The sequence below is a fragment of the Lathamus discolor genome, chromosome 8 (assembly GCF_037157495.1).
Source record: "Lathamus discolor isolate bLatDis1 chromosome 8, bLatDis1.hap1, whole genome shotgun sequence".
NCBI classification, from domain to species: Eukaryota; Metazoa; Chordata; class Aves; order Psittaciformes; family Psittacidae; genus Lathamus; species Lathamus discolor.
Genome location: NC_088891.1, coordinates 11,496,793 through 11,607,166, shown reverse-complemented (window position 1 = coordinate 11,607,166; position 110,374 = coordinate 11,496,793). Strand labels below are relative to the sequence as shown.

General features: G+C 38.4%; 2 protein-coding genes across 3 annotated transcripts; one reads left to right on the top strand and one right to left on the bottom strand.

Moving 5' to 3' along the window:
• Positions 1-222: 222 nt before the first annotated feature.
• On the bottom strand, positions 223-23,407 carry COPS2 (COP9 signalosome subunit 2). 2 transcript variants are annotated; one of them, XM_065688812.1, is made up of 13 exons: positions 23,273-23,407; positions 13,233-13,346; positions 12,080-12,157; positions 11,395-11,520; positions 9,822-9,932; positions 9,605-9,682; positions 8,582-8,756; positions 7,356-7,534; positions 7,191-7,243; positions 4,733-4,830; positions 2,927-3,009; positions 1,759-1,817; positions 223-978 (listed from the first exon to the last, which is right to left on the bottom strand). In XM_065688812.1, exons 1-13 carry the CDS (start codon positions 23,324-23,326, stop codon positions 834-836), a joined length of 1,353 nt encoding a protein of 450 aa, XP_065544884.1. In that variant the 5' UTR covers positions 23,327-23,407; the 3' UTR covers positions 223-833. The 2 variants fall into 2 exon arrangements, with proteins under 2 accessions (XP_065544884.1, XP_065544885.1); XM_065688813.1 differs by having other exon boundaries at positions 9,822-9,911; positions 23,273-23,406.
• A 1,259-nt stretch (positions 23,408-24,666) lies between these two features.
• On the top strand, positions 24,667-73,959 carry GALK2 (galactokinase 2). Its single transcript, XM_065688810.1, has 10 exons — positions 24,667-24,958; positions 27,443-27,531; positions 28,868-28,991; positions 33,998-34,088; positions 37,478-37,624; positions 50,364-50,462; positions 53,153-53,305; positions 58,260-58,470; positions 67,205-67,406; positions 73,482-73,959. The coding sequence occupies exons 1-10, from the start codon at positions 24,906-24,908 to the stop codon at positions 73,684-73,686; spliced, it is 1,374 nt and encodes a 457-aa protein (XP_065544882.1). The 5' UTR covers positions 24,667-24,905; the 3' UTR covers positions 73,687-73,959.
• The last annotated feature ends 36,415 nt before the right edge of the window (positions 73,960-110,374 follow it).

Here is a 110,374-nt window from a genome sequence, read left to right as displayed (position 1 = left end):
GCAAGATACCTGCCAGCTTTTAAACTCTTAAATATTTAACTACTTCCAGGAGGGAAGGGGAGTGGAGAAAAAAATAACAATCAACAGCACACATACCAAGGTTTAGACTTAAAAATCTCCGTATTGTCCTTCATAAGTGGGGTGAAGATGAAGTAATACCTATTTTCTTTTAAAAATAACAAAAGTGAAAAGTATAGCGAAAGCACATCAAGAAACAAACTGTACAATTTCTGAACTGCACTGTTTATTTTGCTGCTTGAAACCTAAGTGACAGTATGCCACTATAATTACGGGGTTTCTTCTAAACCTTTACTACACTGCAGGTACAGAAATATACGGACACATTTTTGGAGAATTGACATTTTGCAAAATGCAGCAAACATTTCAATTTATACATGAGAAAAGGAAGTGTTCCAAAGGGTATGCATTTCAAGTTATTGCAGGTTATTTCTGTGAGAGAATTTCTGTAGGTAAAACATGTTTAAAATTAACCAACGGTAATGTGTCAGTGTTTAAAATCACGACAAAAATCTTCTCTCTGGTCATTAATTGCCCCTTTGACAAATTACTACGATGTTGTATGTTTAGGGCAAGATGTCAATACAGCATAAATCCCGTGGCATTTTGGTTTTCTTCTGGAGATTAAAGCTGTTTTTTTTCTTGGGATAAATGCAGCAGCAAAACACAAACCAGCTGATCAAAAAAGCACTTCTGCCATAACTCCAATAATTTCAGGGCACACCAACCGACAGTAGTTTTGCCATTCCCAGTTCTTTTAAGGTTTACATCACTGCACTGTTGCCTTAAGTACGTTTGTAAAAGCTTGTTTTCTGTTAAGCCAGCTTGCTGACTACAGCCTGGTTGAGAGAATTTAGTTGGTTGGTCCATTTATCTAATGCAGTATACCGTGCACCACCTCTCTTCTGATGATCCAGTTCTAGGAGCTGGTTGACTTGATCAATTCGGCCATGTATAGTGCTGGAAGTAAGTAAATAAATAAAATAAATCTCTAATGCACATGGAAATAGGAGCTAGCAATAAATCAGGAGTAAAATAAGAGGTCATCTTAAGCAAGACAGACATAACAGTCCATTTCAAAATGCAGCACTTCTATAATATATTGACTTGGGTAGACCTGCCTGTTTAGTTGTCATCATGATTGGAAATCAAATTAACTAATTCATAGGGCAATGCATATTTCATCTGCCAAGCTACAACCCACATAAGAGTCTGAAGCAATACACGGTAAACAGTCCTTGAAAGTCAAGAAATCGTGGAAAATAGTGATTTATGTAAAAAGAAATTAAACCCACGTATGGATTATATTTTCCTAGTAGCTATAACAAGTTATTCTCCAAAAAAAGATTTTACAAATTGTAATTAGGTTTATAAAGTCAAGGAGAGCAGACTGCTAATCTGTCAACCTGAAAACATACTCAAACATACACAGAGGTATAAGCAGCAATTACCAAGAATGTTTTCCTTAATTTCATAATAATTCAAGTAAACAATTACGTAAATCAAAGTTAAAGCACGGACACACTGCTCAATCTCTCTGTTTAATTTTCTTGGCTCATGCCTTACAAATATGCTTTACTGGTTATAAGCCAAGCAAATCCAAAGTCAGTGTCATTATCTTTTGGTTCTAGAATCAAGTACTAGTGTCACAACGACACAAAAATACTGTTTTGTTGCTTAGTATATGCTTTGATTATTTTAAAGTAATCAAATACCAGTGATCAAGAATAAAGTACATACTTATCCAATATGCACTGCACAAGCAAGCTTTCCACATCAGCTACATCTATGTTTAACTCCTAAAAGAAAAAGAAAACTCATTATGCTGCTACTCTGTTTTCCAACATTAAATCCTTCCAGTTTTTATTTTTATATACAGGATTTAATTTGTTTCTTTGTGTTCCAAAGAGTCAATTAAGTAATGAACTATTAAGCAAAGGAACTCCACCCAAAAGATACAAAGCCAATGATCAAGAAGAGATCGGTAACCACTCAGAAAAGGCTGAAAAGCCTAAAGCAAAACTCCTGCAAGCTCCAGAAATGAGTTCCTTTGCTGACTTACTGGAAAACAAAGAAATAAGAAAGCATCACCATCACCACACCACCTCCCGTCCAAACCTCACACACACGCAAGAAAGATAAACCCCAAAATCAAAATCCCTCCACCAAAACCCAGGAAATAAAAAGAAATAATTTTCAGAAAATAATTGGTTTGCACTCAAAACCATTTAAAGGGTTACTTGCATCTTCTAGCTCAGGGCAGGTTCTACAAATCTTAGGTTGTAAAAAAGGCATACAGAGTTCTAAAGAGAACTTAAGCATAAAACCCAGGCATCTCTAATACTTCATGACTTATTTTGGAATGCTGTGAATTTTTTGCAAGAAAAATCACGGACTCACAGGAGATGGAAATAGGCATCTATTGTCACTGGGTTTTGATTTTGTTCTTTGCAGATTAGGGAATGAAATCAGTGATTCTAGTATAATAGTTGGTTTGTTCTATTATCACAGTTTCGTAATTCATACAACACAGACATCTGATGATATCTTTTGAACAAAAGGAATTAAAATTTGGATTTTTATGTTCACAACATTTACATTCATAATTACATTTTGAGTTATACAAATTTCACTTTTTATAGTTCTCTTTGGAAAAGTGCTTTTCTATACCAAGTATAACATGGTAATTGAGTATTTTAGAAATGTATCATAGTACATATTATAAAAAACATTGGGATGACACTTGGAATTTACATTTTCGCACTGCAAAGCTGCCAGCAGTGCCTCACTATTACTTCATGGTTTATATTTTAGATGTTCTATTTCTGGAAGCACTGTATTTATTTAAGAGCTTTTATTCACAATTAATCATTTACTTAAGCAAATGAAAGGCTCCACTGACACATACCTTAGAAATAAAAGGAATATGTATTCTTGTGTAAGGCTTAATTAATTTTATAAGCACTTGTGTTCTGATGTTTCGTAAAAGCTCTGTAAGAGAAAATAAAACACTGTAAAAACAACAGTACTGAAATAAAGATGCGATACAGATCCTCACAGAAAGATATCCTAAATACCATGATCTTTTAAGGTAGTAATTCATTGAGGAGGTGAAGGAAAGCAAAGTAAAGGGACCCTTTTTTTCCAGGGATCCAAGCAATATGTAATTCTGAAGATGGAAAGATAGAGTTGAAAACTGTTTAAACACTGAGCAATATATTCCCTAGTAAAAATTCGTATTATTCAAACTGGATAAATCATACAGATTATTGCACAATATATCTGCCCCTCTAATTGATGGCTGGAAAGCTTGTCTTGTCCAGAAGTGAAAAGAGGTACTCTTAAGGCTCTGAAACTTAAGTCTGCATGCTCATAACTTCATGGGGAAAAGTCAGATTTTAAGTTAAAAGATCAGGGCATAATGGTATAATTTTGATGAGGAATTGAAGTATAAAAGAGTCTCCATGAAGTGCCTGATTTTGCTTTGATAAGAGAGTGCAGCCATTGTTTTAGAAATTTCTACATTGTTAAATTTGGATAAAATGAAAGCATAAATTACAATTGTAAATTAACAGAAGAAGAGCTAGATCTATTTTTACCTAACTAGTTATACAAGCACTGTTTATATAGTGAAAAATAATACTGAAGTCCAGCTTATGTATCTCAACAAAACTAAGGAGATTAAAATAATGAGGCAAGGTATGTAAACATTATAACCATGAATGTACATTCTGTATCATTACAGAGTGAAAACGATGAGAAATCACTAGTATGCGAGGGGTGAAACTCAAATTCTCTTCAAACATTTCATTCAGCTGTCCTCCATCACTTGCTTTCCAGTTCTGTTACACTTTCTTCCTTAAGTATCCGTCTCTCTAATCTTACACAATCTCCCTGCAAGACTTTGAAGCTTACCAGAAGTCGACATGTAGCTGCAGTAGAGGGGTTATATTTAGTTTCCCCTGCTGTTTGCCATGTTCTCTTTTACAAACAAGAAGTGTAAGAAAACCAGGTCTCTGCTCTTTTCTTTCATGTAAATATCCAGGTAAATGACCTCGCTATGCCACAGTAAGCCCTATTCTTGATGAAAACAGTAGTTATCTGAGAAACTGGACACTACATTCAAGTGAAGACACTTTTAAATTACCAGATACATGGTAACTGTATTTTCTTATGTTAACGGAATGAAAGAGCATTATTTAGTGTGTTCCCCTTGTATTTTAAAGTATAGGTACTAGAAATCCAAACACTGTTTTCTACATTAGAATTATGTATCTTGTTACCTATTTTATTACTACACATTTATTAATACAACCTTCATTACACTGTCTACATAATTTGTCGTTAATCTGAAGAAGAAAAATAACCTTATGAACTATTAAACATCTAACTGTTGAGACTGGCACAAATCACCTTTACAAGTAAGGCCTGCCCTTCTTCCATCATTTCAATGGGAAAAAAAAGCCACTACTCAAAATATTCAGTGCATAACAGCACCGTAGATACTATCTCAGAATATCCACTCCTGCTAGAACTTTCCCATTCATTCCTGCAATTCTTCACGGTCATTCTACATGACTGAATGCATGTTGGCCTTGATCAACTTCTAAAGAACTTGGAAACAGTAAAGGAACCATCCACAAGTAATTACAAAGAATTCTTATTCTACCAAGTAATGAAAACAAAAAAGGATTAAAATAGCCTGCAAAAATACCTTCGATGTGCTCCCTTATGAAGGGATCGTCCATGATGTTGCTGTGATTTGTTTTCAGAATCTTCTCAAATTCCGTGATGTCGTTATTCTGATAGGCACTGCAAAAACCCAAGAGATTGAATTATTTTTAAAAGTTAAACAGACTCCTAGGAGCGTGCTCTGTGCTTCTAAAAAAACCCTTGCAGTAAGTGTTGGTGGCAAATAATTTTATTTAGAACCTTTATAGGGAAAAACTATTTCAACATGGGATGCAACAGAAATGCCCTGTCTCCCATTTCCATTTGAGCAGTATTTACAAAAGTTCAGTACGAGCATTCGCTTATTCCACAAGTGCACACTAGTTTCAAAACTTCTGTAGTTTAAAAAGTTACTCTTTAAATAAGCCTAGACCCTAAAAATAGCCAATTTTGAAAAGTATCACTGCCTGAATTTTGGCTTCATGAAGCTATACTTTCTGGAACAAATGTGAGCTAAAAGGAGTCTAGAGGGTTGTTGCTGTTTGCAGAATGTCCATTTTAAGCTGATTCCTAAAAATATGAGAAGATGGAAGAAATCCTGACTGCTAGCATCAACCATCAGTAATTCTGGCGTAATATTACTTTTTAGGTTTTTATTTACAGTTAATTTTTAGTTTATATATCACTAAACTAGTCAATCTTGTTATCTGAGAGGAGATTACAAAAAGGAGGTGGGTTCAGACACCTGTTGTTCAGTAGTGGCACCACAGCATTACTTAAGAGCATTAGGGTAAGAGCTGTAACCACTGAAAGAAGACCTTTTTCTTCAAATATAATGGTTTTACAATTCAAATCTATCATCTTTGCTTCCAAGAACAATCAGCTATAATAGGAACTACCTACTAACTAATTAAACTTACACAGTAATCTAGTTATACTAAGCTACAGGCTATCAATGTTTAACCTGGAAGACAGTGTCCAATACACGCTTTCAACTTCTGTTTAATATTAAAATAAACATTTTAAGAACAACATTATTTTTCCTTCATACTCTGTTTGTTTTTCAATTGGTTTTAAGCTGGTTAAAAAAAAAAAAAAGTCATCCTTTAATATCAGTAAAATGGGCAAGAAAAAGACATGTTAAATTTAAGGTAGAACTCAATGAGTTCCAGTAAAATGGGCAAGAAAAAGACCTGTTAAATTTAAGGTGGAACTCAATGAGTTTATAAAGAGTTATATGAGTGGAATGGACTGTATCACATGAAACCAGTAAATTTTACTTCATAATTAAAAGGAAATTCAGTCAAGTATATTTCATTGCTTATTCCTCAAGTCTCTTTTTAACATATGTAAAACATTCAAGTTCCCAAAGTAGAATATAAGAAGAATTAACAACATAATCGTAATCTTTGGAATTAATTTTATCTTCTGCGTATTTCTTATCTACACTGCTTTAATTGCATTATTAATTTGAAAGATGTTACACTCAAATGTCAAGATAAAAGATATAAATTAGGAATATGAAGAAAATCAGATTGGGTAAGGCCATCTGGAGTTCCTTCTGCCTCAAATTCACATGGAACTATGACAGTGAAGTAGGAAAGACATGTCTGAAGTGCAGCTATTGGAAATAGTCCTGTAATAAGCTGCTAGATAATTTATTCATGATTATGTCAATAATAGATGAACAGTCTCACTTTCAGAAACAATTTGTATGCATACAGTGGTACAGCACCACAGCAGTATCAGAGTAAGGGTTGTTCCAACACAAGATCAACTGTGTATTTCGAAGTGTGAGCAGGCATTATTTCTTACGTAATGAAAAGATGGGAAAAGTTTTCCTACATGTTCTTTTTACTTGTTCGTTGTTTTTACTGGTGAAGCAAAGGCAGGATGGGTGGATGGAACCAGTTAGCTTCAAAGCACAGTATACAAAAAACTGACTCAGTTCAATTTACTTTACCTAGTGAACTTAATATACTAAAGGTTCTCACATCACTGTTGCATCAAAGAGGTAATGAAGACATGTTTTGAATTTCACATGTTTGAAGGACAGAGATGACCTGACAGCTCAGCTTCATATTCCTAGATTATGAAACTCCTTTAGTAATCATGCCCATGCATCCAGTTAAGTCTGTTGGCTTTGGTATGAGAGGTCAATCTTACCTCAATTTCTCATAAATAACCAGCCAAATGCAAAGACCAGTTGCAGTGCAAGGTGGAACAACTTTTTTTAAGGGAGAAATGAGGTTTTTGCCAGTGCACAAGAAATGCAGCATAGTAGAAGATAACAGCACATTTCTGTATCCCTACATCATACGATATATATATTCACTGGTATGTCACAGTAATTAAGTTTCTTAAGAAAAACAGTGCACAAATATTTGCCCAATATTTATGAAATAACTATGGTCGCTGTGTAGAGAAAAGCCAAATGCTCCATTTCTGGTTTGCACACTACATCTTCTTGGTTTTGTTCTCCAGAAAAATTGAAATCTTACCTTACTAAATTTGTCATTGCTAGGATTTCTGGATCATTTTTGTATGGTTTTGCCTAAAGAGAGCAGAAAGCACAATATGCATGTTTACATTTTAAATATTTTTTGTCTTTTGGATAATTTCTCTATCCAGGGCGGGGGGGGGAAGATGAAAAATTTAAGAAATACCTCCTGAGAGTCAAATGGATTTATTCCAGATTTCATGAGCATGTTTGCTAAGACCAAGTATTTTAAGCAAGTGGTTCTTCTGGGGCTCCCTGATTCATCATAATTCTTGAACGCTTCAAAAAAATCAGTATGTGCCTTTTCAAACTCTCCTTCTCTTAAGTGCATTTTGCCTCCACATTCTGAAAAGAAAAAACAGATGAAAAGGAACACTGCGTGCTTGCTGCTGACTACAATAATTGTACTCAGAAGTTCAACGCTATTTCTAAATAGATTACTGAAATATTTTCAGGAGTCTTTTCATTCTCTGAAATTGCTAGGGAAAAAAAAGAAAAAAAGCATTAGGGCCTTCACATGCAGCACTGCCGTTTGAATAAACCCATTCCAAAGAAGAAAAAACAAAACCCAACCCACACCATAAATCTGAAAGAACACTAATCCTTACAGCCAATAATTAGTTTAACCTTATGTTAAAATACTAGAAAAACCAAAATGGAATTTATCTCCATTTCAGAGGTAACAGACTTCCTGTATTTATGGAACTCTTCCTATCTGTTGAGCAAAACCACACATTAAAAATGAGAAATTATCTGTCTCCTTTTATTTCTGAAGTACCCACTGCTGCCCAATTATCTGTGCAAGTGCCTGCACCAGGGGAAGGGGAAAAGCACAGTATTCTGGAGAGTTTTTTTTAAGTCGAATGACATGTTTCCACTATCATTCATCATTATGGTTAATAAATACTATTTTCAAGAACATCTTAAAGCCCTTCAGTTTCTGATTAACTTCACTGAGGTGAGACACCAAGCACAAATTTACAAAAGGGGACTGCAGAAATAGCTGTCCCTTCTGCTAGCAGCCCTGTCTAGCCTTTTTTTATCCTTTGCAAATGCCTTTGCATGTATCCTTTATTGCCTACTGTGGTGTTAAACATTTAAGCTCAAGTCTTCCTGTTCTTCTACTGCTTTTCTCCTACGCTGTATGTAGCCACTGTCTTGCCCTTCTGACCAGTGCATCTGTTACTTAGGCACCAAGAACAGCAGAGCTGAAGTCCCACAGGAGGCAAACATTGAATGAAACTGTAGCCAATGCATTTGTAGTCTGTCAGCCTCTCGACCTACAGCATCGCCTGTCTTTACAGCTGGAACTGGAAGAAACATTAATTATCCAATTTTCATAAAACCCATCTATGCAACAGAAGTTAAATGAAAAATCCAAGATTAACTTGCCTCTGATAACTCCCATGATCAGTGGATGAGGAATGGCTGACTTGATGTGCAATGACTGTTCATATAGTGCTTTAAGTTTTTTGTTATTTTTCTGTGCTGTATACATTTGAATTTCCAAAGCATAGATTTCCAGTAGCTGAGTACCTTTTTTTAGATCATCTTCCCCATCATCAGTCTAGGATAGATAAAGTAATAAATACTGTGAAATTTTAAGAGAACAGTAATTTCAGTTTTATACTAGTACCACCCTCAGTAAATTCCTATCAGAAATAAGGATATTCCTAAAGCTTAAAAAGTTTTGATATAGCAGTTAACACGAAGCATAATGCTCAAAGAACTTATCACAGGCCAAGTTTTAAAGACTGTTATTTAAAAAGTCATTGTTTTTATTTAATTAAATCTTTTTCCTCAGAACTTTGCCCTTTATTTTCTGCTTACCTTAAACCACACTCTCAGCATATAAACGCAATGACTGACACACATACATATATATATAAATACATACGATTCTCCTGCTGCCTATAACAGAACCATTTCCCAGATATTTGCCACCCATTTTTCATGCTGGAAGAAGGGGACACAAACAGGCACAGCAGGCAGCATGGCAAATTTCCACCCCCCTTCCAAATGGAAAAGGGACAACTGTACTTTCAGTTTTTAGTAAAGCTCACTTGGAATCTGCAGTGTATTTTAAAATAAGTGTCTGTGCATTACAGATTATTCATAATTATTCATATGTCCTTCTCATCTCTGCAGCTGACTAAAAGGAAACTTACTCAGCAACTGTGACTATCTTTTAAAAATCATCTTTAGACAAGGCATAAAACACATCCTTTTTTGTTCATGTTACCAAACAGCTAAAATAAAGCAAGCACATTTTCTTCCCTCTCTACTAAGGCCCAGCAACGGTGCCTCAAAGGCCAACAACAGATGTAAAAAAACCTAACAAACAAAACAAGTAAAATACCCCTACAGACAACAATGCTGTTTACTAAGCTACAGTGATTTGGAATATAAGCGTACCTGGCACGACTGATGCAGCTGACGCAAAATCTTTTGTAACTTTCCATATTCTTCTCGTTCTAAATATAATTTGCCAAGCTGTAACGAGAAAAAAAAAAACCAACAAAAAAAGCTGATGTACTAAGGTCTACTAAGATTTCACAATTATAATTTATAAATAAGAGTCAGCTGAAGGTGTCACAAACAAAAGCAAAGAAGGGTAAGTTGTACATTTTACCTTTGTGTTTGTCTTAAACCACAATCTATCATTCTTAGCATCTTTCAGAGCTTCAAGTGTTGTTTCATAGAATTCCTGAAGCAAATCCATCTGACATAAAAAATCAGAATTCTATAATTGTAAACAGCAAATTTGTACCTGTTAATAAAGTCAATCTGAACAAACTAAAAGTGCATGCTTGAACTTCAAAATAAGGTACCTGCATCTTACTGTCTGCTTTTAAACTGTAAAGACCTTCTAAAGTAATAAAACTAAGTGCACTTGCTTCTCTTATATGAAATAGCTATCAATAAAGTATTCACATTTTAAGACTTTAACCATCTATCATGCTAGTGAAAATGAAAGCCACCTTATACAAGCCCATCTTATATAACCAAGCGATAACATTCTTATGTTGTGTAACAGAAGACTAACACTGGCAGCATGGCTCCTACTTAAAAGGAGAAAAACAAAAATAATTTCCATATCAAAAAGAAAATACAATTTACAAAGAAAGAAATGGTCAAAGGAAAAAAATGCTTTCTCCTTTCTACGCTACCAATGCTGCATCAAAGAAAGCTTTTGAGCACATCAATCATTTCTTTGCATAAAAACCCCAAAATGGAAATCAAGGTACTGAGTGTGACCTTTAACAAAGATTCTACAGAAAATGCATTAGTATTGTTTATGGCCATTGTTCTTCGGAGGACAACAGATCTGTGGCTACACATCAGGTTCGGATTTTCGGATTGCCTTCCAGGTCTGGTTCCGACTGCATTTAGACCAAATACACTGACCTCTGCCAACAAGTTACAGTCTAAGACAATCCTTTAGACCTTAAGAGTAAACCATCATTCAACTATTAAACTTTCATTTCCTAACAGTGGCAGGACAGGAAGGAATGTGATAATGACAGAGGAGTCATCACTGAAGACCAGTGATCCTCTGTATGCAGGTGCTACTTCAGGCAGTCAGTCAGGGGAGGTTTCTACTCTCCGTAAGGCTTGCACATCACCACAAAAGAGAAGAAGCTGGGCTGTGTATCTATGAACATGTACCTAGCTTGCACAGTATACCCGAAGACAGGCAGTATTTAACACCAACAATTCATTGCAACGTTCTTCTAAGGTTCCCTTCTCCCCTCAAACAAAAAAACCAACAAAAAAAAAACCCCACACAACAAAAAAACCCCAAAACACCCTCCCAAACCCGCCCCCCCCCCCCCCCCGAAAAGGTATTGTTTAATTACAAACCATATTTCAGAAGGCACTTCCACGTGTAGCTGCCTAAAAACCATGCTAAAAAAACAAAACAAAAAACCCCACAAGAAACCACTAGCATTTACTTTACTTATTAGCATAAAAATACCAGGTAAATACTGCCAAAAATCCCCAAATTTGTGAAAAAGTTATTTGTGTTGACAGAATCTATTAAAGGGAAAAAACTATTTTAACATAGAACAGCAAATTAATACTGCAAATGTTCTCTGTTAAGATCAAAAAATCCCAAACCGACAGAGTACCATACACAAAAAAGTCCATAGTTAAAAACACAAAATAGAAAACCATGAAGAAGAAAGAACTGATGATCTAACCTGCTTGGAAGTAGAGATATAATCGAGAATAGAATTGATGGATTTTTCAGAGTAATTCCTTGTAACTGCACTCCGTATGTAGGTCAATAGCTGTTTATATCTGTTCATCATTTCAGGAAAGTTAGTCTAAAAGAAAAACAAAATTATTTCACAGTTTTTGTTTTAATGATTAAAACCAGAATTCTATCTTGCAAATAAACATACAAAAAAAAAAAAAGAAATAATAACAGAAAAGACTATGCAGCAATGGTTGCTATTAGGAGCTTCTATATCACCACCTTATTGATAAGCAGAATGACAAAACAACCTCGGGAAGACTGAATACAATAGGCATTTACCTCAATGAAGAATGCAGAATTGGCTATACAACTGTTTGGAATGGTTGCATATGTAGCATATAGATTTTTCACTGATTCGTTCTGGTGAAGTACACATATATAGAAACACTACTGGTTTCAGTGGTATGATATCTCAGGAGAGCAAGAACTACAGCAGCTATTTTGCATCCATTTTGCGTTCTGTCGTGGTTTAAGCACTAGCTGTCTGTAGTAGCCATTAACAGATGCAGAAGACAGGTTCTAGCAGATTCAGTTGTCATAGCCAGAAATTATAGTAACAATGTAAGATCTCTGGATCAAATACATATTTATGCCATTTACTCTCAAGTGAGAACTGCAATTCCTACCAATTTAAAGTTTATTTTAATCATCTGTTTCAGAGCTTTGAATCCCCATTCTCCTTTTTCACCTTCGAGCTCCAAAACCTGAAATAGAAGAATTTTTTAAATAATATTTAGAAAAGCTTTATATATATATATAATATTTATAAAAGCTTTATTCAATTTGCAGCTTGTTTAAAATGTACATATCACATACATGCCTTTCCCCCCTCGCTTTGCTCCTTTCAAAGTAATGTTTCACTCTGCCCTGCTTTCAATTTTACTCTTCCCTGATACTGAGAAAGTTAGTGAGAGGTAGGTACCTTATTAGTTTTCACAAGCTGGCTGATACAGGGAGAGTCAATTGTTATTTATAGGCAACAGCAACAAAAACAAGTCTAACAGCAAACATTAAACTTTAATGCCACTCCATAAATGCACATACACAAGAAAGTTGTAACACCCCCTGCAACACTGACTCAACCCACCCCCTTGGCTAAATTAATCACAAATTTACACTTCTGGGTTTCTCTGTTTTCTTCACTTATCAGAAAGGCACCTGGGCTTTAAAGTAACATAATTAAGGGAATGTCTTGTAAGCAAAAATTTTCGCAAGTTTTTGTTTAAGTCATGTATATAATACTGTTAGACACCATGAATAAGCCAAGAGATGCAAAGATCTGTTTTTTGCTTTAAGAAGTTACATATAACATATTGCTTTCTGGTGACAGTGTGCAAACATTAAAAACTTCAAACTGACATGAAGGAAAGAAAACTCTGTGTCACTTAGTGTTTACACATTTAAAGCTTTGGAGTTAGATAGCAAACTAAATATAATATGTAAGGCACTGGGGGAAACACCATGTCATTTTAAAAAATAAATGTATCTGGCTTCTATAGCTGACACATGAAAACACTCAGGACTGTTTAATTCACTTAGTAAAGCTTGAAGACTAAAAACTCAGTTCTTTGATAAAATAGGACTACTCCATGACCTATTTATGCTCCCTAAGAATGATCCTGAAAGGCAGTCAGCCAGGAGTCTAAATTGTCAAGTGGTAAACTATAGCACACAATAAGTTAAAATATAAACATTACTCTTAAAATTGCAGAAAATAACCCAAATGATAACAAATATTTCTAAAACATGAATTGTCATGAGAATATAAAGAAAGAAAACCTTCTGAAAACTGCTTAATGCTGCTTTGGGATCATCTTCCTTCAAAGCTTTGGAATTGTAGTACTGATTTTCCAGATCCACATTTGGTTCTGAATTGCTGTCCTCAGAATATTCCTACATTATAAAGAAGAAAAAAAAAAAAATCAGCAAGAAAAAAAAGTTCAGACCATTTAATATTCTGTAAAACAATTTAGTAAGGTATATTCCTCAAAATGCTTGTATATTGACAGAAATCTTCTGATTTAGAGCATGTAACAGGTATGGATTCTTATGATGGTTTCACCTCTTGCCTATTACTAGGGCAGCCTCGCCAGCACTTGCCTGTCAACAGATTTCTTTCTGGACTGACAAACTCATAGCTCTACAACTTCGCTTTTATGACAAGTACAGATTGCATTATTAAAATTCTGCCAATTTTGGATTTTAAGGACAGATGCCTAATAGCATACATGATTTCTGTATGTGGATGCGAACATGCTGGCCACCAGTCTTCTGAAAGGCACTCAGCTATATGACCTTTGCTATCCACAGAAAAGACTCCAGCTGAGCTGTCACACAAGTAATGATTCAGCTACAGAGGATATAAAACGCTGCCATGAATCTCTCTCTAATCTGCGTTTTTTTGCTGTAACCATTCATACTTGTCTAAGGAAATTAAAAAAAAAAGCAAAAGAATAATGATGGTAACAGCAGCTGCTTCTGTGCTGAGAAGCAGGAGATGATTGAGAAAATGCTACAGATAGTGCCAAAGAGGGTGGGGTGGGGCACAGGCACAATAATTTAATCAAATAATTACCCATCATGTACACCAGCGCCAAACAAATGGAATAATTTACTTCTACCAATTATTACTTCATTAAAAAAAAGAAAGTACTCAGAGGCTTTTTCTGATGAAAAAAACCCTAAATCATTTAACGTCTTTTGCTGAAGAACAGTGTTGCATGTCGGAATGACAGAACACTAGCTGAGCTCAAATAATAATTTCATTTGAGGTTTACATGATTCAAAACCATTTCGTACCTCTGCATTTTCAAGCCAACTTTTCTGAACAGATTGCTTAGCTATTAGGAGACAAACTGTTTTAACAGAATCTCTTAAATCTCAAAAGTTACTGTTGTCAGAGTAACCTTCCCTTGTAACAATATAAACTGCATAGTCAGGTGCCCTTCTTTAAGTCTGAATTTCTTCTTTTACTGTACTCCTTCACCATGCACTTCACATTTATTCTTTTATTCATTCATGTATTTCTAGTATTAATGGACTCCTTCAAAACCATGAGAAGGAACGAAAAGAAGATGAGGCACATAAGCTCTTTTAAATTTAAATTAGCTCTCTCTTCCCTACAGTGCAAGCAAATCTTTCATAAGTTTAATTATTTTTTTAATTTCCAATGGAAAAGCTAACTATGGGAGCTTACAGTTGGCCCAAATTTTATTAAACATGGTCCTTGAAAAATTTATCCTTCAACCTGATAATATTTCAATTTGTTACAGGCAGGGAAGTTGCTCAAGTTGTACGTATTTATACTCACATGACACATTAGTATTTAGTGAGGAGGAAATGGGCTTTAAAGCCTAGTGAATCCCACAAACCTGTCTTCTAAATTCCCAGAGAACTACAAAACTTGGTATTGAAAAATGCAAACAAAACGGGAAGCAATTGTCCTACTCCATTGGGCAGACTTTAATTCTGGTTAGGCTGGTTTCAGTAATTCTCTACCCTATTCATCCAACACTGATGGAGCTGCTACAAGAACATGCACATGATGTCAACAGCTGTAAGCACATCAGGCACCTTATGAAGATCCAGGCTGCCAAAGCTTAAACAACGCAGCATTTAAAATACATGTAATCAGCTGATGTCTTGTTTACACGGAACTTGAGCAACGGGGAGTATTTTTGGCTTAAGAATCTATTTGTAAAGATAAAAGGAATGCAAACTAAATTAATTCCTTTTAGGAAGCAATGTGCTCTGTTAGCCTAAAGCCAGAAACAGCGGAATTTCCATCTTAGCTCTGGCAGTGATTCTGGAAGCCTTTTCTCAGATAATTTTTCTCAATGGTATCTAAATATCCCATAAAGCTATTTTTATAATGGTATTAATACATACTAGTGTTAAGTCTAGATACCTTGTTTTTCTAATGGACACCCTTCAAAAGGCATCAAAGGTAGTGTTCTATGTTCCCACAGCTGTATTTTTCCACCACTCACTGCATATTTGCCTTACATCTAATTTAGGATGTTGATACAGACTCATGACTCTAAGGGAGACAGGGCTTTCCTACTTCCAGAAAATGTAATGTAAGGTGCTTACTTTAAAAGACATGTTTAGACTTAATGGCTGTGAAAAAAAATTTCAACTATGAACTAAGTAGGAGATGATGCTGGGAATCTTTAAACAATTAAAAAAACTCCAAACCTGCTATGTAGTAGATACTGCATCTTAATTTAAGCATCAGTGCTAAAGATGCCAATGCTGATCGATTCAAAATGACCAGCACTCCATCTTCTTTTGATGCAGAGATGGCTTAGTGCAGTATGATACAGATGTGAGATAATTCATAGAATCACAGAATAGTTAGGGTTGGAAAGGACCTTAAGATCATCTAGTTCCAAAGGAGGAAAGGAAAAGTGTGAAGCTGTATCCTCAAACTAAGAAAAAGATGCATGTCCTTCCCAGTACTGAAAACAGGAAAGTTAACAATAAATTCAGATACCAAACACCTGACCTTTCTGCACCCTGGTTTTTAACACCCATGCTTCTTTCCTAAACAACTTCCCTGGCTCAGCCCTTTCAGGTGAGAAACCTTCTTGCATCAAACAATGCAGTAAAAATAAAAGTGCACAGAAATCAGGCAGAATATCAGGTTTACAAAAAGGATTTCTACATAAGTCTAAGCATCTCTACTGTACCATCTACACCTAATATTCTGCACAGTGAAGAGCACCCTTAATTATTACCTTAAGGTATAAAAGCACCTGTGTGATATAATTTAGCTCCAACTGATGTAAAAAAGGCAACAGGCCTAAGAACTTTCTTTAATAAGGTGGTGGTGATATTTTTATATGGACATCAACACTACCAATTCAAATGAAAACAACAGAAGTCTGAGTACATAGAACTGATCTTTGAAACTCATTTAGTTCTCCCTTCCTGAGAGGATCAAACCAAACAAGTGGGGATTTTTTATCATTACTCATTACATTAGAAAGCCCTGATGCAGCTTTTTAAAAATGTAGTTAAAAGACAGGTTAGACATTATTTAAGCACTGCTCCACTGAAAATCTGAGTGTCCTAAAGAAACTATCCAATCCTATCACATCACTTTTTGAAGGAAGAAAAACTCCCATAGTAGCTAAACTGTAATGGAGACAGAACCTCTCATATAGCTTATTCTGCCTGGAACATAGCTCTTTCAAATAATGTTAATAAGAGATAAATTAGTACCAAGGCACCAATTTAGGTCTTTATTATACTATGGATTATGTTTTCACAAAATTCATTTCAACTAGTAAACAGCTCTGAAACATTAAGCCTCAGCTTCTAAAATGAACATGCGTATATGACAATTCACCCCCGTCAGCTTTAGTCACCCTTTTTACAGCACGGATCCATTTGCAGTTCCTCCAGTAGCAAAGGCAGGTTAAAGGCATCCAGCACTTCCCGACCCTCTAGTCCTAGCATCCTCTTTCCCCTTCACTGCAGCAATTCAACATTTTATGCTGTACGAGTCCTCCAGGATGGCAGATCCTGCTGGGGCTGACAAAAGAGGCCTGCCAACGCTTACCCAGACAAAGTCCTAAGGCTGGTGAGCGAAGGAGCAGGCAACCAGGGAGGGTAAGAAAACCACCTGTGGTTTTCTGTAGCAGGAGTCTTAGTCAATGTGGTCTTGAGAGATTATATGCTGCTCTTGAAGCATGGCAGAAGAAGGTACATGAACTTGGAGACCGTTAACACTGTATCAGTGACATGTAACAGTAGATTTGTGGCACTCTGGCGGATGACCGGGTTAATGTGCCACTCTAAATTAAACATGTATGAAACCAAAATAAAAACATTTTGTGAAAAGTACCCTTGTAACTAACTTTCGTGTCCCCTCTCTTGCCTAAAGCACTTCCCTAACCTCTACATGGAAAGTGGAGGGGTGGTCTGAACTTTTGCTTCACTCTATAGGAACCGAACTCCTACTTTGTAAACCTTTCTCCAAAAAAAGGAAAAGTAGCTAGAGAAAGGACAACTTTCAGACAAAAGACACAATAGAAAGGGTTCTATTTCTGTATAAATTTATCCTTCAAGGACATTGTTAACAATACTTATTACTGTCCGTTTTCCATTGCTGGTAATTTTACCAAATTTCAACCATTGGGGCCGATTCAAACCATTCTTTTTTGTTGAAGTGCAATTGTTTCTGAGAATAAGTCTGGTACAAATTTTATTTTACTTCAGCTAAGTTTGTTTCATAACCATGACATTTAGGAGCTCTGCTAACTCTAGGATTTGGAGCAAAGACCTGGTATTTTGCAAGAGCACTCGTGATGTGGGCTGGGGGAGAGGGGGGTCTTTGTTTGCTTTTAAAAACACAAAAATGCCCAAATGAGGCCAACAATAACAAAAGAAGACAGTAACTCCTCAATATGTTACTATACTAGCTTGCCAGATAAATTTCTTGAACATTTCACCTACAATAAACATGCACTATTTTCACATAGCTCATACACACTGCCTGCCAAAGTAACCAACCGAACACCATCCCAGCAGCTAGTACAATTTGAATTTGCTCTTCCTGGACCATTGGCCCCAGGCACCCACACAAAAAGCAAGTAACAGTTTCTATGTGCATTTGTCACTGGTATCCAGGCGCATGAATACAAAAAAAGCAATCAGACTGGAATGTAAAAGAGCAAGGAGGAAAAGAACAGAGACAAACCCTGAGAGTAAAAAAAAAAAAAAGTGTGATTTGTGCAAAGTCTGCAACCACTCAACCATGCACTGGGTATCCAGGTTTTCTTTTCCAACTTCAGGTCTCTGCTCCTACTCACTAACACTACAAGTGATAGTGACTGCTGGCTCACACCAGGGCTGACAACAGGAATCAGTCTGTGAAGCCAGCAATTTGCAGTGGGGTCAGTACAGTCCCATGGAAGGACATTGCTCACTGCCTTTTATTTCTTTTAAATAGAAGTTAGAAGAGACACATAAATGAGATGGGAGACTGCAGAAATAAAACCCCTGGTATTATGACATGTGAGGAGTACTGCAAAGAAGTGCCTTTTCGTTCCACCTCTACCACGCAGCTTTTGTTTGCTATGTGCATCGTTTTCTACAAGTCCAGGTTTTAGCATACCTTAGATCTAATTTACTTCTGTTTAACACCCAACTGTATATCAAATCTGGGGAACTCTCTACACAGTGCTAAATAACTCTCTCAAAAAAACCCAAACCAACAAAAAACAGAACTTACTGACGCTTGTCAATATTCAGATGCAAAGAATTTACTAATTATTCTCATGCTTTTTGCCTCAATGCTTACTTCTGAGATGTTACTGTAATGAGCAAAATAACCCCCAAATACATTAATTCCGTGTTTAAAAATTAGTCTGAAGAGAATGCACAAAATAAAATATCAGAACACACACTGAATCCATAAAAATGTGAAGCAGTAATTAATTCAGAGAACAGGATATCCTGTCCTCCTTGAAGCTCACTTATTTTTTAATCACATACCAATGTAATTAAACCTAACAAAGAAACAGAAGAGGGTAAAGTGGATCTGCTCAACTTGGAATTGTTTGCAATATACATATATATGTATGTATTTTTTTAAATGATGGCGACACTAAAAGAGTTGGGAAAAGGTGACCATATCTGCATGAAATTTCAATTCTACCTATGAAATGCATCCATATAATGTAGGAAAATATCACTTTCTATTGATGAGACTGCTTATCAAGTTTGGTAACATACAGAAATTCCTTTTGAAATGGAGTGCATTTCTCCCTTTTGGAAAGAAAGAGTGAACCAATTCACATTTACTAAGCTACCACTCTAAGAGCTTGAAATAAAAAGTAACACTGCCTATTTGTTAATATCAATGCAGCCTGAAAAAGGAAATCCTCATTAATCTGAAGGCACGCTCCCCATATCTTAGCTGTCTACATGAACCTGCAGCCATCTCACTGGGGTGCAGACTGCTAGCTCTTCACTGGAATTGCGTACAGCTTTTATACTGAAGTGACTGAAATAATACAACTTTGTAACATAAAAAGACAAGCTGCTCAGCAAACAAATTTGTCTATCCTCCAGAACACAATAAAATGTCTCATTAAAAGCACCACAGACAAATCCTCATTTATTTAAAACAAGGAAAAAAAAAGAATCAAGTAGATGTATTACAACAACTGTCAATGTGTTGTCATTGTGCCTGGAAGAATCAATTTCTGGAGAAAGGCTGAGTTTAGTCTCTAAGTCAATTCTAAACATAGCTTTTTGTTTGAGACCGAAAACAAAGTGAAATTTACAATGGCCCTTCCTTCTTTCTCCTTCTCCACCCTTGAGCTGAAGCTAGTAAAAAGAACTGGGATGGAAATCATACAAGGCACCTAACAGCACCAAACTAGAAATTAAAATTGAGTGGTTTTCATAATGACCAGTAAACATTACTCTGGTCACTGAAGCATAAAGTGGAATAAGCCATATTATAATCAAGGCTGTCACTGTGCATTACCAGCAAATTGTGAATCTAGGTTCATCCACCCACAAATATAAATGGATTTTTTCCTCATACCAAGATCTTATTAACTTCTATAGGAGTGGCTGAGGTCACGTACATGCAAAACCCTTGACTTTTAGCCCAATAAAAAAAATAAACAGTAACAGTCAACCCTGATCATAGAACAGAATCATAGAATGGTTTGGGTTGGAAAGGACCTTAAGCTCATCCAGTTCCAACCCCCTCTGCCATGGGCAGAGACACCTTCCACTAGAACAGGTTGCTCAAAGTCCCATCCAACCTGACCTTGAACACTCCTAGGGATGGGGCAGCCACAGCTTCTCTGGGCAACCTGTGCCAGTGCCTCACCACCCTCACAATAAAGAATTTATTCCCTGTATCTAATCTAAATCTCCCCTGTTTAAGTTTAAAATCTTCATATGGGAGCTGTTCCAGCCCTCTAAGCATCCTCATGGCCCTATTGTATCTCATCTATAAAGTGGGTAGTCTTCAGCTGTTTAACAGTGTAGTAATTAATTATACAAAAATCTATGATGAAGCTGGGAAAGAGCTGGGGCTTCAGAATATCTGTGCACATTTTGGTTCATGTGTAAAACATTTGCATACTTAAGGATATTTAACTGACTGGTTCTACATAATCAGCAGGTTCAAGAGCATGTTTAAAGAGGAACAGCCATAATCACCTTCTAGTAAGAGCTGACAAAATGAAAACTTTCTGGGGAGTCTTCTTTTCGTTACTGTATTTATGCTAGTAGCTACCCTGAGAGACCCGAATCTAGTTTTGCCAGGCTGTATTTTTACTAAATAGCTACTTTTTCCTTTCATTATTTCTATAATTACTGCCTCTCCTCCAATCCCTTAAAAGAAACATTCACTAACACTCACATGTGCTCCTTTATTTTCAATCCTGTACTCACCTGGAGTACTTTGGTTTGTACTCTTTTTTTTGTTGTTGATTCAGACCCTTCTGCAGCAGCCTTTACACTGAACTTGAGAACCACAATTCCCCTTATAGCCATTCCTTAATTTAACTAGATTTACATCTCCATGAAAGGAGCAAATCGGGCCTTGTCTTCAGGGCCCCTAACTATTTTCCAAAACAGTTTTGTGGTACACTGCTATTACAGTCTCAAGCAGATTTGGAAACAACATCCAATCGTGGCTGGTTTGTCCGAGAATGCTGAAGCTAGTCTGGCTAGAATATTTTTATTCTTAAATTCTGTGTTATTTTGGGTTTTATCCCCCATCAGCTATAAACACAAATTAAACTTAATCTGTTTTATTTAAATATCCTGTGTAAGTATTATTTGATGCTTTACAAAGGAATTACACACTGAAAAGAAAAAACTGACACGCTTCTCATTATTACAAGCAGTATTTTTTTTCATTTTGGAAAGGTCTGGGCTAGTGGTAATTTATAACAATGAAAACGATCTAGGAAAATAACCAGTCAGGAGCTGAAATTTGCCACAAGCAAGAAGTTTCAGAAAGGCTTTCCAATGAGGAATAAAGCTCTTCAGAAAACAGATCCACAGGAAAAAGCATTAGACCAGTAATTTTTCTAGGGGAAAACATTACACACCGTGAGCTGAAATTCGTTCTTACTCAGATTCACATGTAGAAAATTGCATTTAAGGACTGAAAAATGCAATTCCAAAGGTTTCTCTACATGTCCAGTTCTCATGTTATGTATATCCACCAGGAATTCAGCTGTGTTTGTATTCTTTTGTATTGTTTTGTATTCTTTTGATTGTATAGCATGAAAAAATAAACACAGTATCTTAAATCACAACACGTGAAAGTGAATGGAAATTTATTCTGGAATAAACTGGACCAGTAAGATATTTGTAATAGTCTCAGTGTATTTCCTCCAGAAACCTTGTTTCGAAAAGTTTGTGAGTTCATTGATGGACTTAAGTAGGACACTAACAGATCTTGTAATACTAACATAGGCAGCTCATAAGGATAAGGTGATAATGCACATCAAACAAGTGCTCTTATGTGAATTTCAGAAACTCAAAACCAGAGCTTTTATTCTATAGCCAATGTCATCAATGTCATCTAGCCATTCTGGGCTGCTCTTAACAAGAATGGTCCAGAAATTATGTCAAAAGAAATGAGACAAGTCTTTTAAGTGAATCCTTAAGCAGCAGTGGTTATTAAGTGATCTGCTAGAAAGCAAATCTTCCAGAAGCAAGTGTCCAGGGTTTTTCAGTGAAATTGCAGTCCTGTACACACAGGTTTAGCTGGAATGAATGAAATATCATTCAAAGCTCAACCAGACAGCTTTTCAAACATGCCTCTGTTAAAAAAACCAAAACCCAAAAACCAACCAACCAGACCTCAAGCTCCAATATAAGATAATGGCAATAGAATTACAACTAATCAGAAAGCAGAGAAAACATTTTTTGTTTCAAATATGACACCTACTTCATTTACCAACATACCCCAAGACGGTTTTACTAATTGAAAAAAAAATTGGGGTTTAATAATTTAAAGGATACTCATTACATCCAAGCAATCCTATTACATTCCCAAACTCCCCCCAAAAAATTGGTCTGTTGCTAACGGCAAGCAGCATCTTTTTTTTAAACTGTAAAACCTGAGAACAAAACCTGTTGTGAAAAATGTAACCCCGTAGAACATGAAACCCCCAAAACACTGCGACTAACAAAAGCAGGGGGGTGGGGCGAGGAGAGGCTCGCTAAGACTCTGAAGACAAAAAGTTAAAACTGAGTGCACCCTTGGCGCGTCGCATCAGAAACCGACTGTGTGGCCATTTCCCCTCACTCTCCTTTCTCTTCCCCCCACTTTCCCCGCAGTTGGACGCTTAGGCAAGCACACGAATGACATCTACCCCCAGGGCCCCGCCGCAGCCACGGCCGGGGAGGAGGACCGACAACTTCGTGACTCCACTTCGTACCCGACACTTGGGCCAGAAGCAGAAGGAGGCAAGGCGTCGGTGCCTTCCCTCCCCCTGACTCCTGCGGAGGACAGCCCGGGGCCCAGCTCTCCCGGGGCCTAGCTAGCTGTCCGGGGCTAAAGTTGGCCTCTTCTCTCCTACGAGGCGGCCGGGCGCCCGGCGGGGCCCGCTCCGAAAGCGGCACCCACCCCTCACAGCCGCTGCCGGCTGCCACCCCCCTCCTCCCTGGGAGGGAAGCTTCATCCTGTCAGTGCTCCTGCACGGGGCAGCACCCGGCGGGGCTGCGGCGAGCGGCGGACGCGCCGCGCTAGCCCCGGCCCAGAGCCGCCCCGCTCCCGCGAGACTCCTGTCCGCGCCGCTAAACCGCCGCGCCTCCCCGCGCCCTACCAAGTCGTAGTCCTCCTCATCATCGCACATGAAATCATCCTCCATGTCAGACATCTTGGCCGGAGGACGGGCGGGGGGGGAGGAAGGAGGCACCGGAGACAACCCCTTCTCCCACAACCCCGCGCGGCGCTGCCCAATGTGGCTCCGCTTCGCCCGGAACCCGCAGCCGCCCGCCTGCCTCCCTCCCGCCCCCGTCCCGGAGCACACGGAGCCAAATCCGCGCTGCACCACGGCCGGCTTCCTCTCCGTGCTAGCAACCAGCCCCTAGCAACCACGGCCCGGCTCCCTCAGCCCCTCCCGCCCCGTAGCGGGTCGCTGCGGCTCCGGCTCGCCCCCTCACGCCAGAGGAGCCTCCCCGGCGGCACCGCGCTTCGGTGGGCCGGTGGCGGGGCCGGTGTCCGTGTGTCCTGGTGTGAGCGGGCCGCGCCCCCAGCGAGTGCTGGGGCTGGGCGTCCCCGGGTGGCAAATTCAAACAGCCCGGCCGCGCCGCTCTGTCCTCAGGGCAGGCTGCGTGCCCCTCCGTGCCGCCGAACGACTTACAGGGAGCGCGGTGCTGCACACCACCAGTACCGCAGCAGCAGTTTGGGGTTGCCTAAATGTAAAAACCACGGCCCTTACAAAACACCGGCTTTGTGAAGATTTTCACACAGTGATTGCTGCTGTCACCTTCAACTTGGGCGAAACACCCGGCAGACAAGCTCTGCCTCTCCACAACACGAGGCCTGTGCTTCTCATACGTTCACAGTGTTTATTGGGTGCTCAGATTGTTCTTTTGGTGGTCTTTTTATATTATTACAGGTTTTCTAACGGCTTGGGTTTTCCGTTGTCTTCCTGCAGCTACTAAGTTCTTTAAAAACCTGGTTTCTACACAAATCAGGAGAAAAAGGTTTTGCCTCAGAAAAACACGTAAAGGAATGAAATCTCAGTGTCGCTATGCTTCTCTCAGCCCAAGCACTTAAAAGCTTCTTAAGTTGAATTCTAGAGGCTTTAACGTAGCAAAACAGTGAGTGAGCATTTGAAAAGCTTAGTTCTTCAAAGTAACTGCAGCCATTAACCTTGAGGGGTGAAGAGGAGCTGCGAGGCTGCTTCTTTGAGGGAGGCTGGAACAACCACGCACCAAAGATAACAAAAACCAAGGGGTGGATACCGCCGCAGGGGATTGCACTGTCAGTTCATTGCTTCCATTATTATCGTGGTTTATCCGGGGAACCGAGGCTGGTCGAGCGTATGGCGCTGAGGGCGATGCCAACCCGGGCGGCCACACCTGGCCCCGCGCATCGGCTTTGAAGTCTCGCTGTTGCCTGCTGAATTCTGACAGGATTAAAGGAAAAACCCTTCCCTTCACGTGTCGAAGCGGCTTTCGTGTCACGTCTGGGCCATGGTGGGAGAGGAGCTGAGCGCTGAGCGGCCCCACAACGTGTGCGCGGCGGGGGGCCGGTGTGCCTGCCAGCCGGGCCTGGGGCTGAGCGCCTCATCCGTGCCCTGCCACTGGCGCCGGGGCGGGGAAGAGGCCGGGCTGCCAGCTCTGCCACCCGGAAGGACGGTGTCTGCCTGTCCCGTGACCGTGGTCCAGCCGGAGACACCGCATCGTGCTGCTGCCCGCCTCAGCCAGGGGCCGACGTGCGGAGCCGCCATGGCGGCGGAGGCCCCCAGCACCCTCCCGGTTCAGCTGGTGGAGCAGCCCAGGTGGGTGGGTCGCTCCCTGCGACCCCGGCCCCGCAACGGAAAGCCACGGCCGCAGGCGGGACGCGGAACTCCGCGGCCGTTTATGCCCCTGTGGGCGGTGTGCAGGCGGGCAGGGGAGGTGGAGGGTAGGTGTGACGGTCTGTGTCAGTGCCCCTGGTCTGAGGTGACGGGGTTTTGACTTGTGCTGTTTTGTTTCGCCTCCACACAAACAGGGTGACGCTTGCATTCTGTGTGGCTCCGGGAGCGTCCCTTCCGCAGCCACATTGGCCCGGGCGGACTTTGGTTTCTCGGCCGGCCGGGTCCCATCTCCCCCCCCTTCCTCAGGGAACACGGCTCCCTGCAGCCCCTCGCACAGTGCCCCCGGGGCGGCAGGAAGCACAATTCATTCGTCTTTCCTCCGAGCATCTTTTATTTTTCACATTTTTTGGGATACCGATTATCCTCTCAACCTTTTGGCTATAAAAGAAAAGCCCATGCCATACCCTGGAACACCGTAGGCCTGGGTCTGCGTTGATATGCCCACAGCACGTGCCAACGCATGCACTTTCGCCATGGAGCCGCACTGGGTGCGTGGAAGTAGGATGCACAAATGGTTCAAATGAGCCTTTTTACCTGTGTTAACACTGGAGAAAGGTATTTTTTCCATTTGTGTCACTTCAGTGTGATTGCACTGTGTTTCGATGACAGTCGCGTGGCAAGGATGAGTCCGGTATTTCCAGACGTGGATGTGTGAAGTTGTGAAGGGTGCCTTTGCTTAACATTTCTGATAATGATCTTTGATGTAGGTGCTTAAAATGCAGCGTGCCAGTTGCAACATCAAGGCCAAAGTCTGTAAATAGCCTTTCATCAGGCCTGCTTGTAAAACCCACATTCAAAAGAGATCAGTCAGCACTTAGATAAACATGCCCCTATGACTGCAGTGTTTGTTCTTGGTCTCTTGGTACCAACACCACTATAAAAATATCTGTGAAACAAGGAAGTGTTCTAAATACTGACACAAAAAGGAATAAAGTTGACACCTGAAATTCTGCCAACAGATTTCCCCCATGGACTATAATAGTATTAATGTGATCTAGAAAAGAGATTGTACAATGAAATGGCAGAAACTGCTTCTGCTAATTGGAATAGGGATAAACCAGTCGATACTAGGGGAGATTATAAGAAGGGGAAGTTATAAAGGGACCTAATACAGCTTTGTTAGTGGGCACCACAATGGAAAAGTACTGAAAGATCTGTTGAAAAAAAACCCCAAACAAACCACAACAAATATTTTGTAGTTTTCCATCTAACCCACCCCCAAAAAACCCCCATTCAAATACATGCAGTTGGACAATAACACCGCTTTTACAAAGAATTACAAACTAAATAATTGACTGTGAAACGTAGTAACATCTGTTTCTTGTTGCTGTTTTCTTACTTACGCTTTGCATTAACTAGACTTCCAGTTCAAGTTTTAGACTAAATGTAGAAACCTTAGCATGGTTCCTGTTACTAGATTCTTGTTCGTAGACTAAAACCCAAAAAAATAAATTTAGCTGGCTACATGCTTGAAAGCCAACAGCGTTTGCCAGTGAAATGTTGTCCCAGTCTAAAGATTATTTTTCTTGTATTCTTAGTGCTTTTTCATCATTTTAGTCTGCTGCTTACAGTAATGAAAGTTAATGGCTTAGCACGCAACTTAAATTGCTTTAAGGTAGTTTTGAAATGAATTGCCATCAAATTTCTTATACTTCACAAAGATAATGGCTCAATCTCTTCCAGGTCTTTGTTCACCCCTGTTCCTGCATGACACGCTAAACCATCCCAACTTTGCAAACACAGGGTGGAAGCTAGATACCTTTACACTCTTAGGAAATAAAGCAATATTTCATGTTTTACTTTGCATTGGAACTTTCAGTTCACAACATGTCCAGCACTTCCAAATGGAAAACCTGAAGAACTTTCTGGGAACTGCTGCTGTAAACCTGTAAATACTAAGTAGCCTAGTTAATATGAGGTTTGGAACTTTAGTTCTACATATACACATTTGTACAAAAATAGGGTAGTGTCTAATGTGGAAATTGATAAAAGTTAAAACTTAGAGAAAAATGAATTTGCTCTGGCCTGGTACAGTCAGATCTGACTCTGAAGGGAGTATTTGTGTGTGTGACAAATCCCAGTGCCACAGAGGAGCCACTGGTCCACACTGACAGATTCTTCCTCAATGGCTAACAGATTTACAGAGCTGCAGAGTTTTAAATAAGTCACCTTCCATCCTTTTCAAGTGAACATATGTATTTCTTATTAATCTGAATATTCTAAATAGTCTTCTTGGTCACAGTCAATGTAATTAAAGAGCAAAAATAAAGAGCTTAATGTAGCTCCTGATGTAACAGAGAAAACTGTATTTCAAAAAGTTAATTTGAATTTACTTTGAGAAACATTGAAACTTCCTGATTTTTATGCAAATACAGTCTTTCTAAATGTTTCTAATCCCCCTTTCAGATTGCAGAAGCTGAAGGAGATGTTTATATCAAAATTTGGATCAGCTCCCAAGTTTTATGTTCGTGCGCCAGGGCGAGTCAACTTAATAGGTAAAAGAAAAATTAATCTTATTTTATCTGCCATCATGGAAGTCTAGTGGTTAAAAACATAGAATCCAAATATTATTTGGCTTAATTTTATAAGGTAAGATAAATGGAAAATACAATACTGGCTTTTACTACACCTTGTTGTAAACAACTGCACACTCAAATACCAATTTTGGGAAAAAAATATTATAGACAGTAGTGAGAGTTTTGAGAATTGAGGTAACTTCTTGCCAGCTGATGGTTGGATACCTTTTTTTTTTAAAGGCTTTGGAAATGTAACCTAAAGTAGTTGATGAACAGGGCATCCACGAATGAACTTAGTACATTTTTTTCTTGTCCATTTAAGTTACCAAATATAACCGGCCACACAGCAATGCATATGATAAAGCATGGAATGATTCTATCATAATCTTGTCTTCCTTACTCTTCTAGAGAGATGTATCTACAGAACTTAGAATAGTTGGTTGTGATTCACTGGCAGACTGAAGAGACACAATTATTTTGTATTTAGGACTTGTATTTCTGTGGTAACCTTAGTTTTGAGATTTCTCTATCCATGTTAGGACTGTGCTCTCCCCAGGGCTCAATTTCTTGTATACTCTTAAAGTAACCCTACACATTTGAAGACATTTTAAGTAAAAGGATCCAGCAAAACAGAGTTTTAAAAATTAATTAGTCCATTGTGCAATTAATGATAATTATTACCTTGGTGTTATGTGAATATACCATATAAGTAGACAGCATATGCTAAGTGGGAATTATTCCCAAGAGGGAGGATGTTTACTACAATCCATATGTGTTGTATGCACTTATATTAATGATTTTTTAAATATAATTTTCTTGGATAAAGGTCTAGAAATTCAATGGGGGTGGGAAAAATTCCACCACAAACCTTATCTAGTGGCTGGGGAATCATCCACATGAGCAGACATCACATGAGGAGTCATATGCTGCCTTTATCTCTTCCAGTCATCAGTTAAATGCAATTGATTTGACCGAATTTTTGTACTGTCACAACAGTGCACAAATAATGTGTCTGTTCTCATTACTGGACAATAACTTTGTGTTGTTTGAGGTTTTTTTTAATTTTTTATTAGCCAGTATTAAAACATGCAGATCTACAAACAGATGCAATAGATAAAATCACTAAAGCAAGAACCAAAGTTTTGTGCAATAATACAAAATAGAGGAAATACACCCCAATAAATAATAAAGAGTTGAGCCTCTACTCAAAAATTGTCTCATACAGTAACCAACACTGCAGCTCTGGGGAAGCCTTGTTACTGCTATTCTAGGAAGAATTATTCCAAAATATTTTAATTGTTTGTTTCTTTGGTAGGAGAACATATAGACTACTGTGGTTATGCTGTGCTCCCTATGGCTATAGAACAAGACATACTGATTGCAGTAGAACCTGTAAAAACTCAAGTTGTACACCTGGCAAATACCAATTCTCTTTATTTGTAAGTAATTACTTTGTTTATTCACTAATGCTGATGGATCTTTTTATGCAATTGCAATTCAAGTTAACTTTTCAGATCTGACAAGCTTCCATTGCGATATAGAGTTTAATTGTGTAAAATGAACAATACAAGCAGACAGAATTCCACTGACTCTACGCTGTGCATATTAGTTTAGAGCAATGGGTTTGCTGGTTTTGTCTCCCACCTGTTCAGATTTCTCTTGTGAGGCCTCTGATTTTTTAGTCTTTGTAAAAGTGCAATCCTGTCTTCCCTTCTTTTAGCTCGTCTTTCTTGATGTAATTCCTATAACTGGCAGCAGTTCAATTTCTCCTGGAGAAGGGACTGAAATGTTTTGTAATCAATTAGGGCATATGTAAGCTAACACTCCCCTGCTCTGGAGAACCTGGGGCTGTATTTTCACAATACAACAGCTTTAGCAACAATCCTGGATAAAAAACTCTGTATTCCATCTTTTCCATTTCCTCCACAGCTGCGTGTTTGCAGAATTGTAGACTAATTTAGGTTGGAAGGGACCTTTAGAGATCCTTGTAACTGTCTTGATCGCCTTCTGCTGGACTCCCTGCAGTTTGCCATGTCTTTCTTGTATTGGGAAACTCCAAAACTGGACTCAGTATTCCAGCTATGGTCTCACAAGTGCTGAACATAGGGAAATAATCCCGCCATTCTTTTCAACTTCAGCCACATTCTTCTGCCTCCTTCCTTGTAACAGACTGGTATTTGTGTAGTTGCATGGCAGTTCAGATGAGGTCACTCATCCACATGAACTTTTGTGGGCATTTTGCAAAAATCAGAATCAGCATAAGCGTAGTTGAACCTATTCTTCCTAAGCCAACTATTTGAGCTTGTATTCCTGCTTAAAGCTCAGTTTGTTATAAGAACATGTTCTGAGCTGCTGCATGTGGCTAAGGCAGTTGAATTTTTACTTCTGTGATAAGTATAAATACTCAAATATTTTTCAGTTACTTTGTGGTGTATGTTTTCCCATCGTAGCTGGGCTGATTTGAGAGTTTGTCACTGCAAAAAGGCTTGCTTCTTTTACCCATGATCTCCCTTTCCCTGCTTCTAACACTGATTCACCCTTTGCCTTTTATCACATGTAGTACTTGTTTGATCTTACGGTAAAGTGCACTACTATTCACATGTTGTTTTTTTTTGCCTGGTTAATTTTGTGTCATTGTAATGAATTGAATTGCCATGCACTCAGCACTAAGGCTGACTTGGGGTAAACAGCGGGAACATGCAGTGGTGAAATGGGGGACAGGAACTGTAAGATGTGAGTGGGACCTTCCCCTTTCTTCAATAGCAGCCTCTCAACAGGCTTATGCTGTATTGCAAACCCATTCTGCAAGAATAGTTCCAGAATTACAACAGCTTTGATTAGGAAAAGTTGTCATAATGGATACTAAATAAAGCAGTAACCAAAAGGTCAACATTTTACTTGAACATTAAGCTCTGGCACACTATATTGCAATTGAAATGGCATTCTCCTAAGGTATGTAGTTGCTACCAAATCTAGAATTACAGCCTTTGAATTCAGGCTGCAGACGTAGTCACTGTATTTTTATATCTGCCCTTGTTTTCAGTTTGAAGTCATATGTTTTAAACCATGAACCAAGAAGAGGTCTCAGAATACAGCATTAAGCATTTATGTTTTGTTGAGACACTATTGCTTAAAAACAAAGCTGAAACATTCCCATAATTTCATAACAAAGAAATATTTTTCAACACTTTGAATGCTACACCACATAACAATACTGTTGACAGTGTGTCTTTCTTTCTGATCATGTTGCACTGGTAGATTTATGCTTGTGGTGAATGCATATATATAGGCCTTTGGTGAACAAGAACTGTAAGCCTCCACATAATCACTATTTCTTGTTTCATTCTTGTTTTGTGAACTGGTAAAATGTTTAACAGCTCTGTAGCCTTCTTCCACCTCGATAGTTCACATTAACTTTTAGGAAAACCAGGACAGAGAACAGGTTGCAAGGAAAGGCACCCATGTGTTTTTCATGATAAATCACCCCAACTGATCGGATGCTTTTTATGTTATTTGGGCTAAAATGGTATTCAAAAGTTAGTCTTTTGAAGTTTCTGATACCTCTCCTTCACATGACATTTCTGTAATTGAGAAGTACTTGTGCAGAGAGTATCTGACATGATACTTCTCAAAATACCTTCAGAAATACCAGAGGCTGGTAATGACCAATCGGTTTCCAACTTGTGGCAAAATATGAAAATCTTTTTTTAAAAACCTCAGATTTTTTTGATTTTTCCCCAGAGGACTCAAGCAGAGAAACCAGGTTGGAAAGACAATGAGGTTCTGTGAGAAAGAACCAAACTGTTCTCTCAAAAATAAGGATTTATTAACTCTTCAAGCAGTGAATACCACCTCAGCCAGGTGGTATTTTCACACTACTCAAAGAACTCATCTAATTATGGAGAATTGGAATGCTTACACCTAGCCTTAAAGGAGGGGCAAGCTTTCCCAAGAATCCTTTAGAACAGGAAGGCTGGAACAGACAATATCAGAGATTTTTACTTTATGGGTATGTTTTTCCCAATTTTTTATTTTATTATAAAGTCCTGAGAGCAAACTACCTACTTTCCAGTAGGAGGATTGAAGGCAAGCCTGCACATTTACAGATAAAGCATAAAGATCTGGGGATCTTGACAGTCCCACAATCTGTGTTTGTGTGAATAATGTCCATATAAAACATGCCAAAATCAAAGCCAGTTTTTCTTTGATGTTCTACCAGAATATTGTAGAAATGAGCAAAATGCATTTTAAGAAGTCATTCTTTTATCTTGAGAACCAGCAAATACAATCATAGTATACGTCCTCTTGTTCACTGCAGTTTTAGTTTGTCTGATCATACAAAAAGAATGACAAAGATAATATATTTTAGAACTTTCATGGGGGAAAGGAGACTTCAAATTTGATTTGTATTAAGCACTTTTATGCATTGATTTCCATCAACCTTTTTTAAAATAATATAGAATTGTTGAGGAAAACAGTTGTAAGCAAACATAGGGGTTTTTAAATCTTTGTTACTTTTGACAAGTATTTTCTATTTTACAAGTAATTCCGTGGGGGTTTGTTAATATTATATTTAAAAGCCGTAAGCAAAATGGTTTATTCTCTGCGATATTGTTCTAAATACACACGGCTCTCCAATAGGTAGAATTTACAGCTATTCTCAAACTTTCCTTGTACTGTAATCTCAAAACTCCCTTTCAGACCTTTTGTGTTACTCTACAAACCCCAGTAATGTCTGACACTAACTTTGTACAATTCTTTGATGCTGCATGGCTGATAAAATCCTGTAATTATTAATCCTGTAATTATCCTGGCATTATTTTGAACAGTTCAGATTGAAAGACAGCAATCTCTGCTATTTCTGCACAATATTGAATGTTGAAATCACAGAATCACAGAATCACAGAATCCCAAGGGTTGGAAGGGACCTAAAAAGATCATCTAGTCCAACCCCCCTGCAAGAGCAGGGTAACCTACAGTACATCACACAGGAACTTGTCCAGGCGGGCCTTGAATATCTCCAGTGTAGGAGACTCCACAACCCCCCTGGGCAGAAATCGAATGTATAACTTACAGAATGGTCATACTGAGTTGATTCTTAGAGTGCATGATCTGTCATGTAACACTGAGCTAGGAATATGTTGTACACTGGTAGTGCAAGCGGAGTAACTCACTACAGCATAGCTAGCATTAGACCTTAGGAAGAGGAGGCAGGATTGTGGGGCTATTTTTACAATGATTGTTGGGTTTTGGGGTTGCATAACACAAAAATTTCAGCCTTTAATTGCACCAGAATAAAGTGAAGTTTTCAGCCATAATTTGAAGACAATTATATTATTGTGAAGTTGTTTTATACATTATAATAAATAACTATTTCTTCATACCAATAAAAACATCACACTGGTATTCATTACAGGTATTGACTTGCAATATTGTTTTGGATAAAAATAAAACCACCACATTATTTATAGACTGGGACTAGCAAAAACCTGAAAAATTCCATCCTCTTACGAGTTGTAGACTGCCTAATTTATTGAAAGATTTTTTATTCCCATTACACCTAAATATTCCCAGGGAATTCACCTATCTCTGTTCATGCTGTTTGGCAGACCTTGCCTTGTAAAGCACAGCTTAGCCTGCAATTCTTAAATATTTTTTGTTAGCTTTTCTTGACATTCTCAGTGCCTTTCCTCTTAGTGTGTTGAGCATCTGCTATAATGACATCAGGCAGATACAGTTATTGGGCATTCAACTGTATAGACTTCTGAACAATCTACACTTCTTGGTGATTAACTCTTTGGAGGCCACTGTGCATCACTCCATTTTGACAGCACTTATCTTACCATTAGATTTGTTAGAAACACTTAGGCTTACAATTTTTGTTGTTTTGAAATGAAGATGGAGTAGAAAGAACACTATCAGAATTATCCTGAAAGAAATAAACTATTTTAAACAAAATTACTTTATCATGTAACATAAATAATACAATTTTGCAGCATTAGGCCTGTTCTAGTGAAGTGCCATTCAGAGCAAAGGTAATGAAGATGAATTCCCAAGCAGGGATTACCAGAGAGCCTGAAGTGTATTTATCTCTTTCTAGGTTTGACAGATAGGATTATTTAGATACTCACTTCTCTAAGGGATCAAGAGAACATACACACGTGATGGAAAGCATGCTGCCTTAATTAAGGATTCCAAAGGTAGCTTTCTTTCTGAATTTATTTAATAAAGTCTATAACTTAAGCAAAAATTCTTATGCTTCTATCTAAAATATCCTTACTGATTTGATTCATAAAGATCTGTAAAAAAACCCTTGAAAAACATGGCACAGAAAAAATGCACATCGGAATGCTTTTGTTCATCAGCAGGTGGCAGTAATAAGCCATGTTTTTTTAAACTAAATTTACTGACAAGTTAAAGCCTCAAGGTTTTTCTGTTTTTGCAGGGATTTCAGTACTAGTGTTAATAACATTCAGATTAACAAAACCAAACCTCAGTGGCATAACTACTTCCTGTGTGGACTGAAGGGTATTCAGGTAAGCCAAATCCATTTCACTTATGAAATTATGTGGAAGTAAAATACAACAAGCCTACCTATTCACCTTCAAAGTACTTCCCGGCATTCTATAGCTTTTCTTGACATACAGTAAAGTATTTTAATGTTAAAATTTGAAGAGGAACTATGAGTGGCTTTGTTTTACAATAACTGCAGAGCACTATTTTTATTACATAAATTGCAATAACAATTATTTAGTAAAGTCATTATCAAACTCATTATCAAGATGATACTTTTGCAGTTTGAAGTTAAAAAGAATGCTTTCCAATTGAATAATTTAATTAGAATTTGCATTCAAAAAGGTTTGGAGGCTTAGTCTGTCCGGATACAAAGATCCTGTTTTAGTCCTTTTCTTCCTATGGAAGCATTTTAAAAAGCATAAATTTCCATTAATTTTGGAAATCTACAACTTGTGCACAACAACAGAGTGAAGATGGTTCATACAGTAGGCAAAAGAAAGTGTAAAAAGTAGGTAAACAGCATACAGAAGAAATATTCCAGTAAGAACCATTACTCATCCAGAATTTCAGTGTGTGGAATTTGAATGGGATTTTCAAAATTTCCTCAGTTAAGAGTGCAGGTATGCAGGAAACAGCGCACTTACAGTAAGGGCAGGAACACTGAACAGACATTTTCCTGAGCTTTATCTTCTGTATGAGCTAGCCCGTTTCCAGACTGACTTGAAAACTGAAAGGCTTGTGAAACCAAGTGCTGATGTTGCTGTTGTCCTGGGAGGCAGCCTGAACTCACAATTGAGGCTTCCTATAAATCTCACCTGCTGTTTGCAGGTGATTCCTGGCTCTTTGAGGAAAAGTATGATGACTTCTGAGCTTCACCTCAATCCAGTGATCTTTCTGGAAGGGCAGATGGGATAAACAGTGTGGGCTAGGTCAGGAACAGGTCACCGACGCCAGCCAAAATGGTGGGTAAATGTGCTTTTTAAAGCACATGAAGCTTGCCTGAGGATAGGCCATCTAGGTCACCTCACAGGATGATCCCATAGATAAGGACTGCAGACAACCAACAAAGCCTCCCTCAAATCTGCCACAGGAGTCTTCAAAATACAGTATGTGGAACAATCAGTGCCACAAATCACTTTATTACAATCCACAGTTCCTAAAGAGACCATCGTCCATGTGTTTAGACCCCAATAAATTACTTAGGTTTGCAGTAACATAAGTATTTTCAATTTTGTATTGCTCAAACACAGGCATTTAAATTGCATTGACTGTAGAGATATAGATTAGGTTTCCTTACAATATATCCTTTCTTACATTAAGGCTAGCATGACCAATTGACTTTATTTATTTTGCAGTCTGCTACTGAGACTTGTTTCCTAAGGACAAGCTTTCATACTTGAAGGTTAATTTGCAAAGCAGGTTTGCAGATTCTAGCACTGGCAGAAAAGAAGCATAAATGTTACAGGCTTAAGAAACACTGAAATACAAGTACTCAGAGGGTCCAGCGGGATAATCTGTTTATATTAAGTTGAACATGCTATCCTTTGGGACAGAACTATTGCAGAAGTTGGCAAAGTCCGTTTTCATTTTTGAAACTGAAGTACATTTTCTATTTAAACATCGCGTGATAAGTTTGCAAGCCTGATTCGCATTCAAGACGATCCAGAAACTGTGGATCAGTTTCTGGTTACTCAAGCATTTTCTGGTTTTGAACAAGCCTGTCTAGTGTTCTTCATGAAGGGGCATGGGCAGCAATAGTATTTTAGGTATGAATTCCCTTATACTTGGAGAAAGGGAAATTTAAAATAATTCTAAATGATGGCAAAAGACATTAAAGGAGGCTCTTTGTGTTTGCTGATCTCTACCATTGGTATTTACTGTTGAAGCTGTTTCAGGAAAAGTAGAAATTTTTTTGAAGGCGGGCATTTCTTTATGGAAATACTGCTCACTTTTATGATTATTCACATTGCAACATAGTTTATTGACATACAAATCCGTATCAGAATGTAGCTATTCATATACCCCCCATATACATTCCATGAGTTTCTAAGAAGTACTGCATGTTTATTTCAAACTAACAACAGAGAGAAATTTATATTAAAGTGATTCTAAATGCAAGGACAGAGCAACAAAAGAGTAATTAAAAGAGTATGTACACTAGGATTTATGACTTCAGATTAGAATCATAGAATAGAATCATAGAATAGTTAGGGTTGGAAAGGACTTCAAGGTCATCCAGTTCCAACCCCCCTGCCATGGGCAGGGACACCTCACACTAAACCATCCCACCCGAGGCTTTTTCCAACCTGGCCTTGAATATGGCCAGGGATGGAGCACTCACAGCTTCCCTGGGTAACCCATTCCAGTGCCTCACCACTCTAACAGGAAAGAACTTCCTCCTTATATCCAATCTAAAGTTCCCCTGTTTAAGTTTTAACCCATTACTCCTTGTCCTGTCACTACAGTCCCTAATGAAGAGTCCCTCCCCAGCATCCCTATAGGCCCCCTTCAGATACTGGAAGGCTGCTATGAGGTCTCCACACAGCCTTCTCTTCTCCAGGCTGAACAGCCCCAACTTTCTGAGGCTGTCTCCATATGGGAGGTGCTCCAGTCCCCTGATCATCCTCGTGGCCCTCCTCTGGACTTGTCCCAACAGTTCCATGTCCTTTTTATGTTGAGGACACCAGAACTGCACACAATACTCCAGGTGAGGTCTCACAAGAGCAGAGTAGAGGGGCAGGATCACCTCCTTTGATTAAATGTATAATCTTTGACATCCATAATTATGTAAAAATATTTTCAACTTTATTCTAAAAGTAGCATAACAGAGACCCTTGCTGTTGGTAGGTATGTCTTTGTGCCTCCTAAAGCATAGTGTCCTTCAAGTACCATTGTGGTTTTCTCATTGTCAGTCCTGTGGGTGCTTCATGAGATCAGAGGATCTGGCTTTGAGTGATATGGCTCCCTGATACCACTAAGTGAAGCATAAAGTGGCCCTTAAGCTCTTTAGGATACCTTAATTGAAGTGCTGTGGGGAAAAGGACAAAAGTAGGGTATAAAGTGATTGGTAACCTCTGGTACTGTCACCATGGCGGCTCAGAGCAGAGCCCACCCACAAAGCTTCGTAAGTTCTTGGGCATTTAGCCCATACTGAATTCTGCTTGGGGTACAGTTCTGTTAGCTCATATATGTTTGTGTACAGGAATTGCAGACATATATTTGGCAAAGCCCTATCACTGGGTTTGTTCGTAAGGAATAGAATGAAAATTTTGCTTTATTCTGCTTATACCAGAAGCAGGTCCTTGGTTCCAGCAGCTCAGCCGAATGATTCTCTTTCTAAGTATCAGATAATTGCAAGCCTGAGCCTGTCTGTTCTTGAAACTGAGATTGTTTATTTTTTCATTGTTAGGAACATTTTGGTCTTAATAACCCAACTGGAATGAATTGTCTGCTAGATGGAACCATCCCTCCAAGTTCTGGTCTCTCTAGCTCCAGTGCTTTGGTGTGCTGTGCAGGACTCGTGACACTAAGAGCTAATGGAAAAACCCTCTCTAAGGTAATTTACTGTAAAACACGAGAGTGTCAGCAGTAAAATTCTACTTAAAATTAAATATTGTTAATGCCTGTAAACATTAAAAACACGATACAATTGTTTTTGCAAAGAGTTGTTGGATATAAACTTAAGATATTGCACAATTGAGCAAACATCTTTGGCCAAATTTTGGCAGGATTTGAATTTGGCAAGAAAACAGGCTTACATTAAAGCTGAAAAAAGGAGCATTATTGTAAGCCTGTATTTTGGCCAACCATCAGGTCCATGCCTAGACCAGATGTGCTATCTTGCAGGCCAGGACTGAGGATATATGTGCTGAAGCATGTGGACCACACCCCCAAGCCCTTTACCCTCTCCCTGAATGACTTTTCATGGCTTTAACAGCAGAGCATCTGCTGGAGGCCTGTGGAGCAATTTCTTGATAAATTATATAATCAGCACAAAGTAGAGGTAAAATTCTTCCATCTGACTCTCCTTATTCTCTTCACGTTTTTGGTTTTTTTTCTGGATGAATGTATTTACAATCCAAAATGTATTCCTCACTTTTTTAAACAAACATTAGTCTAAACACAAACCCCAAGTATGTGACCTGTTAGCAGTACAACTGTGAGGAGAATTTGGCTTGTGTAATACAAATTTCTGGAGGAGTCATGGTCCTTGGAGGTGCCATATGGGACTGAAGTTCTCTCCAGTAAAAATATCTGGCTAAGTGATACTAGGATCTTAAATTAGAACACTGTCAGGAAGAGAAGAGAACAGATCTAAATATGACTGTTTAGCCAGCTTATGACTGTTTAAGCCAGCTTAAAGTGGTACATGATGATGGCAGCTGTTAACTGGGCTTGTATACAAGCACTTATCTGAGCAATGAGGTAAACAGATCCACACAAAGTTTTTGCTGATCAGTTTGTGACTTGCTTCTCTATGTAGCTGCAGCAATCCGCTCATGAGTAAGTGCTCCATCTCACATTGTGCAGCTCACAGTGCTTGCTTCAGGAAGGTATCAAGCAGGGTTAAGACAGAAGGAAGCAGGGCTGGTGAGGCAGTGCAGCTTTTTCATGTAGGGGGATGTGGCTACAGTCACTGTCACACTGCTTTGTGTTGGTATGGTATGTGGTCACAAGGTAAGTAAGGGATTGGACACTTAACAGAGGCTCTAGTTTGTGAGGTGAGACATATAGTGCAATGGTAGATGAAAACATGGAGTGGAGGATCCCACTTTGATGAAAGAGGCTTTGCAGTAAGACAGTTGGAAGTGACAGATGTGCTTTTTTATACATGTGTACCTGGCCTGGCAAGAAGTGTCTGGTTCTGCACAGATGATCTAACCACAGGTCAGCACCATCTCTGACGGTGGTAACCAAATGAGCTAAGCTTCAGAGCTACTGATCCAAATCACTGGAGTGCATGTGATCAGAAATTGGGTATCTGCAAAATACTTAAAACTGATAGAGATCAGAAAGCCCAAATTTTACTAGATAGTAGAAATCTGTATTTGGAAAACCAGAAGCCAGGTTTTCATTATTCCAAGAAATACTGCACAGCTTTCTTCAGAGAATAAGTGATACAGCATGTATCTTGAGCTGAATTTACACATGGCTTGGGAGTACTGGCCAGCATTATGCCAGACCTGTTTAAAGAAAGGTGCAGAACTCCTTTTGGCATTTTCATAGAAACTTGTGGAGGAACAGAAGGAAGACAGAGACTCCACTGAATGTCTTTCCTTCTCATGTGTCCTGTTCAATCAGCCCAAAATCTCTTTTGCTTGCTGGTTGAAATGTGCTGAAAGTTAATCTTGTGTCTCAAATATAATTGGACAAATACAAGAGACACAATTGCACATATGTGTCAGGAAATCCTGCTGTCTGCAGCTAAATATTTTGCACTTGTGAAAAAAAAAAGCAATTAAGGTACAGATGAGAATTTCCAAGAGACAACATAGGAGCTGTTAAGAACACATCCAAGGTTATGTGTGCTTGCAGAGATGGAGAGACCTGTTTGTGGTAGTTAAGACAAAGAATGACAGCTCTGAAGAGCAATTGCTTTTGTCCAGGCTCTTAAATTTCCCCAAATCTTACAGGACAGTAAACCCAAGTTCAGTGTTCTTGGCTAATTTATGATTTAGCATTAGAGACCTCTTACATCTAGCTAAATCCAGATTCTCTGTTGCACTGAATTTATGCTTAGCCTTGCAGAACTGCCTTGGATAAGGCAGTGCTAGTCTGAGTATAAATTAGAACAATCTAGGCATGTGAGGCCTCAGAAGTATAAAACGTGCTCTGGCCACTTCTTTGCAGCTCCTAATGCATCCTGTGCTGGTGTCAAATGGTGTCTGTGCAGGATCCAGTAATGCTGGCCGTGTATCAGCTGGGAGCTCCCACATGGCAGGGGAATTCTTAGCTGACTAGAAATAGGGACTTTCCAGATCCTTTCTACTAGAAAGCAAACCAGGACCTTGCATTTTTAGGGCTCTGAATATTTATGTGTTTATTTTTAAGGAAGAAATACCGCTTTATGTCACCCCTCTGCCTTTTTTTTTCCCCAGATGTTTTAGTGTTGCGAAAGCTGTACACAGTGGTATTTATAAGTAACAATATTTGGTCATAGTGGTAATTTTATGAGAAAAGAGATGAGATGCCCCTCATTAGTCTGATGGACTTTGCAAAATCTTAATGTGATGGTTTGCAGCAGCAAGACACAAACTTTTGGCTCTGGAATCAAATTTGGCTGAATTGTAGGGCTTCTGTAGCCAAAGTTATGAAAAAATGACCTTTTACTGAATAGAACATTTATCTGTTTTGTTTCTGTGAAACTATTTTTATGAGAATATTTTAGTTATATGCTCTTTTTCCTGATAAATGTAAGTTTAAAATAGTAGCTGTAGAGTACAAGTTTCTGAAATTCAGAGCTTTTATGAGATAACACTTCCAGTTTGAAGTTTAGGCCTATGAGATAAAGAGCCAAAACCAACAAAAATGAACAATAATGTAAAAGGATAGCTAGAATTTCTTGGTGGCTTACTTTAAAAATAGTATCTTTTTTGATGTTCAGAACAAATTCAGGAAAAAAACTGTGCTTACACTAATTGCTGTGTGCAGCAGCCTGCAATGGGGCATTGTTTCAGTGTGCATACAGTCTTTTTTTCTAAAAACCCATCATACACATACACAATAGTTTAGGGAAAATACCAGTCCAAGACAATTCAGCCAGATGTGCAGTGCTAACTAGTTGCAGCAGTGCAATAGCATTCAAGTAACAAGATGGAAAATTTAGAATGCAATCTTTAAAAAGAATCCATTTTTCTCCTCCAAAGTGGATGCCACTCTAACACTGTGTTGGCATCACTCAAAGAACAGCAATGCTCAGTATTAACTTTTGATTTTAAAATGATTTTTTATTTTGCTGTTACAAAATCAATCTTTTGTAGAACTTTTCATCAGGAGAAGATGTATTTTGTAAAGGAAATATAATAATGTTCTAAATTGTCCCAGCTTTGTGTTTCATGGTAGGAATTAATGAGTACAGAAAATCACTTAGTACTTTTGAATAACTAGATTTACTTGAAAGACGTGATGATAGTGTTGCTGTCCAAATGTTAAATCTTGTGGTACTAAGTTATCTCCAGCCACCCTAACATTTTTTTCTGCTGCTCAAAGGCAACTGTGCACACACTGGGAAAAACAGATCAAAAGCTAATAAGATTTATTTAATTTAATGTGAAATGTTGCACACAGGAAGTTGAATTATATTTGCCTCTATCTAGACTAAGAAAAATCTAAGTCAGGCAGAAGGATAAAGGAACCAAATCTAATCTGTAATGGCACAGTGTCCATTGGCTTCAATTTTCTCAGACTACTGCTCAAATGAATTTGAGTGTGAGATTTGGAACTAGATGATCTTAAGGTCCTTTCCAACCCTAACTATTCTACGATTCTATGATTTAAACATATTTAAACAGTTACAGTACCTGGTAATGTCATTGATTTCAGTAGGAGAACAGACAGGCTAACTGGGGTCCTTTCAGCTGAAGCCTGTATATAATAAAGAAAGAGCTTTAACTGAGTACTTTACCACTTCCTAATAATTTTTCTGCTGTGTAGTAGGACTTTAATATCTAGCTCTCCGGCAAGAAAATCTGTGAGTATTCATATTGATAGGATGATGTTGAAATTAACAATGCATGCTGGTAATGCAAGTTAGGATTATTTTATAATATTGCTGCATCAAAAATATTTGATAGATGCATGCTCAGGTTATGTATGTGAGAAACTCAAACTGCTTACACAAAAATTGGTACATAGATACTGTATTTTAAAGTACTGCTAATATTGAGAAATGTTACAGTTCCTTTCTCCCTGTGGAATTAAAACCCAGGGGTTTTTAACTTGGTAAATTGACTCTGTGTGTTTGTAATCAAGAAGAAACAGAGTACTTTGGAGCAATGGTAATCAAAGGCCGTAATCTCTCATCAACCAAATTGATAACCTTCTATTTGAACATGTTAGAGGGCAGACAAAGTCAAGCTAAGATTGCTGTGCTTATGAGGACATCCAGATACTATCTGACAAATATTTTCCCATTTTGGAAAAAAGTAAGCATAATTACCTTGCAAAACATATATGAAGTTCAGCTAATTGGGATTTTGTATGCAAACTGGAAGCAGATGGCAACTTCCAGCAGTCTATTCCTAGTCAAGACCAGATATTAAAAATAAGGACATTCCTGGTGGTAAAAATAACCTCAAAATTTGGGCATCATTTTATACTTCAATAAATAAAACACAGTGCCTTGTAGTTCAGAAGTTATTTTTGCATGTCTATGCATATGTATAAAATGTGCACAGATTGAAAAAAAAATTACCATCTAACTAGATTCTAAATATTCCCTAAATGATGGAGAATGTTTTCGTCTGAATGTCAAATGCACATCCTTATCTATAAATGTTTCTTCCCTGTGTATTGTGAACCAAACCCTGTAGAATTTCGTAGAAAATCTACACTAAATTTGCCATAAAACGACCAACATTATTTGTGGTAAAGGGAAACAGTAGACTTGAGCCTTACTTTTCAGATTAAACTGGCCAGAATGTTCATGAATGTGCACTGGGGAACCATTACTGTGTTGCTGTAGAGTGAACATATGCATAGGACTTACGGCTCAGTAGATATTTAACTACTCCAGTTACTTACATTTGCATATTGAAGAGACTTTTGGAGCACTGAAAATGACAGTCTAAAATTAGCTTGTATTTACAAATGTGTTTTCTTCATGGAGCTTCCCTTCACAAACAACAAAACTTAAAACAGGAAGAGAATTGTGGGTGTTTTTTTTATTTTAAAGATTAGCTCTCACTACTCCTGCATTATTCCATACAGAAAATATAGCATGTTTAACTTGGGCCAAAATGACCTTACATAAAACCACCAAGGCAGATGTAATTTAATACTATCATTTTATAGAGAAGGTTGCTTTATTTTGGCTGCTGTCATTACGGATTTGTATATATCAAGTTTCTGGGTAATGCAGGGTGAACTGTTCCAAAAAAATACTAAGCAACACTAATTCTGTTTCACTAACAGATATTTGCCTGTCTCCTACTCACTAATTGTCTTACTCTTTTAAGCGGTTTAATCTTACACAAGTTTACTTTAAAGGTCTGTGTGAGATTGAAAGGGATTGATCACTGGGATAGAATATATTGACAGTGACAGTTATATAGGGACAAATTCTGTCACAGTTTACATACTGTCCAGACCCATTGCAGGAGTGAAAATCAGAACTGTTGGCCCTTGGCCTCTTAGTGAGCAAGGGGACTATTAAAGGTGAAACTCCTTTATCTGTTCTCACTCAGATAAATCTTCAGGTTTACATTTTTAGGATTTTTTTTTGTAAGTAATTGATCATCTGTTCACTGTCATTATTCCTCAGATACCTAAATACCTTTGTACATTTAGGCCTTCATATTCATTTTCAGTAACGTTAAATGGAGAGAAACTAAAATAAACGATGGGGCAACAGAAAATCAGACCTGTATTGGGTGGTTTATAATTTATCATGCTGCTGAAGTATCAGGGTATAGATGGCCAATTTAACACAATGCTGGATTGTGCCTGGAAACAGTCAGATACATATTCTTTCATCAGTTCTTCAACATTTTTGGAAGACCAGAAATACTCAGTTGAAAATCACAACCTGAATTTTAGGTGTTTCATATTGAAGCATAAACAAGCAGAAAAATAATACATACTAGTGAAAAGTCAATTTTCTGAAAACCCACTTTTTCCATTACAAATCCCAAACAAGGTAACATGATGCAGAGCTATTGATGAGTTCATATTACAAGAAATCTCTCCATCTAGAATAACTACACATAAGGCAACTAATAATAAAACATCAGAACCCTTCTTTGTCAGATTAAATTGTATCTCCACTAATATGATTTCCCAGATTGGACTTTCTGCATGCTGGATAGGAAATCTTGTGGCTCAAAGATAAAACAGATTTAAGTGGTAGTAATTTCTTTCTTTGTAACCCAAGATTGACTTGCTCCTTATCAGGAAGAACCTTAAATTGCTTCAAACAAAAAGCAGAGGTAGTTAGTAGAACTCATAGATCAAAGGCTAGCCTAGGTCTGTACATGGGGGCCTGTTGCCTGGTAGACAAACTGGTAGGCACTGCCTCCTGCAATAGGATACATTTAGAATCAAACTTCTGTCAAGGAACAGTCTGAAAACAAAACAGTTTTGTACACTGCTTCAGATTTTTCTAAATGCTCCTACTAAAGTTATCTAAAACCTGAGAGTTCTGTTTTGAAATCTTGAGAGACAGCAGCTTCCTTAATCAGTTACTTCACATAAATTTCTTAATGCTTAACTGCTTATAGGGCATATGGGTGAATTGTATGCACTGAGATTCTACTCCTAATGTTGATGCTTTGTATTGTTTTCATTATAGATATTCTCATTTAATGTGTTGCATCTTCTCTTGCTGGATAAACAACAAAAACCCCTAATCATGCAACTTACTGATACTGAACATCTCCCGGTGAAGCACAGCCAACCTGGCATGTGTACTTGCCAACAGCTATAAAAGTACTGTTTGCATTTTGCTTTTATATGTACCATATTGGGTCTGGCATTCAAGAGCTGCAATATTTAGTATTTCTTGACAGATCACCAGAGACATCAAGGTTTAACTCACCTACCAGCTGCTACTGCTGTCATGTTATGCTTGTCCCTCTCCCATGTTCAGAGGCTGAACTGATTAACTGTACAAAATAGCTCAGGGTATTGCTAGATTAGGTTTAGATATTTAAATTTCCATCCCAGCTTCCCTGCTTACTATTGCTTATGTTTGCAGACCTCACTACAGTCAGCAGAAGGGAACAGTTTGTTTTAGCCATGCCACTGCAAAGCAGGTTTAAACAAAGGGACTTTGCACAAGGGCGGCCAACATGGTCACATAATCATGCCTGTTGACTGAATGTGGTGTCAGGATGGTAACCTCAATGAAAGACATGGAATACTAGTGCTGAACTGGTTGAGATGGCATTACCATATGTCTATATCAACACTTAATTAACACACATTTTATGTGGCTCATTTGCCACATAAAAATAGCAAAAGATACAGTGACATTTTCTCTAAGGTAGTTTTAAGGAAGCATGTAAGTCTGCCTCTCTTCTTTCTGATCAACCGAGATAGCTAAACTGGAAAAGATTCAGGGAAAAGCCATGTGGATGATCAAAGGTACAGAATGACCTCTGTAAGTCAGCTAGGACTCTTTGGAAAAAGGCACTTGAAGGAGGAAGTGATAGAGGCTCATAAAATGATGAATGGAGTGGATAGGAATCAATTCTTTATTGCCCTCACATTATAAAAGCTAAAAAGTATTAAATGAAGCTAGTCAGGTGCATGTTAATAATCAACAAAAGGAGATGATTCTTCACCTGATGAGTTGTAGAAGTCCTTATTACTGGATGTTCTACTCATTAGAAGTTTGAATGAGTTGAAAGGGGGTCTGGACAAGTTCATATGTAAGAAATCCATTGTTGAGAACTAAGCGTGCAGAATTTGCATTCAGCTCAGGAAAGCTCTTTTATCAAAAAATAACATTCTGGGGAAATACCCCAAATACTTGTTGTTTGGTCCATACTAAGAGCCGGCTTTCAGGCACAAGATGCAGAACTAGAAGTTGCATTGGTCTGACCCACAAAGACTGCTTTTATGCTAACATATTCTATATTTTTACTCTAACTTTAATGAATTCTAGCTAGGTGACAACCCCTTACTAACAGGCATTATATGCACTTCCCTTCTTGGCTAGGGTTTATTTTTTTGCCAAGGTGGGCAAAATCAAAGGAAACATCTCCTGATGTTTGAGCTTTACTTTTTTAATAGCTACATTAAATACATAACTTTGATTATTTAATAGTGTAGGTGCCAGCTCCAGACTTACTGTCTACATGATAGTTTTTATTTACAAATGATGACCTGATCTAGCCAGTCCTGTTGGAACACCTTTGTGAAACAATAATACAGAAATGCAGAGGGCAGTAGCGTATGTGGATCACAGAACAGCAGGATAAGGAAATTTGTGCTTCATCTGGTTAAGTAATTTTTTTCTGGAATCATAATGCCGCTGTTCAGACCCATTTTTACTTCAATTTTAGTATCTTTTTGTTTCCACTTTTCATTATCATCATCTTAAAAAGACCTTAAACCCTCCCTGCGAAGGTTTCCCTGAGACCATATATTCTTTAGAGAAATAAGCCACAATACGGGAAAATAGGGAGGATTCTGAATTCTCATTTCAGCTTTCTGACTGATTCACGTGACTTTGAACAAATCATGTAGATATCTGTGCTGTCTCTAAATTGAAGATAACAGCAGCCTTACAGGAATGCTTTTAAAGTATGTAAAATTCTGTGAAGACTTAAATTATGATTTATTAGCATTTCTGAAATACTGCTTTAGGGATGGAAAAACATGCTAATGAATCTTGGGTGTGAAGAACTAGTTATGTTTTGTGGTTGGCTTGAAGTGATCTCTCCACAGATCAGAATACATGGGATGAAGTGCAGTCTATGTGCACATGGGGTTTATTCTTGCTACATATTTCTCATGGTGCTTCATGAAGAACAAATGTCTGTTTTCACCTAGCTGTACAAGAAAGCCTGTTTAAGGCTCCTGCAGAAGAACTCAATAGGGGTGACACTGTTTATCTGATATGCATAACAGTTTACTTCGGACCCTACCAAGGAGGGGCAGGCCCCCTCTGACCTACCTGCCTGGCAGATGGTGCTGCATCTCCTGGGGCATGGTACCCCTAAATGTGGCTGTGAGAATGCTCGAAGTTACTTTGCTGCAGGAACTGCAGTGCAGCCAGGAGGAAGGTGGGGATGCAGTGCCTAGGTATTGTTCAGGCATACATTTGAGATGTTGCCAAACTGGGCAGTGAAATCTGGGATCTGGGAAACTGTATTTTTACAGGTGAGACATACACTAGGGATAGAGATAAATAACAGATGAAAACAGTCCCTGCCTAAAGAGCTTCTGAGTGTTGCAAGCTGAACGGAAACAAGGCATTGCTCTGGGATAGGCAGAAGTTACTTCCTTTGCCTACATGGTTTTTAGCAATTTTCTTCCTTACAGATATTTTCTGTGGAAGCCTAAAGTCAGAGAACTTGTGTAGCAAAATAAGTTTTTTTGCATTTCTAGTAATGAAGTCACACATACTTACAGCACAGTCTTCTAAGAATCCCAAGTAGGAATTGATAATTACAGAGGGGGAAGATACTCTTTACTGAGGAAATGGAGCCATGATGAATTAAAGGGAGTTTCCCAGAATCACAAGAAACTTAATGTGGAGCTAGAAATGGATTCCATTTGGTTCACTCTTTCAGTCATAGGACCATCCTTTTCCAAGTGCAAGATATGTACACAATGCTCTCCAGTTTAGTCTTCACATTAGTTTCCAGTGCTACAATTCAGTTCCTCTGAACTTTGCCCTTTCACTCGTTTTAGCAAAAAGGCAAACATCTGCCCATTTTTCTCAATAGTAAGTAGAAACTGCTTTCTATACAGATGATTTCCTCTCCATTCACATGCTTCTCATCCTAGTATTGGAAGGCCAGCCTGTGTCAGCAAGGGCCTGTTTAAATTAGAAACCAAATAATGTTTCAGGGATGCCTTGGGCTGTCTTGTGGAGAGGGTTCTTCTCAACCCTTGCCAGTTACTACTTGGTGGTCCTGCCAGTCCTTGCTAAGTTTCAAAACAAAAGTTGCTCAAGCTCAAACAGCGCTGTCAGCCCAGCATACGCAGCTGGACGGCTGGTGAGCTGGGACGCAGTGAGGCCCAGTGCTTAACCAGGCACAATTCACCAAACCATGTAAAGGGACCGGGGAGTGGCACTGTCCTAATTGTTAACATTCCTCCTCTGCAAGACTTCTCCTGATATTTATTTAATAAGCCCAGGATCATAAAATCTCAACGATTTAAGCAGTCAAGTGGTAGCTGATGTGTATATGGAGATGACATGCAGCCAGACTAAGTGAAGGGTGAAATGCTTAATTTCAGACTTTGCAAAGCTCTATCTGACAATTGCAGATGAAGTAATACCTCAGGCATCTGTGTCCAGGCGTGAAGTATACACTGTAAGTACCTCAGGAACTGTACTTTGGGCCAGGTTTGCACAGCCACGGCTCCTATTTAAGTGTGCATGACCAGTGTGCTGGCGTAGTCTTCTCAGCCAGTGTAGAGAACTTTCTACTGCTGCCAGTGAGTAATATTCATGAACTCCAGTCTGATGTCTTCTGCCAATGACTACAAAAGTCAGGGATGTGGTATTGCTCTGTTCTCCAAGGGGTGAAAGGCAGGTTCAGCAGAACTGGGTGAAACATGCGAGCACTTCCACATCCCAGCAACAGATGTTTGTAAATAGTAACGCCTTCACATGTAGAAAGGAGGGAGCATCTAGATACTGCTGCCGGTGGAGGTTTGTGCTTTCTCTTCTGTGGAGCTGTTGCTGAGTATTTAGCATTAAATGGGTGAAAAAAAGGCATCACTACATTCATTAGCATTTCATTCAGAATCATTTTCAGCTTGTAATGGAGCAGGGACATATGTGACCAAGAGGCTTAAGGTTCAAATTGGAAATGGGACTGCTTGGAGTGGACATTGGGCAAAGGAAAAAAATGAATTTTGGTGAACCTGATTTTCAGGAAAAGTCAGGCACTAGGAGGTGGTTTTTATTCAAAAGAAAGAACACCAAAATCTGCGATGTTCCTGTACTTTCTCAAGAAAAAAGAAGCTTTATCTCTATTTCAGCTCATCTTTAAAATGCACAAAGGGACAGCAGTGCAGAAAGGGAGAGTCTTTTTTGCTGATTGTACTTTCTGTGTTCTCTCAATAATGGTCTTTTTCTTGGGAGTGGTCATTTAGCATGTTTGATTCAAGGAGATCCAGCCTGCATAGTTTTAGAGTAACTTTGTTAATGTTCTTTTTGGTAACTTCTGCTTATCAGCCTGAGGCTTATTGGCTTTAAATGCATTGTGAGCTGAGTAAATTGGTTGTTAGTGCATTTGCAAACAGTTCAGCCTGATTATATTGATCTAAGCACCAATTTTACAACTTTGTCTGTGGTGCCATTACAGAAATTGAGGAGTAAGCAGGCAGGCACCCTGCACATACTTTCTCTTAGCATGGTGATTTACTACCTCTATCTGCTGCCTTTTACAGCTGTGTGCTGGCTAATGTCCCAGTCTTGCTGGTTAGTTTGTTTCAACCCTGTGATGCTACATCCTTAAGTGTGGAATCTGAATCTGCCTTTGCCACCAGACAACAGGACTATGGCTTTTCTAAAGTACTTTTCCCATCTTGCCTGTGGTTACCTTGTGCTTAGAAAAAATAGTAGGGGTCACAGTAGGTGGACATGGATGCTTTCCTTTTGACTTACTTTTTTTTTTACTAGCCTGTGTTCTTTGACCATTTTCCAAGGCTTCTCTTGTGTATGTTTTGACATGGCTTGATGGCTGAAAGCTTTACTGTAAATTATTGGTTTTGACAGTTACATACTGATATTCCACCCTCCCATAGTATCCTCTGACCTGCTGATATCAGAATGCACAAAGATATGCCTAAAATGTCACAAAAGAATTCAAATTACATCTAGTTACATATTAGCTCAGATAAACAGTGTAAGCAGAGTACAGTATCTCAAGCAGAAATGACAAGCACCACTGATTAGAGTATTTATATTGAGAAAGGGTTTCTGAGTTAGGTTTAATATGTGAATTCTGATTATGGAGCCAGTGCATTTAAACAGTAAAATATAACAACTTGCTGTTATTCTGTAAGCTACTAAGGTGCATATATAGATGGATTCAACTAATGTATCAACAAAATAATGGCTATTGGGATGGAAGGGTGTGAAGGGAATGAGGATGGTGGGAGGAGGACAGCTGCAAGAGTTAAGTGTCTAAACAGAGATACCCTGAAAAGCATCTGGCTATGGTGGGTCCAGTGCAGGCTGTACAGTCAATTCTTTTTTGCTTCAGAACAAAAGGAAAAAGGGGCCATGTGGCATCCTGGTTGATACCAGCTTACGCTAGTTGGTGTGCGGGAGACAATGGTTTCAGAGCTGTATCATTATCTCCTTTGTTTTCTCACTAGTTCATATGTAAGCAGTATAAAAATACCATCTTTAACCTTGGCTGAAGGTTTATGTTAATGTTTTTTTTCAGGTTGAACTTGCAGAAATTTGCACAAAGAGTGAACGTTACATTGGCACAGAGGGTGGAGGAATGGACCAGTCGATCTGTTTCCTGGCAGAAGAAGGAACTGTATGTGGATCTTTGTAATTTAAACTAACAACGTAATATTAATTGATGTTTACAAAAATACCTTCATATGTATCTGGCAGAAAGATAAGAAACTGGAATACCTCAGTATTGGTATGCAAATGAAACAGGAATTGTATAAACTTGTGTACAATGGAATATGACAAGTTTGAAAGAGTAAGATGATGAAAATGAAAAAAGACAAGAAGGAGGAAAGAAAAGCTGTGGGGAAAGCTGTACTCTAGAAGACCACTAGGCTCCACACTATTCAGCTGATTGATCACTGAACTTAGAATGTTTGAGATGTAATAAAGTCTGAATGGTCGGTATGTCTTGTATTCAGTGCAAATGGGATAATTATTACAAAAATGCTTTCTTGAAATGTCTTATAACCAAGAAGTTCTAGGAAGTTTTGCCAGGTCCAGTTGCAAAGACAATGGGGATTTTTTTCCTCAGTTTTGCTAATTCCAGACAATTCTGTGGCTGGATTCTGATGTAGAAGGCATTTAGCTGCCTTAAATGTGGTGACAGAAGGTGGACTAGCAATGATAAACAGGACCTGCCAAGTTATGCATGAGTGCTTGCAGTGGAATTTAACATGGAGTTCATCCACTGTCCCAGAAGGTGCACAGGACTGTGGCTGTTCAAACCTAAAACTTGGCAAAATACTTGTACTGAAATCAGTGTAGCGTTTCATGACAATATTTACTTACTTTCCTTATAACTGTGCTATTCAACATCTACAGCTTTCATTCCTTAATGCCAGATCTTGTATGAAATAAGCTATTTCCTAGATTTACACCAAACATTTAATTCTATCATGAGACATACATTGTATTCAGTTTCACATCTCCTGTACCTACTTTAGACCTTTCATTCATACTTTATACTGTTAGTAGTAGACACACAGCTACATAAAACCTGAAGGAAGCCGTGTGTTTTCCTGGCATACACAGAGATGATCATAAAGTGGAGGCTTTTCTGATATATTGAGATGGGGATCAAAAAGGCAAAGAAAATCTTAGAAAAGAAATTGTGAGCACACCTGAAAGTGTCCTTGTTCCAGTATACTTGCAGCGGAATCCACTTCTGGCCTCCCATCTGAAAAAAAGGGAAAAGAATGTGAAAAGTACATTCAAGGACACTGAGCATGATCAAAGCTGGTTTTTTTATATGAGCATTGACTAAATAATTTTAAACTTTTCAGCCTGGAAAGCAAGTATCATTGCAGGTGATATTCTGAAGCTCTGTCAAACCCCTGAATGGTCAAGAGAAGGTAAACTGAGAATTCAGTGTTTTTCATAGTGGAAGACCTAATAGAAACACAATGACATTAGCAAACAGCTTGTTAAAAACAAACAAGGAAGTTTGGTGGTTTTTTTCCCCAAAACATTAATTGTTAAATTGAGAAATACCGTATGTCGTGGAAAGCAAAAGGGTTCAAAAAAAGACCTTTCTGGGTACTCTGATAGAGTTCTAGCCTATTTGTAGCTGCTAACCGTAAGTCTGATGTTTCTTTGAGTGTGAATGTAACCCCCATAATCTTTACTTATGGGAAGTTGGAAAAATATACCCCAAGAAAAAGGTTGCTTTGTATCTGTCCTATTTTTATATTCCCCCTAAATATCCATTTATGGCTTCTGTCAGAAACAGGACACTTGACCAGCTTAGTGGTACATTCTGATCTAATGTAACAGTATTTAGTTCCTAAAGGGTATATTTAAATGTAAGCAAGCTTGTCTGTCTTGATAGTAGTTTTGTGACGTGGTCCAGAATCTCAGTGGCAGGGACTAACACACATGCTGTACATGATGTACAAGAGGATTTGTCATTGTTTATTTAGCACTCTAGCTGCTCAAGGAACTCTCTGGGGGTGAACAATGCCAAAACCAGTAAGACATCCGTGCTTGCAGTTACAGTCTATTCTAAGAAGCCAAAGCAGGGCACATGATTTACAATTTATCCCAGTGAAAAACCAGATGTGAATTTAATCTCTTGATTACATTACATCCTGAAATATTTAATTAATGGATGCCTAGCTTATTCCATGAAAAGGTCGCAAATGCTGGGAACATCTTACGCAGCCATTGTAAGGCATCTGTGAGGCAAGGCAGTCTCATGTCAGAAGGAAGGAGACTGTAACTACAGTTTGCTATATAGTTTTATTTCAGCTCTCTGTTTGACTGCCCATACGTAACATGATTACTGTCTCCAGTCAATCCTAAAATTCTGGTACTGTACTGTACCTCAGTGGCCTAATCTTGATTTAGTGGAAAGCCAGAAAGCTAAAGGGAAGATGGACACTGGGAAAGGGAACTTGAAGCCCCGTGTTTCTAGTGGCATGCACATTAGCTTCAGCCAGGCCTGGTACTCTTCTGTAGATCAAAGAAAAACTGTTGTCTTGAACAGGCAAGAAAAATAGGTTGGGTGGGGTTCTGTGAAATGCTGAAAAAAACCAAAGACTTAATGGAAACATTTTAAAATCCAGCTAGGAGGGGAAGGTTTGAAATGTATGTGTAACTTGGCCAATGAGGTTACAGCTCTTTTCTCGCTGTTTCATGTCAGTTTTCTTGCCTTAACTGTCCCTGGATTCTCAAGAGAAGAAACATGCAAATTTGCATTTGATTTATAGAACTAAGTGCACTGTTAGCTAGTAGTAAATTAAAACTAACCATTCATTTTTCTTTCAATAGGCCAAGTTGATAAAGTTCAGTCCTCTGAGGGCAACTGATGTTAGACTTCCAAGTGGAGCAGCATTTGTTATTGCTAACAGTTGTGTTGAAATGAACAAAGCAGCAACTTCTCATTACAATATTAGGGTAATGGAGTGTCGTCTGGCTACAAAGGTAACATATGGTTTGTGTCAAACTCTAATGAAACCTTCATCTAAAAAGTGGTTTTTTTCACTTCTGACCGATCATGTCTTTAGCACCTGGCTAGGTGCTACTTTAAGTAGCATTTTTCTTTCCAGAACCAGACACGTCCATCTCTGCAGAAACAGAACTCCTGCTGAATTTAATGGAAGTGTAGAGACTGCCCTTATATAGAAGATTATACAATTTAGCTCTATTAAATCTATTTTGTGTTATATGTCAATGGACAAAGTAAGTCTATTTTTCAGCAAAAAATATTCTCAGTTAAGAAGATAGACTGTTTCTAATTAAAGCTGAATAATGACAAATAATGGAAAGCAACCAGTGTGGTCACACGTTTATATATGGCAATAGATGTGTATTTTCTAGGATTTAGACAACATCAAAGCTGCTAGTTGGAGGCCTGGAAGTAATATTGGAAATACTGAATAGCAGCATGTATGTCAGTGCAAAGTTTAAAACCAGGCTTGAATCACACCCCAACATTTAGATTGTGCTGCCAGTTTACAGCTTGCAATTAGCTCTAAAATGTACAGAATTTGAACATGAAAAATTTAAGTTCCACTTTAGTTCTGGATTCTGTAGACCATACAGTTAGGAATATGCAGATGTAGTGTTTTATTGGAATTTGTTACAGGAATACGGTGGATTTTCCTTTGATTAGATTAAGTGAGGAGCAAGCATAAAGATTCACTGCAGTTATACCCAAAATAGTGTGCTGCGTGAAAGAACAGGATCGGGTCACAAAGTCTAGATGAAAGTTTTAAACACTGCAGCATGGCACTCCTTGCCACAAAACGCTTGGCCAAAATTGAAGCAACATTCAAAAGTACTTTTAGCATCTGGTGGCATCATAATTCTATGAAAAATTACTGGTGTTAATGCTAAAAAAAAAAAAAAAAAAGAGTTGAAGTGCTCAGATACTGACAAAATGTAATATAAAATACCATGTTGAGATATTTTTTGAGGATGGAAGCTAAACTTCAGATGACTTTTTAAATCGGCTTTAAACACAAGTAGAAAGAACGTAGCTGCTTTGTAGGTGTATATAGGATACAGCACAAATAATAGCACCAGTGACCAGAGTTAAAGCTGTCACTGAAGTTCGTAAAAAGATTCTTACGCCATTAAGAAAGATAAGGACCTGTCTGTGTGTTGGTTCTAGTGTAATTGATAAGCCTCTAATTTAGGAGAGTTAATTGACTGAGTAGGTATTTTAGCACGAGCTTCTTTTGGAAGTTTTTTTTTACATAAGAACTACAGAGCCTTCACAGATTTATTCTAAACAAAAACCAAACTAGAACAATACATGGAGCTGGAAAACGTTTTGAAGTATTGCTCCATAGGCCACACTTTGTGAATAGAATCACAGTTTTCTAAATTGCTTGAAATGATTGGTTCCATGCAATAAACTGAAAAGGTGGTAAGGAAAGATAATTGGTTTTTAACATTCCTGCTAGCTATGATGAAATCTCCAAAGAAGTGCCTTTAGCAGATGCTTGATTTTAAGGAAACTAACAACATACACCTGCCTGTTTTTATACATATGCTACCCAGATGGAAAGCTGCACATACTATAAAAATACACTGAGCCAGGAAAAAACCCTGTGTTTAGGAACAGGTCACAGTGGGGTGAAAGAGGGCAGGTATGTAAGTGGAAGCAGGGAGGTTTTTTAAGCACCATTAAGCTAATGGAACTATGAAATAACCTGCTGGGCCTCGCAGTAATGCTTTAAAAGAAATTCTCATTGGTAAGTGTACTTTTTTGCCCCTTTCTGCTTTAGGTCATTCTAGAATTTCATACTGTTTGCAGGAAGCTCCATGCAAGTAAAGATGCCAGCCATCACAACATATCCCTGCTGGTATTAAATGTAGAATATTTTGATGTTACTCTGCCCTACAGCAAGTAAACTCTTGATCATCCTCACAGAATTATCTTTCTCAGGTTCTATTCCTTTCCCTTCCCTTCTGGATAATCATTCTTTTCATTATTAGGATTTGTTTCTTTCTCTATTCTTATTGTAGCCTCCAAGTGCTTTCCTGTACTCTGACAGTGTGTTTAAAGACATTTATGTTCTGCAGAACACTCACTATTCCAAAGGAAATTAACTTGTACTTCAGAAAACTCTCACAGTAGGTGCTGCAGGATGAACATTAGTGAACACTGTGCTCTGCCCTGCTTCACTGTGTGTGGTTCACTTCACTGTCAGCTACAGAGTAGTGCCAAGAATGTCTGCAACTGCAATGCCGTATTGTTAATTAACTCGTGTTTGTTAAATGCGGAAAGATGCTCTTGTGTAGAAATGTCAAGTGTAAGAAAGATGTTGCTATATAAGTATTCCTATATGTACTCCTAGTCAAATTTTATTTCTATTTGTCCCATCATTTACTAAGCTTGTTTTCCTCTCAGCTACTTACAGTTCTACAGTGTGCCTGTGTTGAAAAATAAAGCGTACAGATGCTATATTCTGGCAGTTAAGAGCCAGCTGCATGATGTCCACATCTTTAATCCACGCAGTCAGAGATCAAGGAAATACCCAACTGTGGGATCGGTATTGGGATTACTCCTGTTCATTAAATAGATGGGATTTTTTCCCACTTCTGTTCTGTGTCCATTACAATTTGTGCTGCTGCAGCTAGACTGTTTTCACAAACCATTTCTGTTTGCCTGTAACACTTTTCCAGGTGCTGCTATAAGCAGGATAGACCTTTCCAGCTCAGCCCTGCCCACTGGCCTGATGGGGTCAGTTTCCATTTGGAACATCTGGCCTGTAAATGCCCAGCATAGTTAGTTCATCTAAGATACAGATGAACTCTCCCTTGAAATATAGAAACAGGTACAGATGTGACAATACCTGTGACAGATTTCTACATGGGATTATTTATTTTTAAAAGTATAAAAAATTTTGTTGCCTTATAAACCAGTTTATTTGTAAATTCTTACTTATGTCTCACTACTGGTAATAATGTCTAGAGGATGCTGAGTATTAGGATTAAAGTATGAGGGAAAAAAATCCACTCATTTAGCACCTTGAAGCAGATTTAAGAACATGTCACAAACATGCACAAACATAAGAGATAGTATTTAAGTAAAACAAAGAAAGCCGTAATTGTTACTCTAACTTACCAGTAAGTAAGCTAAAATACAATTACATAAAGGCTATGGAGTTTTAGCTACTCAAAGACATTGAAAAGCAGACCAGAAGTGACTTAAGGAGTCTGTACAAGAATATTTTCTCCCCCTGCTTTCTGCATTTGCCACTAGTGCTTCTTCCTCTACCACTGAATATACAAAACTGTGTTTTAGATGGCAACAAAGTCATATTATTAGGATTTTGATTGGATTTTGTTTGTTCTGCTCTACTAAGCCTCACATAACTCTTAGCAAGTCACTAGATGGCACCAAAAGTAGTTAATTTTTATATACTGTAGTAAAGCAAAACTGGAAGAGCTCCTTCAAAAGCACCATTGGAGGACAGCAGGAGAGTGAGAATCCACAGCAGATAGTTGGGCAGCAGATCTTCTTAAGTCTCATGCTTTAACTTTGCACAAAGCCAAGCAAAACCTTTTCAGATGTGTAAATCAGGAGTTGTTTTAACCTAGGAAGTTAAGTAGCTTTGCTGAATTCAGATGTAAATTATTTCAAACCAGTCTCCAAACCAGTGTTTATTGGAAAGAATAACAAAACACACTGGATGAAATCTTGGCCCTGTTGATGAGAGGTTTTAAAACTGACTTGAACAGAAAACGATTGCATTCATGGGTACTAGTGCTCTGGTTTAAACTGTCTGCAATCATACAGCCTGATCTGTCACACTTGGAAGCTTTAATCTCAGATGGTGCAGAACTGGAGGTATGTCATGTGCCTATGAATACACTAAAACCACATTGGCCTATCTGGGTCTTACTTTGTAGTAATCTGTTACAATTAAAGGTGGTACATCTGTAGGATCCCACAATGACCACTTAATACGTAAGTCATAACATTAAAAATATTCCACATTATGAGGAAAACTACTTTACTCAACCATTTTCATTAGGCTCACGAGAGCATCAAGGTATGGAACACCCTTCCAGAATAAAGCCTATTTGACATACTTCCTTTTAGGATTCTAGTGTGTTGAAGTAACTACTGTCAGTTGCCAAAACACCACAAATATACACGAAGCATAACATATTTGTCTGGAGTGGGAAAAACAGATACAGCTATAACCAGCTGGCATCATAGCAATCACATAGGAGCAGAGCAGACTCCAACTAACACATCATAACCTTCCTGCAAGGCTCACAACTTCCTTTAAATTGGATGTTAAAAGAACATACTTAAAATTTACTTTAAACTCTGAAGCCTGAGAAAGGCTACAGTTAATTCACACCCTTACAGCCTTAATTGCACACAAAACATACGCCTGCTTTCATATTTTTAAGGCTATTATGAGAAAGGATTTTAATGACAACCTCAAATGTTCATCAGAAAGCGCCAGGAGTGTATTGGAAAGGTTGAACTGAGTTTTAAATGTTAGCGCAAACTCTTAACAGTACAGAAACAGACTTTGTAGGGACTTCCAGTGCTACAGTATCATAGCATTTGCATAAGCAATTGTCTGTGGTTGTAAAAGGTTTGTAAATTAAGAGCTCTGAGGTAACAACATCCATGGAAAAGGATAAATCACTGATTTGATACCACACAAATAATACCAGTAGGGCTTTCACAGACAGCACCTATTTGAGGGAATAATATCTGTCATTCACAGACCTTTTAGAAATAAATATAGTGATTATCTGCTGTGTACTTAGAGCAAGTAGCTTCTGATGGTTCGCAATTAAGGAGTGAAAAGAGCAAATGGGTCTTAATGGTGCTTATGGACAAGTAAATAGTCTTAAACAGGAAGGCTCAATATTTTCTCTTTTATTTTCTGAATTTTAGCTTCTTTCAAAGTCTAAAGGCTTGGACTGGGAAAAAATGTTGAGACTCCACGATGTGCAAACCAGGCTAGGAGTTAGCCTGGAGGAAATGCTGACCATTGTCGAGGAGGTATTACATCCTGAGCCTTACAGCGCAGAGGAAATTTGTAAATGCCTGGGAATTAGCCTGGAGGAGCTCCGCTCTCAGATCCTGAGTCAAAACACGCAAGACGGTAAGCATATACGGAATGGTGGGGTTTAGTGTGCGACGTGTGTGTTACATAAAAAGTTTATGTATTAGTAAGTAGTGCAAGCGGAAGTCTTGCCAGAATACTTCCCCATAATTTCGGGTGGCCAGTGAGAGACTTGATATCACGACTTTCATCCTAGTTTTTAACTTGGAGCAAAACTGGGATTTTGATTGAACTGTTTCTAAAATAGCAAAAGTAGCAGAGCACTTACTGTTTTAGATGAGCCTGTGCTGACTGAGAGTTGTCTCTAAATAACCCAGGTTTTATTCTAGGGAAAAGTCTAAATTAGGCTTCCTTTTATAGGCAATAGCTCTAATAAAGCCAAACATTTTGGATAGTTACAGCATCGTTAAAATGACTCCCGTTTGCTTTCCCTTAACTGGTCTTAGAAACCAGCATAGATGGGCTTGTGTTTCTGTTTTTGAATTGATAACTACATGATCACTTCATAAGACATGCTCTGGGTAGCAAGTCATCTAGGACTCTCCTAGAGAGAGAAGTTCCTGTCACTCTCAGTACTGTTTTTTCTTTAAGGATGACACTGGTGGAGATGAACAATTAAATATTTAGGAAGTATTTCCTACCGATTACTGCTTATGATTATACCATGCATTGGCGTGGAATAATCATGAACATTGGCACACGTGGATCCTGGATGCATATAGTAGGGTTGCTAATATTACAGAATAATAGAGCATTTATGAAATAATTAATGTTCACAATAGGTTTCCAGTTCTGACCAGAATCTTTCAGAACTTAAAATAACCCTTACTTCCTTGTTTCTATTCTGTAACCTTAATACCTCTACTGTTCTGCAGCTGAATTATATCCTTGCCAGTCCTTCCCAAGACCACTTTCAGGGACACATGTATTTGATGCATATAAATCAGTAACATATCTATGTGTACTTGTGCTTATATTTAAATAATCTGTGTATGTGGAACAACTGTAAACTACATATTGACCAAGACCAGGTCCTGAATCTAAAACATATTTTGGACCTTGGTGGTATCGGAGAGTATCAAACTATCTTATTGCCTAATTACACTGCCAGAGGGTACCAGGATAGAAAATGTCTTAATCCAGCCTTTTATCTCTGTAGAAAGAGTTATGGTAACTCTGTGCTGTATGTACATGAGGAATATACTGAACCATGTACCTGCATGCTGCAGTGTTTTCATGGGAAGCTACAAGGTTGTAAATTGACTACGCTGTCCCCTTACTCTCCCCTTCATGAATCAGTGTGAGACTATTAACTTACAGATGTTTATAATCCTTATAGCTGGTTTATAAAACAAAATTCTACAGTTCTGTAGAATTGAATTGTTTATATAGGTGGGGGGGGTTGTTTTTTCCCAAAACCCAAAGTCTGGGTAAAAAATTTAAATATAAAGGCTATAGGAGAAACTCAAATGGAATTTCATACTGTGGCTCTGAATAGCACTTGCAGATGTTTGCTGATCAGAATCTCTTAAACCTTCATGACCCTGATTCCAGTTGATAAGACCAATTAAAATGGGTTATGCCAAAATCTCTTTGCATGTACAGTACAGAATTAAGTAACAGATTTCTGTAAAACTATACGCAAAAAAGAAACAAGACACAGAAAGGAAGACTCTGGATCCACTGTTTTTGTTACACACCAAACCAATTGCACGTTATGTTGTCTTTGGGAAACTAGAGGCTGTTTGACAAAAATATTTTTCCTATTCCCCCTCTACTTTCTCACTATATTTTAATGACAATGCCTGGCTGCTTCATGTGAGAGAAACATACTGACAACTAGAGAATCTCTGCAGAGAATTTTGGAATGCTGTTGAACCGCTTTGTTCAACATGAAGAAAGAACCGTATCATTTAGAGTATCTTTCTTCCTTTGTATACCTTTTATCACATTTTGTTACCATTTTATCAACTTTTCTGATAAAATATTACAACATTAAGGGTAAAGTGTTTGCATGAGAATTACTGTTTAGATGATTTACTGGATTCTAAGCTTTCTCTGTGGCTGAATATAAATTGTCAGTAGTTTTAATTTTTTGTATTATTGAAAGCCCAATGATAGCTACAGATAATGTCTTGTACTGGTTATTGTCTCATGTTTAAGGATCTGAAAATGCTACATAAATACTATTTTAGCCTTAAGTCTAGCTTCCAGTCATGGTACTGTTCACTTATTAAATATTTTATAAAGGTAAAAGGCTAAAACTCCCCATCCCAAGGAAAAATGGCATGGACAGGCTTTGGGCAAGTCTCAGGCCAGCTCTGCATCTCTTTTATAAACAAGTACTTGAGGATTTCTGCAGTTCCCTACTGTACAGGCCACTTGTTCCCCAGGTCTGGAGAAGTACAGATAGTGCATAAAGCCTCTCTAAACTTTGTGCAGTTGTTCCCTGGCCAACTCAAAATCCGGAGTTTCAATCTCCCTTGCAAATGTTTACACATGGATTGCACTTGTGGCTTCTGAACATCTCTAGAAAAATAATATTTATTACTTTCTAAGGTGCACTGTGCCATAATTTTGGCTTGGACTTGAGTGCTTCACAGAACATTTAGTATGTGGTGACTGTGGGACATTAAGTATTTATAAGCTTCACCGCAAGAGGATATTCTTCTGTAAAACACTGTATTCCTTTAACCATGAAGTGGGGTTTTTCCTTCTTAAATGAGATATTTTTAAACCCATTTTTCCTTTTCATGTATAAAACTGTAATCTAATTTTGACATTTGAACCTGGGAATGAAATCGCCATGGGAGGAGCAGGCATCCATTTGCTGTGCAGATTTGGCTGTTTAACTGCTCTCCTATCTCTGCCCTGGAAAAAGAGCTCTAAATCTGTGCTGTAGCCTCAGTGAGTGGTGCTTGAGTAGCCTTTCATTCGCACTGCCAAGTAATTTGTATTAATGGTGAGCTCAGGGCGAGAACAGTTTCCACTCTATTTGCACAGACAGGCATACGTGAAGGTGGACTCTCGAATGTTCTGTCAGGCTGCTCGGTGATACATAAATCTGTTGTGTGCATCAGTAGAGTGTCCTTGTCTTGCATAAACAGAAGTTACCTTCAAACTAGTTGACCTTGCACTTCCCAGCTTGAAGGTCCAGGTGCCTACTCCAGCCACAACCATCCCCTTGCATAACAACATGGTTTACTAGGGATGGGCCCCAGAGAGGTGGCTGCTCTAAGCAGATCCTGTACAGCTACCTGGAGGCTGCCAGCGTTTGGGGTGAGCCACAGGTTAGGCATAGGCACTGACTGGTCTAGGTTAGTTGCAAAAGTCTTGCTGGAGCTAGGATTCCTCTGGATGAAAAATCACTTTAAACCAGTAGTTACCATAATCTCAAAGCAGGTGTCTGCTATATGGGTCACTGAATCCAGCAATGACTCGTCTCTTGGTTTATTTTCAGAAAGCCAGATTGCAAACAGTTACTTGAGCAGTCCCAGCAGAGTAACTGTTCCCCACTTCAAGTAGGGGGTTCACAATCTGGCTCAAATTAAAGCCATCTGGCAGCATTTTCTTATATACATTATGAGCCAGAAACCTTCACCCTCATCATGTTCAATCAGCAGGATACCTAACAGAGAAGGGTACTATTCCACATGAGTGATGGTGGTAGAAACTGTCCCCTACATGATTTTGTGTCGGTGAGTTTTTCCTGTTGTAAATTTCTAACAGTCCCATCAGCCATGTGTAGCTCATTAATCTACAGTGAAACACATCTTTAGCTGCCAAAGCAACTAGAAAAAAAATATATAGCCTGAAGAGGTTGGTCTTTAGCTAAAGGTCAGATAGAATTGTACAGGAAGCCTCTAAAGAAAGGAATCTGCTGAAGTTGAAGTTGTAACAAATAGTATGAGTTGCTGAGAAGCCACAATGCTTAATTATAAAGAAAAAAGTCCCTGTAAATGGGGTGGACAGGTTTGCACATTTTTTGCAAAGCTAAAATTAAAAATATGACCATACATTTGAAAACCCACAGTAAAACTTGTCTGTAATATTTAATTAACCCACAGTTATTTGGGACTAATGGCCCAGGATTTCTGTTTGGTTTTGAGAGATTTTTATATGGATTTTGGACAAACTTTCATTAATGTTAGTCTGCTGTATCTTAGCAACTTGGAAAGCTCTTGCTGCAATGTGAGCTATTAGTGCACTAGAACATGTCACTGTTTCTTTTAAGGGCATGTGGTGGTTTGTAAGTGAACTGAATCTACCTGTTTGTGGATGACATTACAGACCCTCTGCAGAAGAGCAAAGCTAGGCAAAGGGTCAGCAAGAGTTACTGACATGCTCTGAAAAATAGGGGAGAACTGGTAATACAAAGCAGTTAAAAGTGGAGGAATCTTGTAGAAGATTCATTGTGTCCTCTTTGAAACTTCAGAAACACAGTTATTGAGGCTGTGACCTGGAAGGTGGCTTAGATGCTCCTGAATACAGGTGAAACATGTTTAAACCTATTGATATAATGTCAGTAAGAACAGGCCCAGGTATAGGATTCCTTGTCCTCCTTGAAATTTTCTTTGGTCTCATTTTGACTTTTCAGGTTGACTTTAATTTCTTCTGATCTGTATCTGTTTCAATCCATAAATGGTGTTACTCACCATCACTTGAGTACACCAGAAACTTTTTCTGTGTGCAGCTGTACCATGCAAAATAAATTCCTATTTCCCTAGCTTCTTTTGGGGAGGGGACAAAAGAGACCCTGAGATTCTGACTGTGTGTCTAGGTCTAAAGTCAAAGGGTTCATTCCTTCATGGCAGTGAGCGATGCAGAACATGGCAGAGAGGAAATGCATAATGATTTTCAAAGAACAGGTTTTGAGAGTATGATTCTGGTCATAGACCAGCTCCTAGCCAGTACAACTCTCCATGAGTCCAAATGGCACTACATCATTTTAAACAAGCAGAGCACCTCCACTGGGTATCACACAGATCCACTTAGAGAGGAAACAATACTTCAGACATGCCCTAGAACTGCCCTTACCTCAGTGCGGCAGCCAGCTACTTTCATTACACCAGAGCTTTCAGGTTCCTCTCTAATCACCAGAGATGGGTACCGCAGGGCAGTCTAGGTCTCATGAGGGATAAATGGTTCCCTAATCTGCCCTTTTCACTGACAGAAGATGGATTTGAGGGTACCTATACCCCCTAATTCAGAAATAAATTTAAGGGGGAGAAACCAAGCCTTTAGAGTTTACTGGATTAGGAAAGTATATTTATTGCCCAGAGAAGCTGTGGCTACCCCATCCCTGGTAGTATTCAAGGCCAGGCTGGACAGGGCCTGGGGCAACCTGGTCTAGTAAAACCAAAGTTTCAACCCCCAGGTGCCCATGGCTGGGAGTTGGAATTAGATGATCCCTAAGGTCCCTTCCAACCCAAACCATTCTTTGACTCACATTTTCAGACAGATTAAGTACCTAATTTCCATACACTACAATAGGTTTAAGGATTGACACACTTTTAAGAATCTGGCATTAGTTCTCTATACCCTGGTTTTTTTCTTTCCTTTGAATACCACAGAGGATGAGACTGTATAACCCAGTCCTGTGCAACACTGGAAAGTTTACTTTGAGGGCTTGTTTTCCTCTTTCAGCACACTCCCGCCCTAGCTCAGATAAAAACTAATCAGTTGTGTGCACTTTGGTTTTGTTTCTTTTAACTGTGACAAAGTATGGCTTAAGAATTCGGTCCTTTTTAATTGTATGCTCTTTGGCATGTCCTGTTAGCTCAGATTTTACTTACATGGAGCTAATATACAGGCTGTGATGTAGCAAGGAGATTCCAAAATAGGTGTAATTCTTGGAAATACAATGATATATTTTATTATATAGAGATGGTTAATTGGACTTCTCATCCAAACAGAAAAGATACAAGAAGGTTTTTCTATTACCAGAGACATTTAAGCGTTGAAAGCCAAAAACATGTGAACCATTTCATTATTTTAGAATAGTACTTAGAGAGTACAGAGGTGTTTGCTGTCCTGACAGTAATTTTGCCTGAAGAGTCTACTGCCAGAGAGGAAAAGCAAGCTAAAAAAAAGGCTTTTAAAACACAAAGGGAATTTCCTGAAATAATACACAGCTGATAACCAACCAATAGCTAAGGTAAGGATATCAGCCTTTAACTGATACAGATTCAGTGAACGTCCACAAAGGAGTCTGGAAATAACATACAGCCTCACTTTCTTGCTCAAGAACTGCCTGAAAGGATTGCTTTGGTAGCCAGAGAAAGCCAGTGTCAAGGTAGCATGTTCTCCCCTCCACAGGGTGCTCTCCAGGGAGCTAGTGCCATCAAGGACATGGCTCAGATCTTCTGGCTGGCAGCCAGTCGCTGGAGTGCCCATTCAGGTTGCCAATTCCCAGCATGACGAGCACAACACAACCCCAGCAGTTTTTAAGGTAATCTGGCCAGTGGAGCATTGCTTTACCAAAGGGTGGTCTCCGAATCAATCACAGCCTTTGGCAAGTCTGTTGCCTGACAATTGAAACCAGACATGTTTTCAGTTCATTCTTTGGGTTACTACTGTTCAATGGTGATTTACAAGAGAGTGTGAGCTATGGCAATCTCTCACGCAACATTAGATATTCCCTAAACGAATGCACATTTAGAAATCTCCTTGCTCTAAAACAATGGCTTATAAGAAAAGAAAATTTAAAGAGAAACCATCCTTAAAAATAGGCCAAGCTGCCTTTCTTCAACATTCAAAAATAGCAAGGCAGTGCTCTGCAAAACACAGTGCAAATGACTGCAGCAGCAACACATTCAGTGGAGTAAAACAGACCTCTAAATGGGAACCAAAGTCTGCTCTTCCCGTGTGATACTCTCAAGGCGATGTTTCTTGGGGGCACTCAGTTTTCTCTTTTCTGTCCTAGTTTCAATGCACTCAGGCAGCCTGCTCAAAGACAGCAACACAGGGCTTGTCAGTAGCAGGCTGTATCAGATTACAAAATAAATATCACCAGTAGCAGAACACTGCTATGTTCAGTGTTTATCATTTTTGACTGCTTGTGCCTCAGCACCGTATTTTCGGCATTTACAGTTGTGAACTACACTTGATAATGGAGAAGTAAAAAGGGATTATACAGGTGCTGATGAAGTTTTAGTTTTTGGGTTGCAGTCTGGAGTACACTTACGAGAGACTTGGTACTGGACACAGTTTTATTTCCAGTCTTTCAAGGAAGATTTCTGCATACACTTGCAATTGTAGATTGCTTAAGTCATCAGAAGTGGTTCCAGAACTTTGCCGTCTCCACAGAGCAATCAAGTAGGAACTCCATGTGTCTGGGTCAGATCGTGAGCTCCGTTTTGAATACAGGGCTTGTCTCTCTTCTTTTACCTCTATGTGAGTGTTTCATCAGCCATTTCAGAAAGCGAAAGAGACCAGAAACTGAAATGAGGAGAGAAACCTTGCTCTAAAGGAGAATTTGTGTGTAGAAAGAAAATGAGAGATGCTCTGCGCTGTGATGACATAAGTCAACATATTGCAGTGGGTGCCCCCCACAGAGAATAAGTGCTCTTATCTAATATTTACCACCCAAACAGCTCAAGCAAATCAATTTAATCATAAATTATGTCACACATGCTTCTGGTGAACAATACTTCCTCAATAGCAGCCATGGTACTAAAGCAAACAGAACTATATTGGGAGAACATAAACAATGAACTGCAACATGAGCTTGGGAAAGCACATTAGTTCTTGGGTATTAGTCACAAGCCAAACCTTCCTGTAAACAGGAGTAGCTTGAGGAGCCTTTAACCACAGCTATCCCCTTCCCACTGTTCAGGCTTGGTGGAGGGGTCTCTGCCCTGATGGCCATGCAGATTCAGACACACCCTGTGGTATCCCTATGCTCACTCTTCCCAGACGAATTGCTTTTCCATGGCACAACTGAAGTATTTTTGCCCAAATCCTTGCACTAGCATTTGATCTCAGCAGGTAAATACTAAGCAATACCTGTGTGGGCTCAACATCTCTTCACCTCCACACAGGCAGCACTGACACTCTGGCTGGTAATACATACCAAAAATAAACCCTGAAAACCAAACTGAAAGCACCTGTGCTCTGCACTGTACCTCTTATCTAGTATTATTTACAGTCAGGGTGAGCCTGCATCATTGCTTCCTTATGAATGCACCAGGAAACAGGGATAATAGCAGTTTTGTTAACCTTGGCTTCAAGAAACAAAGAAAGAAAGAAGTGTTTGATGTTTCTGTGGTTTGGTGGTTGATTTTTCAAGAAAAGGTCCATTGGCACAGTTAGATAATTGGTGTGGACTTGGCCTGGAGCAGTCACACACAGCACCCTGCTGCTGGGGGCCTTTCTGGAGTTCTCATGACTCAGTTTGGCTGGTATTTGGAAACCTGAAAGCTTTAGATTGATGCCCCAGTGCATGTCACTGCTAACTCGAATTTGTGGCTTGCCTCTGCAAAGTCAGAGGAGAGACTGGGTCTCTTTGATGATTCAGCAAGTGACACAAGCATTTGCATGAAGTTATGAACATGAAAAAAAAAGTGTACATTGTATTTAGATGACCTCTAAATACTGTTTTGGGGCTTTGAAAGAAGATGTAGGTGAGCTTTTGCAGAAGACTTTCAGCCCAGAGAATTCTAATATAGAATATGAATTACTAAAAAAATATAATTCTGCTATGTTTTGTATGTTCCTTTTGTAGTGAATATTAATGGATAACTGTGGTACTTTGTGTTTTCATTTTGCTTAGTTTCCACCTTTAAGTTGTACCAGCGTGCAAAGCATGTGTACAGCGAGGCTGCGAGAGTGCTGGAATTCAAGAAGATATGCAGCGAAGCACCTGCCAATGCGCTCCAGCTGCTGGGAGAATTAATGAACCAGAGCTATATCAGCTGCAGGGAGATGTATGAGTGCAGCTGTCCTGAACTGGATCGCCTGGTAGACATCTGCCTGTAAGTTCTGACCACAAGGAAGAGTAATCGCCTATTGAGAATATTGTTTGAACTGATGAGAAAATATGACATCGCTGGCTATTGCAATTTTAAAATGAAAGTATTCTTGTCTCTTATTACAAAATTAATCTCCTGCAGGGACATTACATGGTCAATTGTTTCCCTACTGACATGTGTGTAATATTTTCAGATGAAAGCTGCAGTTTATGGCTTTATTACAGACTCTGCTTTTGGGCTGACTCATCGTCACAAGTGTTATGTTAGACTGTTGGCTCTTCTTTTTTTAAGTTGTAGAAGTCATGACTGGTTTTCTTAAAGCATTATCTTAGTTGTTCTATTTGAACACTGGTACTTTCCGGGTATTTCTTAACCATTTCAGAACTGTCACCATGGGAACAGCAGAAACTGTTACACATTCTGAGGTTGCCTTGAACTCATAATGGCATATTGTGAAATGCTATTGCATTTTCTATTAGAAACATACATTGTCCAGGGTATCAGGTTGGACAGTATTTCACCATTCAAAAGGTGTATGAGCTGTTGTAATGGCCAACACTCTACTTCTCCTTTCCACATTGTGTGTTTGAGCTTTCCCCACATTATTCAGCCTCCGTCTCTGCACAAACCTCATTCTTTTGGCTGGGTACCTTAACTCTGTTCACAGCAAAACAATCCCTCGAAACTCCCAAACACATTCACTGGGTGTCATTTTCTCCCTTCTCTTCTGCTTGTATTCCTCCCCGGTTTCATATCCTCTAGCCAGAATCAACTGAGTTTGAGAAATGGCATGAGGTGAGCTGAAAGTCACAGGTCGTTGTGTGTAGCTCCTCATGATGCCAGTTTCATACTTCAGCTCATCTGCTACAGTTCCTGCTCCTTGGAGAAGAGTGCACTTGGTTTATGAAGTTCTGCCCCAAGCAAGAGCGTTACTGCCCTGCCAGAAGGGAAACACAGGGTGCCAGAAGTGTTTTCAGGCCTGAGGTCAAAAAACATTGTTTCACTGTCTTTTAGAAGCAAATATCCCATCCTCTATCTTTCAGTCTTGATGAAAACAGAAACTGTTTTGAGTTGAAGCTGAAAAAAATGAATACCTTACCCCCTGAAACTGAAAGTTACAAAATACCCGTTCTTTACCAGCAACTGGCTTTTCTTTTTTTTTTTAACTAAGTCTGGATTATTATGAAAATAGGAATTTAACAATCACGCCATTTGCCATGTGCTTTCTTACTTCTATACTGCTGTGGATTTTGTAAGCTGTAACACCCATTTATCAGGTTTGTAAATTGGTAAGAGTATGATACAGATGGTTATTTAGGTTAGTCTGATTTCTTCATCAGGCAAGACAGAATGGCCTCTGAGCCAGAAAACTACAAACTTAAAATCCAAACCGGGGACTTTTGGACATCCACAGATTATTTTGCATATGGGATACACATGCTGTTTCTATGATAACACACAGAGGAGCTCTGATAGCAGTTGGACACCCTGATAGTAATTTAGCAATACAGGTTTTGTTCCTTATCTTTGGAACCAATCCCATGGGTAACTCACAGTTTATTGTATCACATAATGATCACATAGCAGAATAATCTAGGATGGTCACTCAGCAGGGCAATTCCACCATGGTCATCCCAGCTACTGACTGTGTGAGAAGTGAGAACTGTCCCCAGAGTCTCAGCTGAAGACAGAAATTATAGTCCACTGAATTATCAAAAATATTGGGCTGCAAATTCTTGATCCAGTGCAAGGTGTCAGCACTGCCTGTTCTGTGACACCGACAGAGGAAGAGTCTTAAAACTTCCCATCTGCGTTATTTTTAGGTACAGTAACTCCCCAGTGTTGGGTGTTGTCAGTCAATAGCGCCTGGTGGCTGACCTTTGCAGAAGTAACTAGTCATTGTAAGTGTCTTCACTCAGGGTATTCAGCTTGAATCGCATTGATGGGGGCTGTTCTCAGATATGCTGGGAGAAAACTATCCTGTTCCAAATCAGGAAAAACAAGTAAAAAAGGGGGAAACTGGTAAGATCTGCACTGCAGCGTGGAGTTACCTGTGCTACAATGAAATAAAACTACCATGGATGCTAGCAACTGCCTACTGCAGCATGAAGCTCAGCACGGAGATGGAAATTCTCTGTTTCTCATTTCTGCTGAGCTCTGTGCTTTCACGGCTAGACAGCTGCTGCTGTCGGAGCTAGCTCGGGTATCGTGACACTGGCTTGCAGGCAATAGCATAGACCCAGCCACAGAACCCAAAAGAAAGGAGTACACAGTTAGGATTTTACCAAATTAAATTAAAATTAATCGGAGCATTTCAGTTCCAGGGACCAAAATAGTGAAGGAAAAAAATTGATGTGTTTGCCCATGTTACATCAGATTCGTAACTTACCAGCAGAAGAGCCCACAGCTAGTATGATGAGCATAGCTAAGTGCCACAGCAGTGTCATTTGTGTGAAACGATTTCTAACTGGCATATTAAAATTACTTAATCTGGGATTTTTTTATTACATTCATTGCACAGAAACAAGTAAATTATTTGTTCATTATAATTTAGGCTTATTCCACCAAGAGAATTTCCACAGAAATGTATCTTTCTCCTTTAGAATTTTGATATTCTTCAGTGCTTTTCTGATTCTGTAATTATGATCTTAAGGTTCTTTCCAACCCTAACTATTCTGTGATTAACTCTCTAAAAGTGTATCGCTGTTCTAGATGAATGCAGCTAAAGCCAGAATCTAACTTTTGGAAACTATTGGAAAAAGCCTTCATTTTTCTCAAGTTGTACATTAAGAAAAAGGACATACAATCACTAGTCACTCTAGGAAGGCTTGGCTGATGTGATTATAGAAATGGCCAGGAACTACATAAATTACATTCCTTACTTACAATGCTATACAGCTGCCCTGTAACTTTAAAAAGCCTTTCCAAAAATACATTCCACAGAATTGCCTGAGTCTACTGCTGCTCTCTCCTTACAAGGTTTAAACTGTGAAGAATAATCTGCATATCCAGATGTTTTCTGTTTTGCCTAGATCTTTATGTCTTACTCTACAACTTCTGCCAAGAGAGAAAAGGATCCATACTTGCTGTGGTTTGTAGTGCTGAAAACTGTAACCACGAGCTGGTCAGTTGTTTTTTTCCCTTTTGCAAAGACAGAAGACTTGTACTTTCTCTATCCTATGTCATGCTGTTAAAAGCTGGTTTACCTGTTAGACTTTTAAAGTAAGAAACACAGAAAATTTACAAAACAAATACAGAACAAAAACTTGCATCTGAGCTCCTGAGCTCAGTAGGTACTTCTAAAAATCCCTCAGAGTCCTTGAGTGCTGCAGATGACTTACTTTCATTCTCTTATTCTCCATCTTTTGGTGGTATAAATCCTGACAATTTTGGTGTTATCAGCCATCCCCCTTACAGTTGAAGACAGAAGTGATCAGAGAGGATTTGGCTAAAAGATAAAATTTTTACATTACATCAAGTGCCTTATGGTAGCCAAAACACCTCTGCGTTTTATCAAGACTCTTACCACTGATGATTCTCCTAGTGCTGCAAAGCCTGCATTCATGGCACAGTGTGAAAATTCAACGAAACAAATAGAACACCCTACAGAAGGAAGCTGGCAGCTCTCTCAGAGCCAGAAAGGCCCAAAGATGCTATTCAAATGCACACTAAGCTCATTTACACGCCACACCCCTTTCCTTGTAAGATAATTCTGTTTATCCAGTGAATACTGGGAGCTGAGTGCCTCAGACTTCTGGGCTACAGACATGTTCTCTTCCTCACATGCTCTGACTCTTCCTCCATTACTTATCCTGACAGCTGCAGCACAGCCCAGGCAGTGCACAGGGCACTTCCCCACACACTAAATCCACATAATCTGCTGAGTGGGGGAGCACTCCATCCACAAGATCATTGTCTGTTCATATGACTCTTCATAAACACATGATTTGTATGCCAGTGCACAATAAGAGTGTCTGGCTACAAACCCCACTTCACCAGAGGGGTCTAGCGTAGGACTGAACTGATGAAGACTTGAAAGAGAATTTCAGGCCTATTCCAAAGTTAACTTCCTTGTGTTTGATGTTTAACATAGCACCCATGAACCGCATCTCCACTTGATGTGGAATGAGGTGCTTCCTTCTGAACTCATGTGGTATCAGGTACCTGGGTTTCAGATGCTGCAGCACTGCCCATCAAAACACCAAGTTCCTCGGCATTAAGCCCCAAGTGTCTAATCACATCCCCACATTTGAAACTATTAGCCACACTATTTTGAAACACGGTGACTTCAGCTCTGAGACAGGCATATTTTCTGTCTACATTATGCTTTATTTCAGCTAAGTATTTTAAAATGACTCAGTAAAAATGAGGCATAAGCATGACCACAGAGAATTATGAAATCAATAAAAGGTTCAGAAAAACTCTGAAGGGATTTCAGTTGCCTACCAAAATAAAAGCCATCTGCAGTACAAAGTTCTGATTGAGGTAACAGACCAAGTGAGTACAGCGAGTTGATTCAGCTGACTCTGAAAAGTGGATTGGGCCTTATGAGGTCGATGGGAATTTCCCTATTGATTGCAATTGAGACTGAATTGGGTCCTGCACATTTTAGGAGGTTGCTCCATTGACCAGAAACTACAAAAATTGCATCAGAGGATGAGTGGCTTACAGGAATAACAATAAGTAGAATAAAACACCAACAGGAAATAAAGAATGAACATAAAATCGAGTCAATATGAAGGGTGGCACCACACAGACACACTGAAGAAAGTGTTTCTGTTCAAGAAGAGATGCAAGCATGTTGAGAATCAAACACATATGTAAGTACTTGCTTGAAATATGACCTAAACCTCTATTAACCCAGCAGTATACCAGATTCATTTAACATAAAATGCACATATGAAAAACCACCACAGCCTACTCAGAATGAGCTGTCATTTTCCAGTGTTACTCAAATGATGCTGCCTCCCCTGTAACACATTTGAGGACTGGTAAATCTCTGTGCCTGCCTATTGGAAATGTATCAAAAGTATCTGTTTGCAAATCAGATTAGATCTCTCCTGCAAATAAGGTTTTAAATGAGTTTTCTAAGTCATCCTGTTCTGACTGAGTTAGAAAAGCCCCAAAGAAGGTTATTACACAGTGTTTTCCTACTTTTTCTTAATCTAGGTAAAGATCAGGAATACAGATATGCAAACTAATGAAATTCCACTACATTCTAATGAAGGGGTACCTGAATCTTGCAGAGTAATGGTGTGGGGTTTACTGTAGAACACTTCTAGCAGGCCAGTATCTTCAGGCTGGGAATGGCTTATATTTTGGATGTCATTTATTTGTCATTGTTCTTTCTATTCAGCCTCCTCAGTAAGAGCATTTTTTTTTGTTCTTTTGGAACTAAACTCTTGTTTTACCTCTACTGCTGTAAATGAGGTTGCTCTGGAGAGAGATGCCCAGCTCTGTCCATTGGGCATGAACAGATGTTTGGATGCAGTGGCTCTGTAGGACTTTTGAAGGGTTTCTGAACTCTCCTTTTCTTGACTGGCATGCTCGGCAGCCTTGCAGAAGCCTGTGAATCTTCAGCGTGTTTTAGATCTGTCCTGGAAGAATAGAGCTATTTGTCTTTGCCACATTAGAAAATGGCTTGCATGCCTACATCCTGTGCAATTAGTTTATGAACCCTCTTTTGTTATTTTTGTCATGTTTTTCTGTTTTCACTTCTGATGTCTTATGAATGTTGCTAACGCAATTCCTTTCTTCTCCTGCTTTCTTCGTCTTGGCTATGCTGTGATCCTCCAAACAGCTGATGCTGAAGCATTATAAAAGAGGGTGACTCTCAGAATTGACAGAAATGACTAATGATGATAGTACAGTTTAAACAGTCAGCATGGGGGTTTTTCCTCCAAAATAGTAACTTCAAATTGCTGTAATATCACATACAACCAAGTATACTTCAGAAAAATCAGATGATGTAGATGTGTTTTAAGTATTTACGTTTCCTATAGGAATTTTCTATACGACAAATTACCCCTTTATGGTTTATTTTACATGATTTTTTTTCTTTTTGTTATTTCATTTTAGGCAATCTGGGGCCATTGGGTCACGTCTGACTGGAGCTGGATGGGGTGGCTGCACTGTGTCAATGGTGCCTACTGACAAGCTGAACACTTTCCTAAAAGATGTAAAAAAAGCTTATTACCAAAGTGATGTCCAAAGGTTAGCACTGGAGAACAGTCTGTTTGCCACCAAACCTGGAAGAGGAGCTTTGGTTTTTGTTGAAGGCTGAAGAACATAGAAACTCTGAAAGTATGTAGGGCATTTGGAACTGGCAGTACTTCCCATGCCACAGCAAATGAATGCTTTTGCTGGTTTTTATTGTAAGAAGCAGTTGCTATTATCAAAGTATATTCCTGAAGAAGTGATTAAACAAACACTCTTTGATTATAAAGTCTTTTTTTTTTCTTCCCTACTAAAAATATCTTTCAGTATAAACTTTGATTTACCAAAACCTATTGATAAGGAAAACAAACTGAAATAAAGATGATATTTGGTTACAGTGGATCTCCTCTCTTCTCCATTTACTGTCATAAAAGTAAGACCAGGGGGAGCAATGAGCTTTTTCATTGCAGGGTAGGAACCCTGCAATGCCTGCAGGCCTGTGCGGTGCTAATTCTCTTTGGGTGCCGGGTATTCTTTTGTTCAGAGGCCTGTAAAAATGGAAGATTAAACTGAAGCATTCAAAAAACTGGAAGGACTTTGCTAAACATGAGAAGTTTTATACTCTCCTCAAATAGGATTATTAATGTTGCAATTAATTATAATATTGGAGGAACACCTACAGGCCAAGGAAAACATTAGGAATACATTATTCTAAGCAAGAAAACTTTCCTTCCAGCTACGTGTCTGACGTATCTTTGTGCAAGGGTGACTTGTTATGAAAGTTTCAACAAAAACAAATGCTGTGAGCTGTGCAGGATGAGAACATATTCCCCTAAGTGAATGAACAAATAATGAGGCGGAGTTTGGTTTTGAGTTCTCCAGACACAGTATTCTGATGGTTGAGCCTTAGCTCTGCTTGTACAGGGTAGAGCATTTGCATTTTCATGAAGAACTTACAAAGGACTAATATAACCCACTGAGGATGTAAAGAAGCAACTAATATCAATAAGGAATAATTAAGGAGATAGTTCAATTGTACCAAGCAAAAGTAAATAGGCAAGACCAAGAGCATTGACATGTTACTGACAAGCTCCTGTCTCAATCCCACTTTACACTCCTGAATCTCAAGGTTGTAGCTGCAGAGCAGTGGAGTACAGTGCCTGCAATTCATGACACATCTCTTCAGCAGGAGGAATGATGGTGATTACAGAAAGGTGACTGTACCTCAAGATACCCAACGATGCCCAAATCCTGTTTCCAAGGGGAAGATTAGGGACCTGTGCCATCTCCCACAGCCAAACAACTTCCACTTCTCTGATATCCAACATGAAATCCAAAGAGAAGTCGTGTGAGTGTCACAACCCTTGCAGTCATTAAAGACACAGCAAGATTTGTCCCTCTGCACATTTTTGTGATGCTAAGCACAAGCTAATGTTCAGAAGTCTGCATTAAATTAGAGATCTCTCAGCAGAGATCTTCTGTGCATTACCCACGCTAATTCTGGCCAAAACCAAATTCTTAGAGGCTACTAATTCTTCAAGAGGACTCTGCCAAATCTGAGCACAGCAGATGAACAACAGCCAACACAAACTGCCAGATCTTTTCAGGAACCTCAGAGGGGACATGTAATGGTAACACTATCACTTGAGAAGATTCCTTTTGTCTGACAGCCAGGAAAAGTGGAACAGTGAGTGCTGTAGATAAGCAAATCAAGTCCTCAGGAGAGGAAAAGTATAGGGTCTAGGCACAGACACAGGGAGAGATGAGAAGGATTTGGAGGGAGGACAGTAAAGGATGCATTTGAGAAGGGGAAAGCAAGGGATAAGCAAAACAGTTAAGAACAAGAGGTGCAATTATAGGAAGGTTTACTCTCAAATCATTCATTATTGCTGTCTGTGGGAACTCAACATCTTGTAACCCTTTTGTAATGTATAGTAGATATGCCATAAGTTCAACTAAACCTGTAATCACAGAACTCTAACAAAATCAGACAACAAGAAGTAAATATTTTCAGCAATCTCCAAGAAAACCTTAGAGATTGTAAGTAAAATAATGCCATGGTTTTGTTACAAATGGCCTTATTAAATATAATCTTCAGCTTAATGAGTTCCTGTTTATTATCACAACACACAGCCATGGAATCTTCCCCAGTACATGCAGGCTGCAGTACCTTTCAGAATTTTTCTGTCAATGAATGTTATAAATAGATATTCTCATACACAAATAAAAGGAAAACAGAAAACTGGCACAGTATAAAAGTATCATACAGAACATTCTAAACGTCTGATTAATTTCTTTCCTTTTTTATTGCTTCAATGCCTTCAATGTCTCTTGTATTGCTTCAATTTAATGAATCTGTGTTTGTGGGGTTTTTTGCTTGCTTTTTAAACCTTTGAAGAAGTTTTCTACATAATGGTAAAACCCCCTGATAATCAGAGGGTGAGAAAAACACACCAACAGTGTGTGAGGTAAGCAGCAAGGGTATTAGTAGTACTCCTAACAATAAAGCAAGATGATCTTGGTTTGGATGAAAACTTCTGTGTATAAAGCAGCAACTCCTAAGCATATTTCCTGAGTTAGTCTTTCCAGATCTGTATTTTAATAGCTTTTTTTAACTATATTTTCAAAATCTCTTCTGTAGCTAAAATAATGCTAATTGGTATATAGAACCATAGATAGCATCGTTTAGGTTGGAAAAGACCTTTAAGATCATTCAGCCCAACCATTAACCCAGCACTGCCAAGTCCACAACTAAACCATGTCCCTAAGCATCACATCTAGATAATCTTTTATGTATCTTCAGTACTTCCAGGGATGGTGACTCTACCACTTCCCTGGGCAGCCTGTTCCAATGCTTGACAGCGCTTTTGGTGAAGAAATGTTTCCTAATCTCCAGTCTAAACCTCCCCTGGCACAAGCTGAGGCCATTTCCTCTTCACTTGTTACTTGGGAGAACAGACCAACACCCACCTCACTACAGCCTTCTTTCAGGTAGTTGTAGAGAGCAACAAAGTCTCACCTAAGCCTCCTTTCTCCAGACTCAACACCCCCAGTTTTCCCTCAGGTGCTCCTCAAGAGAACTGTTCTCTAGACCCTTCACTAACTTCACTGCCCTCTGAACACACTCCAGCATCTCAGTGCCTTTCTTGGAGTGAGGGGCCCTTGTTACTTCTCCAAGAATCAAAAGCTCTTTCCATTTTGTGATCGCTATGCCCAAGACAGCCTCCAACCATCACAACACCCACAAGCCCTTCTCTGTTCACAAACAACAGGTCCCATCCCTAGCTGGCTCTCTCACCAGCAATGTCAGGAGGTTCTCTGACATGCTCCAGGAACCTCCTGAACTGTTTCCTGACTGCTGTATTGTATTTCCAGCAGGCAGCTGGTAAATTGAAGTCCCCCATGAGAGCAAGGGCTAGCAATTGAGAGACTTCTCCCAGCTGCTTATAGCATATTTCATCTGCCTCTTCATCCTGGTTGGGTGGTCTGTAACAGCCCCACCATGATACCTCCCTTGTTGGCCTTCCCCCTGATTCTTACGCATAACTCAATCCTATCATCATCATCATCGAGCTCCAGACAACCAAAACACTCCCTAATACACAGTGCAGACCCACTGCTTCTCCTTCCTTGCCTATCCCTCTGGAAAAGTTTACAGCCATCCATTGCAGCACACACACACACATATTTGGAAAACTAACAATATTAAATGTCAGAACATATGCAGAGGCAATGCATCCAGTCAGCATGACCTATGATCATCAGTGGGGTGTGATTTTATCTTACTATAATGCCTGATCGTAAGTCATTCAATCATGATTTTAATCTTATTGTGCAGTATATGGGTTCTAAATCTTGGAATGGAGATACTGTTAGACATCTAAGTGCAGCAACATCGCCTGGTGCCATATTAATACTCTGTATTATCTTAATCCCATTGACATGTAGTCTTCATCACTGTACTTGATGGCTTGTATGCAGGAACATGCTCATGCTCCAAAATAGAATGAGAGTAATTTTACCATTCACCTGACAGAAGAGGATCACTACTGTATATTGACATTTGCTGTCTTGGACACAGTGCACACACACACACAGACCCACACATATGGCGACCTAATATATAGTAGTTACTTACATAACATCTTCAGGAATACTGGTTTCTCACTCATCTGAGTGCCAACTTTTATTTTAGTAACTGCTGTGCACTTACTCAGTATAAACCTTCTGAAATTCCTGAGTCCATGTGTCTTTTTAATAACATTTTGATACGTTGGAGCAACTGCTGTGCTACCAATCCAGTCAAGTGAAAGATTTGTGTCTTCAGCTAACTAACTACAGTTTATTTGTGTCCTAAATCCCAACCAGATACAGTTAAACAAAGATGCAGAATATGGTTCACAAAAAGCTATCTAGCTTGTTCTAGAAAAAGATACTTTGCAAATCATAGCTGTTAACGGGCAGCACTGAATTAGTGCTTTCTGACTCTTGTGATTGTATGCTTCATCAAGAAAAACGAACTCTATAAAATGACTTACACTGCAAAGCAACAATAGCATGAAAACAGACTGGTAAGGCTTAACATCGTGAAACTTGTGAATCATGCAGCATATGAAATTATATTTTAAATGCTAATTTCAAGATGGAAGGCTAGCTATCGGTAACAGACCGGTTCACAATGCAGAAAGGAACACACTGGGGAACATAAAACTGCCTTGTTTGACAGATTTTTCCCAGTGCACACAAGATTGGCAGAGAAAGCGCTGCCAAGCAATACTGCTGTCACATCTGTCCTACCTCAGCTCTTCAGTTTGGCCAGCTTTTTCACTGAGCGCTCTTCTGATGTTCAATATCCCATAAAACAGAGACAAAAGATTAATTCTATTCTTGATCTTATCTCTTATTCTCTGCCCTCTACTTTTAGACTTCTGTCAGAAGTAATTAACTATAAGATTCTGCAAGATACCACAACACAGCCTCCAATAACAGCACCATGTTTACCAGGAGATAGAATCTGCCAAGGTGTTGATGGTGGAGAGAACCTTACCTCCTCTGTAATCTCTCATACTGTAGGACTGCAATACTCAGTCTAACTAAGGTAGTAGGACCAAGCTTTTGGAGCCCCTAAATCCTCTGCAGATTTGGTAGCCGAGTTCAGCAGACCACGGAGTTACCTTGAATGAGAGTTTGCACATAAAACTGATGCACCCAAAATCTCACACGTAATTAAGGCACTCATGCCAAATTTGTCATAATGTAAGATCTAGTAATGGAAAATCTACAGAGGAGTAAAAAGTATTGAAGCTAATCAGATGAGAAGACGCTAAGGAGCTTTCAGAATTAATTTAACCTATAAGAGGTTTGAGATTGTTTTCCAACAGCAATGATTCTGCAGAAGTAACAAACTGGATGAGGATCTATACAAAAGGGTTTAGTATATTTACTGGATTTTAAGTGTAATGCGTTTTGAGAATTGCTATTGCCTCCTAAGCACTGCACTGTTGGCCAAAATTACACATTAATATTAAAAGGAAAAAGATATCAAAATCCTCTCCCCACAAAAGCATGTCTTTCTGCACCCGGCACATGAGACTCAAATAACTCAGTGAAGATTAGATGTACTTCAAACTGAAACACACCAGTGCCCAGGCAGCTGTCTCCCTTCCAGCCAAGCTGTGTGTGATTTGGGGTGGGAATAAAAATATGTTCTATTAGCAAATTATCAAGCCAAACGTGTGGGATGGTGGGGTTTTTAATTCAAATTAATTTCTGAAGGGACACTGAAGCAGGTTTGTATGAAACTCTTACAGCAGTTACGAAGGATTATTATTAAATGCCTTACTTTGCCAAATTTCATGTAATGGAAGGTTTTACTTGTGTCGTTCTACGTTTTCTGGTTTCTTATCTGTCCCTCATGTGACAAACATATATATATTTATTTTTGTTGGCTAAGCTGTTCCAACTTAAAACAACAAGTGGGATTTTTACTCATGTTTCTATTGATCAATTATCAGCAAAATTAAATTGTTCTGACTAATGCTGAAGGGTTTTCTGCTGGCTTTCTCCCAGTGAACATCTTTTCTTGTAACTGTGTCCTTCCTGTCCAGACTTCTGTCTAGAGAAGAATTAAGACAAGAAGACCCTGTCCTTGAGGAAAAACTCACTGAGCCACTTTTAAGCAGCAGTAACAGCTGCAGGAATAATCAGGGGGTTTTATGAAGGTCTGAACCTAATTTTATGCTAGAAACATTAAGCGCTTTCATAGCTGAATTTAAAAGTCTAACAGAAAAGAGGAGCTAAAAGCAGAACCAAAAGAGCCTAGCAAGGATTTACAGAACTTCTGTCAGGTGAAGTTAAAGCTTTACAGTAGAATTATAAACTTAATCAGAGCCAAATACCAACACTGAATGGAAAGATTTGAGGATAAAGGGTTAAAGATCAAGGGAAAAAATACCTATTGTGCTGTTTTTATAGGCAGTTATTGTCAGGCATTGACCCCAAGATTCTATCCAGTTAAATTCCTGTGCAATGCTTTCTACAGCCAAGCCAAGGCTATCAGCAGCAGATGAACTTTCACAAGCCTTGATTTTTTTAGATTTCTTTTCAGGATACCATTTGCGAGAATGAGAGGAGGCCCGGACAGCTTTTGTTTCTGAAGATCTATAACCTGATGATGGCGAGCGGGGAGAGATGGGACGCTGTTGCAAATGATTTTCAGTATTTCCTCTAGAGGGAATACATGGCTAGTGTAAGCTGCTTCAACAGATGACTTACAGGCCACTCGCTATTGTTGAAAAACTCCAAAATTTGTCTTGTCTGAAATTCATAAAATATTTAACTTCCTTGGTTATGAGATTTTGGGGGGGTCGCCTTCACAAAGCTTATTTTTGGTAAAACAAATTAAATCATTAAATAAATAAAATTTTATTAACAGAAAAAATAGAATGATTTGTGTGATTTCTTAGTATTGTACTAAACTAGCAGCCTCTTGTACACAACTCCCTGTCAGTGACCTTGTTTCTCCTTGTCTTAGCTGTGCTCATTGAGCAAGAAAAATCTGGTCAGATCCTTGAAAAGCGAGGGCACGACTATGCCAAGAAATGCACATCAACTCCTGCAGCACCTCTGAGTTCAGGGCACCGAGATGCTGGTGCACATTTTATACTTCTGTTCCACCGCTAAGAAAGTCGCAGTGACTGTAAACTCTTTCAAGCAAGCCTAAGGGGCTGAGTTAAGAGTCTGAATCTCAACTTCAGCTCCACTAATGAGATTTATTTTATTTCTATGTAGGTGGTCTCTTATTTCTTAAATACAATTAGCATACAGTTGTAGCCTGATGGTTTTATTTATTTTCTGAAAGTGCCGACTACTGGACTTGCTTTCATAGTTCTGGAGTTTCCAGAACTGACTTTTGTGCTCCACAAGCCTATTTTCAGGAAATATTTTGTAAGAGGGATGATATTTTGACCTCTACTTTTATGGCTACAAAGGCTGCTCCTTTTTATGTTTCCTTTGTCTGTTCATTAGGGGCCATCTTTACTTCCTAGATGTGTTTTTGGAGACAAATTCCTTTCCTTTGAAATACATACCATTAAAACAAAACATTAAAATACTTTAAGTCTCTAGACAAATTTATGTGTTTATTTTATGAGGTTCTATGCTGTGTAATGGCCTGAGCGGTGCACTGAAATTCACATATTTGTCCATTTTTAGGTTCTCTCTAGACATTTCCTGACATGTTAATTAGATGCCTTTTGCTCATTATATAATTGCACAAAACCCCATCCATCTCACCCTGTCTTAGGTGTAAAATGAATAGAAGGTTTTAGGCTTTTAATCAAACTATGAAAGATTGCAACATCCTATTTTTTTGAGGGTGACATAGACGAGTGCTATGTAGCGCTTCTAACTTTTAAGCTTTATTACAGTTTTGCTTTCTCTAATTCATGAATTTATAGTTCATACTCTCAAAAAAAGGAACACTTGTGAAAATCAACATCATGCATATTGCACATTACAATAAACATGTCAGCAAAAGTGCACATACTAACAGTTCCTGGCAGCTAATTTGTTAATTTATTCTTTTTATATAAATGGACAAATTACAACTGCCCATTGTGGTCACATTAAAGGGAGAATGGTGTGGAAATTTCTGTTCTCAATAAACCCATAAATAAGTGGACACAACTTATTTTTAGACAGAATTCTGCTCATAATGTGAACAATCACCTAAAATCTGCTGAGAAAAACATAATCAGTTTCACAAGAAGTCTGAAGTTTTCTTTTCATCCCATTAGTCAGCCTAACAACAAGTTTTACAATTTTTCCTTGCAAAGTTCATAAAAACAATATGACAAATAAAAATACCACACTGAAAGCTGAAGAGTTTTCCACTCTTCTATATGATGTTGCGAAACTCGTTGAAGCCACTGAAGTTAAACTACTATAACACAGAATCTGACACTTAAATATATTAAGAGTTGCCCTGTGGTAACAAGAGCTGCTGAGATTTGACAGTTTTCCTTACCAGTCAGCTGTCAGTTCCTATGCTCAGTACTCTACATCAAAAGCCAGTTACAAACTAGTTTGACTCTAATGTGCTGTGTGCAAACGCTTCAATATACAGAAGATCAAAATTCTGATTTCTATCAGAAAATATTTCAGGGGAGCTCCAAAGCCAGCCTAGCTACAGCAATTTTATATGTACCAGGAAAAGAACAGAATTAAGTAGGAAATACTAGCTTCTGAAACCCTCTTAAGATATAAACAGAAAGGGCTCCGAATATATGTCCTACAAAACAAATAAATCCTCCCTATATTCAGAAAGATATATGTCAGGCAGAAATATATCCAAATTCAGAAAATACTCTAAAGTTCTTCAAGATTTATAGATGTTTGGATCCGAAGAATATAGTTCAGAGCCACAATAGAACCAAGTCAATATATAAAGCTAGAATCCAAATATGACAGGAGTTTCATTACATTTTGTGAGGTTTGATTTACGTTTCTCATTCAGCCTTATTCCCCCAAAATCTAACAGAACTAAAGTAACCAAGCTGAAGAGCAGCCTTACTTAAGGCATCTTAAATCATGTGTTAGGTTAAAGGATAACAAGATGAAGGACCAATCAAATCTTTCTTTCTGTATTTCGAAGTTTCTCTCTTTTAGGCAAACCACTTGCTGAGATTGTCTGCATTACTGTGGTCTGTCTCAGTCTCGAAAAGAGAAAACCGTCCCAGCTATTGTGCATCACAGCAGAAAAAGGAAACAAATTAAATGGGTGAGACTTCAGCAATGCATTCTTCTCCCTGCCCCGGCTGGTTTAAACCACCTAGGCAAAAAGTTTTGAAGAAAAAAGTTTTTAAACACAATACAGGTTGGGGCTCAAAAAGGATATGGCTCTTTATAAACTTCAGTACAATTAGTCCTGCAATTCATGAATATGACACAGCATTATCTATTTCATGCGCCTTAAGACAGTAGGAGACCAAAAGGCTTTGGCCACAGAAGTCTGAAGAGCACACGCTTGCATTCTGGATCAGAACTGGTACAAGAGGACTGTACAAATGGAAGAAGTGTCAATAAAGGATATTATCACATTAACTGCCAGAAAATAGTAACAGAACAGACAGGGAACTTTTATGTACATATTATTAAAAAATATTTATGCTCAGATTTTTTTTTTAAACTAAGTTCCACCCCTCCCCCCCCCAAAAAAAGAACAAAACCCAAAGCACTGTACTGCATAATGGTGGTAAGAGTATAAGAAGGGATCAGAATTTCTGACAAAGACTGATGGCAGTGATCTAGTAATACAGGAGACCATTCTCCATTGCAAGCAGGAAAACTGCAGACTGTAATAGGTATAAATCCAAGTCTTTGGCACAGAATACAAACACCTGCAAGTAAGCTGGAGTGAATTTAAAAATCAATGCAGTATTTTATGCAGAGTAAATAAAAAAGAAAGGTGTGTGATAAATTAATGTTTTATCAAGAAAGAACCTACTGAATCCCGTTCTAAACTGCAGTTTACCAGAATCATGCTCTTATCTTAATCTAGGGCTAAAGCCCTTTCCTTTTCTCAACATCAAAAGCATTAAAATACTGTATAAAGGACCACTGGAAAAAAAAAAATCATAAAAACCATATAAGAACAACCAGTACAAATACAGGTTATAAATATCTAACTTGAATGCAGTACTAACCACTGAGCATAATTTACACAATAAACATACAGATTACATTTATGTCTTTTTTGTCTACTTAAAAAGTCCCCACACACCTAAAATTACTGCACCTGCAGATCACTAGAGTGCTTTTCAGTTTATTTTGTCCAATTACATGTGTTGCTCTATATTCTGATTTGGCACTATGTAGATAACTTTGCTCTGCAGAGCATTTCAGTACCATAGTTTATAAATATTAACAGAAGCATGGCTTTTGTTCATGAGCTACCCATAGTATGCTCCTTTTAATATCAGAAGTACATAAAGCAAACTTCTGTTATGGTTTTGGATGCCTTTGGCATGTATCTTGTATTCATAATCTTCACCTATTTCTTCATCTGCTATATATTTCCTATGTTCAAGTTGATTTTTGCAAATTGTAAGCTAACAAAAATATAAAGATCATACAGTTTCTCTTACATGCAATACACAAATGTTGCCATAAATGATCTGTTGATTCACTGGAAACTAGACAACATCTTGCTAATACTAGTGATAAAATACAGATCCTTGGCTCTGTGTATCTCGGATGTTTTTAAAAGGCTGCTATTAATAATCCTGAATTCCTAGGGTGGTAGAAAGTAGAGAGTAAATATCCAGTCTCACAAGACGGGCATCTTTCTGCCTGCGTGTCCCATCCCACCTGTCTACAGAAGTGAAAAATAAACTGTAAAACACATGCAAGTATCCAACTTTGTGCAGTCTGAGCAGGAAGCAGGCTGATGGGATTTTGCCGGTGTGCCACATAGAAATATTACACTATATGCAGTGCACACATACATGCATGCATTGTCCAAGTGCAATCTTTACATTCTACAAGGCTCCCCCTGTAACTCTGTTACTGTAACAAATGAATAAAATGATTACTGGACAAATGGAGTATGCAAGCATGACATGCTGCTCTTTTAGATAGATCTCTGGTACCCTCATGTCCATTCCGAAAAACTGTGAAAGAAAGTTGTTCCCTTCTTGAAGGTCTTGAAACAAACAAGCAAGAGTTCTAACTTGCAGTTTTATGGTAACTTGTCAGACATCCATGAAAACAAAGCCAGATCTTAACTGGGCAAGTGCATCTTAGCCACAGGTTATAAAGCAGACACAGATGTACAAAAGTATTGAGACAGGAAAACAAAAATTTGGAAGAACAGTGAGAAAAGCTTTACATTTCTGCATAACAGGAAATCCACTGGAAAAAAAAAAGAATTACAAATAACCACTAACATGCCTCATTTGCCTTAAAGAAATAGAAGAGCTCCTAAAATGAGAAATAACATCACTGAGTAAGAACCACAAAGTGAAGACTTTATTTCAAAAAATGTCTTTGAACACAGCGGCTCAGTGCACAGACAAGATGATGAAGTGGAAGACAAAGAAGTGCTAAAATAGAACTGAAATGGAAGCCAGGATGAAATAACCTCCTCAAGTTCTGATGCTGGCAGACAAACACCATTCAAAAGAAGTTTTCCAGCAATGACATCCCATAGGGCTTCAAAATAATTTATATACTCACAAGAAGAATGTGTGAGAATAATGTTTCAGACTGCTGAAAATTAGTAAAAAAGGGTAAGGAGGTACCAAGCACTTCCAGATCAGTTAATTTGAATTCTTAGAAAGATGTTAGAATAAAAGTAGGAAGAAAGGTTACTTAATACTGAAATATGCTGGTTCACAGCAAACATCTACGGCAGCAGCCTGCATCTCACAACTTTTCCTTTTGCCTTAGCAGCACACACAGGTTATGTAGTCGTCAATCTTTTTCAAGCCCTGCTATGTGCACAGTCACAGGGATACTCAGTTCTTCACAGTTTCAGAAGCGTTTAAGAGAAGAGAAAGATCTGTGACAGTGAACATATATTTGGGCAACATATATAAAATATGCAGTCACTGGAAAGCAATCTTCCCTGTTTTTACTTGTCCTTTTGTTTACACTGTAAGTGAGAAGGCAGTACTTCCCTCCAGAAGCTCAATAATAATGTCAAAGTGTGTCTGAGAGTTTTCTTAGCAAAGCAATGACTCAAGGAGTACAAATCAGGTATTTTATTCAAGCACACAGCTTCAGAAAAAGGATGTGTGTAGTCACATGTCTCAGCAATAAAACCAAACGAAGACAACATTGGAAAGATGTGGCTTTTCAGACAAAGGTCATGACTTTCTGAAATCAAGGAGCATGGAAACTCTTTAGCCCTAAGATGTGAATTTACGAAAGAAAACAAAGACAAAGCAATGTCCCGACTCAAACTGAATTATAATCTAGCCTGGTTCACAACGTGGTGTTTAGAAACATGCTTTCTGAAAATAACACCCTTTTCCATGGAAAGGTGTGGCAGCAAGCAGGTGGACAAGGACCCGAAAAGCTGATCAACAGAAATAACAAATTTAGATGTCACTGGTGCAAAAACAGAGAAGATGGAGAGCACCTTTGCTAGGGTATTGAAGGCAGAAATGATATTGCCAACAACAGGGCTAAAGAAAAGCTAATGTCAAAGACGGTGCCAGATAATCAGAGGGAGGAGGTGGAAGGAGAAAAAGGATCCCAAAGAACATCAACACTTTCTCTTCCTCCCTCAATTCCCAAAGGATCTTAATATCCCAGGGCTGAGCAAGACAGGGAGAGGCAGCGTCCAGCCCAGTTGGCCAGCCTAGTGAGAACAGCAATGGAGAAGTCACCTATCAGAACACGGCTGAGGCCTGCAGCCTGACAAGTCAGTAACGAGGTCTTGACAAGATCTGAGGACAACTTGAATCACTGAATAGCTGTCAAAAAGGAAGGGGTGCAGGATTGACACTGATACCCCTTCTTTTACTGTAACCACCAAGCTCAGTGGCACTGCCATAAAAGCACCGTCAGAGGCCATACCTCAATGCATCTCAACATTTCCTCAGTTGCTGGCTCTGTCTCTGGTAACATGATTACAATTGGATCTAAAGAAGGACCTGAATGTCTGAAAGCTGACGTTTTCCAAATTACATCATTTGGTTCAATTAAAATGCTGCTTCTTCCCACAGACTTCTCATTTGTGTTACACATGAACACTAGATACTCAAATCCTCAAAGAAATTTAAACTTAGCAAGATGGTCAGTATCTCAACAGGACTTCTTTTATAACTCCTATGACCTCACCCATCTATCCTTATGAGCAATGCAAAAATAATAGCTCTGAGGTTTATTTCTCTTCCTCTCACATTCCTCCACAGTACGTAAGTCCAGAAACCATTTAAACAGACCTAAGTGTTCAAAAAGAGTTAATAAGACTTCATTAATAAAGACTTAATCAATAATAACCAGGACTTGACAAATCCTGATTTTGACAAGCTTCTCATCAACAGAATTAACATTCATTTACAGTCCACTGATGGACAGTTTAACAAAAGGCGCAATATACCCCAAAGAACCTTTTTACTGCTGACAGTAATACTTGGATTAAAATTAACACAGCATGATTTTTAAATCCCAAATTGAGTCTGTAGAGAAGGCAGTTAAAAAAGGGTTGGTTTTTTTACTTGCAAACTGAGCAAACTTGATCTGGAAGTCATTAACAGATAATAAACATAACCTTCCCCCACTCACTCCCAAGATGCCATCTCTACAGTCACTTTTTAGAATACAGTTATATTTTTACAACATGTCATCCTACAGAGAAGAGCCTCACAGGCTTTCATTTTATCCAGTTTCTCCCTTACTGCTAAGGAATTAGTGTCTTCTCTTCAACAGAACTCGGCTCCTTGTTAGGAGAAAGAAGTGGAGTGAAAGGAGAAGGAAAAGCTGGTTTGCTTGGTGAAATACGTTACTAAATTCAGACTGGCTTTTGTCATCCTAAAGAGAAAAGAAAGCAAAAAATTACAGCAGGTCAACTTTAAAGTGTGCTGCAACAATCTGCCTCAAACAGATACCCACTGTAGGCCCATTATCAAACAGACTCAAGAATAAGCAAAGAGACCAGCCACTATTTCTCATAAAACCTTTTCTTAAAGAATGCTTAAAAGTAGCTTTAGAGACTTTTAAACTGTTCTTGTCAAATGATGTATCTGCACCCTTTTGGTGTTTAAAATCAGCTAGCTTATTTTTCATGACGTCTTGCAAACTAAATTGCAATCTGGTTTCCTGCACAATGACTGACCACAGTCTACTACCATCAGACTAGGCTGAGATGCGTATTTTTCGATCCTTGCTTTTCAAACATAAGAATAGTTTGAAAACACCAGCGTTGGTGAGCTAATTAAAGATATTTACAATTAAAATCTAGGATTACTCTGTTAACCACTGCAAGAAATCTAATTTAGTGTCTCAAACCTGTGTGAGTTCTTTACAGCCAAGGCAATGTGGGAAAAGGCTAAAGCAACCTTTGTCATTTAAGTGAGAAATGCTACCTCTGATTAACTGAACAGAGAACAGCATTGCTGTATAAGGTGCTGTAACTTCTAACCTTTGAAATTTTATTTTGCAGATATACAAGAATTATGAAAATGCTTTTCAAAACAGGACCTCAATGGTAAAAGAAAGAAACAGATCTTTATCTGAGCTATTGCCATCCTGTTCCAGAGACATGAGGAAAGGTTTCTATGGAGGCAAATCTATTTTAGCACATTAAGATCCATAAGGTTCTATTTTGACAGAGCCAGATGTCAGAGGCTGGACATTCTAAGTTTTATGTTCAAGAAGAGGTCAGTGATAGAAGGATATTTCAAAATGTGACCAACATATAATTCTAACAACAAAGCATAAGAACAACTTTGAAACCCATCAGATACCACTTAATTCTTCTGAATCTTCTCAAAATCTTGGGGAGGGGAGTAAGAGAAGGGAAGAGATGGCTTTCTAAGCAAGCCTGCGGAGCTAAGGTATGCAGGCTCTGAGTAAGAATGAAATGAGGTAATCTAAAAAAAAAAAATCAAGATTTGCCATCAGTTCCATGTTATCTAAATACAGAATCTATAGATTAGGTTCTCTCCTCATCTGGATGAGAAGACTTTAAAAATCAAAATGAACACACTGAGAGTTTCTGGGACTAAAAGTCACCAGAACTATATGTTGTATCTGCTTCACTATACTTGACAAATCTGACTTCTCTCCATAGAAAAAACCACGGCATATCTGGATTGTTTCCTGTTAAAACCAAAGAATACAAGAATAGCTGTACTCAATCAAACCAAAGGTACATAGAGCACAGTATCCAATTTCCAGCTCTGACCAATGTCAGATGTCTAAGGAAGACTAAACCCATGGCAAGCACATAGTGACATTTCCTCAGAAATCTCTCTTGGCCACAAGCATTTTGTGGCTCAGTAACCAGAGGTAGCCACTCCAACAGCTTTGTACAAGTTTCTTCTAGCTAGTTCAGTTATCTTTGGAACTTTTAAAAATGTAGTGTTCTTTGGTGCTTAACAATATTGCATGAAAAACTATTTCTATTTTATTTCAGTTCAATCGGATATTCTAGTAGTCTCATTTGTGACAGAATTAGGAAATAATCAGAACTTGCAACATGAAATTTGCAGTAGACAGTGAAGATTTTATATATTAAGACATCTTGCAAACAGAAAGCTCTTCTCCCAAAATGTCCTCTGACAGAAGGAACTGAGATTCCTCTTCCTGATTCTGCCCATTTAATATTCCCAAACTACTGGATATGATTTTCTATTTTCTGAATTCAGTATTTTCAACTTCTTATAGCATAACCATAATTTAATAGCAGTTTTGTAAAACATTCTAACATTAGACTATATTTTGCTGGCAGATTATTTTACAACATTATTTATCCAAGATGCAGATCAGTTATTCTCTCTTTTCATAAATGACCTTGTCCTCAGACCAAGATACAGACATGCACAGTTCTTAAAGTGTACCTCACTTATCTCAGTCCTTAAACAAAGCCATCACACCTCACTTAACTCAGTCCTTAAGCAAAACAAATAGCTTAAACGTTAAAGTAAACAGCTTTTCTCAGTAGCTATTCACTAAGGCACTGTCAGTATATAGCAATTTCAATTCTACTCTTCTCAACAGCCTTACTGGAAGGAGAAGAGTCAGAAAGAGCAAACTCAACGAGAAGAGCAGAGGAGCTCTGCTCCACAACGATTTTTCAGGATTCACCTGGATTTGTTCCTGGCAGAACTATTCCTTTATTGGGATTGTTAGCTTTATGCAGACGTTCTTTCAAGAAAATGTTGGACATTCACAATTCTGTCTAGGAAAACTAAAAATTATATTCTGTATAATAACTTATACAGAAATGCATTAACCTGAATACAAAGCCCACTTAATGGAGTGACAAATTAGTTTGCTGCCCAAGGTGTTGCCAAGGATTTATTCCCTTTTCCCTTTTTTTTTTTATTACTTTGTTTTCTAGAAGCATATTTTCCTGTATAAGATATAATGAACTCATAAAAAACACTTGGAGATAAGTGATCACCTTGATCCTTGAAAATATTTCTCCCTCCCAGCAAGTATAGGAAATCTTTCACACCAAGCTATTTTAGATGTGGCATATCATAGTGAAACAGCTACTGCATTGCTCCCAAGTTCTGTAAGCTTAAAGCCTTCAGAGACCACTGCAAATTAAATAGTGCATATGAGCAAATTATATCAGATCAGCAATCTATACACCTTATCTCATTTATGAATGTCTAAGTAGATACATATCTATCATGCAGTACTGTATCCTGGGCTGCACCAAAAGGAGCGTGACCAGCAGATCGAAGGAGGTGATCCTGCCCCTCTGCTCTTGTGAGACCTCACCTGGAGCATTGTGTGCAGTTTTCGTGTCCTCAACATAAAAAGGACATGGAACTGTTGGAACAAGTCCAGAGGAGGGCCACGAGGATGATCAGGGGACTGGAGCACCTCCCGTATGGAGATAGTTGGGGCTGTTCAGCCTGGAGAAGAGAAGGCTGCGTGGAGACCTAATAGCAGCCTTCCAGTACCTGAAGGGGGCCTATAGGGATGCTGGGGAGGGACTCTTCATCAGGGACTGTAATGGCAGGACAAGGGGTAATGGGTTAAAACTTAAACAGGGGAGGTTTAGATTGGATATAAGGAGGAAATTCTTTCCTGTTAGGGTCGTGAGGCACTGGAATAGGTTGCCTGGGGAGGTTGTGAATGCTCCATCCTTGGCAGTGTTCAAGGCCAGGCTGGACAGAGACTTGGGAGACATGGTATAGTGTGAGGTGTCCCTGCCCATGGCAAGGGGGCTGGAACTAGATGATCTTGGGGTCCTTTCCAACCCGAACTATTCTATGATTCTATGGTCCTTTCATCACACCAGAAGTATAAGCAATATCTAGAAGCACATATAAAGTCTGCAGTTAGCATCTAGTACTTTGAATCAGCTGCATCTGGTGAACAACTGGGTGTTCGCGCACTTTCAACATTATTACTTTTATACCACCTTTAGTGTTATCTCCTATAGACAATTAGGAAATAGTATGGAAACTTGTCGAACAGCTATTTATGCCCTAACAAAATAAGGCACTAAAAATTAAAACAAATCTGATTGTATTAGCTCAGATCTGCCTTTCTTGATATCTTACCCACATCTTATTTCACCAATATCTTAACGTGCAGTGGGAAGGAATGAGAAGTTGTGTTGCTAGCTGATTGACCTGAAAGTGTCTTCAGTAATATTCAGAATAGATGACTTGAAAAGACGACAAGCAGGCCACCCAGAAAACTAAATGTCATGACTGGCCTCCAGGATATCTTTCCTCTCTTGCAGTGCAAGGTAGTAACTAAACCAGAGTTCGGCTTTAACATCTGCTGCTGGTTGATATCTCTGACTGGCTTTTCCAGCTTCAATACGAGATATATTTTGAACATTATTAATTCCCATGACCCAGTGTCAAAGTCTGATGGAGAAAGTGATCTGGTTGCGTTATCTTCCAGTATTTAATATCAGTTCTGGGTAGAAACAGCTGGAAACAATATCATATTTGCTACAATAAATTTTCAGAAGAATTTGTTGAAAATCTCTCATATCTACAAAGAGCTGATTTAGAAAATAGACTTATAAGTTGAAGGTGTGTAGAGGAAAAGCCACATGAGTAAATTGCTCAGGATGAGCCCCTAATAAGGTTATACAGGACATGCTCAGAAAAAAATCCATACCTTATAAGCTCACACAGAAGTCTGGGTATAATTTTATCCCAAATTCTGAATACAGATTTTCTCAATTAACACGAAGAAGAGTCAGATTATCTCATAATTACTATTCAGTAATAATACCTGTGGAATGGGTTCTGCAATACCTCTTCTTGTGTAGCTGCCATGCGGAAACTTAGAATGAACTCTGAGGTTGTTGAAGCATCATACAGAAATTGAACTACTTAAGCTTTTATGCTGCTGGGGTTTTTCCATTTTAAATGAAATCATTTAACTCTTAAAAATGTTTTCTATTATTTTTGCTTAAAAAAACAGTGTATCTAGACTGCCATTCGTTGTTGTAGCATGACATGAAATACCGATAAATGAAAAAGACATGAAGAATAATTAACAACTGAAAATAAGGCTTTATTGATAATTACCTAATCAACGGAAAGTATGACACATGAGATCTCATCTCCCCCATTTTATGAGATGAGGCCATTGACTGTTGCACATATATGTAAGAAATTCCATTAGCAGTGTTTGTGCTGTCAGGGAGATTACATAGTAGATTAATGGTTCCAGAACCTTTCTGAGTAGTATTTGCATGCTGGAAGAAAAAGATGTATCTCTATTTTCAGCTAGGGAAACACTAATGAAACATTTCAACCATCTAGAGCAGCAGATTTTAGGGTAAAGTGGACTCAGTCCATAATCAAAATAAATTTACTGTCTTTTTTATTTTTATTGGCCACAAAACAATCTATATAAAGGGGTTTGCATATTTTTTTCATGATAGAAGAATAAGAGGAGTAGAAATCTGTATATGCTTTATTTCTGATTAAGAACTGCACGTAATCCTGTGACTAACAGCAGGAACAGCATTAGCAAGAAAAAGCTGATGCATTTTTCTCATGGTGGCAAACTTTTACACGCAAGTCTTTAAAAACGGCCATTCAAGTATGCATGCACACAAAAAATACCACCCCAAAAAACAGGCACAGAAGTTCTGCTCCCCATTACTGACATTCAGATTTCATGATACTTTTGACTAAAAAAGCAACCTCCAACAGCCTTTAGGAATTCACCTTGGTTCCATTTTTTCAGTAAATGTTGAAATACTCCAAGGCCCTTCTGTTCTCTGAGGCTATTTGAGGCTTAGAAAGAGGAAGGAGCTAAGATTCTGGTTCTAATTATTACGGTAATTTTGAATGAACAACTATCAGGTGATGAGGACCTGGTAGCACTTTAATACATTCCCTGATTTTCGAGATGGTGCTGTAGGTGGAACTCAAATCTTTGGGGTCTATTTTTCTTAGTGTAAATACCTAAAAACCGTTCCTTTCCTGAAAGTGTTTATGTAAGCCTGGAGAATTTGATCTTTTATATAATTTCCTCTTTTACAGTAATGGAAATCCTACTTTGATTAATTTCTGAATTCTTGACATTATAAGATATTAGAAGATATTTTATAATTCCTAATTAATTAATTACTTCCACTTATACAGCAATCCAAGTGCTTTTAGATCCCCATCAGAGAAAAAAATTATTAAAAGTATGCACCCTTAGGATGCCTCCAAGTTGAACACTACAAATTTATTCATATTATTTTGAGGGTCTGACACTTCAGTTCATATGTAATTATTTTTTGAGTACAGACATCAACATTTGAGCAATATAATTCTGTATCTGTACTACTGTGTCTCATGACTGAAAATAGCGTTAGGTGTCAAATCTTGATCATACTTGTCTTCAGTGTCAAAGTATACAAAAAGCATTGTGATAAACTTGAAAGATTTACATTCTTAGAAATGACATTATCTCTGATAATCAGCAGTTTCATTAGTGCAGTTGTACAGTTATTGCTGCTTCTAAGTTGAGTGGAAACCTAGAGCTGCAGTTGTCCCAAAGATGGACAAGAAACCACAGATCTCCCTTTTCTCTTTTTTTTTGTTCATGTAAAACTGAATCTCACTTTTAATCACCTAAAATACAGAAAGCTGGGTCTGGCTAGTAAACATTGTATCTAAAATGAGGGTTATGAATGAAAAATCATTTGAGCTTTGCTCCTTATCTCTAGCACTGCTCACTAAACTGCATTATCAATTTATAGATTAGAACATCTGAAATCCCAAATCCTTTTAGGCTAAAATGGTAATAACAGTGAAGGGAAGAATGATTGACTTTTTAATTTAATCATGACTTGGAAAGCACAATGCTGTTGGAGTCTCTGAGTGCTGTTGCCCAGAAGGGGCTAGAAATGCATCTCCATTTAAAAAGCAGACTAGCTGCCACACACACAGATGTATTCTCAGAATAGCAATAGGCTTGAACAGGTGCAGGGAATTGCATGTGTACACAGGCATGTGGCAGAGGATCTAGCAGGAGCCCGGCTCTGTGACATCAGGCACTCTCCGACAGTTTGAAACTTTATCTCCAAATATTTAATTTACACATTTATCTGTTTGCAATAAAAAAAGTAATAATAAAAAAAAAGAAAAAAAGCGAGAAAGACTAGGTCAAACTCCCAAACTGACTCATCTCTTCAAGAAGGTGCCAGAATAATATATCTCGGAAAGCAATACAACTGACAGAGTCCATACCAGCCCTGATTCATTTGTCACTCTTGTGTTTAGATTAACCACCAGAAAAAAAAAGAAATAGAAAAGCTGCATTACATAGTCCTTAAACTGTGATCAAAGACGAAAATCAACTTTTTAATTTGGATTACAAACGATTTCTCGTATTATGAAGGGGATGAAATATATATATATGGGATGAAATATACAACGAATTCTGAATTAGCTTGCATGTCCTTAGGCCAAGCATGAAAACAATACATTGATGTTAGGAACTCATTCTGTGATAGTGTTTAATTTAAAAAATAAAATTAATTAAAAAAAAATAATCTGGCCTACTCCAAGAGTAGTTAATCACAAGGGATTGATTTCTGACAGCTGTTCTTGCTTGAAAAGTTAGTATCTAGGAATTTTGTATTAGTTTGAAAAGGCATCTGTTTCTAGAATGTGTAAAGCTTTGATAAAGCAGAGATAATTTATCTGCTTTCATTTTGCACAATAAAGCTGCTCTTAATATTCTTATCTCATAATATTGGATGTTGACTAGAGTGACCTTATCATGCCATCGGTTTTTAACCAAAATGATTGAAGTCAGGTAGGTTTTCTGTTCCAAAATACAGGAATGACATGATCCGGTATCATCTTACTTGTAGTGACAAAGTGAAAGAAAACTAATGACATTTAATTGTATAAAATGAAACAGAAGTGGCTTGGGTGGCATGGTTTAGTGTGAGGTGCCCCTGCCCATGGCAGGGGGGCTGGAAAGTGATGATCTTAAGGTCCTTTCCAACCCTAACTATTCTATGATTCTGTATTATGCCACTGATTTATAAACAGTTTGACCATTGAAAAAATGACACATTTTACTTCATAAACTATACCTACATTTATATTTCATTCTATCAAAGATTAAAATTTATTTACTTCCTTGACTAATCGGGGAAAGTCAGCTCATGTCAAATATTTTCCAGCCTCTCTCCTACGCACCCTGCACCTTATTTCCTCACTTATTCGGCAAAAATCCAAATTGGCATTATGTACACAGAAGCAATTACTTTAGCAAACCAGCTGTTTCTCAAGCCAAAGGATAAAAAAATATTAAACTTGCTCCCATAATCAAGACACCAGCATCTTCCAGAATAGATGGGAAGCTGATGATTTTTAGTGGGGAGAGAGGGAGGGGAAGTGTTCAGATAAAGCATGGGGGAAAGATCATCTGTTCTGGTACTGAAGATAAGGGGAGAGTTGTGAAAAACTACATGCTTGAGCTGCAACTAGCTCAGGAATATGGGGCAGAGGGGGGCAGGGAAAAGTATTTCTCCAAAGTCACAGATGTTGCATGACTTCATCATTTACCAAATCTTTATCCCATTCTGGGAAAACTAGAAAGCAAAATGCATGCACCAAGATACAGCCCAGGTGGTTGCTCTCCTTCTGATAGCTCCTCATTTCACAGCCTCAGAAAATGCGCATCTCTACTTTACACCTCACTTTCCCCAGCTATGATCTCAAGTTACAAGGACTGACTCTCTTCTCTCTTCATATGACTGCTGCTTCCATGTGCCTCTTGGGATGGAGTTTGCAAACCGTTTTCTGAAGAAAGTTGCCAGGTTTCAGAAATCATACCTATTGGGAAGCTTTTTTTCATTTTCATTATTCATTATTTTTATTATTTAGTATTTTATTATTTATGCAGTCCTCCCCAAGTATCCTGAAAGCATTTATACAACTCATGTCAAAGTTAAATTGTGATACATATGAGAAAAAATATGAGAGGAAATCATTTGAAGTTAGACCACAGAGATCTAGAAATTAAACCAAGGATCTGGAAAACCAAATTTGGTTTGTAATCAGGGCTTAATCTGAACATCAGAAACATTAGCCAATGCACACCATCTCTGACTCGAGAAGCATCCCAGGTTTTTTCAGCACCCACGGCTTGAAATTTGCTGCTAGGGAAATTAAAAGTGCCAAATGGACTTTGAGTGATTCTCCTCCCCCTTCTTCAGCAGAAACAAAAACATTTTTTGACTTATTAAAGTCCTTTCAAAGCAGAACACTCTAAAGATGAGAACAATTTATAAAATACAGCTGAAATTATATAGTGTCAAAACAGGAATAAAAGTCAAATAATAAAATTCAGTTCACTGAAGTAACTTTTAAGACTCTTGCATCTTTCCATTCTTTTTGATACTATAATTCCCCCTAAGCAAAGTATTTCTTGAGCTTTTTATAACATCTGGCAGAGAAATATAATAGCTCCACAATATGATGAGGGTTCCAAAGTACTTTTGCACATAGGTAGTAATATTTCCATGTATGTACCATTGAAATTCATCTGTGTCTACCAGGAATGTAGCACCAGTTCAAATAAGCACAATCTTATGGAGATACGTTCTTGTGTATGGGTTGTTGAAAATACGTTTCACCAATTTAACCAACTCCACGTTTCAAGATGATGGAACAAAGCTATTCAAGATATTTCCTCTGCCAACATAGGGCTGTGATACTATATACACCCTGCACTTGTTCCTGGTTTATTTAAAAATGCAAAATAAAAACTTTAGTGATGAGAGATATTGTGGCTCCCCTGCTTTAACATGGAGTCATTGGATATCCCTGACCTGATATTCTGACCTCAAGAAGAAATTATTTACAGAAGTTCAGACACAGCATTTCCAAAGCTTAGATTCTCTAACATTTGCATTGCTTTGCTCTGATGTTTTATATAATTCACTGTTAGAGCTGTGAGAAAAAGTAGCTTATTTTGTTCCAAAGAACAAAATCATGAGGTGCTAAGATATCAATCCATTAATTGGTTGTCTCAAGATAGGAAAGTGAGCTAATAATACAAATGAAACCTACTGCTATGTTTAATTTCTATACCTCCTTCATGCTCTCCTGCCAAGAACAGAGACCTTAAGGAGAATTTCACTAATGGCGACTGCAGTTTCAGTGCTCTAAAACATCACCATTCCTGTCTGAAAACTGCACTTCCAAAATTTTAATTTTTCTTTTTATTTCAGACTTTAGGTTTTCCTAAAAAAAAGATGCTGGTTTTCTGAACTACTGCAAACTCACATGAAAATTGCAGAGATCTCATGTTTCAGTTTTACATAATTGCTGAAGTACGTATCTATGCATTAGTCAGAGAAATGATAGCAGTCTTTCCTCTGTTGCTGGCTCAAACCAAGACAAGAAACACAAGTCCTATCACTTAAGGTGGTTTGGTAACCTATTCGAAATAGCAGGTCTCAGCTTAGCTGCTAGCACAGAGTTTTGTAATAAAATAACTCTTGTTGCTTTCTGGCAGCCTTGGCATATATGCCAAGTACTGAACCAACAAAGTAGAGAAAAACAAGACAAAGACCTCCAGTCCTATCACCTCTAGATGCAGGACTGGGAACAAATAAGGCAGAACATGTAAACTATAACCAGGGCTGCTTTACCCAATCTCTTTGTCAACTGATTACTTTAGTTTCCACAGCTATCAGTTTTGCACCCTCCGTAAGTACTAAAATGCTCAGACACTTCAGGAAAAAAAAAAAAAAAAAAAAAAAAAAAAAAAGAAAGGAATTCCTGACAGTTCAAGGGATTTGCCTACGTGAATGTCAGCTGTTTCTCTATTATAAGGACCCAGAGTGAGTTTAATCTACAAAGAGATCTGTTGGCCTACATCAACACGCTTCTACAAACAGTGGATAAAACAGTTTTAAATTACCAGAAGTTGCATCATTATGGATTATTATTTTAGCATTGTTAGCCTTCTATAATATGATGTTGCTCCCACTGGAATACTGATTAAAATAGGAACCAGATGTGCTTTTCATGACCAGATTGAAAAAGATAAACAACCAGAAAATCAATTCAAATAAAAAGGATACCCTGGGGGTGTTTCTCAAAACTGAAGAGGGAGAGTGTATGTATCTTTTAGAAGGGTGGGACAGGAACTGAAACACACACAAATCCAGAATTCTCACCAAAAAAAATTCCTAAGAAACACAAAACAATCTAGTTCTTCAGACACCTATTTTGAGTATACTCCAGTGCACCACCCAACACTGTAATGAAGAAAAATCACTACTTTCAGCTTTGCTTATAAATCCACAAGAGATAAAGCTCATAGGAAAAAAAAACCCAACCTAATTTACATTTTGACCTCAGCATTTTACAGGAATACCACTTTGGATTACTGGCCTGTAAGTATGATACAAAGGTTCCAAAAAAATTATCTATTTTCACCTCCAGAAAGCCAGTAAATGGAAGCCTTATCTTCAAGTCAACCCTTATGGGAGCTCTTTCTGTGCTAATTGCAGACTAGTATCTGCAATCTTGAAGACGAAGTATAACTTAATGGTGCCATTTCACAAAGTAGAACAACTGTGTTTTTACAAGCATTAGAAAATAGCACCATTTCCATCCACAAAGGAACAAATCTTAATAGAAATTACAGGACCAATCCTCAACACCACAGCTTCTTCTGCAGATATCAGTGCGGTCCTACTGAGGCCATACGTTTCCCTGTGCACCTTCACATCTAGGCCAAGAAGCAGGGACCACTGAGGAGGGTGGCAGTCTCCTTTGACAAGCTTTAGAAGAATGTATTTCTTCACTTGCAGAGAAAAACTACCAGTTAAAAAAAAAACCAACACAAAACCCAGACAACTTTCTCACCCACTTGCCTGAATTTCAGAAGACCTAGAAGAAGGACTGGGTTGGCCCTGCTGAGCACCAACTCTGATTACTGTCCCACTTGCACGAGGTCACCAGGTCATTTTGCTGCAGCTGAATCACCCCCAGTGGGAGAAGCATAGGCCACACAATCAGGCCTGCAAAATTTGACTTGAAATAGCACACCATATAAAGGTAGAAGAGAGAACTTAGTTCTAGTTTTCATGAACAAAATCTTTTGGGTAGCGGTATGTTATTTTTAGTGTGAATAAAGTTTTGTCACCATGTGGTAAAGTACTCCATCCCTAGAAGTCCTTCACTGCAGATTACCAAAACTAAAATACACTGAATACAATATATATTTACACAGAACTCAAAAATGAAAAATTCTGTGCCGTACAGCCTAACACACGTTGATGTTACTTCTCTTAGATATGTCTTTAAAAAGCATCAGACAGAAGAAGAGGGAATTTATATGAGAAATTCCTTGATCACTCCCTGCACCTTCCTAGAATGACCCCAGGATGACATAGTTTAGCTCTGTGGAGTCTCCTATTTTCCAACTCGTATTTCCTCTGACATACTGCATAGATTAGGACCTCATTAGTTTCCTCTATTCTCATATGTTCCCAGGTCTCATATGTGTCTTCCTCTTTCTGGGCATTCCCTAAATGTTTCAGCTATTTCTTCTCTTTCAAGGTTTTTAATGTTCCTAATTTCCCTTGTCCCATAGCTGGTTCTCCACTCTCTTCCACATGTCAACACCTGCCTGCACATTAACAGGCTCCTTGGGCCAGCCATCACTACCCTCATGCAAAGGTTTATCAAGCCTGCATACCCAGGCAATAGTCTCCATGAGAAGCAGTATTTGTTGATGTTCAAAGACCATTACTGGATCAAAGTTCCATTCTTTGAGACATCTTCCGCTATGTTTGAGATACTGGTGCCTAAAATTATAACAAAGAATCTTAGAAGAGTATTAAGTAAAATTCTTTGCCCCTTGCATTGAAAAAAGAGGCAGAAGTACCTTGACTTGACATTGCAAACATTCCTCTGGAGGAGTAAGAAATAGTATTTCCACAGAGCAAAACTTCTCTAATGGAATTTGTAATGGAAGCTTTGGAGTTCTTGTATAAATTCTGTGATCCTATACTTCCCCCTCCTCATGCTACAAACTGTGCAAATCAATAACTATAATTAACAACTATCCCAATATAAGAATGTCCTGGGTTCAGCGGTAGCAGTCATTTTTTCTCCTTCATTGCAGTGCTGTGTTTTTGACTTTCAGCCTGGGAACAGCGCTGATAACACCGATGTTTTTAGTTACTGCTCAAATGTTCAGTCTGACCAAGGACTTTCTGAGCCTCATGCTCTGCCAGGGAGGAGGGGAAACTGGGAGGAAGCAGAGACAGGACACCTGACCCAAACTAGCCAAAGAGGTATTCCATACCACAGCACATCATGCCCAGGATGTAAACTGAGAGTTACCCAGAAGCGCTAGATCACTGCCGGGGTTGGGCTGGGTATTATTGGTCAGCCGGTGGTATTGTATTCTCTTCCCTTGTTATTTCCCTTATTATTACTATTGGTGGTAGCAGCAGTGGTTTGTGTTATACCTTAGTTACTGGACTGTTCTTATCTCAACCCATGGGAGTTACATTCTTTTGATTCTCCTCTCCATCCCTCTGGGAGTGGGGGAAAGAAAGGGGGGGTGGGGTGGGGGTGTTAAAGAGTGACTGCGTGATTTACGGTTGAGCTTAAACCATGACAAAGAAGAAATTTAAAATTGCAAAGTCAAGTGCTCTGATTTTGGGAAATGCCAGAATTAATACAGTTCATCTAACCTCACTTCAACTTCAGTGTTTACAGAGATCTTTCTCTGTACCTTCACAATTCTTTTTCTACAGGTTAGCAACTGAAGTCTCCTAAAAAGATACGTTCTTATTGCTGCTGAAGCAATGGCTATCAAAATTATGTTGGTATTGGGGATTACTGATAAAACCTCACAATTCTCATAGAAGAGTCAGAATTGTAACAAGCCCCCAGATTTCAGGATAATTTAAGACAGCTGTCTTGTCTTCCAAAGGCTTCTCAAACAAGAGAAGATACTGAAAGTTTTCGTCACCAGCAGGAACAATCAGAAAGGGCAAAGCCCATTTTTTTCAAGCAGGAAAACTAATCTGCAACTCCAGATTATAGAATACATGTTAAGTTTGATAAACTATTCACTAGAGACTTTTTAGAGACTCAGAATTCATACCAGGCATTGCCAATGTATTGTTCATGTCTAACAATGCTATGAAACAAACAAATAAACAGCATGATCTTCAGAGAGGAATTATATTGAAATGTGGTTAACGAGCAAAAACCTGCATATCACAATTCCTTTAGAAAAGGTTTTCAGTAACTTTTCTTAAATATTTATATCTTCTTATTCTGTGGCTTTCAGTCAACTGGATTAAAACAAAAAATAAAATAAAATCGGTTCCCCAAAAAATCAAAAAAACAAACCCCAAACCAAACAACCAAACAAAAAAACCCCCAACAACAAAAACCTAAACCAGCAAAAAGCCCCACAAAAACACTCCCAAACCCCAAACTTGTTCAGTTGACTGCTATGTTAAGGGACTGCCACATTCTGTACCTCAGCATGATGTAGTTCAGTATGTTAACTTCAGCATTTGAGCTGATACACACCTACTCATTGTGAAAAAAAGTTTTCACAAAACCTTTTGTTTCTGGGGAAGAAAGGGGGTGGGCTTTATTTTCATTTAGAAATTATCTGGAAAAATCAACCCGGTGGATGTATATTTATGGAATAGATCTGAAAAGCAATTTTCAGAGTATTAGTTATTTATGAATTGTTTTATGGACTTGTTATTTGTGGTCAAAAGCCTCCAAAATCACATTATTTCTACTGCCTAAGTGAATACCTAGCATTCTTACGACACCTATTCCTCAGAATTGTTTTTCACGTATCTGCCACAGTATTTCACCCATGAGGCACAGGGACAGGCAATCTGTACCATTTAAATCTTTGCAGCACGAGGGTTGTATTCATACAGCCTGGTGACAAAGTAAGATCCAAAAAGTTTTTCTTCTACAGAAAAAGTCTCTGTTGCACTATCAAGTATGGCAGAGCCAACAGAGATGCAAAAGGTACAAACTAGACAGATGCTGCAAATGCATTTAACCCAGTATCATAAAAAGGTGATAAGGAGAAATTACCACTACATTAGACTAATTCCTATCAGGGGATCAAGTTTTCCCTCCTCTTTTATATGATTAAAAAGTTGCCTCCCATGGGGAGAAAAGAATACACAGATCCCTTATAGTCCTAGCTTCTCCCTCTCTCCTCCTCCCCCCCTCCTCCCAAAAATATTCTGCATTCCAGCTTCACATAACAGCAATATTTAGGTTTGGGTGGAGAATATTTTAGTTGCAACAGATAGTCTTTGTCGAAAGTAAGTGTGAAATACTAGCAACTGGAATTAATGTTAAAAGGGTAAAAATTATTTTAGTAATGATAGTTATGATAAGCAAAGTAAGCCAGGAGTAAAGAGGCACATCAGTACAACATCAATTCTGATTAAGATCTGTTTCAAAGCTTGACCTTCATCAGTTGCTGACAAAATTCAATCCTTGCTGATGCCACAAGCTAGACAAATAACCATCTAACACAGCAACAGCTGCAGCAGGAGACATTTAAACTCTTGGAAGTACAGCTGTTCACAGACAGAAGAGATCACTCCTTCAATCTACAAAGCTACATGTACAGAGGAGCAGGATGGTGCGTTTTTACTCACAATATCAACTATCTGATAATTCTCACTATAGGCATCTTTAAATTACAGTCAATTTGAAATCAAGTATCATATGTTGCTTAATTCTCTTGCACAAGCTCTGAAAGAAACTCTGCAGTTTTGGCAGTCTCAATTTACCCTGCTAGTTTGAATGCAAATGTATTTCAACACTTGCTTTTTTTCTTTTCGTAATTAGAAAACCTGTCTCACCAGTCCATGCTCACACTAGGTACCTCAGGAATAATGCCAACATGTTTGTTCTAACTCTGCACTTGATATGCACTCAGATCCCTAGCACTTCACCTCCTCCTTTCACACTCTTACTAGATTATCAAATTATTATTCTGGCTTGAATTCACATAGATTTATTAGGAGATCATGGACTTCATCACCAGTAAGTGAGGAAATATGGTGGAGCTCATTCTGTAAACCAGTTACCAATGCAGACTCTCTAGTAAAGACACACTTTCACTGGATTTCCTCAGTTCAGCAAATGCTTATCCATAATTCAAATAGTAAACAGCTGGAAAACCTTACACTTTTGTGACTAAGTGGTGTCTCTGTCTCTGACAGATGGGTAATAAATAATGCAGTCATTACAGAGAATTGCTCTTTTTCTGAATCTGCTGGTGAACTTTTAACTCTCTGAAAACTGCAAAGCTTTGGAGGGGAGCAGGGCAATTTTTCCCTATGTTATTTTGCTTTTAGAACACATGTAATAGTAGACCTTACAATTAGCTGAAGGTTAGGAAAGGTCTTACTCCAGCTGCTTCCTAAAAACAAGTATTAAATACACAATAGAAATCCAGTAGCATTTCTGCCACATACAGTCTCACATTTTGTTATTTTATATTTGTTTGTACTGACTACCAACCTGCTTTATTGCCTACTTTATATGGAAAAGAGCCAGTCACTGAAAAAATGTCTAGGCAAATCTCAAGACCTAAACTACTTGCAAATAACAGAATCATAAAGAAGAAATTTATGCTAAAGCTCACATGAAATCCTGGGCTTGTTGAAGTCGATGGCAATGCCAAAAGCTTACTTTAGTAACACTGGTTTGGTTGTGTCCCAGTATGCATAGACTAATTTTTGTCATCATAGTTTTCTTCACAAGTTCCCTCCCCAATTTGATGCATGAGATTGAAAACTTGCATTTTGTGCTGCTGGAGTATTTTACATCACACCATTAATAAATTTTCAACATAGAGCATACATATGTGTGAGCTTAGATTTTGAAAATTCCATCACAGGAGCATTTTTACACCGAGAGTATGCAATCGGGGCAGTATGTATTGGATCTACCACACCTATTTAATTGGAGAAACTCACAGCTGTAGAAAGCAGCTGTAAGCAGACACAGGCACATAACATTTGGGGCCATGGCAAAAGATTTGCAATGTAGGCCCAAGGGCAGCTGAAGAAACTGCTTTTCTGCAAAGCTTCATTTCACTTAAGGATTTTGGAAATGTTCCTGGTTTTTTTCCTTGTCTACTGACTCACAACCTCCATACTGAGGTCTCTGTCCTTCCCTCACATTTTCCCAGTTCCCTTTCTGAACTTTCTCCCTTCAGTGCTGGCTTCTCTCTCCCTCTGCACATTCCTGCGAGTGCTCAATCCCAACCTTCTCATGAAATCCTACTGCTCTCCCACCCAAAACATTTTCCCCCAAATTCTGGGCAATTACTCTCTTCTCTTTGCCCACCCAGCTCACTCTCAAATGAGTCACAGACTACCTTACACAGATGCATGTAAGGTTACCTACTACTAAGTGATACTGCAAGTCCTTTCATCAGGTACAGGTCTATATCTATATAAGATGTTAAGCCATGTGCCATTATACTTGCTGTACTTTTTTACTAATCCTTTTAACAGTTTTTTATTTCTTACTTTAAGTGGTAGCATCTTCGTATCAGAAAATGCAGTGCTTTGTACACAGCCATCTAACTAGATGCCAACAGGTAGTTATTGGAAGCCTACTAATAATTTCAGCTTTATTATGGATTAATCAAAGAGTGCAACCTGTAGTGCAGGTCAAAGAGAGGACCACATAATTTGCACAGTGGAGCTATTTTCCATGACTACATTTTAATTAGAGATATAAACAAGTATTTGAATAAGAGAATATTTTTTCATTCTCAATCAACATTTGTTTAACAAGATTTCAAGACAATTAACAAAAAAGCTGAAATCTGTCCTCCAAAATCTGCCTTCAGGTGGGCTCCCATTAGAAAAAAATGAAACTGTTTTCTAGGATTAAAAGAACAGCAGACAGGCATGGTAATAATGTATATATATTTTCATGGCAATAAAGCTTAATTTTTGATTTAGAGGTCATTAGTAAATTATTTTTATATGGTCCATAAAATGTTTAGTCACCAAGTTACATTTATAGTTATGCTATATATGGACCTAGGTGAAGGGTTAAAAGTGGCTAACTTAAAAGAAAACACACACATAAATAATTCAAGATTTGATTATGTAAATTACATGCCATATTCGTACCTATATATAGCTACACTCTGAATTAGAAACTAAATATGAATACCTTATTTTATATTTATTGCTACTAATGTAAAATTTAATGATTACATGGAAAGTCATACTTTTCTGCAAGTTTTTAGAAAATACTTCAGCAGAGTTTCACAGATCTAGGTCTTAAAGCTGATACTGATCCAACCATCTGTGTACATAAAAAGATGCTGCACATTTGGGTTCTGGGTTTTCGGTTTGGTTTTGTTTTTGGGTTGGTTTTTTCTTTGTTTTTGTTTTTTGGTTTTTTTTTTTTTTTTTAAATTTCCACCAAAAATGCACTGTTACAATTCAATTCTGTGGCATCTTAAGTTAGGATAACCACAGTCTGAGTGTCCCAATATCACCCCAAATAGGATTCCCTGAAGTTGAGGGTTATCAAACTATGAAAAATAAGGACACTTATCATAGCCCCACATTGTACAAGCTCCATTCTGAAAGAAAGGATTCATCCGACTGCCCCTGCATTCTTTTTTTATTCTATCTTCTTCAAAAATCACTATCATGATAATCCATTGTCCGAGTGAAAAAAGCCTGCACGGCTTTAACCTTTTGAGTTTCTTACTGACTGAGCTACAGTATTCCCAGCCTTTGTTTACCCTAAAATAAGCTATATAAACCACATTTGCTATGACTAACAAAAAAATAGGAAGCTGCTACATAGATGTCAACTATTTGATAGTTTAGTGGATTTTTTCTTGGGGTTTTTTGTTTGTTTATTTTTTTTTTTTTTAGTATCTATTGTATCCCATTCCAATTTTCCTGTAGATTTAAATCAGCTCAATATGATCTGGATGAATAGGAGGAAACAAAGAAATGAATGATGTTTCAGGGATCTGTTTTGAAAATTGCAAGGAAAAATTTATTTTTGTCTTTTCAATATGATTTTAATAACCCATAACCAGTTACCAAAACCAGAAAGACATTCTTATAGCCAGGCAGACAAAGGATTCATAACTACATTTTTTAATCTGAAATTTACTTTTAAGTTTACAACCTGAAAAGACAAACCCGAACTGAAGTGCCATATTATTCATCTCTCTTGTTTTTACCGCCTTGTTATACGAGTTTATTTTGGACACATGTTGCAGTGTTTTTCACAGATCAATGTTGACAGAAGAAATGCACAAGCAGTAGCACTGTTTTGTATCTTTTGCATGCAGCAAAGATCAACCTTGATCTAATCCTGATTTCTGAGATCAGCGAACTAAGGATAAGGATTTAACCATGGGAACATTTAGCACCTTCACATCTGCGGAAATTTTTCCATAGGACCTTCCAATCCCATTTTAGCTATTGCCACCGGGCAGTAAAACCCAACATCTCAGGTTTACGGTCCAATACAGACATTTTTATCTTCCTACTGTCTTAAATTCTGAAAGTTCTGAAAGATGCTCTAAAGCAAATTTGAACTGGATCAGGGAACAAGGAGCAACAGAATGAGTTTCCTAGCAGGTATGTGTTGCCCTGAGGGCAAGCTGGACAAAATGCTTGGGGTTTTTTTAAAGTTGCATTCATGACCCAATGCCAAACCTGGGCTGTACATATCTCAACCGGCCTGCCTTGAGATGAGGAAAGCATGGATCCCTATAGTCCTGTTTTCATCTAAAAGGACAAAAAGTAATTTCCTATGTGAGGGAAAAGGGAACAGACTTTATTAAGCTGTTTCTATTTGAACTGGAGGCCTATGCATAATCTTCATAACTGGAAGAAAAGTGCTTGCAATTAATTTCCATTTTTTGCTTTTCAGGAAGTTCACTGTAGTAATGCTGTGGACAACTGTCTATCAACTAGGAAGCAGGAACTGATGCATGGGTTAATGTAACAGAGGCAGCTTTAAGTATTAAAGGATAGTTTACAGCATGTGTACTTTGCGTGTTTCATCTGGTCTTGATAGCTTAACACAAATCTTCAAATACAATTGTGACAAAGAAATGCAAAATCACTAGCATTTTAGGTGGGCAACTTCTACGTATCATTAAAGACTTGCTTGGGATTGGATTTGCAGAGCCTTGGGCATGTATGCTTGTAAGAAGATAAGAGGAAGACAGGCCAGTCAAGCTAAATCTTCCATAAAACTAAACCTGTTCAATTTGTGAAAATATTAGTTATGCGTGGGTTTAAACAGAAGAGGGTTGGATCATTCTAGGGATCAGAGATTTACGCAAAGAATCCTGACTTGTATATGCAGATCAAAATGGTATTTAATTAAAAAATATGCAGCTGTACTTGTTGCACAGCACAATATAAAACTTTGTGATTAAACAAAACTGCAGTTAAAGCATTGTGAAAAAAGTTATTCTGTAATTACAAAATGTGAGGATATGAATGTAATCAGCAGTAATTAAAGATTGACTTCATTGTTCACTGACTAAACTTAGAGCTAGAGCCTTATTTAAACTGATTTTCATTTATTCTAAATATAAAATTTCATAAAGATCTGAACTGAGTCACCACTTAAAAAATACACTTGCAGCAAGTGATTTTTTTTATTTCAGAGCCGAGAGAAATACTTGCCTATGCCTGGACCATTTGGTTCCAGCTTTCTGGAACCAAAACCTCAGGTATGTATTTTTTCTCCTGTTACTAACTGTCAGAAACAATAAGTTAGCAATGAAAAAGAAAAATTAAAACCAGTATGGACTGAAAGTGAAAGTTGGTATTGCACATAAAAGACCCAGAATATTTACAGTAACATTTCTACTTGCATCCCACTTTGCTGAGTAAAACACGGATCACTTTTCATCCTTGGTTGCTTTCTTTATAATATACAACAGATAAGCCTTTTGAATACCAAGAATTTTTTTCATTGCTATCATTCTGAATTCTGACTGTGGAATGGACCAGAGAACATACTGAAATAAATCCAGTACATGTACTGGCAAAACCCAGAACTGGGATAAATCACTTCAGTCCCCACTTCTTGTCAGGATAGTGGTCATGGGTTTACAAGATACAAGTCAAACTGGAAATAGCTGGAATCATAGTTTACAAGAGTTAACTTCATAAAAGCTGCTTCTCTATGTGGCTACTGCAGCCTTTGAAAGCTGAAGTGCCACACCTTCCATATCAGGAAGGTGCATATATTGAACCTTTTGCTGAGCTAAAAAAACTAGGCTGAGCCACAAATTATGGGGAACAGGCCAATATGCTGAAATAGAGACAATGACAAGAGAAGTTGATCAACTTTGGACTTTGAGTGAAAATGGTTAAAAGAAGAATGCAAAGTGAGTGACAAATGGGATTAATCCAAGTGAGAGCTGAGAATGAAGTTGAGAATGTTAAGGAAGGATATGACGCATTCTGTGTTTGTGTGTAAGAAAGGCTGAGTAATAAAAGGCTGCCTGGTGCCATACAGCCTTTTGCTCATTTTGGATCCTTCCTGTGAAAAAGCCCAATTCACCTATGTCCCCCTCACCACAAGGTGGCACATATGTACTCCCTATGATTTTTAACTGTCTCTACTGTTTACTCCATTTTTACATTACTTCAATTTTTACACAGAGGAAGGAGTAAGGGAATAAATGCAGGGAATGATAAACTGCATTATATTACCAAGCACAGACTACTAAAGGTAAGCAAACTACTCAATATGTGGGTTAATTCCCAACTTTATTTGTTGCTATTATTTACAAAAGGGTCTGAGGTGTATGCACATCAACAATGTGGGAAGCGAACAGGATAAGGAGGTACCAAAAAATTAGCTCCATTGTGTTTTATAAATACATTCACTGGAAATTCAACAGAATTTAAGGGTGAAATGGAACACAGACTGGGTAGCAGACTACTGCCAAAGATCGAAATAAGTGGACAGAAGCAGAAAATCAGGAGTATCTACCCATTATTTTGATTCTCTATATTTTGTCTACTGCTCAGCCACTGGTTGATATGCAGCATAAGAGGTTTTCTTGCATTGTTGCCACTTCTAGGGAACTAGGCTGTTACTTAGAAGTAATTTTTCTTTCATGTTGATAAAGACTATGATTGAACAGGTCTTTGAACATCCAAATATACATTCTCATTTTCACCTAGAGGCTGATGAAATAAAAATCTCATGATATAGATATATATTGCATGATCTATAAATGGCCCCAGCACACCCTTTTCCACAGTACATAATGGACCCACGTTTCATATCCATCAGAAAGGCACTAAGCAGACTATGAATCCACCGAACTGCGGAAGAGATTTGAAAGCAAATGGAGATAAATGTGTGAGTACAAAAGAGAGAAGGAGGAATTTCTTAAGGACAGATAACTACTGACCTAAACCAAGCACAGAAACACTAGCTAGTATGTGAAGCAATTCCATCCACATACCAAAGAATATATGTTTTTAGAAAGTAGATTCTTGGAGATTTGAAGTATAAACTATGTACATAGCTCCCTCTGATGACCACTGGACACGATACAATGTGAGTCTCCTTTTATTTTTGTTCGTGCATTCAACTGACAGCTGACTGGTTAAATTCTAATTGCTTCCAAGTGAGGTCAGCAAAGGTATTTATCGAAAGGGACTGAACAACAGGCTCAACACACACATGCACGCGCATGCATAAGCACATACACACCATCGCTCCAGCGTGTTGATTTATGGAAACAATTATAATTCTGGTGGAGCCTTTCTGAGCTGAGAAAGTTTGTAGCTACAGTAGAGCGTCTCATGTTGCAAAAACCAGACAACAGAAATGGAGTACTTGTGTATCCAGCTCTTATCAACAGGAACAAGTAAGTTATCTGTCTTTACAAGAACATTTAACAGTTTCTAATGGCTAATAACTTTTATCTTCATCTGTATATGCTAGATGTTAAAAAAGCATTAAGAAAACTATTTCTATTAATAAGCTGAAAATGGTAGGAATAAAAAAAAAACAGAGCTAAGACTATGAGGTCTGTTGAAATTTGAAACAGAGAAAAGTTATGTGATA

What these genes read in the sequence shown, in the direction of transcription:
- COPS2 (XM_065688812.1), bottom strand. Translation starts at nt 23,326, where the DNA reads ATGTCTGACATGGAGGATGATTTCATGTGCGATGATGAGGAGGACTAC. An exon ending in CATTAAGCAGTTTTCAGAAG is followed by an intron (nt 12,158 to 13,232) that starts GTTTTCTTTCTT and finishes CTTCTATTTCAG; the next exon opens with GTTTTGGAGCTCGAAGGTGA. An exon ending in ATATTCCTTTTATTTCTAAG is followed by an intron (nt 1,818 to 2,926) that starts GTATGTGTCAGT and finishes TTTTTCTTTTAG; the next exon opens with GAGTTAAACATAGATGTAGC.
- GALK2 (XM_065688810.1), top strand. Translation starts at nt 24,906, where the DNA reads ATGGCGGCGGAGGCCCCCAGCACCCTCCCGGTTCAGCTGGTGGAGCAG. An exon ending in AATACCAATTCTCTTTATTT is followed by an intron (nt 28,992 to 33,997) that starts GTAAGTAATTAC and finishes CTGTTTTTGCAG; the next exon opens with GGATTTCAGTACTAGTGTTA. An exon ending in GAGTCAAAACACGCAAGACG is followed by an intron (nt 58,471 to 67,204) that starts GTAAGCATATAC and finishes CATTTTGCTTAG; the next exon opens with TTTCCACCTTTAAGTTGTAC.